Source organism: Coffea arabica, chromosome 9e, assembly GCF_036785885.1.
Source record: "Coffea arabica cultivar ET-39 chromosome 9e, Coffea Arabica ET-39 HiFi, whole genome shotgun sequence".
Classification (NCBI taxonomy): domain Eukaryota; kingdom Viridiplantae; phylum Streptophyta; class Magnoliopsida; order Gentianales; family Rubiaceae; genus Coffea; species Coffea arabica.
This window is the reverse complement of record NC_092327.1, coordinates 34,586,141-34,721,698: the sequence shown is the minus strand read 5'-3', so window position 1 is coordinate 34,721,698 and position 135,558 is coordinate 34,586,141. Positions and strand designations below refer to the sequence as shown.

At 35.3% G+C, this 135,558-nt stretch overlaps 14 protein-coding genes and 1 pseudogene across 21 annotated transcripts; 9 read left to right on the top strand and 6 right to left on the bottom strand.

Annotated features, from left to right (window-relative positions):
• The first annotated feature begins 6,113 nt into the window (after positions 1–6,113).
• LOC113709803 (wall-associated receptor kinase-like 1) lies at positions 6,114–9,525 on the top strand. The gene is made up of 3 exons (XM_027232658.2): positions 6,114–7,072; positions 7,184–7,219; positions 8,240–9,525. Exons 1-3 carry the CDS (start codon positions 6,226–6,228, stop codon positions 9,373–9,375), a joined length of 2,019 nt encoding a protein of 672 aa, XP_027088459.2. The 5' UTR covers positions 6,114–6,225; the 3' UTR covers positions 9,376–9,525.
• Positions 9,526–18,259: 8,734 nt separating this feature from the next.
• LOC113709577 (uncharacterized) lies at positions 18,260–22,405 on the top strand. Its single transcript, XM_027232374.2, has 7 exons — positions 18,260–18,616; positions 19,445–19,924; positions 20,008–20,157; positions 20,700–20,777; positions 21,000–21,047; positions 21,142–21,578; positions 21,673–22,405. Exons 1-7 carry the CDS (start codon positions 18,352–18,354, stop codon positions 22,285–22,287), a joined length of 2,073 nt encoding a protein of 690 aa, XP_027088175.1. The 5' UTR covers positions 18,260–18,351; the 3' UTR covers positions 22,288–22,405.
• An 869-nt stretch (positions 22,406–23,274) lies between these two features.
• On the top strand, positions 23,275–25,458 carry LOC113709578 (UDP-glycosyltransferase 71K1-like; annotated as a pseudogene).
• Positions 25,459–33,550: 8,092 nt separating this feature from the next.
• Positions 33,551–38,565, top strand: LOC113710330 (probable arabinosyltransferase ARAD1). Its single transcript, XM_027233276.2, has 4 exons — positions 33,551–34,290; positions 35,118–35,405; positions 37,384–37,749; positions 38,043–38,565. The coding sequence occupies exons 1-4, from the start codon at positions 33,715–33,717 to the stop codon at positions 38,229–38,231; spliced, it is 1,419 nt and encodes a 472-aa protein (XP_027089077.1). The 5' UTR covers positions 33,551–33,714; the 3' UTR covers positions 38,232–38,565.
• Positions 36,819–42,732, bottom strand: LOC113710331 (14 kDa zinc-binding protein). Of its 3 annotated transcripts, none has more exons than XM_027233278.2 (7): positions 42,615–42,732; positions 42,407–42,508; positions 41,627–41,713; positions 40,696–40,843; positions 39,722–39,839; positions 39,427–39,500; positions 36,819–37,805 (listed from the first exon to the last, which is right to left on the bottom strand). In XM_027233278.2, the coding sequence occupies exons 1-6, from the start codon at positions 42,647–42,649 to the stop codon at positions 39,433–39,435; spliced, it is 558 nt and encodes a 185-aa protein (XP_027089079.1). In that variant the 5' UTR covers positions 42,650–42,732; the 3' UTR covers positions 36,819–37,805; positions 39,427–39,432. The 3 variants fall into 3 exon arrangements, with proteins under 3 accessions (XP_027089079.1, XP_027089080.1, XP_027089078.1); XM_027233279.2 differs by lacking the exon at positions 36,819–37,805 and adding an exon at positions 38,456–38,831; XM_027233277.2 differs by lacking the exon at positions 36,819–37,805 and having other exon boundaries at positions 39,162–39,500.
• A 5,543-nt stretch (positions 42,733–48,275) lies between these two features.
• Positions 48,276–50,842, bottom strand: LOC113709804 (uncharacterized). The gene is made up of 3 exons (XM_027232659.2): positions 50,018–50,842; positions 48,679–49,695; positions 48,276–48,599 (listed from the first exon to the last, which is right to left on the bottom strand). Exons 1-3 carry the CDS (start codon positions 50,840–50,842, stop codon positions 48,276–48,278), a joined length of 2,166 nt encoding a protein of 721 aa, XP_027088460.2.
• Positions 50,843–51,030: 188 nt separating this feature from the next.
• On the top strand, positions 51,031–52,724 carry LOC113709805 (uncharacterized). The gene is made up of 3 exons (XM_027232660.2): positions 51,031–51,058; positions 51,146–51,595; positions 52,366–52,724. Exons 1-3 carry the CDS (start codon positions 51,031–51,033, stop codon positions 52,686–52,688), a joined length of 801 nt encoding a protein of 266 aa, XP_027088461.1. The 3' UTR covers positions 52,689–52,724.
• Positions 52,725–56,388: 3,664 nt separating this feature from the next.
• On the top strand, positions 56,389–57,814 carry LOC113709806 (uncharacterized). Its single transcript, XM_027232661.1, has 3 exons — positions 56,389–56,720; positions 56,843–57,319; positions 57,391–57,814. Exons 1-3 carry the CDS (start codon positions 56,389–56,391, stop codon positions 57,812–57,814), a joined length of 1,233 nt encoding a protein of 410 aa, XP_027088462.1.
• Positions 57,815–66,501: 8,687 nt separating this feature from the next.
• Positions 66,502–70,525, top strand: LOC113710509 (sulfiredoxin, chloroplastic/mitochondrial-like). 2 transcript variants are annotated; one of them, XM_072066092.1, is made up of 7 exons: positions 66,502–66,659; positions 66,727–67,041; positions 67,247–67,340; positions 68,068–68,222; positions 69,831–69,864; positions 70,027–70,120; positions 70,243–70,525. In XM_072066092.1, the coding sequence occupies exons 3-7, from the start codon at positions 67,274–67,276 to the stop codon at positions 70,256–70,258; spliced, it is 366 nt and encodes a 121-aa protein (XP_071922193.1). In that variant the 5' UTR covers positions 66,502–66,659; positions 66,727–67,041; positions 67,247–67,273; the 3' UTR covers positions 70,259–70,525. The 2 variants fall into 2 exon arrangements, with proteins under 2 accessions (XP_071922193.1, XP_027089358.1); XM_027233557.2 differs by lacking the exon at positions 66,727–67,041 and having other exon boundaries at positions 66,520–66,659.
• A 2,193-nt stretch (positions 70,526–72,718) lies between these two features.
• Positions 72,719–92,715, bottom strand: LOC113710508 (protein NAP1). Of its 2 annotated transcripts, none has more exons than XM_072066091.1 (24): positions 92,492–92,715; positions 91,549–92,335; positions 91,363–91,437; positions 90,174–90,254; positions 89,782–89,862; positions 89,540–89,622; positions 87,965–88,049; positions 86,782–86,907; positions 86,573–86,680; positions 85,900–85,944; positions 85,675–85,817; positions 85,046–85,178; positions 83,631–83,741; positions 83,421–83,499; positions 82,395–82,588; positions 81,580–81,725; positions 81,137–81,218; positions 80,885–80,995; positions 79,470–79,595; positions 79,245–79,384; positions 79,049–79,145; positions 74,983–75,971; positions 74,048–74,260; positions 72,719–73,374 (listed from the first exon to the last, which is right to left on the bottom strand). In XM_072066091.1, the coding sequence occupies exons 2-24, from the start codon at positions 91,963–91,965 to the stop codon at positions 72,885–72,887; spliced, it is 4,155 nt and encodes a 1,384-aa protein (XP_071922192.1). In that variant the 5' UTR covers positions 91,966–92,335; positions 92,492–92,715; the 3' UTR covers positions 72,719–72,884. The 2 variants fall into 2 exon arrangements, with proteins under 2 accessions (XP_071922192.1, XP_027089357.1); XM_027233556.2 differs by having other exon boundaries at positions 91,549–92,014.
• Positions 92,716–95,981: 3,266 nt separating this feature from the next.
• LOC113709575 (chaperonin 60 subunit alpha 2, chloroplastic-like) lies at positions 95,982–103,856 on the bottom strand. 3 transcript variants are annotated; one of them, XM_072066392.1, is made up of 10 exons: positions 103,650–103,856; positions 103,314–103,530; positions 102,696–102,817; positions 102,368–102,575; positions 102,139–102,284; positions 99,624–99,930; positions 98,741–98,991; positions 97,462–97,662; positions 96,775–96,941; positions 95,982–96,140 (listed from the first exon to the last, which is right to left on the bottom strand). In XM_072066392.1, exons 1-10 carry the CDS (start codon positions 103,689–103,691, stop codon positions 96,119–96,121), a joined length of 1,683 nt encoding a protein of 560 aa, XP_071922493.1. In that variant the 5' UTR covers positions 103,692–103,856; the 3' UTR covers positions 95,982–96,118. The 3 variants fall into 3 exon arrangements, with proteins under 3 accessions (XP_071922493.1, XP_071922492.1, XP_027088174.2); XM_072066391.1 differs by having other exon boundaries at positions 95,982–96,546; positions 96,643–96,941; positions 103,650–103,855; XM_027232373.2 differs by having other exon boundaries at positions 95,982–96,941; positions 103,650–103,854.
• A 909-nt stretch (positions 103,857–104,765) lies between these two features.
• Positions 104,766–108,289, bottom strand: LOC113709355 (glycine cleavage system H protein 2, mitochondrial-like). Its single transcript, XM_027232102.2, has 3 exons — positions 108,085–108,289; positions 106,763–107,022; positions 104,766–105,213 (listed from the first exon to the last, which is right to left on the bottom strand). Exons 1-3 carry the CDS (start codon positions 108,158–108,160, stop codon positions 105,085–105,087), a joined length of 465 nt encoding a protein of 154 aa, XP_027087903.1. The 5' UTR covers positions 108,161–108,289; the 3' UTR covers positions 104,766–105,084.
• Positions 108,290–111,295: 3,006 nt separating this feature from the next.
• LOC113709556 (uncharacterized) lies at positions 111,296–118,363 on the bottom strand. The gene is made up of 8 exons (XM_027232346.2): positions 118,220–118,363; positions 117,204–117,388; positions 116,889–117,121; positions 115,322–115,571; positions 114,461–114,606; positions 113,541–113,746; positions 112,615–112,739; positions 111,296–112,000 (listed from the first exon to the last, which is right to left on the bottom strand). Coding segments are annotated over exons 1-8 (1,731 nt in total). The 5' UTR covers positions 118,222–118,363; the 3' UTR covers positions 111,296–111,416.
• Positions 118,364–119,116: 753 nt separating this feature from the next.
• Positions 119,117–121,962, top strand: LOC113709228 (uncharacterized). Of its 2 annotated transcripts, XR_003452619.2 has the most exons (3): positions 119,117–120,875; positions 121,058–121,295; positions 121,720–121,962. XR_003452619.2 is itself a non-coding variant. In XM_027231937.2 (2 exons), exon 1 carries the CDS (start codon positions 119,190–119,192, stop codon positions 120,837–120,839), a length of 1,650 nt encoding a protein of 549 aa, XP_027087738.2. In that variant the 5' UTR covers positions 119,117–119,189; the 3' UTR covers positions 120,840–120,875; positions 121,058–121,409. The 2 variants fall into 2 exon arrangements, 1 of the variants encoding a protein (XP_027087738.2); XM_027231937.2 differs by lacking the exon at positions 121,720–121,962 and having other exon boundaries at positions 121,058–121,409.
• Positions 121,963–125,157: 3,195 nt separating this feature from the next.
• On the top strand, positions 125,158–130,669 carry LOC113709648 (uncharacterized). Its single transcript, XM_072066374.1, has 4 exons — positions 125,158–125,203; positions 126,461–126,756; positions 126,863–126,979; positions 127,062–130,669. Exons 2-4 carry the CDS (start codon positions 126,472–126,474, stop codon positions 129,501–129,503), a joined length of 2,844 nt encoding a protein of 947 aa, XP_071922475.1. The 5' UTR covers positions 125,158–125,203; positions 126,461–126,471; the 3' UTR covers positions 129,504–130,669.
• The last annotated feature ends 4,889 nt before the right edge of the window (positions 130,670–135,558 follow it).

The following is a 135,558-nucleotide window of genomic DNA, read 5'->3' as shown; positions in this document are numbered from 1 at the left end:
ATAATTAATAAACAATGGTAGATTTGGTAGATAAGATAAAGTACTTGAAGTAATTCTATTGATTCTTATCAGAATTAAGCATTCAGTTAGGATTCTTGTACTGAAAAAATAAACACAAGTTCAGCACTACTTAACAAGTTCAGCAAATGAATTTTCATTTATCAAACACTCAAAACATCTAAATGTCTGAAAAAGTTCAGATTCAGTACTTTTTTATGTTATCAAACAGACCCTTAGGTTCCGTTTGATAAAACTAAATCTGAATTCTGAAATCTGAATTCTGAAATTTGAATACTAAAACAATTAATTTGCTGAATTTTAAGCACTGAAAAGAAATATATGAATGTCTGAATTTTAATACTAAACCTATTAATATTGTTTGATGAACATTTATAACTGAATGTTTAATAAGGTAAATTTGACAATTTTGCCCTTTTATCTTTTCATCCAAAAAAGAAATAGAACCTATGATTTAATTAGCTAAAAATGTTAGGTATGAAAATGACAATATTTATTTTTAAATCAAATTAATATAAAAGATGAATTATATTATATAAGGAGTATGGAGAAGAAGTGAAAGCCATTCAAAAAGGAGAAAAGAAAATTAGAAAATCATTAGATAGAGAATATTAGATTGTTTAATTATATAAGAATTTTGAACATAATTAATAAATAATGGTAAATTTGGTAGATAAGATAAAGTAGTTGAAGTAATTCTATTGATTCTTATCAGAATTAAGCATTCAGTTAGGATTCTTGTGCTGAAAAAAAATACACACAAGTTCAGCACTACTTAACAAGTTCAGCAAATGAATTTTCATTTATCAAACACTCAAAACATCTCAATGGCTGAAAAAGTTCAGATTCAGCACTTTTTTATATTATCAAACAGACCCTTAGTCAAAAATTTCTCCTATCATACGTCTCCTCTCATTGTAATAATTCTCTTTCGTATGCTAATGGTCTACTACTCTTCTACAACCGCACCACTCACCATAATTGGTGCTCTTATAGGTAACCTTGTGATAAATTTCTTCTCTTAGGGTCTGAGAATTTGTTTTTTCTTCTAGCATTTTTAGTGAAGGCTTTTTCTCTTTTAGAACCTTTTAGTAAAAGTCTTTTTTAAGTCCTTTCTAGTATTTTATTTGTTAACTTTGAGTTTCAGATCTAAACTTTCTTGGATTTAATTTATTGCTGATCTTTATCCGAATTTGGAATAGTTTTTTGAGTGTCCAAGTGTAATTTTTGCTAATTTTTCAAATCTTGTTTATCTTTATTTGATTTTTCACACCTATTTGTTTCTTCGACCTATTTTAGTGTATCTTATGCCTTTAGCGTAGATTTCATGGAATGAAATGAACTTATGGCTGTAGTAAAAAAATTTTGAGATTGTAGAATGAATCGGAGATTTTGTCTAGAGATCTCAGTTTCTTTTAAGATCTTACTCCAAAATTTTAGTCAAAAATCCAAGTAGTAACAGAGTGCATGTACAATTTACAATATATAGTAAGCATGTAAATTTACTAAATACTTGCTATTCAAAATGAAAATAATCTACGTTCTTTATTGCCATATTACTCTTAATTTATAGAAATGGCACAATTTTACCATTTCAAGCCTCAAAATCATAATCAATTGGACCAAAAAATATATATATTCCTTCAAGTCATGATAAAAAGTATCTGCTTGAGGAAAGTAAATAGTCCATGCCTGTTCAGCAACCCTGCCCGAAAACTATAGACCAAAGAAGGGAACTTTAGGAGATGATTTGAGCTTGTTTTGACCACTTCATTCCAGGCATGAACCCATCTGGAATTGCCTAGCCAAGAGTACACCATCTTCATCACATATTAGTTACAGGTTAAACAAAGTCATAACTGCAATTCTTACTCCCAAACTTGATGTGCATCTGTAACTAAACTGCTGTACACAGATATGCTCAGTGTATATAGAGTTACATGCATAGTTACATCACAAAACATTGACATGCATTTTTACCAAATGATTTATTGCAAGTACAAAAATAATATTTTTAATTAGAGAAAGAGATCAAATGTAGCATTTTTGGATTTTATAGTATAGTGCAGTTACAAAAGTTGAATTCTTTGAGTATTGATTATGGTTAATTATGCAATTATAGGATCATCATAAGTTCTAGGGCTATTATATTCGCTAATCTTTTCCTTTTCTTTTTGACTCTTTGGCCTCATAAAGGAAGCTCATTCGTCATGTTTTGTTGAATTCTTATATGTACTAATGAGATATTTTTAAAAGTATTGGAGAGAGATAGCTTAAGGAATGGGGCCTCATGCTTCACAGAATTCATGAAATTGAAAATTGACAAACAAGCTGCTCGATCGTATGATTAAATTGTGAGGAGGGCATATTTTTGAACTATTAATTACCATATCCACGTAATTGATTTCAAATGTTTTTCTGTATAATAGATGGTTCAAATTATTTAATCTGAACCGACCAAGTAATTGGTTCTTCACACAAATTAATTATAGACTACTATGTTTTATCAAGAAGACAGAATAGTTAGAAATGGAAAACACTTCGGGGTGAAAAAGGTTCTTGAAAGGATAAATTACATATAACTTTCCTTGACTCTATATATTGCATATGATTCCTCTAAAATTTTGGAATATTCATGTCATCTCTATGTGGTTTTTTATAAAGTGAATAAACGGAAAGCAACGCTTGTCACAGTGTTGGACTACACGAGCTGCAAAACATGCATGTGATGAAATCGTAATATCCACTTAATATCCCTTATGATTTACATGACTATCTACTCTACCCTTATATTTTTTATATTTATCCACATAATCACCTTATGAATTTATGCAAGAAGGTTGGGTTGTTGTCCGGTTTAGCATTCAAATAAGGGCATCATTGATATTTCAACTAATAACGTTTTAATACCTTATTGGTTTTTTACATTTTAGTCAAATTTTCATTTTATATGAAACTACTAAGGGTCACTTGGTGGATTTGTAATTCCACAGGGGGTTATGTGTAATTTAACCTTCTCAAAATTGCTAGCGTGGTATGTTTTATTTCTCTTTAAATGACCATGAATGTTGTAATGTAACTGCTTTCATATTCAATTCGTAAGTGTAATCAATTCCTTCAATTAAGGAAATTAAATGAAAAGCTACTCTAATCAATCAGTTCGAACTCATTAAATCTCCAACTTTGATACTTTCTGCTGAGCCATACACGGCTTAATGAACAAAACATCACAAGTCACAATGGTTTTTCCTCGGAAGCATCACAAGGCTGAAGCTAAAATGCCAATGATGAAAGAAACAACTCCAACAAAAACACCACATGCTTTTTGATGCAGAAGTTGTCATGTTTCGAATGCCCCTTCGAAACTTGTTTACAAATGCTGAAGGTTAAAAGGGAACAAGTTTCGAAAATGAATTTTGCTCAAATAAATAAAAAAGAAAAAATTAAATTTATATTCATTGATTTTGATCCAAGGTTTCTACATTCTAGCTCTTTCACAATTCACATTAGTTAGAAGTCAAAGGGTTTGTTTGGACTAACTTGATTTCAGATAAAATAATTTGCTTCACAAATTTCAACCACCTTTTTATCTTCTCAATCACCTTTTTATCTCACATATATCACATCACAAAAAGTGCTACTGTAATTATCTCAAATAAATCATCTAAACAAACTCCTATCAAATCATTCCCCAATTCTTCCGCTTTTTCTACAGACCTAAGCTCCTTTTTTGCGCCGCATCCATTAAACAAAGGAGAAGCCCGGACTACCATCCTCCAGCCTACTGCCTTCCCAACATTTGTTTCAAAATTTTCATTGCCGACTTGACCGGAAGTACCCCACATGTAAGTGGCTGTCCATCTCTGACAGGTGTCGTGCTTATGCAATAATAAATACCTGCTTAAGAAAAATAAATTTTCTGTGTATAGTAGTAAGCAGGGTCGAATCCACAGGCACTGGAAAAAATTTGATTCTTTTTAAATTCGAGACACGGGGGATTTTTATCAAAATGAAATTAAAAATAAATAATTAAACAATTTAACTAAAAATAATTAACCAAAAATAAATAATTAATTAATACAATTTCAAATAGCAATTAAATAAATGATAAATAAATTCTAGCCAAGGATACAACTACTCAGACACAGTCCATTCATCCGATCATTGATGCAAAGAAGGTTCACTTAATTTTATTAATAGGTTAGTTATAGTCGCCGATAAAATCTAACGACCAGCTTTTCCTTAATTTATTGATAACCAAAGTACGACCGTTGATTACCCCTAACCAGGAAATACTCCTAGGTACGACCGTAGGAATTAATTTCCTAATTGCATTAAAAACTAGAAAAGCCTAACCCAAATTAATAACACGCTACGAGGGTTATTTAAATCAGATTGCATGTCCCCCTAGTATGTGAAAATACTAGTTGTCACTAATATTAATCAACTAAACAATTACGGATTTAATTGATTAATTTGACAAGAGATTAATAAGTCAAATTGCACATCGGGCCCTTGATATCCAATTAACAAAATAATCCCATGGAAATTAAAATAGAAAACATGCAAATATTAATAAATTAAGGAACACGTAAAATTAATTAGATCTCACAGATATTTGGGACTGCGTCTTCGCATTGATCCTTGACTAGAGGAGAAAATTAGCCACGCCTCATAAGAAAATCTTCACACAATTCAATTGAATTTAAAGACATCATCTTTCTTCGATAATTGAGAGAGTGAATAACAAAGCTCTCGGAAGAGAATAAGAAAATTGCACACTAGAATTCAACAAACCAAAACAACTCCCTATTCTCTCCTCTGGAACATCCCTCGGAGAGAAAACTAAAAACTCCTCTATCCTCCTACGGAGCTTATTTTGAGAGAAAACTCCAAAACTAAAAACTTCTCTTCCCAGACGGAAGAGAAGAAGAAAAACTGACTCTCGAAATGTGCGGCTCTCCCACAAATAAAAACAAGCCAATTCGAAACTTCACTCCACGCTCACAAAAGAAAACATTCCTTCCCTACCTAATCAACTCCACCGAAAACAAAAGCAAAGCCAACTATGGTTTGTCGGTTTCCTTTGACCAAGTGCACACGTTCACAAATAAGAGAGCAAACCAAAAATGTGTCTTTACACAATGGTCAAGTCTTCGCGGTCCCCACCTAATTGAGATGTTGGCCAGCCAAATGCAATTCAATTCCTTTTCATCATAGAAAGAAATGGACGTTGGTTTACACCATGCATATGGGCCAATTGTATAGAGTTTCACAATAATCTTCTCAAGAAGGTTTCTGCTCCACTTTCTGAAAGTATATCCAAATACCAAATATAAATATATATTGACAATTAAAGCAATATTTGGCAAGGATAAAGAGGAGAATTAACAATAAAATTACTAACAATTAACACCCTATCAATCTCACTTCATCCTCATGCTAAGATAAAGGAATAATCAGGTCAGATCTAGTGGCCTATTCCAAATGAACTTCGACCCTTCTTTTTTTTTTTTTTGGCTGAGATAGCTTAACGAATTTGATCTCCATGCCTCACAAATGTTATGCAATGAAAGGTTAACAGAAGAGCTGCGCTGCCATGATTCGATAGCTAAGAGGGCATACTTTGAAATATATTACATATGTAAGAATTGATGCGCGTAAAGTTGGCCACATTTCAAATGATTTTTCTTTTTTAACCTATAAAATCCTCATTTCGAATATTTTTTTTCCCTTCAAATTTATGCCATATTTATTATTTAACAATCCCATTTCTCTAGAGTCAATTTATAAACTTTGAAGCATTCCAGATTTTGTGATGTAAGAGATTTTAATATAGTCCTAACAAAGACTTGAGGGTCCAGTTGTCTGGGAACAGATGTAACTCTTTCTTTCTTTTCTTTTCTTTTCCTTTGGTAGAAATATGTAATTCCAGGAAAAGCCAATTTTCATTTTGATTTGGAGTACAGATGTCCATTATTATGTTGTAAAGATAGAAAGAACAGTGTTGACTTGCAACTGCTACAGCTCATTGCTGTCCATATATATTAGTTTAACAGATGAGCCTTGTGTTCATCCAGGCTCTATCTCTGAAAACTCTTTTCCAAATTGCTACACAACTCCCACTTAGTATAAACCAAAAACTACTAGGATTAGATAAAACTTTTTTTTCCACGTACATCAATCATCAGTACTCGTGAGTGATCAATGGGTTCAAAATGCTTATTCTCCTCTCTCCTGATCTTGTTAGCTTGGATCATCACCTTTCCTATATGCCCAACAACTGGAGCATCATTAGCTAAGCCAGGATGCAGTGATTCCTGTGGCAATGTTCTCATCCCCTACCCATTCGGGCTAAGTCGTCGCTGCGCTGTCAATCAATCATACATCATAATTTGCAATTCTTCCAAGCCATATCTAAGCAACCTCAATCTTGAAGTGTTGAACATATCGTTAGAAAACCAAACAGTCACAGTAAATTCCTCGTTAGCTAGTTTTTGCAACGCTGATCAAGCCCAGAGAAATGGTAGCAGCACCAGCTGGATTAGCTCCGATCTTGCCGGAACCCCTTTCTTCTACTCACAAATATACAACAAAATGATGCTTTTTGGGTGTGGAAATGCTGTACTAAATCAAGCAGACAACAAGATCTTGTCCGGTTGCACGTCCACTTGTGAATTCAACGCTTCTGATCTAGCAACTTATAGTTCATCGAGGTGTTATGGGGTGAATTGTTGTGAAACAATAATTCCTTTCTACCTCTCAAAATACAATCTGAATTTCAGGGGTTCAAGATTCAACAGATCAGGACAGTGCTCAACTACGTTTTTGGTGGATCAAAACTGGTTACCAGAGAAATTTTCAGAATCCTTGCAATTTATTCCGGTTGTTTTGGCCTGGACTCTATCACAAGCTGATGCGACCGCCGTTGTTAATTGTACTTACGTCAGTGGCTCTTTTTACTTGGATTCCGGGGAACATGTGGAAAATTTTGTATGTGCATTTTGCGGCTCAGATATCAATCCATACCTACAATCAGAATGCGGCAGCCCTAGTAAGATATCAAAATATGGGTTTCTATTTCCATTCTTTTCTTGTTACTTTTCTGCATCTGATTAAATAAGGAACATCTTGTGTAACAATATCTATTTGTTTGCGTATGAAGGATTTATGACGAACGTGAAAGCAGCTGGACTTATTGGTAAGAAACCCTTCAGTTCTTTGTTTTACTGCGAGATTATAACTTTGGTGTTCTTAGAATGATATTAGATTGCAATAAGGAGCTTGATGATGTACATATGCTTGATTTTAACATTTCTAAATGTGTATCTATGGGATAAAAGGTAAAAATGATGTGTTATTCATTGACTTTACTCCCTAGGTACTTATTCTGACTAGTTCTTCTTCCCCTCATTCTTTAATTTCTTCTCTCTCTTTACCATTTTCCATCTCCCTACCCCTTTCCTCCTTTTTCCTTCAAGCTTCCTTCAAAATCCTATGACCAAGAAACACATGTCATAATGGTAGGACAATTCAATCACCAAAGAAGAGTCTCTAGTCCAATAGTAATAGAACATTGAAAATTAAGATATGGTAGAAAAAAAATTGCCCTTCTATAAAAATTACATGTCATTTTTGTTACATTTACGTGACGTTATTCAAACTGTAAATTTCATAGTTACTATTCTATTAGCTAAATCTTGATCTTTAGAAGTTTGGAACGGTTATTTGCCCCTGTTTAGGTAGAAAATCAATTAGTAATCAAGACTGAAAATATTCCTTGTTTTCAAATTCTACGCCTTCTTGCACTAGGTAATTCAAAGATCTTGACATAAGAGAAAATATGCCATCGTTGACTTGAATAATTTTTCCTTAGATGGCTAGATTAGTTAAGTACTAGTTCTTCCTCTCCCATACCTTTTTATATCTTTTATCCTTTCCATTTTCCACCCGTCTACCCTTTCCAACTTTTTACTTCAACCTGTGACAAAGAAGTACAAGTGGTAGAACATTTGAACCAGTCACTCAATTGAAAACAAAATCCATGGGTAGAACATCAATTAAATATTAAGAAGGCGTTTTAAAACAAATTAAATTAAACAAATTCCTTGTTTTCAAACATGCACCATAGTAGACCTTGACTTGTCAAATAAATGTGATAACATACATTAGTCTACCAAATTGACAAAAACAAACCATCATGCCATTATAAATTTTGCAGGTGTTTTTATAAGCATAGGTGTTTTATTTCTCATAGCTGCTAGTTTTGCCGTGTACAAACTAGTAAAGAGAAGAAGAAACAAAAGGATCAGGGATAAGTTTTTTAAAAGAAATGGAGGTCTTTTATTACAGCAGCAATTATCTGCTGATGATAGTGTCATTAAAAGAACAAGGATTTTCAAAGAAAATGAGTTGGCCAAGGCCAGTGACCAATTCAGTGAAGATCGAATACTTGGAAGAGGCGGGCAAGGAACAGTTTACAAAGGAATGCTAACCGATGGAAAAATTGTGGCAATCAAAAGGTCAATGAAGGTGGATGAAAGCCAGTTAGAACCATTCATCAATGAGGTTGTCATTCTTTCACAAGTCAATCACAGGAATGTGGTAAAACTACTAGGTTGTTGCTTAGAGACAGAAGTACCTCTATTGGTATATGAATTCATCCCTAATGGAACGCTCTCTAGCCTCATTCATAATCATATCGATGATGAGTTTCCCTTCACTTGGAACTTCAGATTAAGAATAGCAGGTGAAATAGCAGAAGCTTTGGCATATCTACACTCGGCAATCTCAATTCCTATCTACCATCGAGATATCAAGTCAAGCAACATACTTCTGGATGAAAAGTACATAGCCAAGGTATCGGATTTTGGAACTTCAAGATCCATCGGAGCTGATAAAACTCATCTAACTACACTCGTTAAAGGAACTTTTGGCTACTTGGATCCGGAATACTTTCAGTCAAGCCAATTTACAGAGAAAAGCGATGTCTATAGTTTTGGGGTTGTTCTTGTTGAGCTCTTGACAAGAAAAAAGCCCATATCATCGTCTGAATCAGAAGAAGATGGTAACTTAAATTTGGCCACAAGGTTTTCAACGATGATGGATGAAAATCGTCTTGACAGTATTCTTGATTGTCAACTTCTAGATGAGAGCATTAAGGAAGAGGTTATTTCTGTTGCTAAACTGGCTCAAAGATGCCTAGATTCAAATGGAAAAAACAGGCCAACTATGAAGGAAGTAGCCATTGAGTTGGAAAACATTAGAAGGGCGGCAAATGGTTCAACTGTTCACAGCCAATTGTTCGAGAAAGGAGAGTGTGAATCTGTTTTTTCAGCTGATACTAAAACTTCGTGAACAACCGAAAATGATAGCAATAGGTTAGTTCCAGATGCCTGTCCACTATTGCTATGTGATACAATTTAACTTTGAAATCGTAAAATGTACAGGAGATTTTACCTTGAGATGTATAATCTTAGTTTTGCTATCATTGTGATTCTTTCTCTTCTTTCTTTCTTTCTTTCTTTTTTTTTTTTTTTTTTGTACTTCTGATTTATCAAAGTAAGTTGATCCACGCCCACTGTTTATGGATTTGAATTCCCATGAAAGCAGGCTTGTACACTTATAAGCAAGTTATATTCCAGTCTAGGGAAACAAAAACATTTATGAAATTGAATGGGATTCTTAAAGTTTCTCGTCATACTACCTTTTTTTCTTCATTAGGAGCCATAGTTTTGTTACGTTGCTTTAATTTTCAATCAGTAAGTGTAATTGCTACTCTCATGTTGATATGTCATTAAAGAATTAAAAGATTCTCATACTAAATACGGAATTTGATTAAATTTCCTAATTCAAAATTTCTCTTGCTTCAAACAAGGCTTAATATGAACAAAACATGACAATTGTCAAGTCGCAAAATTCTTTCTTGTCAGATCTTCCCATTTACTCCTAATTTAAAGCATAAATAGTCCAGCTAAAGCATAAAAGGAAAGCTATGAGTAAAGAAATTTATGCTCAAACTGAATTTTGCTCAAGTTCCTTTCTTTTTTTTTTTTGAAGGACTATACATTCAGTTGAATATCCGCTATGAAAATGGAAACAACTACCAGAGTAACTATTCAATTGCATCCAGTCTTTTATGAAACTGAAGTAGATATAAAGGTGAAGAAAAAACAGAATGGTATGAATATTTTTGTGAGCGAACTGCGAACTCATTGAAATTATACCTTGCATCTATCTAAACCTTCCCTAAGAATTTTCAATTGCTAGTTCTTTTTTTTTTCCCTCAGTCAATCAAATCACTGCTCCTAGCTAGAACATCATCAATATCTTCATTAGAAAGTTGCTGAAAATCCGGCAACTCCATATGCTCGGTTTGCTAAGGATTTCGGTGCAGCTGTTGATTCCCAGATTGCAGAAAGTTTGGTGGCACTGGATCTTGGAGATTTTCAGGATTGCCAAATGCTGCCTGATAAAGCTCATCCATCTTGTCGTCAATCATCCGCTGGTCTATACTTTTAGCTTGGCAATGCGGATTTGGCACCTCTGGATTGATCCCACCTTGCTGGAAATTTTGCGGCTCTAAATTTGGGAGACATTCAATTTGAGGAATATCTGGTCCAATTCCCTGCAGCTCATTTATCATCTCCTCAATCTCCTCACGACTTTGATTATCAACAACCTCTTGATGTTTGCTCCCATTTCCTTCTTCTCTTAAACCTCCAAGCCATTTTTCTCGTGCATTGGCTGAAATGTGCTGGTTGTTTTTCTTCTTCTCCGCCTTCTTAGCCACATGGTTTTTATTCTTCTTCTCAACCGTCTTAGCCTCAGGTGTAGGTGGGAGCCGGTTCATCAGATTGTTGTAGGCAGTAGCAAAGAATTCCTCCAATTCGATTTGCAGTGGTGTCTTCTCTGCATTATCACCTGGGAAGCTTCTCGTGATCTTGAAGTTTGATCCATCTTCGAATTTGAACCCTTTCTGTTTCCTTTTACCCTTATCTGATGAGGATGGTTCGGATAATTTAACATAGTTGTGTCGTCCCTGTCCAAAAAAAAAAAGGCAATATGGAGATCAATAGGATTTTGGACCGGTGAAAATTTTTTGTGAATATAACTACTGGTACTACAAGTGTAAAATATTGTAGAGTACTTGAACTAGGTAAATCAAGTTAATTATACCTCATGCTGTTCTGCATCTTCCAACTTATTGATGCTTTTTATGTAGTCTACCACTTCAATTACAGATCGAAATGTTCTTGGGCTCGTCGGATGAGAATAAAACTGCAGTACAAAAACTGTTCATCAATTCTACATCCAACATGATACAAAGTACAGAAAAGCCTTCACCAATTATTAGCTTTTCCGTTTATTTTTTTCCTAAAAAGTAATGGTATTGTAAAAACTAAAACCAAATCCTATGCAACTATTTTGCCAAGCCAAGTTTACACATTAAGGCGTACAAAATAGTCGGTCCATACCAATTGTATTTATCCTAAATCTATCCTAAATGAAAACGAGACAGAAAAACAAGAATAGTTGTATATATGTACAGTCCTAATTATCATTATATTGCTAATTTCTTGTGGTTAATTTACACCTATAACTTTTCTGATACAAACATAATCCATAAATGGACAAATTTCTACTTAAGCAAAGCCTAGTGCTACTTGAGTTGAAAATGCAATGTACCTTATCTCTTGCACCATTGGGGCGTTGTCTCGTTTCCATCTTCCATCCTTTCAGCAGGTCAGGGAATGGTAACAGGGCCTCCTGATTCACGCCTGGTGCCATGTCTTCCACATCATAGTCAGAAGACTCAACCTGTACACACACACACACACACACGTATATATATAGTCACAGGGACAACAACGTTACAAAACCATGGCATGATATATTTTAACTATTTATGGTTTTGGAAGTCTAAAGAAAGCTGGCCTAGGGATGAACTCACATCATTGCATAACACTAAGGCAGCCTGATTCATGGAATCTTCAGGTAGTTTGACAAATTTGAAGTAAACGGATGAAACAGCTACAATTTTTGCTGAACTTAGACGTCTTCCCCTTTCTTTCTTCTGTTGACCTTGTTCTTCATCCAGTTCAGGTGGCTGCTGCTGTTCATGGCTGGGAGGCAGCATTAGACGTTGTTCTTCAACCAGTACTGGTGGCTGGTGCTGTTCATGGTTCGGAGGTAGTATTAGTGAATATGGGACATTCGAAATTTGTGCAATTTTTTTTTTTTGGGGGAAAGAAAAAAATAAAGAATACAATCATATTTCTTCAATCTCAATTTCAAGGCATGAAAATGAACTGTTTTGCAAAAAGAAGGGATCCAATTAACTCAATGGCAAAAAACCTTAAGAGACCATTAAACCATTGTGATTGCCAAATGACTTGCAAATCTACAATTACAAATCCATCCCGAAGTGCCTTTTTTCTTTGCTCTTATTTTCCTCTCTCTCTATTTTCCATTTCTTTGCCCACATTTTAAGTTGTTTGAAATTTTTCTTTTTCGTTCTCAATTTTCAAAATCCTTTTAGGATGAAAATAATTTCACCTCAAGATAATAAAATCCAATTCATGTAGTTGACACGATTGAAAGAATGGTTATTACTGACAGATCTTCAAGTTGAATGACTTATTTGAGAAATTTTTCTTGTAATTAGTTGTTGCGTGAAAAAACCTTGCCACAGTATTAGCTTATTGACCTTTTTCGTCTAACATCAAATTAATATCATTTCGACTTGCTCAATATATATATATATATATATATATATAAATCATTTCGACTTTTAAAAGAAGTCCTTGCAACAATACCTCAGGTCTAACAGCATTTTCTGGCCACACAACGGAAACGGGATCGGCCATTACCACTGCATTTTCTTGTTGCACTGCTACATCCAACTGCTGCCAAATGCAAAAATGGTGCAAGTCAATTCCAAAACGTGCAAGAAGAATGAAATCTATATCGAAGCTAAATGTAAATGAGAAGTTAAAACTTTAACAAATTCTAGATTTTTTTTTCTATCTTTTAAGAGAAAGGAACAAGAAAACTACTTGAGTGTTAGAAAACTCTTTTCTTTGATTGTCACCATCTCTTTGTTCATTCAAGCCAGGTATGGGAACAAAGGGTGTTATCGCCCAGGTGCTAGTGATATCATAGGAATTCTGACTAAAGTGAGATGCCATTTCTCAAAAGATACAAGAAGAGATAAATTCAAAAGAGCCCAAAAGCTAGACAGAAAATAAAGATTGCTATTGATGAAGAAGGAAGAAATGACAACTCTTGAGAACATATCCCAGTTGGCTAAGGAGGCAGTTTTATAGTGCTAATGAGACAAAATCAAATGTGAATGTACTCATACCTCAATTTAATGAGCATTTTGGCATGTAAATTAATGGGACTTTCCAAGTTTAATCTGCCTTATCTTCTACTTTGTTCCTGTCTAAATTATTCTTTGATAGCACAAACTTAGTAGAGATTTTTGTAATTATTATCTCAATAAAAGTTTTATGATGTTAATATGTGTTTTTAAGTTTCCTTACCATATTACAGCTCCAGGGGAAAATCTCTTTCTACATTGCCTGGATTAGGATAGAAATGTCACCCCCTTTTGGAATGGCATTGCCTGGACTGTGGACACTTTATTGTACCAGATTAATAATACACTGTATATATACATCATATTTGTGCATTCTATAAGGGGAAAATTTTTTAATGCATGATGCCACAATTTTCTCTTTAATGACATTTGGTCATGTACGTAGTAGTGTTGTGCCTTAATATGATGATTCAGCTAGCTTAACAAAACCACAATCAGCATAATAGGAAAAAAATCAGGTTCAAGAAATAGAGAGGTAGCTTTCAATGTTGATTATTATGTTACTAATGTAAAGAAAGAGAATAAAATGTCCCATGGCCAGAAATAATATATATCCATATTCTATTTCTCCCAGCTTCATTGCACAAAATCTCAAACCAGATAAGAACAATTAATACTTGAGCTGGTTAATTTTCAACCTACTATTTTATGCAGAACCTAGGCCTTTCAAGTGTTTGCCTGTAGTTTATCAGAATGTGGATTCAAGGATTAGTTACAATTTAGTCAATGAACCACCAATGCCTCTCCTGATGATTGGCTGAGAGTTTGGCCATTAAGATTGGCTGAGAATTTTGCCATCAAGATTGGCTCAGACTTGAGAGGCAGTCAATTTGGTGTATTTCCAAACGTGTAATTAAACTAATTTACAAGTATGGAGATTCAAAATCCCGTAGATAGGTAAAAGATATAGGCTCATAGGCATCTTCAAACCATGGATATAACAGGATTTTTCAGTGTAAATACATCAAAGCTATTGTTTCACAATAAATTTTTGTTTATGCTACAAAAGAAAATCTAAGTTCTGCACAAATTTCATGGCCATTAACCTTAGGTTTAATTAGCGTTTGTGCTAAAATTTTTATCCTGGCTTTAAGCAAAGCTTAAACTTGGAAATTTCAATAATTTATCTTAGGTTTTCTCCATAGCTAAAAGTGGCAAAATTTTGGGTAAATCTGGTGGTCTTATAAACCTAATGACTCAAATTTTGCCACATCTTCAATAGTTGAATTTGTGAGATTGTGTGATAAATTTGAATCACTAGATCTACATAAAACATCTACGTACCCAAGTGTTTGCTACTGAAAGTAATTAAACTTAAGTTTATCAATATGAATATGGATCCTCTAAGGTGCTATATATTGTGCTCGGAGCTTGAAACTCAGAGCAAACTTTCATTACTTAAAATTCAAAAGGATAACCATGTAGAATTTTGTTGTTTGCCCAACAAGTGAATAGTTGGCTTATATATAGCTAGATTTAATTAAACCAATTTCCATCTTTCTTTATTATTATTATTTTTAAGCTTCCCATCCCTCCCCACATTTTCTCTACTGCTAATTGCCATATATAGGAGACCCTTTGAGGTATAGTCTATTAAGTGGGTCTTCAAACCCTCGTTTTGTTCTAGTGAAATCGATGTTTTCTTTTTGTATATAGAGCATGTCATTATAGTATATATAGTAAGCACAAGGAAAGGAACACTACCCCCTCGCTCAGCTCCCTCCCCCCCCCCCCAACCCTCCAATAGGTATCTTCTTACTGCTAGCTCAATAGCTCTATTGGAAGAATTACTTCAGTTAAGAGGAAGAACCCTTAACTCTAGTTCAGTCGGGTACATCTATATCCAGCAACTCCAAGCTCAAATAGCTTGAACTTCTTTAATAGTCGGCATTTGTGCGCTAGTAAGTTTCTTTTTTGGACAACATAGTACATGCGGGCATGCAGGTCTATTGATAGTTTTCTATGAATCTACGAAGTTCGATATTTCATATCTCCTTTCGAGCTATCTCTGTAGCTACAAAATGCAGGTGAAGCACGCCCGTAGGGCGAGCTGTCTCGTTGATAGATCATACATTAGGAGATTAAAACTAAAGATCTTCTCAAGTAAAGTGTCAATTTCAGAAAGTTTTACTATGAATGAAATACCAAAAGAAATGGACATTCTATTCCACATAGATTTGGTTTCACTAAAATAATGGAGAACCATTTTGTTTCAGATCCCAAAGACTCCATTTGCATTTTTTTTCCCCAGAAAATGGAAAACAACCCAAAATGATTTTAGGCCACAAAAAGATTCAGGATGATTTTGGGCCGTTTTGGAATACAATAGGGTCGTATGAACAGCAAAATTTACACTCAACGTCTTGGAAGTTCCCTCGTCTTCTTCCACTCAGGCCCTTTTGTTGGAGTTTATTTATTTTAATGGTCAACCACCAACAGAGTTTCTTGGTAATGTCTTGGTCCTATAGAGGGACCTACATGTTAATTTTCGTGGTCCTGGCGGGTCTTCGTACAAATCTCACGTCAAATTCCATCCTCGTGGTAATAACTTGTTCACACATTGAAAGGAAAGCTTTTGCATTTTTATGGCCAACACTCTGTTTCTTTCTTTTCTTCTCTGTTCTTTTTTACAATTTCTTGCGTGCTTTTATTGTCATAGTGAGCATCCACTAGAAAGGAAATTATGGGAAGGGCACAAACCTACGACACCAGTTGAAAAGAAATGGGATAATTTCATAAATCTCCTTTGAGGTTTCTGAAAGTTTCACTTAGCATCCCTCAACTTTGAAAAATATCACTTGTCTCCCTTATTTTAAACTTATTGTAACATTGTCAACCCATTTGAAAACATTATATTTAGCAACTCATTTTTTGGATAGAGGAGATGTTTTCATTCTAAAAGTGCCCTTTGTTGTCCTACTTTTTTATCAAAATTGTAAGCATGTTATAAAATGTTAAAATAAAGATATACTATACAAATGTGTAATAAAGACAAAAAAAGAAGATTATTCCTTTATTGTAAAGTGTTTTTGGTTAGTTTGAAAGGTTTTTCAAAATTTTTAATTTTTTAAGATTTTCTGAATTTCTTTTCTAGATCGATGGCATGTAAATCATAAAAAGACAAAATGTTTATGTTCACAAACTCATTTTGAGGTTTTTTCAAAGACAACAAGTCATATTTTTTAATTCGAAAGTAGTTATGGATGACATTAAGGATTTATGAATTGTGTACAAATTTTTTGAATTCTCCAATTCTTTGACTAGATCAATGGCTCGAAAACTTAAATAAGATAAAATTCTTAACTATAAATTTAAAAACTCATTTGAGGAGTTTTCAAGGTGCAAAATGTTGTTATCTTCATTGTAAAATTCTCGGGCAATTTTTAAGAATTTTCTAAATTATTTAGAATTTCAAAATTTTATCATATTTCTTGTGCAAACTAACGGCACAAAAATTAATAATAGGTCTTTCAACATGATTAGCACTTTGTAATTCCTAATTAAAAATCACATTGGCCAAGTGTTCAAAATTTAAGCGATTAACTATATTTGTTATGTAAACAAAATGGTTCACAAGAAAAGGGACAATATTAGAATGAAAATATATTCTCTATCCACAAATGAACTTTTTTAATAATATATTTTGAAATGGGTTGGCAATGTTACAAAAATTTAAAAACAAGGGAGACAAGTGATATTTTTTGAAGTTCAGGGATGCAAAATGAAATTGTTACAAATCTCAAGGGAGCTTTTTGAAATTATCCCAAAAGAAATTTCTGGGAGAGCGCAAACCTACGACACCATGAGACTTTTTTGATATTCTTAATGCATTTTTTCCTTTTTTTTTTTTTGTCTCAATTTCACCAAATTAAATTTTAATGTTTGTAGATGTGTCCCTTTACTTAGAGGATCTCCCCATTCTACCATGCAATATAATCCTTTCTCTCTAGAGGATAACACGTTCAGGACATTTTTAATGCAAACTGATCTCTTAGGGAACTTGACAAATAATTCCAACATCCATTTTGACTTTTCGAAATGTAAACCGTGTTTCAAAGACGTAATCGTCTTTGTTTGTGTTGGAAAGAAAATGAAAGGCCTTGCAAAGTTTTTCCACGTACGAACGTCCCAACTACGTTGCCACCATATCTAAGAAATGCCTGAGAAAGTATTACTTCATTTTTTGGAGAAGGAAGGAATAGCGTGTTATATGGTGAGGATGGAATTGGTATGCTGATGCCAACATTTCCTGAGGTCCAAATTTGTTCTATTAGTCACTTGTATGTATGAGAAACTATTTTACTTGCTCTGAGAAAAGTAAGCAAAAGTTTAATTCCATGAAGACTGGACTTTGGCTCCTCCATGAGGAAAGAAAAGGAGGAAGAAGATATAAGAAAGAAGTGATAGACTTTATTTTGGTTTGGAGAATAGCCAAGAAACCAAAGGTTTCCAATGAATACCAAATTATCAGCTTAGTGTCTTTCATTCTTTGTTAAATTCATTATCTCAAAGCAAAAACCTGCAAAGTTCTCGTATTTTCTCAAAATTTTCTCTCTTCTTTTTTTTTTTAATTTGTAAACAACCATAAATTTTATGATCAACAAATGTCCGCATTAATAGCGCAAATAACAAAGTCAAGATTAGTATGACTTGAGTTAATATGACCCAATTAGAATGATCCAAAAAGTCTCAAAATCAATTTTATTTTGAGAAAAAAGTTTCTAAAAATGCCTTATCAGTTATCACCTAACTCGGTAATAGTGCACAGAAAGGAAATTTCCAGTAAGTGACTTGGTTGACTTGTTCAGTTCATTTGCTCTATTAAACCTTTCATTCCTACGATCTCTAAAATGCTTTTGCTTCTTTTGCCACATTGATTTATACCTGTGAAGTAAACGCAGGACTAACTTAACTACAAGTTTACCACGTTAAGCTTGTTGTTAAAGAAAATGGCAGGTGTGAGGAAGCTGCAATTGGAAAGAACTCTATCGATACAATCATGCTTCCCTGAGAGCTTCTCTGGTCCAGGCTCAGGAACTTCTGATCAGGCAACCGGCTATGCTACTGCCACCATTCCACAACATGTTGTTTCGGTTCTGCTTTCTTACAATGTACCCGTTGGAGATCAATCTGATCACATCATCCAGAATGGGATGGAACTTGATAATAGGACTGTTTCTGCACAGATGCTCCATCCTCCATACTGGGAAGCCAGTTGAGTATTTCTTGTTCAATTTTGCTCTTGATTCTTGAATTTATGCTTCTGTTTCACACAATTTACCGAAAGCCCTTCTCATTTGTCTTCAATGTATGGCATTTTTGTTCATATTTTGCCTTTCAACACTATACATTTTTCAAGTCATATTGTATGATTAAGATTATGGTCAAGCATTACTTGTTGGAAAAAAAAAAGCTAATCTTAATAGATTGGTAGGGTACAAAGATGCATGTTCTGAAGTTAGGAGCTTGGGAAGAACGATTAGTCGGATCACAAACAACCACTTGAGGGGTTGTTTTACAATTAACTCTGTTGCATTATCAAATGGAACAATGAAGAAAAGAGTTTCTATTCAAGTTCTTTTCTGAAGCGGCTGTTTGTGTGGCCAGTGTTTGCGTGGGGCTGCGGGCAGGAAAAAGAGTGGGAGAGGTGGAATTCATCACAGCAAGAATATAACCTCATTCTAGGAAGAGGGATGAAGGGATTGATAATTAGGATATAATCTACCCTTGGTGTATACCATTGAGTCTATCACTCTTGTCACAGACTTTTCATATTCCTGAGTGAGTAAAGTCTTTTAAGAGTTCTTTTGCAGAACTTCTGACGCAACCTACTATGCTATTGGACGATTAATGTTTTGAATACATCTCAGACAGGAGACAAGTAGAATAAATTCCATTTATTTCACCAAAATTTGATTTTTGCAGTTAGTCTAAAGAAAATTCCTTTGGCGTGTGTTTAGACTGCAACTTTGGCGCTCTTAAAAGTGCTAAGTTCCAGGATCAGTGGATTATATTTATGACTCTTGTGGTTTTGAAATGCAGGCACTCCATCTGCCAAAAATCTTACCATTTACGTACCCTTGTACCAAGCTGCACTTAAGGGTGATTGGGAAAGGGCTAAAGCATTTATGACAAGGCATCCTGGGGCTTTAACCGCAACAATCACTAAAGGCTGGGAAAGAGCTCTCCACATTGCTGCTGGTGCCAAACAAGTCAAGTTTGTTGAGGAGTTGGTTGAATTAATGGATCCACCAGAATTGGCTGCACAAAACAAATTTGGTAACACGGCACTTTGCTTTGCAGCAGCATCTGGAATTACAAGGATTGCAGAATTGATGGTGGCAAAGAATAATGAATTGCCAATGGTGAGGGGTAGTAAAGGAGTTACACCCCTTCACATGGCAGCCTTACTAGGTTATAGAGATATGGTGTGGTATCTTGTGTCAGTAACTGATCCTCAATGTTTAACCAAAGAAGACTACGTTAGCCTGATTATTGCAACTATAAGTACCGATCTATATGGTAAGACAATATTATCATTTAATATTTGACTAATTCCAAGGGTAAGTGGATAAGGCTCATTTGGTTTCCCTTGCTGTCCTCAGATGTAGCTCTGCATATAATTCAATGCAAACCAGAATTGGCAGTTGAACGTGATCCTAACGGGGAGACAGCACTTCATGTTTTGGCACGAAAGCCTTCAGCATTCTGTTCCAAGAATGGACTGGGAGTCTGGCAGAGATGCATTTACCCTTGTAGGTTAATCTATTCCCATTGACACCTTCAACCATAGTCTCCTTTGTGTATTTTCTAGTAAAAGTATGTCTTGCAATTCAAGTTCGTCCAGCAAATCTATTACTTTCAATCAGTTGAAATTTCAGGTTATGGAAGACTAAATTTGTTTTGACATGTTTCTTTTGTCTATGGTATAAATGAATAAGGTTATCAAGCATTGCCATTTCTACCGTAGTAAGCCATGCTCAGAACAACTTTCCTTTCATGCCAACTATAAGAAAATATTAAAGGAATAGAAAACTCTGAATAAGAATGCAAGGTCATGGTATGCCCTGCACACTCACTTCCTCTCACACATGCACTGAAACTGCTAAAATGAAACCTTGATATGCAAGACAAAGTGTCTTTACACCAGTGCAGTTATCATGCAATTATTGGCATGGTGTTGAAGATTAGTTATGTGTAGGGAAAACAAACTAGCAGTCAGAATTTATGCATTTTCATGTGAACCAATTATACTAGTGGTCACCAAGCAGTTACATGTGCTAAGATATTTTCTCAGGGGTCAAACTGCACCTATGGAAGAAATCTTCTTATAAGTTTAGCAAGACGGTAGACCAGAATGACAAATGTACCAGAGGTGAGTAAATGCTGAAGCGTATACATTTACACCATATGTTGGAGGGGATAAAATTTCTGACTGACAGAATCTAAGGGAGAGACAAGTATTTTCTGCTCCAAGAAACTACTCTATTTATCTCCATTTTCTGGGAACTCAGCATTATAAAGTAAAAACTGAGTATCAGTCAGCATTTGATCTATTTTACAGTTAGTGAACATATTCCTAAATATATCTTTGCAGCGCACCTATTGTTCGATAGACTTCTTCATCGTGCAACAGAAAAGATAGGTAATGCATTGTTAACAACAGTTCTTGTTTTTTCTTTTTTGAGCAACTGACTTGAATCAGCTAAGTGGGCTAGGTTTTGTTTTACGAATGTTAGGAATCCAAGAAGTATTTGAGAGAAAACTGAAGCACTTCCAAGCTCTCGAGTTATTGAAATGCATTTGGAAACAGGTTATGTTGTTGGATGACTCGCAAATTGGGAAGTTACTCAGAGGTCCATCAAGACCTCTTTTTGTTGCTGCGGAGTGTGGAAACTTTGAGTTCATTGTTGAGCTACTGCGCTCCTATCCTGATCTCATTTGGAAGGTGGATGAACAAAGCCAAAGCTTCTTTCACATTGCAGTCATACACCGCCAAGAAAGGATCTTTAAACTAATTTACCAAATAGGAGCTCTTAAAGATTTGATTACATCTTACAAAAGCACAAATAACAGTAACATATTACACCTTGCTGCTAAGTTAGCAGCCCCAAATAGATTAAACATAGTTTCAGGAGCAGCCCTACAAATGCAGAGAGAGTTACTATGGCTTAAGGTAACTGACTTAGTTCACACATGTTGTCTACTTTCCTAGATTTAACTTGCTTTCTGTAATTGTTTAACTATGTTATTACTTTGACCATTAAAAGGAGGTAGAGAAGAATGTCCAACCGTTGTATAAGGAGATGAGGGATTCAGAAGGACGAATGCCACATATGTTATTCACTCAGGAGCACAAGGCATTACTTAAAAGTGGAGAAAGGTGGATGAAGGATACTGCCTCATCATGTATGCTTGTTGCTACACTCATAACCACTGTGATGTTTGCAGCCATCTTCACAGTACCTGGAGGCAATAATGATGAGACAGGCACACCAATTTTTCTCAAAGACAAAGCTTTCATAATCTTTTCCATATCCGATGCACTTACTCTCTTCTCATCAGTGACTTCAATCTTGATGTTCTTGTCTATTCTCACTTCACGGTATGCAGAAGTAGATTTCATGGAAACATTACCAAAGAGGTTGATCATTGGCCTTATGACACTCTTCTTCTCCATAGCTTCCATGCTTATAGCTTTTAGTGCAAGCTTTTCAATTGTACATGGCCATAAGATAGCATGGATTATCATTCCAGTGGCGCTAGCTGCTTGTATTCCTGTCTTGTTATTTGCATTTTCTCAGTTTCCCCTGGTAGCTGACATGTTTCATTCAAGTTATGGTTCAGGAATATTTGCCCAGGAACCTACAGATGTTCTTTTCTAGATCAGCTAAATGAAAATAATTATGGACTACTGTTGGATTCATATGTATTCTTTTCATTGTACTCACTACTTCAACAGTCATTCCATCCAATAAATCCAGGTCTTTCCATTTCATTAAATGTATTCTTCCATTTTAGCTGAGCATTAAAGAAGACTTATCTACTGAATGCAACACCTTATTGATCTCTCTCTCTCTCTCTCTCTCTCTCTCTCTCTCTCTCTCTCTCTCTCTCTGCGTTTACAATTCTCAGGAATACTAGCCTCTTGGAAATCCATTATGATTTTAAAGCATCAGTAAAGACCACTAGCATTCAAGCAGGATTACAAGATTTCAGAGATATTTTGGAGACAGCCATGAACTGGGGTACACTAGACTTGTACCTTTAATTGATCAATGATTTCAGGGTAAATTACATGTAACAACCCCCCCCCCCCAATAGTTATGTATAAAGTTTATAAATGGTCACATAACTCCTTTATAGTTTTACGTAAAGTGAAAAATGAATTGAATATGTAATTAATTACGGCAATTAGATCATACATGCTTTAAAAGGTGCGCATGATAAAATCATAATATCCACTTAACTCCTCATAATTTGTGTAAATATCCACTTTATCTCCTATAATTTTTGTATTTATCTGTGCAGTCCTCTTATGGTTTTGTACAAGCTGGCTAAGTCATTGTTTAATTTAGTATTTAAGTAAAAGCAATATTGGTATTTCAACTAATTATGACATTACATAGACTATTTTTCTTTAAATTTTTAATTTACATAAAATTGTAGAGAGGTGAAATGAATATTTTAAAATGTTAGAATATAATATGATTATAGATGAAACTACGAGAGAGTTATTAATAGTTTACCCATGATTTCAAATGTTCTTGCACTTTTGTAAAAGGTATGTACCTCAATCACGTCGTCCAAATATTTCCAGTGACCGCAAGTACCGACTTTATCTGAGGGAGAAAAGTTGTTCCACAACTTTGAAAAAACAAAAAAGCTAGGGGAGGGGTTGACTAATGAAGATCAAACTTTAAGAAGTTAGACCACAGGTGCAAGCTTTTCCCATAAACCCTATCTGCTTTCAAATTTTATTATCCTTTGACCACATGTGCAATTTCCACTTTTTGGTCACTGGTGCCCCAATTGTGTACTGAAACTTGGCAACAGAGGATGTGCTCCTAAACTAGGCATGTTGCATCTTATTTATAGCAAGGTAAATACAGAACAGTAACACTTAATAGAGGGATTAGAACTGGCTCAAAAAATACCTTAAGGGATAACCAGCGAATGAGAGTAAACCTTGGGGAGGCTTACTGCAATAAACTTAAGTAAGGTCAAATCCTATGGAAACTGATGGAATCGGAAACTTCACCGTTTTCCATCGTTCTTTGCCACAGTTTTTGAGGTTGTGAGCCAATCAGCACAGAACACAGCCTGAATCTGTTGCTTCCCCCAAGAGAAAGTGAACCAAGAATTCCTAAAACTTTAACACCTGAAAATATGAAGAATGAGCTGGTCTTTGTTGCAGCACCAGGAAGAGGTCATATTGTTTCCGAGATCGAATTTGCAAAGCGCCTATCTGAAGTTGACCGAGGAATATCAGTAACTGTACTACTCATGAAGTCATCATCACTAGATCTTGATTCCTTCATTCAAGAATTGGCTGCCTCTGTTAGTAGCTCTAATATACAATTCATCAGCTTACCTAAGGTAGATCCACCACCTTCCGAATTGAAGAGTTCAAATGAGAGCTACTTTGCTGCTTACATAGAGAAGCATAAGTGTCTTGTCAAAGATGCAATAATTAACCATGTTCTGCCCAAATCAGGAACTCACCTTGCAGGGTTAGTGATTGATTTATTTTGCAGTTCAATGATTGATGTAGCGAATGAGCTTGGTATTCCTTCTTATGTCTTCTGCACCTCAAGTGCTGCGTTTCTTGGCCTTGTTCTTTACCTCCCAATTCGTCATTCCCTGATTGGAACTGAATTTAGCATCTCTGATCCCGATTCCAGCATTTGCTAACCTTGTACCCTCTGGAGTTTTACCATCTTTTCTGTTCAATAAACATGGTGGTTATTCGTCATTCATAAGTCATGGTACGCGGTTTCAAAAGGCAAAAGGATTCATCATAAACACATTTGCAGAATTAGAATCCCATGCCATTAATTTTCTAACATCAGATAAGGAATCACCTCAAGTTTACACAGTTGGACCTGTGATAAACCTTGACATAACAAAAAAGCTTTCTGAGTCTGATCGAAAGATTATGAAATGGCTTGATGATCAGCCCTCGTCGTCTGTGGTTTTTCTCTGCTTTGGAAGCATTGGAGGTTTTGAGCCACCCCAGTTAGCAGAAATAGCAATTGCTCTAAAGCAGAGTGGACATAGATTCTTGTGGTCTGTCCAGCCTTCACCACCAAAAGACTTCACTGCAAAACCAAAAGTCTACGCCAATTTTTCAGATGTTCTGCCAAAAGGGTTTCTGGAAAGGACGAAGGATAGAGGACTGGTGTGTGGTTGGGCACCACAAGTGGAGATTTTGAGACATCATGCAGTTGGAGGCTTTGTTTCTCATTGTGGTTGGAATTCTATCCTGGAAAGCTTGTGGAATGGTGTACCTATTGCAACATGGCCTGTTTATGGTGAGCAGCAATCTAATGCATTTCAGTTGGTGAAGGATCTGGAACTAGCTGTAGAATTGACATTGGATTACCGCTTTGAAAACTCTGATGAGATTGTAGTGGCAGATAAAATAGAGAAAGCCATTAACTGGTTAATGGATTCTGAAAATCCAGTAAGACAGAGGGTCAAAGATTTAGGAGAAAAGGGTAGAAAGGCATTGATGGATGGTGGCTCCTCATTAATCTCGTTTGGGCGCTTTATTGCAGATATTTCTGTGAACAGATTATGAACAACCAACTAATGCTCTGAGTCAAGCTTCAAGTTAGGTGGTTTAGTTTGTTTTGGTGATAGCAGTCCATCATCAGATCTAATGTTCTTGGTATTGATTGTCTTCTTCACTAACTGTTGTCAACTCAGTTAAAAATTACTACTATTATCTAGACTTTGCATTGTTTAATTTGTAACATCACTATTACAGGCATTACTGGTAACATTTCTTTACTTCCCAACAATTCCATATAAGGAAATTAAGTTGCAGGAAATCCACTCACTGTCTGGTTTTTGCACTTTGTGCTTTAGAAATCAACAGTATGTCTGATTTCTTTTCCTTATGATTGCAGTCCCACTGGACTGCTTGGATCCATGGAGAAATATGTTGGTGTGATACATGATATCATATACCTCTAGTATCACATCCATTGAAGCCTAAACTTCATTAAATGACAAGCTACATAATCCAATTATAGGAAGCAGGGAAGGTCGTCAAAGAAAAAAAGTGCACTTTCAAGCCCTCGAGTTGTTGAGATGCCTAGTATGGAAACAAACTCTTGTTATTGGGTGACTAAAAAATTTGGAGATCTACCAAGAAATGTATGCTGGAAAAATAGTATGCTGCTGAAGTGTGGCAAATCAGCCCTTGGCTCTCGTAGAAAGAGTTTGAGTTGGATTAGATATGTTTCGGTACAATACAAGTGCCCTATGAACACCCGTTAAATAAACCATTTGTTTATTTTAACGACTCCAAGTTAAGTTATTATTATGTATATAGTCAAATGCAGAAATAATAAGGTCTCAAGTGGATTGGGAGTTAGTGGCTTTATGACTATCTATTTGAAAATTTAGGATAAATTGGTGCAAAGGTTAACTTATGCCTTGCTTAAGATCAAACATTCGTGTTTAACTAGCAATGAGCACAGATCCTCTATAATCTACTCTATTGCTTTTCATGGTCCTATCATGCATCTTCTTAGGCCAATCTGAACCGTTAATTTCAAGATAAAAAAAATTAAAATAGACTCAAATTGGACTGAAGGGATGCAATCAGATTTGGACCGTGATAAATACATATAGGGATGGCAATTGCGGGCATCCGCCCCGCGGGGCCTAATGGGGTGGGGGTAGGGCAGGGCGGGGCAAGGGAATTTTTTCCCCCTGTTTAGAAACGGGGCTCCTCTGCCCTGATCCCCATCCCGCCACCCGTTAAAAAAATTAATACATATATAAATACATATATATGTATGTATATAATTATTATATAATATTTAATTTAATTAGTTACAAATTTATAATAATATTATTATTAGTTATATATATTATATATTGTATATTAGTATATGTAATTGATATTATCAATTATACATGTCTACTAATAGAAATTATTAATTAGTTATAATAAATTTACTAATATATTTATACTAAATTCCTAATTACACTTGATACAACAACACTTTTTTGTCAACAAAAATACAATAATGATTTAGTGATTGTATTTGTATCAAAAGTGAAAATTTGACTATTTTAGTTGTATTTGTTTCATCATATTGGATTGTATTCAAATAGTTTTTGTTTGATTATTTTTATGAGTTTCAATTGTGAAATTACAATAGATAATAATTTTGAGATGTATTGATATGTTAGTACTTGATTATTTGTTAAAATTTGACTATAATAAAATTATACAACAAATTTTTATTAGTCCCGCGATAGGGGTGGCAATCGGGTCGAATTCGGGTTGGCGGGTCGGATTGAGATCCGGGTATAACAGAAAACCCGCTGACCCGAACCTGACCCACCAACCCGAAACGGGTCAGGATATCTGACACGAACCCGAAAATTTCGGGTTGGCGGGTTAGCGAGTCAACCCGAAATGACCCGAAACTTAATTTTAATTTATTAATTTATCACTGTAATTTCTAATAAAATCAATTTCTCACAAAATTAATTACATAATCAAGTAATAAAAATTTAAATAAATAATTCCAAACCAAATCTAAATTAAATTAAACACCGTAAAAGTGTTTTATCCCAAACCAAATATAAAATAAATTATAACAGTATAACAGTAAAAAATAATATAATATATTATTTGTTCAAATATAATAATTTCAACTTCACACAAGTTAAATAAATTCATTTAGGATTAAGTAATTAATGCCTTTGAAAAAAAACAATAACTTAGTTTAGTTAGATAAAATAATTTTTATGTTTATTAAATTATTTTTAATTCGTAAACGGGTCATATCGGGTCATAACGGGTCATATCGGGTCATATCAGGTCACCTACGGGTTGACCCGAAATCGACCTGTTTTCTTTTCGGGTTCATCGGGTTCGACCCGATTCTGACCCAAACCCTCGAAACCTCAACTCAAACCCATTAATTTCGTATTAGGTTCATGTCATGTTTTTGGGTCGTGTCGGAAATTGCCACCCCTATCCCGCGAGAGATGGGAGGCGGGGGCGGGACCGTTGCCATCCCTAAATACAGAAACATCGAATCTATTTGAATGTACACTCACTATATATGACTCTCATTTAAATACTTTCCTAATTTAACATTGCTATCTACTATTACTCTTGTTTAGCCACTTTTCTAATGTAACATACATTTGTCACACAAATCCTTTTTAAATTAGTGTTTTTCTAGCAGATGCCTATTAGCCACTCGTTAACATATTTAAAATTCATTCAATTAATATTCACTTAACCTATCATATATATACACATACTAACAACCTCCTTTGCATTTAATTTATACCTTCCTGATACGATTTTCGATACGCCAAGACAAATCAAGAACGTTGACCACAAGCCTGGATCTAGAATTGAGATTCAATGTTTAGGATGGATATTCTTAATCAATCTTGGATCGCTCAAGAAAGATTAAAATGGGTATAACAACACCACAATCAAGATGATTACTTGATTGATAAGTCGGAAATCACCTTAGGACTACTCTAAAATTCTCAAGGTTGGCTTTCACAAGCCAAGAAAGTTCTTTCTCACAAGAAAGAAATCTGAAAATTTCTCTAATTCTTATTCCATGTCTAATAATAAAAATGTAAAAGAACGTGAAACTTATTTATAGTCTTTACAAGACTCAAAAACCTAACTCTAGTCCAGCTTAAGCTAATAAAACCTAACTCTAAATCGGCTCAATTATTGTCAACATGACCTTAGCCGCGTATTTCCATCAAACTAATGACTTGAGTTAACTCTTAACTAACACTAGTTATCCAACTAATATTGCTGGAATTAACTCAAACAAATGACACTAAGAAAACACTCAAATATGATGACTTGATAACAATTATAACTAACATAAACACACTAAAACTAAGGAAGGGATGCGGGTTTGTTGAGCTTCAATGGATCAACCAAACGTATGACTTGAACATCATTGATCCCATGTTCTCACCATTCCCTTCCTCTTGAAAGCAATTTGCCCACAAATCAATATATTGGAAAGAATGTAACAGCTCAGGCAACACCTTTGTGAGAACATACCAAGTTGCATGTTGACAGGGTGTCGAGCCTGTGCAATAATAATTACCTACTCAAGAAAAATACAAATTTTGTATATAGCGGTGAGCAGGGTCGAATCCACAGGGACTGGGGATAATTCGTTTCTTCCAGAGTTCAGTGCATGAGGGATTTTTGAAAAATATAAAATAACTAATTAACTAACTAATGAAACAACTAATAGAAATAAACAGGAATTAATCAATAACCAATACGACTCTAGCCAAAGGTGCAACTTTTCAGATACGGTCCATTCAACTGATCATCGATACAGAGATAATTCAATTACTCATTACTAGATTGGTTATAGTTGTCATACACGCGATGAACAACCAGCCTTTCCTTAATTTCTCGATAGTCAAGGTACGACCGTTAACTACTTCCCTAACCAAGAAATAACCCTAGGTACGACCATAGGATTTAATTACTCGATTGCATTAATAATTAGAAAAGCCCAACCCTAACCAACAAACACGCTACGAGGGTTTGTTTAAATTAGATCATACGTTTCCCTAACATGAAACCAATCACGCTAGTCGCCACTGGTATTAATCAATTGAACAATTACGGATTCAATCAATTAATTTGGCATTAGATCATTAAGTTAATTCGAATATCGGGCCCTTGACATTCAAATAACATAACAAGCATAAGCAATTAAATCAGGAAACGCACAAATACCAATAAATAAAAGAAATAAGTAAAATAATTAGATCTCACAGATGTTCGGAACCGAGTTCTCAAATTGATCTTCGACTAGAAAAAATGAATTAGTTCATCTTCATGGAGGAAATCCCATGCAAAATTGCAGAAGTAATTGCGGCCATTGTCACCGAAATTGAGATAAGGAAAAACGATAAAGTAAGAACAACGGGAAAAACTCCCAATTCCCAAAGATAAAGCAGCGACCCGTGAATAATTGCCCGACCAAAGGAAAAGAATTGTTTCCTAATCTAAAACAAATTGCCTCACTTCTCTCCGTGGTCCCGTCGGATAAGGAACAAGCAACTGCCAAAGCTTCCTACGTTTCTTTCCTTCCAAAGCTAAAAATGACTCAATGCCCCCTAGTTGTTTTTGCCAAATTAAGAGAAAAGGGTACCAAAGGTGGGACCCTGCCGAATTCCTTCTTGTGGGCCACGTTGATAGAGCTTTGCAGAAGACTCCCACGTGTGAAGTAATTTGCTTCAGAAAGTCCCTCTTTTTTTTGTAATTTTCTGTTCCATTCCCTGAAATTAGGTCCAGATACCAAATATAAGTAGATATTAATAATTAAAACAATATTTGGTAAGGACAAAGGGGAAAATTAACAATAAAATTACTAACAATTAACACCCTATCACATGTCGCTTATGTAGTTGCAAGAAGCACACAAGTAAAGTCTTCAACAAAGGTATGAACCAATGCGCACGAAGCTGGTTATAGAGCCACTTTGCTCTTTGTCCCTTATAACCATTTTCCATAAGCGCTCGAATCAGCCTTTTGGAATGGTTTGTGAAATCTGAACCTATGCAAGGAGTCACCCAATAAGTATTTGTAGATGTGAAATCACTCGAAAATTTACCATTTGCATCTACTAGTTAAGGATCTTCATAACAATACTCAATTAGGCTAGCAAACCCCCAAATCTGGTTGTGCAAAGTTGTAAAATCCACCACTAGTTGTTGTTTAGCCGTCACAACTTGCACAGGTGGAACAAGACAAAAATGGAAAGCTTTAAAATCTGCAAATAAGAGACAAATTTCATCATGTAAAGACCAAAAAATTGACAATGAAAGTATGGAACATCATTATCTAAATAATATGGAAGTTTAGAACAAAACTCAAGTGTAGTTACGCCTTTGAAATGACATTTGGCTTATCAACAAGTAAACTAACCCTAGATGAGAGATTAATTATATGTTGATAGCAACAAGAAACAACACTTAAGACGTAAACTCCATGAAAGCTCTTTAACTCTCCAATGAATATAGGAATGGAACAATTTAAGATTAATGCGATTACACTTTGCTTAACCTACACAAAATAAGAAACACTAACCAAAGCAAAGTTAATATCGTTAGTAAAACCATAAGCTCTCCTCACATCCTTAGATTTTGCAATAAATATTTGCTTTCTCTCATTTATTTCCACTATGGCCGATTCACTTGTAGGATTTTCTCCACTCAACTCTTTTGAATGTTCACTCTCTTTTTCTTTGTCACTTCTCTCGATTTTTACCTCATACCCCACAATCTCATTATCACGCTCAACTCAGTAGAAATTTTTGGAACCTAGACATGACTCTACCTGATTGTGTTTGTTGCTGGAAATTTTGGAAGCTAATCCAAATGGCTTTGGATTCAATCCTAAGAAGCAAGATACTGTTTTAGGATGTTTTCTAAGTATATTTTGGATTTGCAGTTGGAAAAAGTAAACCAAACCCAACAAGGAATAAAAGTCCTGAATTTGGAAACAAATTTCAAGTCAACTTTGGTTTTCCAAATTTGTCTTCTTGTTTCTAAACTCTAGGTTGTGATCCGATTGTGTTTCCCTTTTTTTTTACTGATCAGATTCTTTTTCCTTTCTTTTCTTTTCACTTCGGATCACCAAATTTTAAGAAACAAGAATGCCGCAACTTCAAGTTCAAGAAAATGAACTTAGGATTTTCAAAAGTTCAAGATTTGGAAACTTTGATTCAAAATTCTCAAGAAACCCTACTTTGCCACTCAAGAACTTCAAGATTTTCATGAAATTGTTCAAGAAAGTTCAAGAAATTCAAGATTTTAGGTCTAGAAATTCAGAACTACAAGTACTTCCAATCAACAAGAGAACCAGCCATAGATTACATTTGAAACACAAGGAAAATAGCCACGGATTATCTAAGAAAAGAGGTACAACCAGAAATTTTTTGTTATTTTTGACTCTAGACAACACAAGACTCCACGAAACAAAACAATCAAACACGAAACAAGACAAAACATGATTTGAACAAAGAAACAACACACGGACAGTAAGGGAAGAAACACGGACAACTAAAAAAGATGCAAACCCTAGCGACTCAACACAAGGTACTTCGGACAAACTTTGACACAAACAAGACAAGATACAAAAACGGACAAAAATACAAAACAAGACATGAATGGGACTACACAAATTCCAACAACAAGGTTGAAACAAACGAAACCCTAGCAAGAAACCTAACGACACAAGCAAAACAAACGCAGACAAATTTGAAACAAGGAAAACTTAAGAAGACAACAAGAAAATAAACAAAACAAAAAATGATATAATGTTGATACCTCCAACTAACTCTGATACCAACTAATACGATTCTCGATACGTCAAAACGAATCAAAAACGTGAACCACAAAGCCGGATCTAGAATTGAGGCTCAACATTTGGGATGGATGTCCTTAATCAATCTTGGACCGCTCAAGAAAGATTAAGATGGTAGAACGACGCCACAATCGAAGCAATTATGATTGATAAGTTGAAGATCATCTTAGGTCTACTCTAAAATTCTCAAGGTCGGCTTTCACAAGCCAAAAGAGTTCTTTCTCACAAGAAAGAAATTTGAAATTTTCTCAAATTCTTATTCTATGTCTAATAATAAAAACATAAAAAAAAAACTTAAGACTTATTTATAGCCTTTACAAGACTCTGAAATCTAACTCTAGTTCGGCTAAAGCTAATAAAACCTAACTAGGGCTGCAAACGAGTCGAGTCGAGTCGAGTTTTGATCTAATCGAACCGAGCCTCGACATAATTTCATTGAACTCGAGTTCGAGCTCGAGCTCGACGAGCTGACAATTTCGAGCTCGAAAAAAATAAAAAATAATTATTTTATTTTTTAAAAAATAAATAAAATAATATTTTTTCTTAATAAATAATAAAATATTAAGGATATATATGTAATTTTACTATTAAAATTTAAAATATATATATACTTAAAATAAAAAATATATATATATATATACTTAAAATAAAAAAAAAAAAAAAATATATATATATATATATATATATACTCGAGCTCGCGAGCTTAATATTTTGAACTCGAGTTCGAGCTCAATTTCGATTCGAGCCGACTCGAACTCGACTCGAGCTCAATTCGAGCGGCTCGCGAGCGGCTCGATTCGTTTGCAGCCCTAAACTTAACTCTAAATTGGCTCAACTATGGTCAACATGACCTTAGCCGTGTATTTCCATCAAACTAACGACTCAAGTTAACTCTTAACTAACACGTGTGTTTGGACAGGAGATTATTTGTCCAAATATATTTGCTTACATCACCATTATAATTTTCAATACACTTTTTTATCTTCCCAATTATTTTTTTATCTCACATACATCACATCACAAAAAGTGCTACAGTAAAAATATTTCAAATAATTTACAATCCAAACACTAGTATCCAACGAATATTGCTAGAATTAACTCAAACAAACGACACTAAGAAAATGCTCAAACATGATGAGTTACTAGCAGTTATAACTAACATGAACACACTAAAACTAAGGAAGGGATGCGGGTTTGTTGAGCTTCAATGGATCAACCAAACGTATGATTTGAACATCGTTGATCCCATGTTCTCATCATTTCCTAACTTATCTTATCTATCTTCTCTCATATATTTACTTTTTCTAATTAATTTTATATTTTTAAATAAAAAAATATGATACATGAAGTATACGTTGAAGTAAAAAAAAAAAAAAAAAAAAAAAAGTATACGTTGAAGTATATGTTAACGAATGCCCATTTGGATAGAACCGTCATTAGACAAACCCTTAAAAATAACCTAATTTTGGCCAATGTTATGCCAAAACTTGCCCACCACAAGGCTATTAAATGATAAGTTATTCATGCTCGAAAATAAGAACCTGTCTCCAATCCAGGACGCCTACACTGCGGGGCTCAGTGTCGTGGTGTGGATTTTACTTGCCACCAGACTGCTAAAAAACTACAGTTGCAAGATCTGATTGTCTGAAATTCGCCCAGACAAAAGAACTTTTACTACTATGAGATGAACCCAAGGCCCAAAATCAGATCACCTCCTCCCAATTCCAAATCCCCCTTCTTCAATGTTTTCCCCAATTCTTCTTCCTCCTCCTCCCACAAGATGCCACGCAAATCCTTTATCAAACCCACCCTAACCTTGGCTTCCCTCCTCTCCTTCTCCCTCTTTGCCCTCTACTTCGCTTTCTCCTCCCCCAATTTCTACCTCCAGCAGAAAATTCATGATGGTTACGGCGATGATAAGGCGAACAAGGTGAAGGTTTACGTGTACGATTTGCCCAGGAAGTTTACTTACGGGGTGATTGAGAGATACGAGAAGTCCCGGGGAGGTGAGGCTAAAACCGACGATGCGTTGCTCAAGTATCCCGGCCACCAGCATTCTGCCGAGTGGTACTTGTTTAGGGACTTGAATCGGCCGAGTCGTGACCGAGTTGACTCGGCTGTTGCTCGGGTTTATGATCCTGACCAGGCTGATCTTTTTTACGTCCCGTTCTTCTCGTCACTCAGTCTCGTGGTTAACTTGAATCGGCCGGGGACTCTGGGTGCGGCGGCTCCGTCGTTGTATAGTGATGAGGAAATGCAGGTGGTTTTTTTTTTTAGTGCTGTTTTACTATTGAGTTGAATTTAATTGAGTTTCTTGACTTGCAGAGGAGATTAAGTTGAAATGTCTATGTAATGTTTTTTGCTTTTGGCTTGATTTTGTGAAAGTTTTTTTTTTTCGATATTTATTCTTCCATTGACCGTTTTTAAGAGGGTAGATTTGTTATCTTAGTAATCTTAATTGAACTACTGGCTGTTTTTGTTGGAAGAAATATGCATTCTTAGTCGTCTTATGTAAACTCTTCAGCTTATTCCAGTTTAATCATGATTCTTTTAGTTTATCTAATCGAGCTATTTATAGCCTGAGTTTGCACCATTTTATCTGAATGATTGGCTGTTTGTCAGGGATTGTCGGGTACACAGTATAATCGCTGTTAAATTTGCTGTTAAATTTTGCACGCATTTAGTTCATTTTAAAAGGTGACGGCATTGAATTGAGGCAACCATGACATTGAATGGACCAACAACATGGAGTTTTCACTATCTATCTTCAAACTTGTACTTGAATGCTTATGCTGGACCTAACATGTGCAACATTTTTTTTTATTTCTGAATTTCTAGGTTCTATTTTGTCGACTTTTAGTTGATAATTTTGGTTTTTTTCCTGCTTCTAGAGATATTGACTCAGCAGTAGTATGTCTTCCACTGAATTATTAGCTCAAATGGAGATAAGCATTGAATTGGTTCTATTGGGTTGCATTTTATCTTCTGGATTTTTTTTTGTGCCAATAAATGCTTATTTGTTCTTCTTCATTGATTTTTCTTTTTAAGTCCTTCTGTAATCTGATGTTTATTTTATTGTTGTTACAGGAATCTTTAATAGAGTGGTTGGAAAATCAGGAGTATTGGAAGAGGAATAATGGGTGGGACCATGTGTTTATATGTCAGGATCCTAATGCTTTGTACAAGGTGGTGGATAGGGTGAAGAATGGGGTGTTGTTAGTTTCAGACTTTGGGAGATTGACACACAATCAGGGATCACTTGTGAAAGATGTGATTTTGCCGTACTCACATCGAATTAATTCATATTTAGGCAATATTGGGGTTGAGAATCGTGATAAACTGCTTTTCTTTATGGGGAACAGATATCGAAAGGAGGTAACTTCTTTACAGTTGTTTTTCAAAAGGTTTCATATTGTATTTCCTGTACTACCACCTATTCTGAAGACAGAAAATAGATTTTTTGATTTAGACGGATCTTTTGTTTATAGACTGCTATTACATGTAGCAAGCTTGAGTGAAGTAGACTAGCTATTGTTGCACTTGCTTGGAATGAGTTAGCAGATTGATAAGTATCTTTTGTGTTGATTAATCTGAGTGGTCACCGTGAAACTGAATTTATCGCTGAAAATCAACACATGATTTGTGGTGCATTTTCAGAATATCTCCAACAAGGTTCAGCTTACCTGATGTGTGGTAGTTATGGTTGTTGAGCTTCTATTTAGTAGAAGTCCCAAGGTAAAGCCTTTTTTCAGTAGATTTTTTATGACATTCTACAATTTGTTTGTGCTTATTATCCGCACCATGATGCAAAAAGTTTCTGGAAACCAGAAGGTGTAACATTTGTTTTGCTGATTTTGTACTTTAGAATCCATGCTTCAGGGAGTGGAGAAGTACTCTTGTAGGTCAAAGATTCTTCCTATTTCAACACTAATGAAACACATACTTTTTGGTCTTCATATCTATTTTCCGTTAACCACTCTGAATTCCTCTGTATTGTTTCAAGTTCAATTGTTCCAATTGATGCATCGCTTATTTGGTTCACTGAAAGATAATCCATGTCGCTTCAAGTGAATATTTCACCTTATAAATGTCAGAAGAACAAGATTCTTTCAGTATTTAATACGAAAGAAGATTTTGGGCTAATTACCATATTTTCTTTGCTTTACATTTGACTACATAATAATGCATACCCGACTAAATTTCTAGTTTTGCTTTAATCTAAATTGTTAAGTTGTGAAGTTTTCAGGCTTCTATGGTCCATTGCTTTCATATAAGAGAATTTTGAATCCTATCATCTCAGCTTTGGTTAATTTTGGATGTAAAATTTACGCTACTTAAAGATGTTATCCAATGCATATGGGAAAATATATCCCGTGGAGGGAGGTGGTTTATTATTTTCTCGTATGGTAAAAATTTAGTTGGAGAAGAATGCAAAGTGTTGCCTAACATTTTATATGTAGTTATAACATATATGCATAAACTCTCTCATAAAGCTTTAATTAGTCAGTCGAAACATAAATAGGACAAATTTATCTGAAAAGAATTAGCAATCCAAAACTATTGGTTGCATGACACATTATTCTGTGGGTGTTAATTGCATCTTATTTGGTCTGTGTTCATGAGTAGCCCTTAGATTTGGATCTATATCTTCGTAATTAAGTTGGTAATCTTTTTAAACTTTAAAATCTTCCGATAGTGGCATTCTTTTACTCTTCTAGGGACCCTTTTGAATTTTATACATCTACATAATATCATATGAGGAAAGCTCATTTGCTCCAACTAAATAAATTAACCATGGTTGACCCATGACTTTAACAATAGGATGGTAAATTTTTACTTCATAAGTACTTTGTCCATCAATTAAATAGCCAGATCCACCAGTTTAACACATATAACTTAAAGCTTGGATGAAGTCAGATATAGACTGATGCTCATTACCTGAGAATGACCATTCACATCTTTGCAACTCTATATCTCCCTTGCCCTCTTCTTGAACCAGAATGGGAACTTGAGTCTTCCAAATTAGTCGTTGCAACTTTCATGGTAGCTGCTACTTTGCATACAAGATTCTAGTGTGGGATTTGGAGTTGGTGATGCCAAATTCTGCTCCTTGTGGACCCTAGTGTTTGTAAGAGGTCTATGGCTCATTAATAACCAACTCCAATTGAAAAGAAGTTCATGTCCAATGAAGGATGCAAAGTTCCTTTGTTTAGTACTGTAGACTTTTGCTAATTTTCATTGCTCATGCAATAGTTATCTGCATGTTGTGTGGTTTTTTTTTCGTTTCCATTTCTTTTGATAAAGTCATGTCGGTTGATTAGCGTTTGCTAAGCTTCCAATATTGCAATTCCAGGGGGGAAAGGTCCGTGACTTGCTGTTCCAACTGCTTGAGAATGAAGAAGATGTTATCATAAAACACGGTGCACAGTCCAGAGAATCTCGCAGAGAGGCAACAAGAGGGATGCACACTTCAAAGTTCTGTTTGCATCCAGCGGGTGATACTCCATCAGCTTGTCGGCTTTTTGATGCTATTGTGAGCTTGTGTATACCTGTTGTTGTAAGCGACTATATCGAGTTGCCTTTTGAAGATGTCATAGACTACAGGAAAGTTGCAATTTTTGTCGATACAAATACCGCTGTGCAGCCAGGATACTTGGTGAAATTGCTCAGGACAGTAAGCACAGAGAGGATTTTGGAATTTCAACGGAATTTGAAGAAGGTACTCCCGCTCTGTCCCTCTCTCTCGCTCTCTCTCTATCATAAGTAAAGAAAAACCTGTGGCAGAAGGAGAAAGGGAAATTAAAATTGATACACCTGTTTAATGTCATAATGCGTTCCGTCATTAATTACCGCCAAAAGATGAAAGCAAGAAGAAAATATAGAGAACAGATATGCAAAGTACAAAATCTGCCCTCAGTATTTTGTTTAGAGATTTGCTGAATAAATAGGCTAGAGTGACATACTTTTGTGTAAATTGTGCAAAACTTGTTCTCAAAGTTATTTCTCTTTCAGGTTAAGCATTACTTTGAATACGAAGATCCAAATGGGACAGTGAAAGAAATCTGGCGCCAAGTATCACAGAAGCTACCCCTGGTTAATCTGATGAAGAACCGTGACAAACGGCTTGTGAAGAGGGATTTGACAGAACCAGATTGTTCTTGTCTTTGTTCAAACCAGTCAGGAATCCAGACGACACTATGATTATTGCCTATTGGCGAATTGCGTCACTGGAATTGTGGCAACTGTACATCAGCACGGAAGCACCGCCTCTCATATGGTCAGGGGAGTGACTATTCTTTTCCGGAGACTGATCTAGTTATCCTGTCTGATTCGTTCATTCTTTCTCCGCTGTCACTCCGGTCACAAAACTAGAAGGGTCTCATCAAATGTATTATGCCTGATATTTTTGTCCTTTTCGCAAAATGTTGAGTTAATAGAAGCAGGAATTAGTTGTTTATGTAAAGAAATGAGTTGTACATTATGACATTAAAAACCACAGCAATTAAATCAATTTGGCCTTGATAATTATTTCTAAGTCATTGTGTAATTCATAAGTTTTCTGGGGCAAGGATCCGGGTAACAGTTGGCCCAGTGCAGTAGTCGACTTTCTGATGCAAACATTTGAGTGCTCTTCCATTGCCGTTGCCCTCCTTTCTGTTACCCATCTCTTAGATAGCTGATCTATCTTTGTTTTGAAGGATGTGGGCATTGGGATGGGATGGGATGAGATCATGAGAGGGGTGGGCATTGGGCTAAGTTATGGCCCCTCAAGGTGCTGTATGTTTGTATTCACTGCTAGACCTAAATTTTGTAAAAACATCAGGTATTGATTGATAGAAGTCACAACCAAATGCAAAGAAACATGAAAAAGATAAGTTCAAAAATCGGGAGGTGCTTGATGTCAACACGACTGCATGAGATGTAATTATGAGTTGTGAGTTCATAGCTCAAAAGTCAGAATGGATTAGAATATGTGGTTTGCAGCAAAGAGGAAAACTAAGAGTGACAAGCAGTTGAACCTACGTTACGAAAAACACAAAGTAAAAGCTGGAGATAGATGAGTGCTTCTGCAGAGAACTTGAAAAGCACTCAACCATCTTTATCTGTGAGAAAGCTGGCCGGACTAATGCGTTATGGCTTAATAACAAAGAAAAGTTAATTTAAGGAAGATCATTGTTGGATGGGATGAGCAGAGTATCCCATTAAGCATCTAAAGTTTCACATAGACAAGCAAATTCAGATGGATACTCTTGCAAACAAGAAAATACAAGATAAAACTGTCACAATCGGGATACTCTTTTCTTGTGCTCTTTTGGGATCAAAAGAAAGGACCATTGTGTTACAAGGAGGGAGGAAAAGATCACAAAAGGAAAAAAAGATGTCAAAGCATATGAACCTGATCTCAGCCTGGTGGCCATGCCATCTGCCTTCCACCAAGTACGTGCAAGTGCAGATGGTAGACGGATTGACCTGTATATAAGAAGAAGCAAGTCAAAAAATTTTGCATGAGGGAGCAAATGTTGTGATTGGTAAGAAAAAAGCAGTTTGGACTTAAAACCATGCCTTTTAGACTTCCATTTGCTCAGGTTAGAAGATGTAGAGAGCCAATTTTCTCTTCACTGAATTGGCACTAGTGTACTTGTTCCAATTAAAACACACACAGAAAAAGCAAAATTATAAATGACACTTACATGCTGTTGGCCCACTATTAATAACAACACGAAAACCATCGACAATGCCTTCTTTTTCGGCCACAATTTTGGCTGCATAGAGAAGCTCACCCAGTATTTCTCCATGTCTTTTTTCAGCCTGCCAAAGTGTTGGAACTCAGCCAATGAATCTTTTGTTCACTACATAAACATTCCACCACATACAATGAATTCATGAATTTCTTTGAGTGAAAATACGAGTTATGTCAACAAAAGGGGCAACTTAATGTTAAGCATGACACTGAATGTAGTCACTATCAAGCCTAGAATGACTTGAATCTATAGAAATGTATAATTTAGGAAATCTAGCTTGTCAAGCGACGATAAATATCTGATTAAGGTAAACATGCCTGCCGATATGTTGCCTCCTGGCACTAATAGGAAGTCATTCTTTGCGCCTTTTACATGCATACATGCAAACACATACAGAACTAATAGATAACCAAACAACATACAAATTCTACACCATGGGAAGACCAGAATGACATTCCTAATAAGTAATTGCAGAAGATATTTTCCAAAGATTGGGATACCAGCAAATACGCCGCATATCTTATGATCTCTGGGATCATACATTGAGCTGTCTCCTGGATAAAAATATAAATCTGAAAAATGTCCACGAATGCTTGGCATGTAGTAAATGGGTTTTGGTGAACCAATTCCATGTTATCCTGTTGTTATATTGTACAAAGAGAATTTTTTTTCTATTCTTGCCCTGCAACTAATTTCTGTATTTCGTTTGTATTTCTCTTCCAATGAAGCAATCAGCATGGCAGCAACCCTTAACAATTTCCAGAATCTAGGCCTGTATTATCACTTCATTATTTCTTCAAGAAAGTAAAACAGTAGTATTCTTGTATACTTCATCAAATACCAAGCAAAATGTATATCTTAAAATAAGCAGCAAAAGTCCTTTTGTTGAAACGACAGATGAAAGAGAAGGAAAGAAAAATTACCTTGCCAAGCTGTGTTAACCCATCCCTTGATTTTGGTATGACTAAAACATGCACTGGAGCCTGTGGGTTGATATCTCGAAATGCCAGAACCTTGTCATCCTCATATACTATGGTGGAAGGAATTTCCTTTGCAATAATCTTGTCATATCTGATGAAGAACCATAACCAAAGAATGACAGATGGCAACAGATTTTAGCATCAATTTAGAATGTGTGGACACTAAAAGCCAAGGAAATTTCCTTAACAAACATTTGTTTCTTCTTTCTACATCTTTAGACATGAGAATGAAAGAATAGATATGTTAACTTCATCCTTGTTAAGATATCTGTGGTGTAGCTGATATGAATCATATTAATTGAGTTCATCAAGAAATAGATTTTTTCAGCATTATAGAACAGGAATTGTCCATTCATGTTCTTGAAAACTACTTTCCTTTTTCAGACATGGTAAACCAGATGTTATACAACCACGAAACATCTGTTTAATGCTTTGTTTTCTGGTTTCTAAAAATAAAAAACTGACACTATCTGAAACATTATAACTGGTTTTGTTAGCTCTAAGAACACTGACAAGAGAGCAATAATTTTCGCAAAAGTCTCCAACAGATTTCACTTTGCCAACCATTCTGTTATACAGGGCCAAAATCTAAAACAGATGCATTAGTTTCTTATAACCTTCTCCAAAACTCTACCTAAAGTAACCTACAATTAATTGCTTCATTCTTTAGTCCACTTTTTTATTTTTCTTCTGCCCTGGACAAGTCTAGCATTGGTAGACATAATAAGGTCAAGCACATAAAAGAAGCATGTAGCATTCAGCTTCATGCTCTATTCTCCAATTCTAGAATGTATCCGAGGCATTTAACTGAAATAGATATGGTTATGAAGACGACAAAAAAGAAATACTTTAAATTGATATAGAAGAAGAATACATGGTTGGTCCTCCAGTATCAGCATCTGCTGCAGCTACTCGAGCAGAAGTTTCTTCATCATTTGTGGCACCGGTAGAGGACATGGTTCTTCCAAATGCCAAACCAAAAGAAAAAACAAAAAAGTCAAACGAAAGAATGCTTCTACAGTGAAGATGCATCAAAAGTTAGTCACATTCAACTCGGAATTGAAGAGTACTAACACTCCCATTAAAGACACACGAGCAAAATTCAGAAAACTGAAGTCAGAATTCAATTGATACTCAATTCACATTCAACTCAGCTAAATGTGAACTCCCTTCTATCCATAACTACTCCAAGTTATCCAAATTATCCATTATTAGACCAACAATCTCATAACAGCATCAAACTTCAGATGATAAAATGCAAAAGCTTCACGCTCCGGCTGCAACCATATAAATAGACGACAACGGCTGTTAATATAAAGCAATATTTTAATTCTGCATTCTTGACCTTGGTAAGTCCCATGGGGCTAAATTCCACATGTTTTTGCTTGCCTTTTCTTTTCTTCCCCAGATAACAGAACCCATTCTATCTTTTTCCATCCCCTCCCTCCCTTCTTTCCTTCACCCGCCCCCCCCCCCCCCCCCGCGCCCAAGACTGCATTGCTCCAGACAACAAAAATATGCTATTATCTATTAAGTACATGAAAAATGGTCTAAAAACAAGGCATTTCCCACCACAACTTCTTTTACAGCATAAAAAAAATAATAAAAGGGGAATTTAATGGAAAGAATTAATCTTGCCAGTGGGTTCTCGTACCTGCGAAAGCTAAAAGGGGGGCGATGAAATAGAGGAAGGCTTCTTATTGGGATGGAATTGGAAGCTTTGACAAAAGCCAGAGCTCTTATAGTCAGAGGGCCACTGTAGAATCCATTTAAAATCAAGAAAGCAAAAAAAACCAAATATTAATAAAGAGCAGGGAATGGATAGAGATACTTTGGGGTTCTTCAAGCATTAAGAGCCTTACCGGAACAGGAAGAGGGAGTTCATGGCAGCCACCATGGTTGGGACTCAGTGGACTTGGAAGTTGGATGCACCAAAACACTGAAACTGTTTAGTAGGACTAGTTTTTAGATTTTGAAGAGAAGGGGGGCTCTTTAGGTAAAAATTGCGCATATGGATATGGATTTTCCTGAATTTTCATTTTACTCCTTAATGAGTTCTCTGTTCGTGAATTATACCCATACAGAATGTTGAACGCTCAATAGGCCACACTAGGTTGACAGTGGGAGCCAATTTATCTCGATAAAAGCTCCAGGTAGGTTTGTTAATTAATAGAACTAAATGAAAATATTTTTTGATTTTTTATTATCACTTTGATGGGGTCAAAATGATATTTACCTATAAATAAGAAATCAAGATAGATTTGTCAATTTATAGAACTAAATCACAATATTGCTCAATTTTTTTATTATCTTTTTTTCTCAATTTTTTTGTTATCAGTTTGACGAGGCTAAAATAATATTTACTTATAACTGAGTCAAACTATTCCAAACTTTGATTGACAAAAAACTTATTGACCTTGATTTGAATAGTATTTCAATCACATTCAAATGTAATTTTAAGCACCCTCACAAAATGAACCAAACTTGAGCTACTTTCGAATTGGAGTCGATTGGCTTATTTATCGCTTTAGGCCTCTATTGACAAGGAGTAGGGGCATAATAACAAAATAAGTTATTTAGTTTTAAAAATGTTGTCGAAGTATTAATTATACACAAACCATTCCCTTTAATACTTATAAGAGAAGGGGATTTAAACTCTTGACCTCTATAGAGCAAACACTCAATCATTGAGCATATGTAATTTCAATTTTTGTGTAAATAAGAAGACTATTTTCTTTTTAACTTTTCGTGCTTAACTGTAACAAAATCCATCATACTATAGAAAATAATATTGAAAGGAAAAAACATTTAAGAAATTGAGTATCTAATCTTCTACATTATTAAGCACATAAGTTTATCATTCCCTATAACTACCATCATAAAAAGAAATCACTATTATGATTGCTTTACATGAAATGATTAAATCATGAAATTTAAACTTCTTGATATTAGGATTCATATGCTACATCATATGCATGATATGTATATGCCAGAGACATTGAAATGTTAAAGAAAGAAATAAGAAAGATGTCATTGATATTGACTACACAATTATAGATAGAATAAATTCAATAGACAAATTCAAATGACTGAGTATCTCGCATCATTTTGAAGGAGAGATTGAATTTCCATTTATTCTATGTACATATACAAAATGTATCTTTTACAGCTTCTTTGAGAGAGAAGAAACAGGCAAAAAAAGAAAAGAAAAAAAAAAGAAAGTTTTGGACAGAAAGCATAATCTTTTCGTTTGTTTGAGAGCAATAGAATGAAAATACCAAAAATGGAAGGATCATACCTTTCCTCTCAAACCAAAATGTATGCTACTCAAAAATGGGTTGATATGGAAAGAAGGAAACGATGTTTTAATCAATGTTTTAATATGACAATCTTTACCCTTAACAACTACTGTATATGACTCATATAAAAGGCACACTTATAAAATTAATTACTACAAGTTTATTTCTTTTCCTTTTCTCCGACTCCCAAATAAAAAGAAATCACCTTTTTCCTTCATTAAGCTCTCAAATAACTGCGAATGAAACTTGGGTCTTTCTTTCTTCTCTTTAATGACCAATATTTTCTATCCTATTTCTATCCTAAGCTCCCAAACTAGCCATTAACATATGATATAACTCACATGTCCTCGTTGTGCACTCTTATAAAATACACGGAACCCCTTTATGGTTTCACGAAAAGACACCTTACCCCCCTATCGTTTAGAAACTTCCACATAAACACCCTAAACTTCATAACTAAAGTGAAAATTGACTTCTGAACCGGCTGAGTTACCGGCTGCAGGTCGAATACCCAAAATACCCTCATTTATAATAGAGAGGGAGAGAGAATCAAGAACTAACTCTCTCTCGTTCATCCTGTGTAAGAAAAAAATTCTAAAACAAGGTCGCATCCGGTAGCGAAGAAGGGAAGGTCAGATATGTGGTTGTATCTAATCGTGAAGCTTGTTCGACATTTCTAGGTAAGAATCAGAACTTATTGTTCAATATTCAGTCCATTTGGTGTTTAGGATTTGTATTATTTTTTCAATTTGTTTATTCCTTTTCCACTATATATTGGAGTTTAAATGTACGGTTTCTATCATTTTTATAGTTGGTGGTCCATATGTACATGATTTATCGAGAAAATGGAATATCAAAATGTAAAGTTCTTAACTTTTTTAGTTTTTTTGGAGTATGTGAGTCTTTTTCGGAGTATGTGGTTGATGTCGGGAGGAAATAATAATCTGAAAGTGTTGATTAAATAATATGTGTCGGGTCTAACTAATTGTTGTTGTAATCTGAAAGTGTGATGTACCTTAATATAGTTTATTAATCTATATTTGAATTCTGAAAGTGTTGATTAAATAATTTAGCTTAGGGACCATGTCAGATCCTTTTAGGACAGTGGATATCCATATACACTATGGTGGGTGGTTTATACATCATCCCAAGATTAGGTATATAAGTGATTTAGTGAGAGTGTTTTACAAATGTGACCCTGATGAATTATCAGCATTTTCATTGTTGAACCTGTACTCCAAAATTGAAAAACAAGCGGCATGTGCAAAATTTTGGTATTCCATTCCAGACCATGATGTGGATGTAGGTGTTATCCCAATAAATGATGACGTGGACATAGAATTGTTGACTACCTGTTATGAAGGACTTCCTTATATGCATATATATGTAGAGGTAGGTCAGACCCCTATCAAAATTGTCTCACCAGATGGCAAGCTCTTATTCGAAAGAGTGACGAATGATGGTCCACTTGCTTTGCCGTATAATGAGAATTCTTCAGAAATCAATTCAGATCTGACTAGAAATCGTGCTGGAGTTTTACAAAATCCTGTTGATTTGACTGATTTTGAACCATATGTTAGAGATACAATAGGGCAAGAAAATGACTTAGATGGCACAGCTGATGTAGAAGCTAATAATGGCACACAAAATTCCTTCGAAACAACTAAGAAAAACAAAAGAAAGGGTGGTAAAACTCTAGTGAGGAAGAGACAAACTGTGGTGCAACATGTGAAGAGAGCAGCAGAAAAATCTGTAAGAAAATTATTTCAGCAGAATACCAGAATAGATGCTGTCGACAGCCAGCAAGAGGTTTCTTCAGTGAACCAAAGTGCAGAAGAATGTGAAAATCAAGGTAACTTTGACAGAGAAGCAGACACAGTCAATAAAGAGGAGCAGCAAGGTAATTCTGACAGAGAACCAAATCAAGTCAACAGAGAACAGCACCACAGTGAAGGAAACGAAGAACCTGATCCGGATTGGTTGAGAGAGGGTCTAAAATTTGCAGAAAATGAGAACATCTTTGCAACTGCTGGTTCAACTGTACCTCAAACAAATCAGCAAACTGATGACTTGAATGAGCAACAGCAAAAACATCAGAAACCAGAAGGTGAGGAGTCCACAGCACAGCATCAGTATGGAGGGGACCAACCTATTGGCCCTGACACTGAGGAATGGGAATGAAATGAACCTGTGACTGCAGAAGAAGACTTCCTACATTCCGATGATGAAAATGGGTCTGACTACTCATATTTCAATGCTGCAGTGAAGTTTAACAAGCCAAAATTTGAATTAAAGGTTGGGAAGAAATTCACTCATTTTACAAAATTTAGAGAAGCACTTGTGGAATGGAACATTAGAGAGGGATATAAAGTTTTATATGTTATCAATGATAGTTGAAGGATAACTGCCAAATGTGCAAAAGGATGTTCTTGGAGGATTCATGCAAGCAGAGTTAATAGGATTGACACTTTCAGATCAAAACACTAAAGGGAGAGCACCATTGCGGCAGATAGTACACTAACAAGCATGCAATTTCAACTTATCTGAGCAGAAAGTTTCAAGAGAAGGTTCGAGATGACCGTAATTGCAGCCTGGATGACATTATATTAAGGGCAAATTATCCAATTGGCCCTTTAACTCTTTGTCTAGGTAAAATTAAACTCCTCATCTATTTTTTGCTGACTTTAAGCCCTTGAACTTGTAAAAGTGGAAAATCGTGGCCCTTTTAACCAGTTTCTCCGATTTTGCAACCGGAGGATCAATTCACACGAATGCAAGTGTGCTTCTTCAAAGGGCATTTTTGTCCGCATATTCCAAGCAAAAAGGGCACAACTCCTCCCTCCCTCCATTTTCCTAACCCAACCCAATCCAACCCAACTGCTAGTCGAAACTTCACAGCAACAATGGAAGCAACAATGGAGTGGCAAGAGAAAATCTTTCCGACATTTTCCTTACCCATTTTCATCTTTCCTTAAGGATCTTTGCGGAGGGAGAAGAGCAAGAGAGAATCAGCACTGTCGGGTTTGGGTATCATCGACATTGAAGCAACAAGGAGTGGCAAATCAGGCCAAAAAATCATCGACATTGAAGCAAGAGAGAAGTCTGAAAGGAAAAAAAAAGGGGAGAAGGTAAAAGTTTTGTGAAGAGAAGAAAAAAATGCGCAAATATCGCGGCCCTCTACTTCCTACTTGTCGTTGCGATAAAGTCACGAAAATGATTACTTCTTGGACTGATAGAAATCCAGGAAGAAGGTACGCCGTTTGCTCAGAAGAAGTTGGTGGCTGCGGGTATTGGAATTGGATTGACGACGAGATGTGCCGTCGTTCTATTGAGCTGATACCAGGCCTTCTAAGGAGGATCAATGCAACAGAAAAGCAAAAAGACGAATTTGAAACTGCAGCTGCGAGATCCGAGGCAAAAGCTGCCAAGTTGAAGGCAAAATTGAGAGAAACAAAGGAGCAGCTGCGGTGGCAGAAATGGTTGAATAAGTTCCTTGTAAGGGTTCTTGTGGTAAGTTGGCTGGTTGCTGTAATAATAGTGCTTACAGAGAAAAAAATTGCAGGTGGAGTCTCTCTTGGGATACTCCAAATTGGGAATAAATGTAATGGGATTATGCAAATTGAAGGCGATACATGAAGGGCAGTGTGTAAGTGTAACATATTGCCATCGGTACTGCCAGTTTTGAGGATCATGGATGGAGCAAATGGATCTATGGTGTATGATGCAGATGGTTAGAGAGAAGTATATTGTATTGTTTAGCTTAAACAAGTCTTTGTTGTACCCACAGATTAGTGTAAAAGTGTGGTTGAACCCAATCAATGCTAACTGTAATTTTCGACAAGTAATGTGATGAGAATTATTTATCCCAATACGCATGTCATGGGTTTTGTTGGATGTATTTGATTTACCTAGTCAACAAAAATTGCTATACCAAACCATACAAATATAAGATAGCAACTGCATAACATTAGAATATAATTAGCAAAAGAAAATTACAATGATGTTTGCCTGTAAATACAGTCAACAATCACTTTCATAGGAAACAGACAAATACACAAAAAGTAGTGACCTGTGTCCATATTGCTAGATACCAAGCATAGGCACATGCTTTGATTCCCCACAAAAGCCAATTCAAAAAAATATCATTTATAGTTTCAACATTCTAGTTATATCCATTTACAGTCAACAAAATCACACAAAAATATTTGCAGGTCCAGCAATACTTCAAGAACTTGTTCCAGATGGACCCTTTCCTCTTCCCCTTCCCCTGCCTCTTCCTCTTTCTCCACCTCTTCCCTGCCAGTTTCCAACATTGAAAGGTGGATCTTTGCCCAAATAAGCATAGTTGAGATTAATAAAACCTTTGTCTGCTTCTGTCAGTGGCCTTTTTGATGTACTTCTCTTGTGCCTATGAACTGGTGGTCTTGAGGTGGATTGCTGAGACTGAAGTTGATGTGTTGGCTGCTGCTGAGAAGGCTGGGACTGAGGTTGATGTGTTGGCTGCTGCTGAGTTTTTTGCTGATTTCTTTGTCCCTGATTCTTGCTTACCTACATATTAAAGAAAGTATTTCAGATCACAAAAAAAGGTCACAAACAGGCTGAAAGTTATAATGAAGTGCAAACGCACACGTTGTTTTTTTGTTGGTGCTTCGTGCTGTCGCTGATTACATGGTTGTCCAGTAGGTGCTGGTTGTTGAGAAGGTTGTTGTTCAGTAGATGACTTAGGAGGATTCTTGCAAGTTTTAGCATTATGTCCAATCCCTCCACACTTTCTACAGTGGATTACAACCCTCTTTCGCAACCTTTTGCCATGATCTTTTCCTTCTGTAACATCTCTCTTTCTAACTTTCTTTGGCCTGCCAGGTTGAGTGACACTTGCTGGTGGGTCCAACTCCAGCATGTCTGACTGTGGCCACTGGATATCTCCATTAATAGGCTGCAACACATTATCATAGATGTTAAAAAATACCTCCCTATGATAGCAGTTAGCCAACATTTTGTGGGGATCCTTTTTAGCTCTATGTAGAGCAGCAATTGCATGGGAACATGGAATGCCACTCAAGGCCCACAAATTGCAGGTGCACTCATTTTTGTCAAGGTCAACAGCAAATTGGGCTCTCCGTGGCCCTTTTGCTTGATTACCTGAGCTTGAATTCCATGTTATTTTCCATTGTACTGCACGTTTGACCCTTTCTTCCACAATTTCTCTAATGAGTGGTCCACCATTTAACTTGTATTTTTTCATTGCTGCCCTTCTCTTTTGGATCTTTTCCATCAGGTATTCCCTAATAGCCTCCATCATAGAAATAATAGGCTGGTCCCTAGCCTCTAAAATATGGGCATTAAATGATTCACACAGGTTATTAACCAACATATCACACTGTGTATGTTTGGAAAAAAAGGCCTTACACCAATGTCGAGGGTGTGGTCCCTTCTTCACCCATGCATGTGCTTCTTTGTCATAGGTTTTAAGGTCATCCAAGGCTTGGTTGAAATGTTCAACTGTTGTGGTGCTTGCTATATGCCACAATCGATCCTTTAAACCTAATCCTGGATGTTTCTTCTTGAAATTCCTATACATGTGTTGAACACAGTACCTGTGTTCAGAATTTGGTAGAACCTCTGCGAGTGCTCTGTCTAGTCCCTACAAAAAATATCACAACAGGTATAAATTAGATATCTAAGCCAAGTGGTGAGTTTGAGGGCAACAAATATGCTATATTAAAAGTTCAGGGGCTTGTTTTTACCTACACTAAAAGTTAAGGGGCTTACATTCTGCTATACAAAGTTAAGGGGCTTATTTTTATCATAAAATAAAAGTTTTAGAACTCTCATTAAGCTTTTACCTTCTACTGGTCGGACATGAAAGTATAATGTCCCTGGTTCTGTATTTCCAGGTCGCCACTCAAAAGGGTTAGGAACCATCTCCATTGCTCCGTGGCCTCCTTTTCAACAGCTGCCCATACAACTGGCCAAAAGCCGTTGTTGGGGTCCACTGCAATGGCTGTCAACAGCTGGCCTGAGTATCTACCTTTAATATGACATCCATCCAAACACAAAATAGGTTTGCACCCATCTTTAAAGCCTTTCTTCAGTGGGCCAAGGCAGCAGTACATCCTCATGAACCTTGGATTACATCCAGGTTCTCTAAATGGAGTGAACATAACCTCCATTGTACAGCCAGAATGAGTCCTTTTAATTTCTTCACAATATTGCCATATTTTCTTGTATTGTGACTCAACTGACCCCTTGATCTTCTCTATAGCTAGTGTCTTCGCCTTAGCTGCAACATGCTTAGATATTTCTGCCTGGTAGTCTTTATGGACTGTTTGCCTTAACTCTCTTGTTGGCAGATTGTTATTTGATCTTATCCTCTCTACATACCTGTCAGACAGCCACTTGGCTGTAATATTCTTATTTTTCCATGCATGGTTGCATGTTTCATGGACATCATGCAGAGACTTTACTACCAAGTCCTTTGTGCCCAGAGCCTTTTCTATTGAAGCAAATACAAACCATTTACATGGTTCCCTACACTTGGCCCTCACCCTGGTGGGCTCATTTTTACTGGTCCAAACAGGTTTACCCATCCTAATCCCATACTCAGTCACAGCAGATTTGAATTGTGCTCTTGACTCAAACTTCATCCCAATCTCGAATTTGGGATCCCTAAGGAATTTCTCTAGGACAAAGTCCTTGTATCTCCCTTTGAATTCATCATCTGATGAGTCATTGTCACTGCTCAGGTGATCAGGGATGTAATCTTGTTGGAGTGAATCTATATCCTCCATGGTTATCAAAATCGCGATCCGGATCGTAGGATCGTACGATCCTACGATCCAAAGAAGCAAAATCGATCCGGATCACACTTAGAATCGCAAATTACATGAATCGAGCATAGGATCGCGTAGGATCGGTAGGATCGTACAGAATCGTACGATCCTACGATCCTACAACGATCCTACAAAATTTTGCTAATATGCGAAATATGATATTCCATTTTGCAAGTAAATGAAAATATTTGGGGTAGGGTTATAATTTATCAAAGAATTGAGCCTTTAATTGCAACGTTTTAATAATTTTTGCCCAAAAAGTCAAAGAAAGCACCGAATTCTTCTCCTTTCCTCAGTCGGTCAATCGGTCAGCCCTTTGGGCTTTGTCTCCTTTCCTTTGTAATGTTTCTTTTAATCTTTTCTTCATTCTCCAGCCTGCACTTTTCTTTTCTTCTCTACCGCTGCCCAGAACCCTAGATTTATCCATCAAATCACCATTGCTGCAACTCTTACGCCTACCAACAAGACTAAATCGCTGCAAGCCTGCGGCTTCTACCAAGGAGGCAAGGACCAACAAGCTATTGCTTCAAGCTTCAAGCTCCAGCACCCGTTGGCCGTTGCTTCAAGGCATCAAGCCACGAAATCCTCTGTTGCAGCCGGATTTTGGCCATTTAAAGCTTCAAAGCTTCAAGATCCAGCACCCATTTTCCTCCAGTTTCCGTGCTGCCACCACACTGAAGCTCCGCACCAGCACTTCAATTAAAGTCACATGTGAGTCTGTTATTTTCTTGCTTGAAAATTGATATTTGGTGGAGGTGGTGATTGATGAAGTTGTGATTTTTATTTGGATTTCTTGTATTTGAACATATATTGCCTTTGATTGAATTGAGTTGAAAGGAATTATACAAAATTCTCGGGCTTCTGCAGGTGCAAACAAGAACTTGAGAATCTGAGATACCCTTCTCTTTATTTGCATAGAAAATTGAGAAACAACGGGAAGAATTTGATTATGAAGTTGGTTATGTGATTCAATGCTTTTGCTTAAAATTGCGCTTAACTGCTAGAGCTACTATTTTTAAGGTTTTGGATTTTCGGTTCTGTTTTGACAATTTCCGCAGTGCAATAAAAAAATCAAATTGTTATCACATAAAAGGGCACAATAGTAGTTGCGAGTATGTCAAATTGTAGCATATGCTTATGCTAATCTTTGGGGCCGTTCAGATTTTACTGCTGCTATTATGTCCTTCACTTATGCTTTCATTGGATTGGCACTTGGCCTTGCAAAAACCATTGGTAATAGGACTGAATTTCTTTATAGCTGAAGAGTTGATATTTCTGCATTAGTTTTCCGAGTTGAGTGTTTATTTGGCTTCTTCAATGTCTGAAAGTTCAATTACTTTGTTGATTATAAGGGAATTTGGGATGAAAGTAAAGTAGCCTCCTTTGCTAGCTCACTGGTTTGGCTTTATTTTTTTCGAATCAAACTACCTGCTAGCTGACTGGTTTTTGGTAACTTTCATTGTTATTGTTTGTTTATTTAGATGATCATCAAGATCGTGAAACCCATGTCCGTCGAAGACAAGTTAATAAAATGAAAGAGATTCATGTTATTGATGAGGATGATGGGCCTTCAACTGAATTCGACCGCCAAGATGATGATTATCTTGATATGGTTCTCGAAAATGATGTTCAAATGGGAACTAATGATTTGGATGATACTAATTTGGATGGTGATGAAGATAATGCCGAAGATGAATTCCAAGAGAATTGGCATGGTGAAGATGATTGGGAAAATAATGATTTTGATAATGTGGATTATGGGAATAATGAATTTGATTCAAACGATGAAAATGATTGGTTATAAATTATTGTATTTCTAAATTATTATGATACTTGAAAATGATGAATTGTTGCTATTTTTTTTTTCATGTTTGTTTAAACTTGACAGATGACATTCTAGTAGTTAATTTTGATCTTGAAAATCTTTTTGGATGTTTGGCTTTTTAGTATTTGTGAAGGTATTTGTAACTTTATATTTGAAATTATGATTATGTAAACTGTGAAGCATTTGGTTTTAAGACTTGAAATCATGACAGATAACAGATTTATATTCTCTTCTTTATTACTTGTTAGATAACAGGTTTATATTCTCTTCTTTATAACAGGTTTATATCTTTTAGGATATACAAAATGGTATATGAATTTCAAATTCATTAATTTAGTAAATTTAGGAGTTTTTGGTGGGATCTTACGATCCTACGATCCGATTCTGTGAAACTAAAATCGATCCGACGTGGGATCCCGATTTTACAAACTTTGATATCCTCTGGTCCCTGGCTAGTTTGTTCTGCTGATCTAGTTCTCTTTCTCCTAACTTGTTTCTTTCTCGCACCTTGCTGTTGTGTTTCCAGGTCAGTTTCTGTTTGCCTTCCACAAACATTCTCCTGTTCTGAACATTGTGTCTGGTCAGTTGTTTCATCTCTCTGCTGTTGCTGTGAAGTTTCACCACAGCCATCAGCATTCGAATTCAAAATGTCCAGCATAATCTCTTCACCACCATAGTCATTGGCGCTACTAAATCTACCATTTTCTTCCTCTACTTGTGATTCGGATTCATCATCTATGTCTTTACCCTCTGTTTCATGTTCACCTTGTTGTTCACCACCATAGTCAGCTTCATGTTCACCCTCTGCTTCATGTTCACCTTCGTGTTCACCACCACCATAGTGGGTGAATTCTCAGTTTATGATGAAAAAAAAAAAATTCTACAACGAGGGCGGTTCTTGGGTTTGTTTCCACAAAAGAGGGTTTTCGCATTCTGGAAATGCGAGCTCATTGAGCTCGCATTCTGAAAATGCGAGCTCACTCGCATTGAGCTCGCATTCTCGCACTACATACCGCCAAGACCCATTTCGAAAAAAAAAGACAAAAGTGAGTGGGAGAAGCAGAACGCAATATCGAAACATAGCTGCCGAACATCAAAACAAAGATTTCGGAATTGTCGAACAGCAAAACAAAGAAAACAAATAACATGCACTTCATAAAAATAACTTATATAATTTTTTTAAATAACATTGCGTTATGAAATTTCTAAAATTACAGTTGAAATTGTAACAGATATTAATGACTATTAACTATTAGATTCTTATAACTAAAATTCGTCGGTGTCAACAAATAAATACGATTCATTAATAACAAAGGAAAATTAGAATTTGATAAAAAAAATTCATTTGATAAAAAAGGAAAAAAAGTTAGTATTTTATTCATAAAATATAGTCAATACCTTACATGTTAACAATTTCATTCTATTTTTTCATTGATATATGAAATAGAAAGAACTATGCATGTGTACTTTTTCCACCATTTAAATGTATTATAATAAAATAACGTATTTTCAACCGTACAATTACCAATTTTTTTTAATATAAAAGAAATATGATTTTTTTTTAGAACACATATTTGATGACTTTAGGCACGTGCAAGTTTTAAAATAAAAAAATTTATTCATCTGCTAATTACAGATTTTAAATAACATTTCTTTAACATTTCTCCGAAATATAAGATTTTAGTAGAGCTTTTAATATAAGATTTTAGTAGAGTAAAGGCAAATTCTACAAAACAAACAATATTTTCTGAAAAATATACATTTTGGTGGGAGCTCGTAAATTTCATTTTAAATTTTTTTTCTAGCAAGTTTGAATTTAATTTTCTGAACGTCATACTTATAAATGCGAAATCTAACAAAAAAATTAAATACAATTTTTGGAGATCAAATTTATCAAATGCGAGCTATTTGAAAAATTTTATTTAGCTCTTACTATTTTCTGGAAAAAATTTAATGAGAGCCCAAAAAAAAAAAAAAAAATATCAGCGTGAGCTCTATTGAGCTCGCATTCGTGGAATGCGAGCTCAATAAGCAGAGCTCGCATTTTGCGAATGCGAGCTCAGCAGAGCTCGCATTCGCAAAATGCGAAGACCCCCCCTACGGAATACCCAATCAAAATCACCCCTTTTGTAGAATTTTTTTAAAATTCATCACAAAATTAGAAATTTCTCCCACCATAGTCAGCTTCATGTTCACCCTCTTCGGTCCCAACATTACTAGCTGCATGAGTGCTTTTTGCTGTTTTTTCACCTCCTACCTTTTCAACCGTATCTATACCTTCTGCTGGCCTAACATTACTATCCCTTTGACTATTTTTTGCTATTTTTTTACCCCCTACATTCCCAACCATACAATCCCTTCTACTACTCTTCTCAGTACCTACATATCTAGTTATGCATTCTTCCTCATCTACTTCCTCTATGACAACTCCAGTTTTCTTTTTCCCCTTGTCTGGTGACTCTATTATTACAGCATTTTTCAGTTCTTCAATTTCTTGATCTGTCAGATGATGGCAATACACTTCCATCACCTTGAATTTATATGCCCAGTCACAGAATGTCCTAACATGGGTATCAGTAGACAATTCTCTCAAACCAGTCCTCATGTCTGCAACTGGTTCAAGGTAATAGTACAAAATGGCTGCATTACGATGACCAACTTTTCCAACCATTTTATTCAACTCATGGATTGACATACGTTCAGCATCACACATATCTATGTAGGCCACTTCTCCATTCTTATAACTGACATAATTTTTCCAATTTATTTTTCCCCATGGTGTAATCTTATGCTAAATATTTCACATTTTGGATCTGCATATCAATATGAATATATTGTTTCAATACAAGTTGGGCTACAACAAATGCAGATAAATATACTATTCAAATTCAAATATAATTAATTAAAATTTTAATTTCTTTTTCACATGCTTTTTAAAAAAGTAACCCTAATGTAATGCTTAAATCGAAATTAAACAATTAAAAAGTTCTAACTTTTAATGAAATGCTAATTATTCGTAAATCCCTACACTTTTGAACAACTAAACAACAAACTTAGGTGCCTACCACCATACCCCCACATCTAGGACCACTGGCACGTCACTTTTAGTAACCCCCACCACCAAAATTTTACTCTCTTCACCCATCCGACCACTAAATATGCTACCTATTTCACATTTAAAGGTTCGAACGAATATACATACCATAAGCGAGGACAGGATCAAAGTATTCATTTTTTGGCCTGATTTGCCACCCCTCCATTGTTGCTTCAATGTCGTTGATACCCAAACCTGACAAGTAGGAATTAATTCTCTTGCTTTTCTACCTCCGCAAAGATCCTCAAGAGAAGATGAAAATGGGTAAGGCTGTTGCTGTGAAGTTTCGACTAGCAGTTGGGTTGGGTTAGGAAAATAGAGGGAATGTGAAGGAGTTGTGCCCTTTTTGTTTAGAATATGCGGACAAAAATGCCCTTTGAAGAATCACACTTGCATTCGTGTGAATTGGTTCTCCGGTTACAAAATCGGAGAAACTGGCTAAAAGGGCCACGATTTTTCACTTTTACAAGTTCAAGGGCTTAAAGTCAGCAAAAAATAGATGAGGGGCTTAATTTTACCTAGACAAAGAATTAAAGGGCCAATTGGATAATTTGCCCTTATATTAATGATGCCAGAAGAAGATTCATGGTTAATATAAGTAGCAAAAAAGCATATAGGACTAAGAGAAAGGCAAGGGAGACAATCAAAGGTTGTGATATGGAGCAATATGAAAGGCTGTGGGATTATGCTGCTACAGTTAGACAGTCAAATTCAGACAGTTATATAGCTATACAAATAAACAGGAGGTCTATTGAACAAAGGGCAACATTTCAAAGACTGTTCTATGACTTGGGTGCTCTTAAAAAGGGCTTTCTTGCAAGTTGTAAACCAATCATTGGCCTAGATGGTTGCTTTTTGAAGGGTCCCTTTGGAGGTCAGCTGTTAGCAGCACTTGGAAAGAATGGAAATGACAATATGTTTCCTACAGCCATTGCCATTGTTGAAGCAGAAAACTATAATAGTTGGACTTGATTTTTGAAGGAGCTGATTTCTCATATTGGAAGGGGCAATGTAGTGCCTTATACCTTCATTTTGACAGGCAAAAAGGCCTAGTACATGCTATAGAGGAGTTATTTCCTGGTGCAGAACACAGATTTTGCCATAAGCATCTGTTTGAGAATTTTAAGGCAAAGTTCAAAAACAGTGAACTGAGGGAATTGTTTTGGGTTACTACATCAGCAACTAATGTTGATGATTTCAAGAGAGCATTGAATGCTTTGGAGATATCTCAGCCACAAAATGGAGAGGACCTTACTGTTGCTTCTTGGTTAAAAAGGCTGTCATATCACTTGTGGTCTAGAGCATATTATGGAATAGCTGCTAAGGCTGATATTTTAGTCAACAACCTAAATGAGAGTTTCAACAACTGCATTTTGAAAGCAAGAGACGAGCCAATTATGACTCTTCTTGAATTTTTCAGAAGAAAGTTAATGCAACGATTGACATTGAAGAAACAAGGCATGGAGAAATATGGAGGCAAATTCTATCCAAACATTGTTGAGAAGCTAGCCAAAGTGTAGAGAAGAGCAGGCATTGTATTGCTGTATTTGATGGTATTGACTCATTTGAGGTTGATGGTTTCAACAGAACCTCTGTTGTGAATTTACAACGTAGAAGCTATTCATGTGATGCATTCCAATTGACTGGAATTCCATGTGTGCATGCTATTTTTGCCATTCAAAGCATGCGGATGAAGGTTGAAAACTATGTCGATGAGTGCTATAGTAAAAAGGCATACTTGAGGGCATATGCTTATAGCATTGGAGCTGTTCCATCCAAAGATCACTGGATTGATAGTGGAATACAGCTGTTAAATCTACCATTTGTGAAGAAACAACCTGGGAGACCTAAAAAACTTAGGAGAAGAGGTCCTGATGAACCGAGAGATCCACTAAGAGCTTCCAAAAAGGGGTTGACAATATACTATAAGAGATGTTTAAAAGCTGGCCATAATAGAGAACTTGTAAAGAACCTCCTCATCCCAAATCAAAGTTGTACAAGGTACATTTAAGTGCATAAATTTTTCAGCACTATGTACTCTTGATAATTATTCTAGCAGTAAATTTTGTATTTGGTTGCAGGCTCCAGCAAGCAATAACTAGCGAGGGGCAACAATAGTTACCACTTCAGCCCCAACCAGAGAAGCATCAGTGCATCAAGTATCTCAGCAAAGCAGCACTGCTGCAGTTAGTGATAACAACCCCAATTCTCGATCCAAAAGATCTAAGAAACATTAGGATCAGGAATTTAGGATGTTATTTTTAGGACTTGTGTCGATGTAAACAAGTTGTAATGGATTAACATGTTTTGTAAGTGATGCAACTTTTTAATCCTTGAACATTATTGGGATCGTTGTTAGTTATTTGTAATGACATTATTAGCATTATTGTTCTTTTTTATGATGCCGTATATTGGATTGTGGTTATCATATTATGACTATCCAAATTAGTAAGGGTTCATGAGTAAACAGGTTGTATAGTTATTATCTTCTTTCATTAAGGAATACAAACCATGACAAAATTTGAAATTTTTTCATAAACTAAAATCATTACATTATTTGGTACATCATATGCTGCCACTAACAAAATTACTATTTTCTACAAGCAGCAATAACTAGAGATAAATAACAAACAATAAAGGATAAAATCATTGGATACGTTTGGATTGGCCAAATTTTCATAATTTACCTTAGATTTTTGACTTGCATGATTAAGTTTATTGGAACATAAGGGACCCATTTATTGTAGTGAAATGACGTGCATTTAAGATGGAAGAAGTTGGCAGAAAGGAGTAAGTGTCGGATGGTAAATTCTATGGAGACATACGGGACCCATTTTCCTTGAAGTATTCCATGCCCTAATTTGCTTACCTGGTCAAACGATGGAACCCTTCAGTTTGAAAATTAGTTAGGTGTCTGATTTGAAATTCTGATTTGCGCACTGAACATGGAACATATAATAAAATAACATGGTGGTTAATTAAACAAGCATGCACATGTTTTTTGGCTGGTGTCTCGGTTCGCGTGATAAAAATACAGGTTTGAAGCCATACCTACCGTAGTGCTTACAAGAGGTTGAAGACAGCTATATAAGCAGGTGTAAAACAACTCAAACGGAAGGGAAATGAGAATCAAACGATATTAAATATGCACCCTACTTAGGCAAGACATACCCCTTTCCCATAATTAACGTAAATCGGTACTACTAAAAAGGGGTTTTTTTTATTTAACTTAGCATTTAAACAAAAGATTAATATAAATTCACCTATATCTGAATTAACGATGGCGTGTATTTCTATAGGTACTGAACATATGATTGGCCATTGCATCTCTCATGCCAATCCATTGGTTAATCACTTCGGGAGGGGAATGTAATGGATGTATCTCCGGATAGGGAGGAATTGCACCATTTGTGTCTGGATCTCCTATATCGGGGTTGGCGAAATAATAGTCATTCGGCTGTTGATCTCTAATGAAATTATGTACAGCACAACAGACAATAACAACGTTTATCTGAGCAGTCATCATATAGTGGGGTATGGCGCCCCGCAAGATAGCAAATCTCCTCTTAAGGACCCCAAATGTTCGCTCTATGACATTGCATAGAATAGAATGTTTGTAATTAAAAAGTTTTTTGGCGGTGGCAAATCTCCCCCTTCTACGACCACTAACATCCGCTTGGCGTCCTCTATAGGGTGGTAAGAAATTGGGTAAATTTCGATACACGGAATCAGCCAAGTAGTATTTGCCTATACCAAACGTATTTTCAAAAATGCGCAATTAGTAATGTGAAATTAATGCTAAATAGAAAGAACAATGGTGTAACTCGCATACCCGGAGGGGCATTGGGAAATGATTTGGGCCCGTTAGAGCCCCATCCAAAATACGAGCATCATGGGCACTTCCCTCCCAACCTGCATACACGTATACAAACCTCATATCATGATCACATACAACTGACTGCACTCCATATCTATTTGTGTATGCCACCTGTCGTCTACTCGGGACAGAAGCGGGTATATGTGTCCCGTCAATGGTCCTAACTGCGTCCTTTATAAAAAACAAAAAATTCTCTTCATTATTTCGAATTTAATGAATTACAGCAATTACTCACAAAATTAATATTATTAGTTTTTTCCAACAAACAAAATATGCTTAAAAAATTTAGAAAGAGTAAAAGTGAAGAGATTCTATTCACAAACTTCTTCAACCTTGTACTACTGCCATGTGAACAAATATGATGATGAAATGTATAAGGTGAATCATGTGACTTTGCTAAAATAGTTCATTAATCGTTGGACCAGTAATAGTTGTCAAAAACATCCTGTAGGTAGTACACTAATTTTATACTTGTAGCACATGAGGGGTCTTAATTTAAGCTTTTTAACATCTGACTGGATATCATGGGAATAATAATTTGAGTAATGCTTGGCCAGTGGATTTTCAGCTATAACAAATATGGTTATATAGGGATGTAAAATGAACTACTTTGGGGCATAAATTCCATGCACCATGCATCCACGTCAAGCTTTAGCCAAGCATACCTCAAACCATAGATAAAATCTGGTAGCATTGAAAATTTTTGGATGGACTTCATCCTGGCGCCTTGGAGTGATGATGAATTGCGCAAATGTACATAGACCCTTGATAACTTCATGAATATTCCGATGCACTATCTCCAGCGAGTGGTTGAATCGGTCCACAATCATGCGCATCCGCATATTGTGACTCATCATAACTAAAGTCATCGCAAGTGCCTCCTCTATCGTCACCCTTTTTTGATGATGCTGGGGAACAAATCCACAATCGGCCAATATGTTGCACAATCTCATAAATGAATCTACGCTTAACCTCGTTGCATCCATAATTCGGGTGTAGTGCCCTGACATCAGTTCTTCAAACCATTGTCTGCCAGATAAAGCTGATGTTCTGCATGGAACCTTCTGGATAGGACCTCTGATTGGTTCAGCATCTAGACCGAACAATAGGGCTGCATCGGCTGCAAATAGAAGATCGTCTTCATCTGAGGATGAACTAGTTGCATCTCTATACATGTTGAAGTTAAGCACGGAATACGAAGTACTATATAAAATGCGTGAAAAAGTAACAGCAGGTTATAGGCTATGGGGAGCGATTCTTAAGAAATTTTGAGGGTGAGGGTAGGAGCGATTGGTTTATATTGCCAGTGAAAGCTTATAAAAGCATTCGCTGGTACGTCTAACTGTGGCGAAAATTATTTGAACGCTTGTCAGTTCGCCTGTCCAACGATTGCCTCCACGAATATGTTGATTCTGCAAAAATACATGTGAGAAAGCAAGACTCATGTGGATGTCAATAGTGAAGAGAGTACGTGAAGTCCCTTCATATCACAAAGAGCCGTCCCCACACACGCTAGTAGCCATAACGAAAATCTTATATGAGATTACATAGTAGGAAAATCTGTTGCTATGGACAAAGTACTTGTCCAATTTCTTAATATAATATTAGGATACATTCTAACTTTTACCGAGGACAGCAAGCTGCTCATCCCATGTTCCATTTGCAGTACTATAGGACAAATGCTTGGCACTTTGGGATCATTCCTATTTGGCATCCCATGTGTATCATTCCTATTTGAACGAATGATGCATTTGGTTAGAAAAGTTTGGTATCAAGGAAAAGTAAATAATTTAGGAGTTTTATTGAAATTTTTTACTCCAATTGGAACCGAGTTTAGGCATATTGGAACAATTTAAAATATAAACATACAGTTACCACAATTTAAAATATAAGCATACAATTTCAAAAAATTCCCCAAATTTTCATAAAATTACTTTTAATAATTACTTATCTACAGCCTTCTGTTGTTGTTTGCCATTTGAAGTACAATGGTGAGTAAAGTGGATCTCTCTATTAGTCAGTTACTACGTATTCATTTTTCAGGGATTCAAGAATTGTGCATTCTCACAATCTTGTACAAGTAAAGTGCATGTCCTTTTTTTCCAGCCAACATATTTGAATTTCTTGTCTATGTCCGCAAGCGCAACATTAGAAAGCTGCAGTTCAAAAGAGGATGAAAACAACTCTGGGTATACACGTAAGGCACTAATATGGTTTCCGTGGTTCATATATAAGCACTAATATAAGGCACTAATAGCAGACACTAATATAAGGCACTTATAAAGGCACTAATATAAGGCACTTATATAAACGTTTGAGCTACATCCTGTAGCTAGTTTTCGTGGTTCAAACATATAAGGCACCCTGACCTCCTGCTGTCCATGCAAAGCGATAAGTTCAGGCTATAATATAACATAGCAGCCAACCACAAGCAAGTTCTGAAGATCATTCTTATTTTATGGACCAAGCAATGACACCATCATATAGGTATAACAACAGAAATTCGCCACTGGAAAATGACCTTTATAATATAACAACATCCAAGCATCATGTTGCACCACTAATATAATATGAGAACAGAAATGCACCGCTATTGGACCAAACAAAGGCACTTTACTTCGACAAAGAAAGCCAAAAAAATACCACAAGCTATTTTTTGCATGCACCACAATTGCAAATAATTCATTCAAGCCTTGGAAATTAAAGTAGTAATTAATCCACATAACTGGAAAGGAAAAAATCCAGATAGTTAATAGCAACAACTAAAAATTCCTAAGAGTTAATAGATAAAATCCACATGCTCACTTCACAGAAATCATTTTTTAAACTGTTAACTACTCTTCACCTGACCCCTTCTCCTCGGGAACATGCAGAGAGTTAATCCAATACTCCTGAAGATCGCGTGCCATGGTCGGGAAAGTCTTACACCATTTGTCATCCTGGAGTTGTAAAAGAACCGTGACTCTCCTTCCTTTGGACAGGCCTTCGAACGACTCGACAACCTGATTTCCCATTGTAACATCGTATTTCTCAGAGTCGTTGGAGCGACGATCCTTAATTTGCAGTTTCGCTGAGGCTAGGTTGTTGAGCGAGTTGGCACACTCAACGAATGGATTGTCGAAACTTCTGCTCGATTTGCTCTGGCGAGATCCGATACCCGAGGTCGTAGCCCCTACGCTGGCCGATCCTCTCTTTCTTCTAACTTTAGGAGCACAATCGTAGCATGCGACATCTGGGTCATCGGTGAGCAATTCATCGCTAAAATGCGAACTTGATTGCCCTCCAAAATGAGTAGCCGGAATATGTCGAGGCCTACGCGAAGAGGGAGATGCAAAGGTTGAAGTTGCTTGGCTTCCAGTGGCAGTTTCTTCTTCGAAGACCTCGGATAGTATCGAATATTTGTCAATGCACTGGTGGTACTAAACTGGTTGTAGTCTTTATTCTCCTGTCAAATTACAAAAAATAATCCTTCAAGCCTCATAGAGAAAACATTTAATAAAGCCAAGACATACTACTATTAGTTAACACACGAGTACCTATTCATCCTATTCTACCATAGCAGCCAAGTACTAATCGCATTTTAAAATTATTCCATTGCAAATAAAGTAACAAGTCACAAGTCAGCCCGGCAGTTATGAATTAAGCATCAAAGGAAAAAATTGAAAACAAATTCTGTTGTCAAAATATTATTTGTTTGGATGGTAGATTACCATTTGCAGATTCGTCCACTGAGATTCATCGGCCAAGAAGCATTTCCTATTCTCGTCCTATCTAATTCTAGTTTCGGTCGAGACTCGCAAACCTTTTAATTTGGCAAATGCACGCCAAATCCTCTTCAAACACGTGTACTTCGAATGGTAGACAGTCCACCCATACTGTTTTCCCCAAGTGGAATTAAGGTAGGCAGCCAGTTTCATCCAATTTGCCTCGGTAGAGATGTTTGGATTCCATTCCCCACTTTTTTTCCACTCAACGAATGTCATACAGAAGTGCATCTCCATGTTTTCATCCCAATGAGCTTTTGCGGTGGTATGGTCACGAGGCATCTAGAGCTTAAAGACCAAAGGAAGTGCATATCAGTTCTTAGTACTGCATAACGAAATTAAACTGTCCAACAATTACAGATTATAGACAAATATATCTTTGTGACTCAAAACTTAGCTATTTTTTTTCCAATAACAATGTAGCAGTGGCAAGTGAAGCAGCAGGTTATATTTGGAAGAACTTGTATAAGTATTGTCCTTATTTCTGGAAAATGTCCTCCTTTAATTAACAACAGCGGCATGCATTCCTAATCTGAACAAATGAAACAACTGAAAAACACACCAAAAGAGGGGTCTGTGTTTTTTATTCCACAAAATCCTTAGGTTTTCCAAAATCACATATAAGTATTTCTACTATTCTGGCCGAATCCAACAAAAATATGATCAACTTGGGCATATGAACTTTACTTCAAGTGATATAACCGAAGGCAACAAAATGCCAAAGTATTTGTTGCAAGGCAATAAACGTTGCCAGTGGTTGTAGCACTTATCAAATAATAATATATATAATTGCTGGACAAGTCATAAGGGTAGAGGGGAACGAATCAGCCATCAAGGTGCTAGTTTGAACCCAAGCATACCTCAAACTATCAAATGAATGGCAGCTGCTAGCACAAAAAATGAATGGAGTAAACAGGCACACGTTCAATAATTGATTAGCCAAGTTCAAGTCAGCCCACGCGAAGAATGATATTAAATGGATGTATGAAGGTGCCTAAACAGGGCCAAAGGTTGAAGACAGCAGCATGAAAATGTAAAGCAACTCTTGTTTTTGCACAGTAGATGAATTTTTTAATGGACTTACCTTGAAGTAGTTAACTAGGGACTCGATGTAGTCATTTGAAGCTGTGAATGAGTGGACGGAAGAAGCCTCGGATGCACTGGTGGGGGTTGGTGGACCGAACAATGATAGCCTGCGCTTGTTGGGCATTTACTCCACGTAAGGGTGTGTTAAGAGGATGCATCTCATGAGTAAAATCCACTTGAATGAAGTAGTTTAAAATACCAAATCTCCAAGTTATCTTCTATTCTCAATCTTCGTTATCGGATGGGGGAGGGAAATGGATGCTTAGCCTGGGGAACTTGCCTATGGTCTGTATCTGTAAAAACAACCAGCATTTATTTGTTTTCATTTTTTACCCAATTCTTCAAAAATTAACTCTAAAACAGCATTACTACATAGACTTCTGGTCATTGAGAGCTCACCCCTAATTTCCTAAAATAGCAGGATACTTTTCAGCTGGTTTCCCTAGTAAAATGGTGCAACTGCCTCTCTCTCTCTCTCAATCCGTAATTATCTAGACAGACTGTTAAGGCAAATCCACAACTGTAAAGCTGTACAATAACCATGCAACCCAAGCATAATGTATCAAACGTAGCTCTACGAAACTGATTTTGAATCCCACATCTTGAAAAAAGTTTGTATTTTTCCTTCAACATACAGGATATATAACATCACCTGAGAGGGAACAGTTAATGGACTTAGACTTGTATATCTTTTTCAAGCAAGAGCAGGCATCTATACAAACCTCACCGGAGAAGGAAATAACAGGTTTGAATCCTATTTCAGCATACTTAGATATTTATAAACTTCAGCATATAAACAAGTTATGCCTACTTCATCATAGTTCTAAACAACAGAAATTCGGTTATCTTTTTCAAATACCAGTTATACTTCAGTTACATTCAAATTCCGTTTATGGGATTTCGATGATAAACATACCTCAAAAAATAGAAGATCTGCGACAGTCAAAATTACTCTAAGAATCAGTCCAATTCAGTTCAGCAGACATTATTCACTTTCGGGCCAGTCCTAATCATGGCTTAACTCAATTTACACATAAACATGGAATTTCATCCTAACTCACAAATTCCGTGTCTATAGGTGCCTAATCATGGGCCATTACGCTCAACTCTGAAGGCAATTACGCGGGCAACAATCCAAAATTTCAGACTGTGTAAAATTTAACTACATGATTTCGAATTAGGGCTGACTCATACATTGGACAAATGCGTAAAAAAACTTGTAAAAAAAAAGACCCGCAACTAACCTGGTTCTCAAATTCATTGCAAATTGTTTTAGATGACACCTTTGAATTTCCTCTAAATAAGCTCCAGTTAGAAAGCTCAAGCTCTTTTTCGAAGTGAACCCGGAAAGTACTCTGGTATTCAGCTGGGAACTTGCAAGTTAATTACCCCAGATCTGGCTGTCTATTTGTGCCTCCACTGGTGGCATTTGCGGGCACTCTAATTGACGTCAACAGGCAATACAAAGCACGGATAGCAGATGTCGTTTTGGATGAAACCTTTTTCTTGGTCGAAGGGGTATAGAAATTGCAGTGGTGGCTGGAGTATATCTCTCAAGCAGCAAACGGAAGCTCATACAATGCTCAATGCTCGATGGACTGTTCTCTTTTTCCACTACGCTATTCACAACAACGGGTAGATTTTAGACAAAGGGTGGTTGTGTCAGTACGGAGGTAATAAAGCTGTTGGGTGAGAATTGAATAAAACGTGGTGGGTCCCTCTACCACGTGAACCCTGACTCCAACACCACTTTGTCTGTTAATTTGGTGGGTATAATTTAGCATCCGCTTGTGGACACCAAATGCAAAAAATGACGTGTCCAAACAAAGATTTAAAAATAAATTTTGCATACTAAATTAAGCAAAACAAATTATGCAGTCCAAACGTATCCATTATCACTTTCAACATCCCCATAGTGCCTTCAACCTGCTCAACTTTGCATGTAGCCCCAACAAAATGTCACCATTGTTCACAACCAGCATACCTTTATTACTGTTCACTCTTGGAGAGAACCCACAACTTTCATCTACTCTTGTTTCTGAATTTTAACTAGTACATTCATTGCCCATTCCATCCCTTCTTACAGGATTGCACCATGCCCAAAAGGAGTAGAATTGATCTTCACAAATGTAATACAGCCTACCTTTTGAGAGTTTGTTCGATTCCACGATCTTGATTTTTGCTCTTTTCTTGCAGAAGCACCGACACCATTCATACCTTAGATCTGTCAAACCTCCTCCAAAATTTGCAGAAGTGGACATGGCGACTTCGATCTTTTCCTTAGATCTTCTCCCTTTTTCCTTTCACTCTTTGATAGCTTCAAATCTCTTCTACTCTAATATGTCACTTCAATATAGCAACTGAAGGGTAGTTTGGGAATGAAACTCAAGATCTTTTCTAAAAAATCTCGCATACCCATCATCACTTGATCGCACATCCGGTTATAGGTCAATTTCCATTTTAGTTATGAAATTTAGGATATTTATGTGGAGGTTTCTAAACAATAGGGAGGTAAGGTGTCTTTTCGCGAAACCATAAGGGTTCGTGTATTTTACCCTACAAGTTAAAATGCTTCACAAAAAATTGTCATAAACTCTTGTGGAATTCATGTAAATTGGTTGTGGTTTAAACATAATTAAGCAATAGTTGTGGATACCTACTTGAAATTCTAACCACTTTCTTTTATTTTCTGGTGTTCTGATTGTCTCTGCATCAGCCGGAATTCTGATAGCCAGAGTAGGAGATGGCAAACTTACTTCTGCAAGTTTCTAGCAATCTCAGGACCTTTGCTCTCTCAGCCTCCTCTAATGGTAAGTTCCGCAGTCCTTTTCTCTGAAAATTTATTGATTCTTAGCTTTTCTTGTCTCAAATTTGCACAGCATATCAGAATATTCATTTTAACCTATAGATTAAATTTTCCAAGATATTTAGCTATTCCTTTAGTTTCTTATAAAATAGGGAATGATGGGATTGCCAAGTTTTAATCTTTTAAGCCTTAGAGTTCTCTTTTTGGGTATGATAATCTTTTACCAGGACAAATAATGAAAAAATTCAAGTTCTTGTGTTGGACCCTCATGAAGTAGTTGTGGTATTATTTCCGTTATTCTGCACTGAATTTCTTGTGAAAGACTATCATCGTCGATGTAACCTAACTTCGAAAAATTGTTGATGCTAGCTTTTATTGTCAAAGTAGCCTTACTCGAGTGCAAAGTGGGATTACTCTAGTGGAAAGTGGAAAGCATTTCTCAGTTAAAGGGCGCCCCTCCCCACCCCCCCCCCCCCCCCCCCAACAACACCAAAAAAAGGCCCATCAAAAGAAAAAAGAGTGGGATTAGGTCATTGGTACTTCTTCAACTGGGTAAAATTGGAAGGGTCATAGAATGCTAAACTGCAATAATATGTCTCAAGTATAAGTTTCAGATGTAATTTATAGAGAAATAATGGTTCAGAGGTGCAAAATTACACTAATCGAGTTTGGAATATGAATTATGTTCTACTTTTTCTGTTGTTTAGCATGTGATTGTTTTGTGGGTTCAGGTTCACCTCCTGGGGCACCTCAGTCAGGAGGACCAGCGATTTTGGAGCTTCCCCTTGATAAAATTCGAAGACCCCTTATGCGCACCAGAGCAAATGACCCACAAAAGGTGAAAGAACTCATGGACAGTATCAGTGAAATTGGCCTCCAAGTCCCTGTAAGACTATTTTTCTTATTTGTATTTTCAGAATTTAATTCCATGATTTTCTGACCAAAGTTTATAGTGAAGTTTGAATTAAAAAGTGTCAGTTTCTTTTGCTGTCCTCATTGTCTGTGTTAGTATCTCCTCATAAACATGCATTCCTATTTACCCAAATTAAGGTTGCTTATATCGATTTAAAAAATTAACCTATGACTGAAGGTGGTTTTAGAAGTTTTCAATGAGAAGCCTGTATTTAGCGAATGTAATCTCCTTGATGAAACACTTTCTGATTAAAGTTGTTCAACTTTTTGGCCTTTTGTGAATGAGAAATCATTAACCAGTTGAATCTGCTCTTAATGTGGTTCTTGTTCTTTATGGAAGATCTCAAATAATAATCAGTAGTCTTGGGGAATATGATTTGATGGGTTACTTGTCCAAAATATATTCGGAAAAGAATCTGTTTTTCCACAAAGCATTTGCAAGCAGCACTTCAATTGATTATGTTGAGATGGCCAACTGCCGATGCATAGTTGTTAATGGATTTAATCATGTCTACTTGAGATCTCAATTTTCTTGAACAGTTTACCGTACATGGAATAAACTGCATGGGGAGTTTTTATCTCCATAAAATGATCAGATTGATGATTTGATCCAGAAGGTATTTAAAATTGCAGTCTCAATAGTGAAATGGAGGACCGGTTGAAGTTGTTCTTCATTTATTCAAAGCTTTCATTTATTGGCACTTAACGGAGCCAGAGAAATATGAATGCACAAACATATAACCTGTGCAACAGCTTGAAGTTGTGTATTGTGCTATACATCACTTTAATGTGAAATTCCTTGACTCTGTTCCTATTCTAAATGCTTCAAGCCTTTTCTCATTTTTTTTTATAGACATCTCATTCATATTTAAGAAATAAGGCAGACACAGAACGCCATTTTTGAATGGTAGAGTACATATGGTAACCCGGAAAGTTAGTCAAGAAACTAGCAAACTCATATTCATTAAATGACAGCAGCAGCAACTCATGCATGAATCACTTCACTTGTGAAGTGATAAGAACTTCCATTATATTCATTTCTACTACAAGCTCTGCAACTTAATTTGTTATTAGGCAATCAATCAGCTCAAGAACCTCTGTGCTTCCTGAGTGGTTTAATATTCTTTCCGGATTAAAAGGACTGAAACACTTCAACAAAGGTATATTTATAAATTTTCTCATGGTATTTAGATGCATAAGAAGATGAATATAAGGCTTCATGCATGCATTGGCAACTAAATATAGGACTAAGGATTTCTGATAAGCAGAAATGTCGTATCTGATACAGAACCACAGCATGTGATGTAACCTCTTCAAGGAGGTATCACGACTGAAAGATTTTGGTAGTCAACTTTACGTATTACTGAACATTAATAGTAACCAAAGGAAGTGTAAAAATTTGCTTTCATCCATCAATTTCATTTACTAGTTCAGGTTTTTGCTAATGAGCCACAACTATTTCCCCTGCACTAAGCATCTTCTAACTGCTGGCAGTCTCTATTTTGCTCTTCTTTTTATACTTGTTTTGTTCAATTCTAGCCTCTGGAACTTTGTGATTCTTGGTTGTACAAATTTGATGCAGATTGACGTGCTTGAGGTTGATGGAGTCTATTATGGTAAGCACGAGGCTTGAATTTCTTATATATCCAGACATTTTGGGATTCCTTGACATAGATGAATTTCCTTTAATTTGTAATTCAATCCCCACCAAAATTTATTGTAAATATTGCATTCCGTCAATTGCTTAAAGTTTCACAGTTACCTCTGAAACATGATAGGTTTCTCTGGTTGCCACCGTTACGAGGCTCATCAACGCCTAGGGCTCAAAACTATCCGTTGTAAAGTGCGTCGAGGAACCAAAGAAACTTTGAGGTTCCTTCCCATACTATCCTTTCACTTCTTGGTTTCACCATTTTTCATGTCACTGAGCAATTTGCTTAGTTTCCTTTCTGCGTAGATCATAACACAAGGTTTTGTCATCCATTTTCTCACAGGCATCACCTACGATGATGAATGCTGGTAAATTGGTCCAATAGGGCGATAATTGATGAAAGGCCTGTGTATTGTAAGTCTCATCCAAATGGAATTGTTGCAACAGGAGCAATAGTTCATGTTAGATAAAGGGATGCTGCTCTGATTCAACCTTTTACCTTTTCTGTCAATAAAAAGCATCATATATAATAGTAGAGTATGTCTAGTTCTTCCTTCTCTCGAGTTTTTCTCCTGAAAATGCATGCCAGCCCAAGGAAATGAAGGAATAGCTCAGCTTTGGAAGTATCTTCCTGTTGGTTTCAATAATTTTGGTTTAGCTTCATCGACTTTTCAGTATCTTTGTCCCATTGCTTGGAAGAAAATCGATTAAGAAGCCAAAACACAAAATTAACCAGTAACAACTCCTAAAACCTTTATACTCTGGTATCATATTCCTCACTATCAATACCTTCCTTTTCACCACGAGTTGAACTAACATTAGAAGTTGAAATTTCAAACGAGAATTTGGAAACATGGCAATGAACTAAGTATTTCTAACATCTCGATGACATAATTCGTCTCTCAAAATATTATATTAAGAATTAATTTTTTTTTATAAGGACAGTGTATATGCTATCAATCTTGAATGAATGATAATTATGCAAAATTTGAATTTGAAATTTAATTTTTGGACGTTATTATGGATCTAACAAAGATAGTGTATACACTATTAGAATATGGATTAATCTTCTATACATTAGCAGTGTATACACTTTTATCATTAGATGCACGACACACATGAATTTGAAACTCAAATTTTACATTTGTGTCGTATATCCAATCGTGATAGTGTATACACTATCAATGTATATAAGATTTACTCTTAGTATAAACGATAACTTTACGTACATGTAGATGCAAATTTTAATATGTGATCACTAATTGTGGGAAGATGGATTTTTGGCACATCATGAGTTATTTAGTTCAAATGTAAGTTAGAGGCTTAATAAGTCCATCTTTGTCTCCACTAAACTAATAAATCACAATACCATTTGGCAATTAACTTTTGATGCTGAAGATAGGTGCATAACAAATTAGAAGTAGACACTATTCATATAAATGAAAGAATTGGCCCTAAAATATAACAAAGTACATACTATAATTCATTGAACATAGTAATGAGCTCCTCCTATAGTCAAATTAGGAATAAAAATCAATGTCACGAGCAGTTGATGCATTGAGTTTTATTCTTAACTAAATAATTAACAGTCCCACATAAAAATCCAAACCCTAACATTTAACTACATAATTGATGATCACATACAAATACAATTAAATATAGCAATGTGATGTTAGATTAAGCAATAAAGCAACAAGTATTGCAAAATTAAATACTCAAATAAATAAATAAATCTTAACTTCAAGTTCTACTAACCTTAAAGTTATTGACATCAAATCTGGATCATTTTGAGAGTTAAGAATTTTTTTTTTTCTTCCTCCTAGCAAGTTGTTCTACAGTCTATCATTTTAGTTTTGTCTTAGACCCTTGATTAATCTTGATTATCTTCTAACTTGTTGCCTTCTTCTTTCTGTTTCTATCATTTCTTGCTTGACCTTTTTTTTCCCCTTCTAACGGAATTTCCTTCTAGTTACTGTTGCTAATTTTTTCTTTATTTCACTTTTACTCCATTCGAATTTACTTATAATTCGATAACAATTCTTATATACATTAAAATGTCGAGCCCATCTTAATTTTTTTTAATTATTTGATATTGACCCTAGTGTGTGTGTATATATATGTGCGTGTGTGCGTATTTAAAGACCAAACTTGGAGTTATGTAACTTTACCTATGTATCAAACTCTTACAAGTTTAGATAATTTGCTTACTATATCTCTTTTTTGTTTTTTTTTTCAAGTATAAGTGAGAGGTCTCGAACCCAAATTTCTACCCCTCGTGTCACCCAACTCATCCCTCCCCCAAAACTCTAACCATATCGAGTAATCTTACAAGGTTAATTCGCATTCTAGACCTGTTTACTCGGTATTCAAATTAACCATTAAGTACCCTCTACCCACAATTTAAACTTATCAAAACGGCCATGAAACCACAATACAACAACCTAAATAGTTCAAAAATTCTAGAAATAAGCTTCAGCTAAACTAAAATTTTAGTACATCAAGATTAAAACCACCAGTTATAGTCATGGCTTAACAATCCTATCACATTCAACTTCCAGGATCATGTCCAGATGGTCAAACTGAAATATGAACAAAATGATATAAAAATGCCTAAGAAGATAAAATTGTACATTCTGTCTCCGATTAACCCATCAATCATATAATCGGATTAATCATCGGATTGGATATTGTGAGTATCAAGTTTTACTCTATCCATTGCCATCCCTATTTATGACAGCATACATGCCCCTGAGAAGAAAAGTAACTTGCTTTCATTTTTACACGAGGAAACAAGTATTTTATCTAGGAAACTGAAGCAATTATGCAAAGCTTACAAGAAATTGATTCATAGAGGAAAGAATCTCAACTACATATATAAGCATTCCCAAAATTGGTGTAAGCTACATGAGTAACTCTTACGCCCTGAAACAAGTGCCAACTAACAGCAGCAGATATACAAAACTTCCTATGATCAGGTTCATGTTTCTATTTGTAAGACATGGGACCAGACCTTGACACAGCAAACCTTGGCAATGGACTAGGACCTGTGCTCCCTGAGGTCGACCCTTCAACATATTTCACTTTGCGACTAGAACTATAATCCAATGGCCCAGAGCGCCGAACATTCCGATGTGGCTTATCCACGCTTCTTACACTTGTATTGCCAGTATCATAGTGTTGATCACGACTAGGGGTTGTGGATGCCTTATAATACCCTGAATCATGAACACTGGACTGAGGAGTTGAATCACCACGTGGCCTCACCACAGGAGATGCATGTGCTAATGTAGCAGGAGAATGGCGGGGAGATACACTTAGTAATGCCAGCGGTATAGAAGGAGAATTTGCATAGTACTGGCTGTAGATTGAACGAAGAATGGCATACGGGATGTGGGATTCCAGTGAGCTTCTTGGCAGGTATGTTGCCATTTCACAAAATTGGTCCAGGAAGATCAGCTTTGCAACGAGATCAGATCTATGCAGAAAGCAAATGAACTGATTTAAAGGCATCTTGCATGTTAAAATTATATATTAGCAGCAAACTCATATAAAGAGAGCGTAGATTGGTACTTTCTCCAGATACACCCATGGTTGTGTAATAGCCAATCTAAATAAATCAGTATGACACACAAGCTTTGCAATTCTAGTACACTAAAGAAGTCTATCTTGCCAGAGAAGTTAGGCGAGCTAGGCTTGTAGACATTATACCTATAATATATAACCCCATTTTAAAGCCTATTAACCAACAAGTTCATCATTCGGACAGTATCCAAATCATGATTCATAATTTTCGTTTAGCAATTATCAAGACCAAGATCATTTGTTCTCCTCTAATACTTGGTGTGGGATAGATGAACAACCTTAAAAGCATCTGTAAATTGCAATTGCCGATTTTAATAATATGCTAAAAAGACAATTTGAAGCACTTGAAAAATACAGATTGTACACAAGACAGGCTATGTTCCTAATTTCAATTGCCCAAGTAGATATAGTAAAGAACTAGCATCAATTGACTACTATAGCTCCCCTTACCCTGAACCAATAATGCTAAAACATTCCCAGGCATTGACTTTCAGATCAGCTATTTGTAGTTCTCTACCTTTACTAGATATTTCAGGCTAGTTTTCAATTTACCAGGAAAAACTTACCTATTGTTTTCCATCCAAGAGTCAAGAACTATTCCAGCAGAAAATTTCACAAAGAGCTGCATTGTGGTCTTTATATTAGTCTCTGCTGATAACCGATTTTGATTCTCAGAATTCAGTGTCTGGTCAACATGGCCATTGGAAAAAGACTGCTTCTGTTGATATTCCCTCTCAAGTCTCACAAATTCACTTCCTGCTATTACTGCACAGATACACCTGCCAAGAAAGCCTTTCGAGTCAAAGAATCTTGAACTCAGAAACCAGAAAGTAGAAGTATTGACACATTCATTCCAGTTCCACATACACATGGGCGGCAATGTTACAAGGATTTATAGCATTTAATCATTGACCAATGCTGGTTAAGTAACCAACGTGCACAATAAACGAATTATTTGTCAAGTAAACTACAGGAACCATAGGGGGATGCATCTTTTTTTATTTTATTTTTTTTTTGTGAGCAGATTTTCTATATCATACCATACCAAAAGCACGAATATGCTGGTTTGTAGAAAATAAACTCTACAAGTTTGTGAATGTAGCAAACAAAAGAGTTCTTGACCTGTTTTTCTAGATAACCAGAAGCAGCAATTGTTCAAACACAAACAACTAATCCATGTTCACAGATCATTTTCTCTAGATTCCAAATGAATGTTAGCTCAAACTATAGTCTGAAATATCTGTAGATACTTCAGTTCTTCAACACAACAAGAGGTAGTAGGGAACAGCATCATTAAACAACTATCGCAGCAAATAAATCATCGGCACATACTTATTAACATCTTTTAGAAAACCACTGCTGCTGCTATGTCAGACAATATCAGGAGTCAAATTCTCCTGCTTGCTTTCACATGCAAAATTTTCAAGAAGCAGAACTTGACACCTTATTTCGTTTTCTGAAACACACAGTATTAGACTCGATAAAGAGGGAAAATGTTTACCTTGCCAAGCAGTGCATATTATTGTTGAAGCCTCCAGTATCAACATTGAAAGCAGTAGTGTTCCAGATATTAGATGTCATAAATGTGGCAAATAAGTATGGCAACAAATTCCATGAACCATCACTTGCACCCCCAACCTCTTCAAGTATGGATCTGATCCACTCGGAGTCATGGTCAGGGAATACATTAATGGAGTTTGCCACTCTTCTCATCCTTCTGATCTCCTTCTTCTCAGGTATATCATCAGGTAAATGCTTAGAAACTCCAGCTAGTAATGAATGTATCAATGGTGCACCTTCTTCAAGCACGGCACCAGCAGCTTCTGCCAAAAGGCCATCAAACGCGATTGCTTGCCCAGCTTGGATACAGAACCCAATCATGGTGTCCATGTCAATTTGCTTAATATTTGCTTCTCTCTCCATCCTGTCTCCAGAATGCATGCTTCCAGCAACTGCCTCCAGATTCTCACGGTTTGCTCGCAATGATGTGTCAATACAATTTAGAAGGGCAGCTGTATGCTCTTTTATCATTTGATCCAGTCGGTCAACTCCATAGCCACCAAAAATACGAATGAACGCTTTCAATTCCCTAAGATCAGTAACTGACTCAGCAAAATATCCCCCAACAGGCCTTGTGCTTTTGAAGCACCCATGCAATGGTGCAAATAGGATACCAGCACCAGATACATCCTTGACAATATTTTCTATGTACCAGTTACACACAGATTCAACAGCAGATCCAGTATGCTGCTCTGCAGGCTTTTCAAACAAGTGCAAGGAGGAAACTGGGCCAGAAAAGGTTTCAGAAAGTATAATTTCTCGAATTCCAAGTGTAAGGTCCATGCTAACATGTTGCTCTGCCAAATGGATTATAGCTGTATGTCGGTGGATAAGTGATTCTAGAACAGAAGGCCGTTGAAGATCATTGTCAGTTTTCAGCACAGCAAATAATCTTCTTTTGAAGTTCCCAAGGATGCACTCTCGCATGTACTGCAACAAAATTACAGGACGTATCAGACAGAACCCTGCAAAAGAAAGTTCTTATGCAAGGGGCAGAAAACTGTCAATATTCTCATCTGAAGAAGAATGTGGAATTGGCCTACCAACACATATTTAAATAAGTCAAATTTCAAACTGGTAACTAAAACAACCTAGACACCAAAAATGAAATGCCTATTTCTGTTTCATAACAAATTTCAAAATTGGCACCACAAAATGGTCTTTCTGTTTAATACAGTTTTCTGAAGATTATCCTTGGCAATAAGATGTACTATTAAAAGATGACCTTGGATATCTGTGTGAGAGAAAGGAAGATGCATTGTGTGGTGGAAAATGCAAAATCAAATCAAGTAACATGCAAACAGACGCGGAGATACACTCTTAGCCTCCCTCTCTCTCGTTGTATGTGTGGAAATTATGACAATGCACACTCATCATCATAGTGATACTGCAATTTGCAATAAATATTTTGAATATTATTGACCTTGTCTTTTCCTCGTTCTTTGTGGCCATAATTCTTTAGTATCCCTTCTGACTAGAAGAACAGGCTTTTGGATGTATTTCATTAGTGACCTAACAACATTTTGGGGTCCGTTTTTGGGGTCCGTTTGGATTAGCTGTTTTTGGGGTTGTTTTTCAAAAACAGCACTGTAGCATTTCGTTTTTCAAATACAAGTCCGTTTGGATTAGTTGTTTTTGGGGTTGTTTTTCAAAAATTATATAAATAACTTTTACTGTAGATGTTTTATGGATTATTTTTAGATGTATTTTTAAAACATATTTTCGAGTATTTTTATAATGTATAATTTTTAAATTTTTATAACAATATACAATTATACATTTATAAATATTTATAAATAAATATATTTATATAAAAATATATAAATGTATTATATTATATATAATACATAATATAAATATATTTATAAATGTATAAATTATAAATAAATATTATATAAATGTATAAATTATATTTTATAATTTTTATATTTTTATTTTTATATACATTTATGCATTTATAATACATTTATAAATTTTTATAAATAAATATATTTATACTTTTATAAATAAATATATTCATATATTTATATATAAATGTTTAAATGTATATTACTATAAATATATAAATTATAAATGAATATTATATAAATATATATTATAATTTATAATTTATAATTTTTACGTTTTTATATTTATATACGTTTATGCATTTATAATACAATTATAAATATTTATGAATAAATATATTTAGATATTTATGAATAAATATATTTATATATTATTATAAATAAGTAAGTGTATTATATATAAATAAATTTATATATTATATATAAATAAATAATTGTATTATATTTATTTATTTATTATATATTATACTTATAAATAAATATATAAATGTATTATAAGTGTAATATATAATACATAACATAAATATATTTATAAATGTATAAATGTATATTATTATAAATGTGTATAAATTATAAATGAATATTATATAAATGTATATTACAATTTATAATTTATAATTTTTATATTTTTATATTTATATACATTTATGCATTTATAATACAATTATAAATATTTATAAATAAATATATTTATATATTATGTATAAATAAATAAGTGTATTATATTTATTTATTATATATTATATTTATAAATAAATATATAAGTGTATTATAAGTGTATTATATTATATATAATACATAATATAAATATATTTATAAATGTATAAATGTATATTATTATAAATGTGTATAAATTATAAATGAATATTATATAAATGTATAAATTAATATATTATAAATATATATTAATACTATGCATAAATGTATTAATGTAATAAATGTAAATGTATAAATTTATTAATATTATGTATAAATTTATAATTAATATTATGTATATTAATATAAATGTATAAATGTATTATATTATATATAATACATAATATAAGTGTATATTATAAATATACATAATATATATATATTATGTTTAAATGTACATTTTTATAAATGTTCAATATATATAATATATATTATGTATATATTAAATATATATAATATATAACATTTATATAAATGTATAATAACACATTTATAATTTATATAATATATAATATTTATATAAATATATAAAAATATATTTTATATAAAATAAAATATTTATAATATGTATAAATAAATATATTTAAATTAATATAATATATATATATCCTATACATAATTGAAATATATAAATTGAAATAAACATATTAAATATGTATTTGGAGTTGTTTTTGATATATTGTTTGGATATGGTGTTTTTGGAGTTGTTTTTGAAATACACATTTACTGTAGCATTTCGATTGTGAAAAACAGTTTTTCAAAAACAAGGCCAAAAACAAGAATCCAGATTATTGATAACTAAAAATATCAGGCTTACAGAGTTACAGTTAATGCAATATTCAACGAAATGATACCAAGACAAAAACCAAAATGCTACATTTCAAATTACTCTTCCAATCTGTCTTAGTACCATTGCATTCTGAATCAACTAACCCCATTTGGAATTTCTTTCCTTTTGTTTTTTTTTCTCTTTCTTTTTTACCTGTGAATATCTACACTGCCATCAAATGTTCAGGGTATTTTACTGGCCACAGTACATATTTATTTTCCTGATGGTTTTTCAACCTCATTGCTTTCTCTCTTCTGATGATTAATGGTGCCGGTTGAAGCCTTCATCACAATGTACTTCAGTTTATTCCGTAATTGTCTTTTCCCTTTGTGAGAGCATGAGAGAAGGGGGGGGGGGTCATTGGTATGGTTTCCAGGGTCAATCAGTGAAAGGTGCAACTAATTTTGAAACTAGAAATAGTTACTCATTCAAAAACTTTTGCAGGATTAATAAGTACGCAATTTTAGGCAATAATTATCATGACCTACAAGGTAAGCTATTCAAATGACCACAAACCAGAATACTTGGTGTTTTAGAGAGTATAATAAAAAGGAAAATGATGTTTTCATCAGACATGTTATTGCAGCTGCAAGCAACTTTTCTAATGAGCAAAGCAGAGAGTGTGAATGGCATACCTCCCTCAGAACAAAAACATGGTTTAGAACACAGATAGGCTCCATGTCATTTAAGACTGAGCAAAGATTTGTTAACCTCTGCATTGCTGCTTCTAGCCTGTCATTAAAATAAAGTTAAACAAACTAATATTTTCATAAAACTAAGACTCCTTTACATGAGAAAGGATAAGTTGCATATTAAACCATAATGCCATACATTTTTATAGATTCACTGTTGGCAGGGTAGCTCTCAAAGCCAGGAAAATGAAAACCAGAAACAGGTTTTGGAGACTTAAATGATTGACTGGAAAGTCTGGATGTCAAATTCATGAGATTTGCTGCCTGCTCTGGAAGAAGCTGAAATTTTCAATAAATTTAGCCTTCAGCGCAAAAGGACCTTTTATTTCCCAAGAAGCAATTAAAACCGAGAAAGAATAACAACCTGCATTTCTAGAGAGCCAAATCCTCCTTCAGAGTCAAGAATGTTGATTAACCCCTCTAGTCCTCCCATGATGGATTCAATAAGGGATTCAACATACAGAACTGCATCACGACCAATTTTTGTTACCTGTATCAATGAATAAGCTCGTTTTTTTGGCTTATGGTTAATTTAAACTGATGGACAAGATGCAAAGTAGTAGATAAATGCTTCATTGGTGTAGGTTTGGCATATGGCAGAAACTTCAGTGCAACTAAGCATTCTCCCACTAATATATATATATGGAGAACAGAAAATGGGCTGTAAAAAGTCAAGCATAATAGCAAGTATGTCATTGAGTAATGTTTTGTCACATCACAAAAGGCAAGAAAACTGGGTTTATAAACATAACTATGGCAAGCACAAAAGGAGATGCACATGCGACATAGCAACTGTATCTCAATTTCAATAAGGTCAAAACAATACAGCAAGAAAAGGACTGGAGAAATGCAGGGAGATTATAACCAGGACAAGTTTTTATGCATAAAATATGCAACTGTTCTTCCAAAAATGTTCATTCAATTTAGCAACATCTTCTAGCACCAGGTTAACAAGTTCACCTGCTACTGTAAACTACAAATTTCAGTCACAGAAGACTGAAGTTTCCTCTCATATGCTCACTTACTATTGATTTATATAAGGTCTAAACAAGTTAACTTCCTAAGCAAGCCAGACGTTAGCTAATGCAATTGTAAGGACTTCCTTCATTGGCTTGTGGTTCAAGGTTAGTGGATTTGCAGTTGCTATCAAAAAATTATAATGTTAGGGCAGGTCAATGTGACTCAGTGAATAGATGTCTGGATTCCCAAATTCAGTAGATAATAGGAATTGACAACAAATAGATGTTTTAATGAGAATAGTTATCATACTTCCCCAAATTATAGAAGATTGATAAGCAAAGATTAGCCTAAAGATCATTTCCAAAGGCCAAATTGAAACTTTGAGCAACACTACTTTGGCTAATAATTTGGATAAGCAAAAGAAGAAGAGTGCAACCAAGTGAAAGTTGAACATTTAGACATTAACAAACTTCCCTGGTGTGCTATCTATGAATATATGAAGAAAGAAAATACAAGAAGTACCAAGAATTCTAGATGAAAAATTTTGATCGGAGTTAAAGTGATGAATAGAGTAAGGTAGAAGGATAAAAATAATCAAACTTATTTGGTTCCCTAGTAGTTACTGCTTATTTGTCTTTTTACAGATTGCAGTTTTTGGGCTAATGAAGACAAAGCAATTATCACTTAATGTCAATAACATTATTATAGGCACAGAACCACAGTAGGAGTGATAAGGAGACCACCCATGCTCGAGCAAGCAGTTTATGACAAGTGCAAATGTGCGGATGCATCTATACAGTTGAATTAGTAATTAACCACCTCTTCAGAAACAATTGGAGAAGCACATTCTGGGAAGCTGCTGGCAACACCAAGCCATGCGCAGCAATGTTGTGGACGCCCCTCGGGCCCAAACATGGTGTTCCGGAAAACCTGCATCACACTTCAAGTAAGGAAGGAATTCTGCATGTTTAATACCAGTAATAAGAAACATATTGAGGACAATTGTGTCATTCCAGAGAGAGAGAGAGAGAGAGAGATGGCACAACTGGTACAGGAACAGTCACAACTTACCGTTGTTAGGTGCTGGTGATAAAAATATAGTTTCTTCAGACTCCCATGTTTTGACAACTGAGATTCAAGTTCATCAACACATCTGCCTTGACAAAAATGATTTTCATTAAATACAAATCTTGCACTAAGTTATCAGAACAAAACGAACTTCTTGCATAACCAAGTAATGCGAATTCTTTATTGAACCAAGATTGCGGTGAAAAGACGATAATTACTAAAGCGACTCAGAGTTTAAGTAAACTATTGTCACTTGAATACAATAAGGTGGTAATTTCAACACAATCATTAAGATGATAGGCATTCGGGTATCAAATGGAAAAAATAAATAAATAAAACCTGAAATATTCTGTTTTGAAAAACAAAATCTATACATTGTTGAGAATAAGCATGCATAAGAGCAAAAAAACTAATAAACAATAGGTAATTATGCTAACGGCAGGTACCTAGACCAATTATAAGCAGCATTTCCTTCTGACAGTAATCCCTCCTTTCCAGTGGATACAGTAGCTTTTTCCAAATGTCTAATGTTAATAGATGACCGAGCAGAAGTAACAATCATCAATATTGATAACCAATCCTTCCGCAATTCCTGATACACAACAAAACACTGTTTTTAAGACAAGACAGATTGACAGTAACACAAACTGCAATCCCTAAAACAGTAAAAACAAGAACACGTGAAAAGAAAGATGTCATTTAATCATTAAGAGTGTCTCAGGAAAAGGCCTGCTTATTGAAAAACACAATGTAAATATCTCTTCACCCAGATCATTGCTCAAGAAAAGTCATAAATCTTAAAATCCACATGCTACATGAAACAGAGAAAACCCATACTCTCAAAAAACCTAGACATCTTCTGAAGCAGATAAGCCTTGTACTAAGAACCACTGCATATATATCACTTCACATCTAAGAACTACATCAGCAGAAGAACAATCATATGACAAAAATCTCGTACTAATTCATGAGTCATGACCATAGTGCTAATTTCATATCCATGAGTACTGAGATGTTGGTAAGCATAAGATAGCCAAACAACAAAAGAATAATGTTTTCACTACATATTAGAGATAGGGATATAGGGATACAGAAGCACAGCTTTAATTCAACTCTTGCGAAACACTCCAATGGATAAGGACCTATCTGTTTACAATCTTATCAAAGACGCAAGCTGGCCGCTCCAGCAGGAACATTATGAATCAGATGCCACAATTGATAATATCTAATTGAAACAAGGAGCATATCAAAAGGTCCTTACAGATAAATCACAAGTGATGGCAGATATATTTTCACCCTGTGGCTTCGGTATGTTTTCAAGGTGCTGAACAATCTTCTGGAAGAGTCCTTTCAAGGTTGCATCGAGGTCAAGTGCTACCATTCCAGGTGTTCCCAGAAGAAAACGAATTCTACCAGCACCTGATGACAGGTATGACAAGGCATAGCCTCTAATAGCTGGAAATAGTGACAAGGATTAACGGTTCAGTCATCAAGACAAATAGAATAAAAACATCCGCCTAATTATTTGCATGATTATAAAAGATATTGTGCTATATTTGACTCTTGAATATATGCAAAAAGAATATAAACCAAGGTAATATGCATAAGAACTAGAGGAGTTAATTCTCACAAACCTTCCCCCTTAAATAGGTGTCAGAAAGTGAAACATGGCGCTCACAGAACGATTAAGTCTTCTTTTTGGTATAAAAGTTGATCGATCCCAAAAAAAAAAAGGTAAAGACATGGTCCTAGCATCAGCACCACAGGAGTGAGATTCATAATCTCTATTAAAGCTGTGCATAAAGACTACAGGGTTTTATGAAGTGGCAAAAGTAATACCAATCTTCCCTATTTTATAAGTAACAAGAGTAGACACAGCTCACTAGTAACAAAATTAGGTTTCAAAATATATCAGAATGATGACCCCCTGTTCGTTGTGAGCTTGTGCAAGTGATGAGTTTGATATACTACATATAACTTATGAAGCACTAGTATCCTCAAATTAGCTATATCTCAATTGGTGAACAACTGCAGCAGAATGCACAGACCACTAGGCAAGGGTAAAAGCATTTGGAGGTTTTACATTCACCACAAAAGTGTGTAAAATTGACCATATAAGATACAATGCAAAATCTCCACCCTCTTTGAAAATTGGAATAAGTTCCACCACCCCTGTTGAAAATTTTCCCCAAAATATAATGGGGTGGCGCAGTGGAGCAACTACCTAAAAACATTTTGTTGAACTACATGTCGATATGAAACTGATCTGATTATGAGTCAATCTAACCTGCAATATATTTGCGAACTAGACAACAAAGGCGGTCCATTCCATCTAATAAGAACCCAATAGTTGGATCATTTGGATCCTGTCACATCAACAAAACAGTAGTCCAGAGTAAGCCCTTCAAACAGGCAAGTTAATAACAAGTATCAGAGATTACATTGTAAACCTGTAATGCTAACAGACAAGTTAATTGCATGCAAAAGAATTTCTTACAATTTCTACTGGCACCATTCGACCAGCTTTTGATCTTAGTGATGCTACTCCAACATGTTGGAAATACCATAACACCTCACTTTGAGCGAAGGCCAATGCAGAGAATACCATCTACAGTAATCAGCAAATGTTAATAGTAACCAATGACTTAAGGATGACACAGCAGTAGAAGACAAGCATATAAAATTCCAGTAGCGTCTCTATCCTAGCATAAGCCAGAGTCAGTCAGTAGACAGGTATGCAGCATGGATGATTGACTAAAACATAATGTACAAGTTAAAACCAAATTCCAGGTATTAGTATAAATTAGGTAGTGTATTTGACAGTGCCTTGATATTGTGACATACTAATATACACACCTGCATTTGCAAATAAATGTCCTACTTTTCTAGAATGAATAGATGTTACTCTAAAAGACACAAAGATTCCATTTGCATCTCCTTCTGCATGTGGATGTTATAACAATTTGCAATGTAACTTGTATCGCATAGGATTCCAACTTTCTCATAATACAGGCAGATACTTTCCACTTGCCTTCATCGCATTGCATATTGATTAGTTAAAATAGGATCTTTAAGTTAAAAAAAAAAAAAAAAAAAGTGGTGCTGTTGCATAGTATAAGTGAATAAAGGTATTTAAGGTAATTAGCCATAACATATGTGCATCATAAATTTAGGTTAGGATTAAATGGGGATGAAAAAAAAAAAAGAAAAAGAATCAAGTAAGCAATTTTAGCATTGCACAGCTCCAAATGGGTGCCATATTACCATGTTGTTTGAAGGAAAACAGAGAACTTTCTTTCAACTACTGGATAAGTATGCTTATTGAAAAAAAAAAATTGATTTGCTTTCTGTTTTTATTCACTGATTTTATTCTACCAAATTAGAAACTGCCATCCTGTTGACCTACTATAATGTTCTTTATAGAAAAAGAGCACCCCACAATCATACTTTATCTGTTTATTTTTCTTCTTAGAGAAAGTCAAGACAAAAAGGCTCTAAAATTCCTACACCACACTCTTCTAATGACTTTGTACTTCCAGGCTCCATGATAGCAATCATTCCCGTCAAAAGTCAAGGTAAAGAATGATTCAATACCCTGTTGGGCATAAACTTCTAAGCTCAGCTTATACACAGAATCAGAAGTAGTTGATTAGCAAGCAAAGGCACACAATTCATCTTTGTTTCTCCAACTACCCTATTTGAACAATATTCTTCTCCAACAAACAAGCAACTCTTTTCTTCATCTTCACTCTGACAATCATGATGTCTTATTCTAGGCAATTTTTTTCCGACTTTTGAGAAAATTTACTAAAATACTGGAAGCTTCTAACGTCCATAATTTTGTATAAGCATTCAATAAAGGCCTAACAATTTTCAGAAACGCTGGAAGCAAAATCTTGATACTTAAAGTACCTGAATATTAGGAGCTAACAAGCTTGGTTGATCTGTGAAAAAAAGAACCATTCTTCCAATCTCTTGCTTCAATAGTATTCTTCGCTCATGGTGTATTACATCACAGGAAAATATCGCTTGCTCGTGTACCTCACTATGGCAATCAAACAAGCAAGCTAATTTTAACAGCTGAGGTGCTACATAACCATTAAAGTTTATTTTCAGTGTGCCCTATAACCACCAAGATGCAATGCATATCTGTCCCAACTTTTAAACATCTTTTTAATTTCTTAATTTCACAATTACATACATTTAATTGATGGAAATATTGACTCTAAACACAAACTAATTATGAATATCAAATTTATCGATTTAGTGCAGTCAATCAGTGCAAGGATTCTGAAGTTTCATTAAGGATAATGTCTTTCCCATATCCAAAGAAGTAAGAAACTTGGGGTTTTGTAGCATCTAGAATTTGGAAAAGTTTAGCTGCGGCCCCCTTCAATTGTGTTCCTGTATATGAATTCATTTCCTAGTCATATATAATTTGCCAATTGCAGACTATATGCCCATTTTAGAATCCTGTTACTTGAAAAATAGGCAACAGGAAAAACATTTAGAAAATTAAATTCCATTTCTGAGGTAAGTACCTTATCATTTTCTCAACCTGCTTTGCAACACTATACTCCAGATCTGCCTCTTTCTGTCTCGTCCGTCCAGACTTAGCCATCTTCTTGGATTCCAATATCCGTGGTAAAACATACAACTGATAATCCTCATGCAACAATATGTACTGAACATTTAATAGACAGGCAGATATTAGCCTCCATCAAATAATATTTTCAATTGTAATACCAATTATGGACGGAACTGACCTCATCCCTAAATAAAGTAAGAACCAGGTTTTCCTTCAGCACAACCTGAAAGATACCTCAGAACACAGATAGCAAAATCGAAATATTAGCAATATCAGCAAAATAATATTCAGAAAGTTCAAGACCAGTAATTAATGCAAACTCATGTAATAAACCTTAATATCTATGAAGATGGTCAACCATTATTATGAGATCTATTTCCTCTCAAAGAGTAACTTTGCACTATCAGATGATAAAGGTCTTGATTCTGAAGTTCCTGAGGCGCATTTTCAAATAGAACCTCCAAAAAGAAGATGAAAATTGAAGGCAAGGGACAAGATTTTGGACAGTGTCTAAACAAAAAAGTTCTTGATCAAAGGAAGAAAGAATATCCAACAATCAAATTGCATTTTATCAAGCTTTTGCCTTTTCCCATCACACTTCTCGTTATAAAAAGTGTACCCTCCTCTATTTTGTTCTTCTGCACAAATATGGTCTGCATATGATGTCCCAGACATTCAAATCCATTTATGCACACATGTAATGTGTTATGGTTTCATAAGTTAAAACTATGCCACATAACTATGGAAACAACATCCTAACTACGGAAATGTTACCATGCAAATACTTCAGAAAATCTTTTGACTCATTACCAACAAAAAGGAGAGAGAACATGGCAGTGCTTGGAATATACCAGCGCAATGTCTATGCTGGTTACTCGGAGAAGCTCATCAGGACAAACAAGATAACCAAACAGAACCCATTCTCGATAAGCAGTAACATTTGCCAAGTCTTGAGCCCTCTATAGATAACAATAGAAAATTCTAATTACAGCCAGAGAGTGAGAAAAAGCAACATGAAATTACTAATAATACCCAAAGTAAATGAATTAACAGTCATTACCATGGGATGTGCAGAGTTGGTGAGTATGTCAGGATATCGAGGGTGAAATGGACTGAGAAAACCCTCATTCCTCAGCTTCCTTGTATCCATAGATAAAAATATTATGGGACCAATGGCCTCTAGAACCTGGCAAGAATAATGGTAAAAATTGAACAAAATGTCAGAGTAACCAGTAATCCAAATTTACGAAGATCAAGCAGATTTTGTAATACAGGAATACAAAATTCTAATACAGGCATAGTAGCAAAATCTACAGTTACAGTGAGAAACAAGAGTAGTTAATTTGGGGCTTTTTGAAATCATGTTAAAAAGTTCCATATAATGCACAGCAAGCAGATTTACTAAAATCACATATTCACTTTTAGTCCCAATAAAACACAAACTTAAATGGCAAACAGAGATCCTTCTTTGTAAATAGAAAAATACAGTAAACAGGGTTCTAAGTGCAAAATTTCTAGTCTCCCACTATAGTAGAAACATCTAAAAAGCAAAAAACCAACACTGTACAAAAGTTGTAAAGAGGATGAGAAAGGTAGAGAATCAATAAAATTCACCTTAAAGGAATAAATAAATGATCAGCTAAAATTTTCCCAAAGATCCCACAACTTAGCCAAGACGGCCAAAGTTGAGCCAAATTCTGGAACTGGCAGAAATTTTCAGGTACTTTGAATGATACAAACTACTATGGCAAAGATAAAATTTGCCCAACACAATGTTCCAGCAGCTAGAGGCAGGAACTAAACCAATTTTATACTGAAATTTTGTGTTAAGGGGAATACAAAGTCCTTGTAGCCACCCAATAGGCTGACTAAACACAAGTATTGTCAAAGCATCCGCATGCACAACATAATTCGCCTTGTCATAGGATGTTGACAAAGAATCACTGTTTTCATTAAGCAGATAAACATTTGGTGACAAGTTGGTTGGCAGGTTGCAGAAGTAAAATTGCGTGCTTCCCACCTTTCTCAAATTTCACACTACATACTTCAAATGCACGAGTTTGACCAGACAAGACAAAAAGTATAGAATGGTAGAACAAAAGATTTTTCATGATATAAAAATGTGGGGGAGTCTAAATAGGGCAAAACTTTTTGAAGAAATCACGCAGCTGCAATAAACTGAGAAAGAGAAGTTCAGTATAACACCATTTATCAGTAAGAGCTAGAGATAATAAGAATATGACCTCTCCAATTCGAGGGCTCACAAAATTCAGGTCTTCATGTAACCCCTTCAATGGTGGATCATAAGAGTCTACAAATTGAAGCAACCTGTCATTCAGTACAAAGGAAAATCAGCTGTCAATAATTCTTGATAGTGCAAATGGAATAGATAAATTATGCAATTATAATCACAAGCTCAACTTTCATAGCATATGACATTGGTAAATAACAATTTACAAGCAATGGCACTCCATGCATTCTGAATCAGTACTAGAAACACATTGTTTATCTTACAAATAGCTAATCTTACCATACACATGCTTTAGCCTATTGGATAATATACTTTTTCTTGATTATTTGATTTGATAAAAGTATTAAAAAAAATGAAATAGAAGCACTAGGGCCCATACATCTACAGTGGAATTTACATTAGTTGCTCGTTGTGCTATCATTAGCTACTGAACACATAACTATGATTAATCAGAGTGGTATACTAACCAAAGTAAACCATGATGTAAAACACTTAAATTCAAATTGTCTAAATGACACCACTGATGACCTCTTACACTAAGCCCCCCATGTCACCAAATGATATGGGGTCAATAAGTATTTGGCATGCATGCAAACTCACTCAGCATTAGCGACAGTACTTGACGAGGCTACGCACACTCAGCTGCAGTATAAATTTTCTTTTCTGCAGCTCAATTGCTAGGGAAAAAGTAGAAGTCATATCAGCCATTCCAAATGTGTTACTTTTTAAACGTGAGAGTGGTTATTCTTTAACTTACCCTTTAAATCCTCGTGTGAGGGCCAAAATAATTTCACCAATAGAGTATGCACCAACTCCAAAATGTGTCCTCTTTTAATTTTCAATTGACATCAGATAACATTGACACCTATTTCCTCACCCTCTTTTTGTCGTAATTGCAAAACCGGGGTGCAATGTTTCAGGCTTCATAGGACATCAATGAGTGGATTTGAGCTATAAGGACCACAGGACATCATTAATTGGATACAAGATACAAGGTAAACAATATTCTCATCTTATAAAGCCTTTTAATTGGTATTTGTATAACTAATTGTCTGATTGCTTTGTAATGTTGTATCCCAATACTTCACTTTGATCATTTTCCTCTTTGCTGAAGGTGCAACTCCATGTATTATCCAATCTTCGTCCCCTTAATTATTGTTACTAGCTAGTTTCAGTTCACTTTGTTACCATCATCTTTAAATATTAACACAGTCAGCCATTTGAACTGATAGTACTATTGCCTTTTAGAATGGATTCTCAATAACTCAAATATACATTAGTATAAAATTAGTAATTTGTAAGCAAGTACATAAACAATTGCAATATTGCAAGTTCAATATTAAGTAACAATTGTATAGCAAAGCAGGCAGTAGCCATGCCCAGAAAAAAAACTGAGGTTTCATGGAGAAAAGAAATGTTATTAATCCATAATGATCAACCATGGACGGAAGAAACGTAGTATAAAGAATGAAAGAACAAAAGATGCATTAAGCCATAAATAACGTAAAAATAGTCAAATCAGTAACATAATTATTCACAAGACAAAAACGGCATATTATAATCTCACCGATGATAAAAATCACAGTCTCGGTCATTTCTTGACATTGCATGCAAAAGATTATAAGTTTGCAGCATCATTTTTCTTGGTATCTGTAATAAAGAACAAATAACAAGGTTAATGGCATCATATTTGGTAACAAATAGCAAGGACATATACTGTATGATTGACATATTAATTACAATACGAGTTAAAATCTAAACTGGAAAGATAGTTAAAACAAGAATGAATATTTGAAGTGTGAACCTTACCTTCTCAGACAAGAGATTGACACGAACAAATGAACAAAATAGGTCCATGAATGCGTGCAATATAAGAAAGTTCTGATGGGGCTGCATGAGAAGTGACCAAACCATTAGATATTCGAGGTTTAATAATGAAACAGTCATAACTATAACAAACATCAATTTGTTCACTAGGATAATCATGTGTAAATTTTTTTTTTCTTAATTTGGTAATTTAGTGACTGCAAAATAAATGATAATATGTAATGGCAGGACCATTATCACAGATAAAAAGCAAGATTAACAGAGACATTTTTAAAGGAGGTACCAAGACGACAAACAACACCATTTTCAACAATAATTGAAAAGCCACCCCAGTAGAATCTCATGGAAACTATGACAATGGAATGATCACTCACCAATAGGGTAATCACTGTACTACTGAGATCCAATATGAGCCGTAAAGCTTGTTCTCGAAATCCCATCAGGTCATGAAGCAGCTGAAGAAATTTAGGTAGTAAGTCTTTTTGACTTTCAAACCACAAACTTTATGTGAAATATCTTGCAATTGCATGAGCAGATTTGAGAACAAGATAACACACACATGCCAAAGGGGAAAAACAAATCTATTTCCTTCCATCTTCCACCTCAAACATCACAAAATGAAATAATGAAACAAAGAAGATAAAAACTTTTCGGGAAAGCATCAATACTTTTGAATAATCCTTAAAGCGGATACTTTCCAACTGAAATGGGTAAGGTAATGAGAGATCTTTCCCTTGTAACTTGACGATTATCATCTAATCTATTCCTATTACTTGCTTAATGTGATTTGCACGGTGCCCCTTCTTTTACCTATCAATAATATGCCACTTCTCCTTTAGCTACACTTCCTGGCTATATCAAATGTATTGACACCATCTTAATCTATATTTTCTTAATTTACCCTACTTTAACCATCTTTATGATGTGTTCATTTCCAACTATAGCATTCCAGGTTTACTACACTTACTTTATCTTCTCTCCGCATAAAGAAACTTAATCTCAACAGTTTAAAATTCTACCAACATGCTCCCTCCTTTTCAGTGTTGATCACTTCTCTGACTGAGAAAATCATGCTTATTTTACCTTAGTCATTAATTCATTCGTAAAATTAAGAAAATCTATGTCTTTCATCCAAAAGAAAAATCTGAGACATGCACCTCAAAAAGAAAAAGTAGCCACTGTAGTGTCATGGGCTACCATATGGTTAAGGAGTAACTTGCTTCATTATCAATCTCAAGGACTTAAAAAATACCCCCACTTATAAAGTAAAATAAAGTACCTATCTCACTATCCTCATTTAAAATCCTACATTCTTAGCATACATAAGAAAATGAACATAACACGTCCATGTTTAAAGCAATCATGTCAAATAGAAAAAAGATATCAGAGAGTCTTAGTTCAATTTTGAAAAAAACCAACAGAATTGTTCTTGTGCAGTGAAGAATGAAAGATGCTTCATAAGTTAATCAAGGTGACGGAACATATATAACTGAAATGATGTGCCAGTTTTTGTGGACATATAAGTGGTTGAAAGCAACCAAAGTGAAACAGTTGCCCTTTTACCTGAATCCATGGTTCCAAACTTTGTAAATGAACTTCAGCTCCATCATTCATAGCATCCAAAGCAGCCTTATCAACCTACACCCAAGTCCCCATCATCAATAATGTAAATATTCAAACATCACTCAATCACCAATAATAAGACACCAAGTCCTTTACAGTATGTAAAATAAAATGTCAAACTCGTACTCGCTCAAGCTGTAGTCGGCTGTGGTGCTCAGGAAACTTCTTGGCGACCAACACACAAATCTTCGGATGGTTAGGGAACACGCCTGACTTCCAAAATGCTTCTGAATATGCATGACTAACAACATCAGGGTAATCCAAAATCTGATTCAACCTATACATCTTGGCCATCAAACCTTCAGCAACTTGAGTGAGCTGGTAAACCCACCGCAAGTTCAATCCCTTTGCACTCAATCCAATCGACCCCTGAACCGATCCTTCAGGCACCCCATTTGAGTTCCCTCTAGAAGCTTTAAAGGCCACATCTTGACCCAAGTACTCTGTCCACCTCGATGGACCTTCCGATTCCCTTGCCCTCAAAGAAGTGGGCGAGGATGACAGTTCGTCTTCTTCTGAATAGTGTTGCCTAGACTTTGCCATTTTTTGCGCTCATATGCAAAGTTTTAGACCCAATTATTTACCCCCTTTTCTGTGCAAATAAAACATGGGATTTTCAATGCCATATAAAATCTCCCAGCATCTTGAATATTTTGCATAGTCCATCAAATTTTATGGTCCTTACCATCAACTTACCTATTAAATTCTTCCTTCCTCCCCCACCCCCAAAAAAAAAAAAAAAAATTCAATCACATGTAGCCATACTCAATTCACAAGTCCCAAAAAATCCTTTCTAATTCTAATCCATCCCAGTTTGAACTTTAATCCTAAAGGAATGACGATTGGAAAAAGGGAAAATTTTTATCGGCAACAATTTTCTTCCCCACAAGTTCTTCCTACAGACAAAATGTCACTGCATTCAAATTTTTCAACGTAATTTCAGTATCACAAGTTGAACTGAACCATAAAATCCAGTCAATTAGCAAACTAGAAAACAACATATCCTACAACAGTTACAATTAAAGAATTGAAGTAGAAGCAGAAAAGGGGGAGTGGTAGCAGAAGTTACCGCTGATAAATGAGAACTAGATATATAAGTTTTCTTCTACCCAGAAGGCATTGGAGTTAATGATCAGAGCTGGAAGTGTCAGATCTGAGAAGTGAAATTCAGCTCCAATTCGGAATTTTCAGTAGCATTTCAACAACTGCTGTTCAAGTTCTTCTTCTACTTGGGGAGATGAAGTAAAGAAGAGAGAGAAGGGGCCACGGAGGACTTTTCATTTCTTTTTGTTTGTTTTTTTGGGTTTTTTTTTTTTAGCTTTTTACGCCCTTTTTGCGGGTTGTTTGTCTGAGAGCAGAGAACGGAAAACTCGCGAGCACGACAATAGGACTACTCCACTACTAAAGGTCCACTAAAGTCGTGCTCTGTCATTTTAAATTTAAGATATATTATAACATATATCACGTACTATAATATTCCATTTGATTCAAAATGAAAATTTTTTTTTCTAAGGTTATAAATTAGTTTTTTTCTACATTAGTGTAAAAAATTCTTTTTAGACGAACACGTGTAAATGCATGATATTCATTCAGATTTTATTGGTTTTATAGTTTTTTTTTTATAGTCTAAGAATTCGACGTTATTTTTGTTTGTGATTTTTGAAAGCAATAGTGAATAGACAATGTATAAATTGAAATAAAAAAGTAAATAATACAAAGCTAATATTCATATTTTATTTTGCGAACGTCTTTCCATCTTTTCCTTTTTCTTTTGCTCTTTTTTTGTGACGGGTGAAAACTCGCAGTTTAAAATTTAAATTGTTATTACAAATGACACGATGATAATGGGTGTAACTTTTCGGGATTTTTTTTTTAATCAAATATAGTTGTAGTTTCTTTTTAAACTCCGTACCCTTTCACTCGATTTGAAAATATTTTTACTTTTGTCACATGAATTTTGAAAAGTATTTTTTGAAATTCACATAAAATTCGAGAAATTTGACAATAAAAATAAAAATCTCCCTTCTTCTTATTACCCTCAAAAATTGTTCTTGTTCACATGTAAAACAAGCTTGATAGGCTTCTTGAGGCAGCCGTACTTCATAGCTAATGCGGCTTAAATAATCAACACAAAATAATCATTTGCCTTCATTGAGATAAATAGTCCAAACATTTGTGCGATTCAATAGTACCCCTGACCATTCGATACAAAACAAATTTTCAATGATGATTTTGTTGGTCAACAGATTTTATTCAAAAAATCCTATAAAAAAAAAAAAAAAAACTCGATCGGTGCTCGAAAAATATATGCAGTAAAACCTCGATAAATTAATAATCTTGAAATCATACAAATCTATTAATTTAAAAGGGTATTAATTAATCGATTAATATATTTTTTTCCGATTTGTAGTGGAAATCGCATCATATACTTGTAAAGTTGACCTCACTGAAATCCAAATACAAGTCATTATCTTGTTAATGACTTCCTAAAGGTGATTCTTATTGCATGTTTGAGATAATTATCTAATCAAATTTACCAAATGATGGTAATTATATTATTGTCATACTCCTAATTTTCTCAATTGAGGCAGTTGACTAATGAAGGATCTTTTTTAGACACTTACAATATTACATCCAAAACATTGAGCTCCCAACAGATTCTTGCAGCTTTTGTGTTTACTCATCTCAACTGAAAATTCATTTGCATGTGTACATGCACATATCTAATATGTCCTCTTTGGGTAGTCATGATAACAAGTTTGGAGAGTTTTTCATTATTAGTTAAGGAGTCACACATATTGTCCTTGAAGTCAAAATACCACATTCAAGTGGGGGGAAAAAAGGGAGAGTCATTCATAATATATATATATTTTTTTCCTGCACCGATAGATGTCCTATAATCTAATCTAGCCTAATCTAGGGAAAGGGGTAAAGGGAGATGGTTAACTAAGACCAGCCACATATTGTGACAAATTTGTGAGAGGCAGGGGTTGAACCCTGATCTTCAGCATCACCAAATATGGTGATGACCACCGGACCAAATGTCCAGTGGCGAGTCATTCATAATATTACATGAGAAGAAGTTACCTTAATGAAGTAAAAGGTAGATCTTGCAAATTGGTTAATCATTGCTTAAACAAGATATAATTCCACAAAAAAAAATGAAAAGCAAAGTCTTGTTTTAGAGGGTCCTGCCTTGTTCGGATTGTCATTTTTTCTCAAAAAATTTTTACATTTTTCGTGAGTCGTTTTCTAATTACCTTTTTACCTCACATACATCGAGTTGTTACAGTAAATTTTTCTACAAAAAAAAAAACTTCAAAAAATAACAATCCGAACGGGAAATTTCTATTTTTCCTACTATCAAAGCCCCACAACCATACTCAGCCAATTAACCAATAACAGATATCTAATTGCATCTAATTTTTTTGAGTTGGTAGGGGTCTACTCCTAATCCTCACTAATCATGGCTGTCTAAATTTATTAATAAATGGGCAGGTAATACAAGTAGAATAATCTTTAATAATGTACATAAGAAACCCAAGAAAAACAAACCAAAAAAAAGCATTAAAAGTTGTCATAATAAGGTATTGTGATATTAATCCAATGTGAAACATTTTTCTATGGAAGAAAAGATATATAAGTGCGCAGCACTGTGAGCGTATTTTAGAAGGCTGTGATATGATATGGAGGACATACTTAACTTTGACAGTAAGCTAACATCATTATCTCTGTACTGCTGCTGCTGAGACTGCTACAATAGGGTGCTGCTGTACAGCTAAAATTATGCATGTTACTACTATTAGTTTTAGTTTAGTTTAGTTTATAGACATGCAAATCTTCTCAAATCTAAGCATCATAAGAAATTCAGTACAAGAGAAAAACATGAACAAGACTGTGAAGAGACAGTAGTGGGATTTGATAGAGTTTCAAGAAGAGTGCTATATTGTATGTAAACAATGTGTTTTTTGATAGATTCATCTATGTTTTACAACAATGATTAAAGGGTTTTTTTTGGTTAAGCAGTTTGTTGGAGTTCTGCATTTCTTCTATGTTTTGTTCTATTGAAAGCCTACAGAACCAGAAAATTTATACTTTGGAGCCATTTCATATAGTAGAATTTATAAGAATTGGAATCAACATGAGGGCATTTAACATTTTTGCAGGCCAATGAATTTTATCTATGAATAGCAGATTTGATATCTGTATGCAGTTTTTAATATCAAGGGGAATGGCCAAATGGGGTATCATTATCAAATATTGATCACTTTGGGAAAACTTTAATTAACTGCTTTCAACTGTGACCAGAAAGGCCACACTTCAACAAGAAGTTAATAAAGCAAATTCATGCCACGTCCATAACAAATCCGTCCATATCTTAAAAGAGAGTAGGTGTTATGAGTTATCTATCAGATCAGATGTAAAGAAATACTCTAAGTTTCTAACAATGCATATATTACTAAATGTCATCACTTAGAATTCTACACAAAGGTATCACAAACAACCATCCATTGACCTTTGCAAAGGGCTATAAATATATTGTTGTAGTTTGAGTGCCATTCCTTAAAGTCCACAATCCATGATTAAACTCAAAGAAAACTGCAACATCGTACCAGAACTCAATTGTTTATAGCTTTGTGCACCAACCAGTGTAAGAACCTATTTACTTTCTCATACCAAGAGAAGTAAAAGTTCTTCAAATCTTGCTTTCGAAGATCCTACATAAATGAAGTTGCTTCAATCGCACATATACTGTGAATCAAGAAAACGAATGAACCTACTAACTCTTTCCTAAGCTGGAGTTTATCTACAATCAGAGCCTTCACCATTATACATTAGAGATGACTTTTAGGATCACGAATGCCAGTTTCCCTTTTGTTATCCTGGAGATTTTTACAACTCAGAGGCAAGAATGAAAACCTCCGGATCTTCAGCATAAATGTTCACCCAAATAAAACAGTACACGAGGACGAGCATTCGGTGGATATTCCTTAGCTGCTCTCAGAATACTGTTTCTCCTATGTTAGATTATGAAAGACCTAGGCAGAGAACACAAGTAAATTATCTTGATGCAGCTAATCTTCAATCTGTAGTTTGTCAAGGATAGCCAATCTTAGCTGAATCCTGAGCCAGAGGAATGATTCAACAAACATTTGTACTGAAGTAGTGTAAATCTTCTCTTGCTATGTTGAGAGATAATTTGAAAAAAAAAATACCCACTTTGTCATCATTCATGGTGATATACCAGGAATATCGGGAACAAGCGGCTTCGGTTTCTTTGTTTTCTCAACCAGTATAGCTTGGGTACTTAGGACTAAACCAGCAACAGAGACAGCATTCTGAAGTGCATACCTTGAGATTTTACAAGGATCAACAACTCCAGCCCTAAGAAGGTCTTCATATTGTCCCGTCAATGCGTTATATCCAATTTTCCAGTCACAGGCTCGAATTTTCTCCACAACTACAGTTCCATCAACACCTGCATTGGCTGCAATATAGTTTGCAGGAGCAAGAAGTGCCTGAAATTCATTGCAACATATTACATAACCGTGAAGGTGATCAAAATGAAGTTTCTACTTCAAAAACTCTTTTGGTCCTTAAAATCAAACAAATCAACTTAAAAACCCATCTTAGAGATTACAATTAAACAGTCTCTGCTGATTGGTGAAATGAACTTTCAGACATAACAAATATATGCAATCTTGGAATGGTCTCTTACATGATACCCATCATAAATAAAGGTAAGAAAGCAATGGTTTTAGCATTTTTCGATTTGTTGTTTACATAGATTGCATTTGAAATTGGCCTTTCTCATTCACAACATACTCATCCAAGGAACAGAAAGCTAACATGGCAAAAGAATACAGTTTTATGCTTTTTTAAATATCATAATATCATAATGTTATCTGAACTGCATCTGACCCAAGACCATGAAGCTCTATCAAAGTCCAAGAAAACACAACTTCAGCACTCAAGAACTGACACCATTGCCACTTACATAAGCATCACGCACCAAAAAAGGAAGAAATTACGTCATACCATTTGTATAATCTCAGCACCAAGCTGTTCATCGGGTTCTCGAAACTGTTCCTTAATTATTGGTACTTCTTTGGAGAGGTGTATGAATGCAGCTCCTCCACCAGGCACAATGCCTTCATCCATAGCAGCAAATGTAGCGTTCTTTGCATCCTCAATTCTTAGCTTACGATCTTCAAGTTCCACCTCAGTGTGAGCTCCAACCTGATGCCAATCAATAGCTTGAGAAAACAAAAACAGGAAAGAAAAAAATTTCTTTTGGTTGAATCTGAAAAGAAAACTTCGGACCACAAAACCTCAGCAATATCCTATCCTAATTGTGCTGAACAAAGATAATAATCCAATAATAAAATACAAACACATAGAAATAGCAATCCACTAATGTCTGCTGCAAGCATCACTAATTCAAACATATCAAACACAGCAAAATAGCCACAGATCTAACCTCAATGTCTTTTGTTAGAGCTAGTTATTGTATGAGAAGATAACTAAACGATCTACCCAAGCATTTATATGTTGCACTCCCTCATTGTCTCTTAACAAACATATTACCTTCTCAAGAAAATATATCATGAGGTGGTAATGTTAGCGGTATCTTCATGAATGTGGCAAACTCACATTGATACACAAGTATTTAGATACACTTTCAAGTCTCAAGGAAAAATGCTGCAGAGAGAGTCCCAACTATTTATTGAAACAATCAACTATTCAAGATGACATCTCTTCTTTTAAACCAAATTTAGTTATAATAATTTCTGATAATAATCTCAATGCAATAAACAACAAAAAGTTGTTAATCATTAAGCAAGAGCATAATGCAAAGGCCAACTTGATGCATCATAAGCCTTCTGTAAAATGACAATTATATGAAACCTATCACACTCCCTATAATATTGAATGTCATACTCTGCTTGGGATGGTTAACTAGGAAGAGCTGAAAATGTAACACTAGTTTTGTCAAAGAGATGATAGAAGAGAAAGTCAGAGAGAGCAAAAAACAAGGGAAAGATGTGGATGCTGTTATATTCGATGTGATATTAGGAGAAAAGCGAACAACACAGCTGGGCCGTATTTTCAGGTGTTTCGAGTATTTAATATAACCCCATATTCTCAACGTAGTTTTGGAGAACTCAAACATGTAGGGCGCTGTTTCTTAGGTGTTTGAAATACTTAAGTATACAGTCAAACGAAAGAAGAGATCCAATTGACAGGTTAAAAGAGTAAGTTTGACAATTACAGCTGGACAGAAGGTGAAAGAGGCTTAAAATTATGCTTCAGCTACCTTGATTACAGCCACACCTCCACAGAGTTTCGCAATTCTTTCAGAAAGCTTTTGGGACAGGTATTTACTATCTGTCTCAGCAAGATTCTTCTTTATCTCCATAATTCTTGCTTGTATTTCAGCTTTAGTAGATGGATCAGCAACAATGGTGGTCGAATTACTTGTTATGATTACTTTTCGTGCAATCCCAAGCTGATCAGAGGTTGCACCTTCAAGAGTGAGACCCAAATCTCCAGAAAGAAAATCAGCACCTGGTTATCATGGTATAGAGCCAATCCAGAAGGCAGAAAAATCAAGCACCAACAAACCTTACAAACATAATGTATGAAACCTTCATGATAAAGAATATCATGACTCCACAAATAATTCTCAAATGTACATATCATGGTATGAAAATCGTTCACTCTGCTTGTTATGTATCTTGACAAAATATGCTGCAACTTAGCAAAAGGTCTATTTTATTCTTAGTTATTTATTGGAATTGACAAGTATCAACTGGGTGCATACTTGCACAATCTCATGAAAGAAGAGTGCTATATGGAATTTCGTTAGCCTAAATACTAGGCTGCTCTGGCTGTTAGCAACTTTGGAATTGTCCTTCAGTAGTGTATTAAGTGCTACTCAGACATTCAATTTAATGGCAATTGGCACTCAAATTCTCTTGAAACACAAACTTGGGGTCTTGCAAGCTAAAATAGATAAAATGAAAGCATTGGAAATATTTTATCAACATGACAGAGTTTGACAAATATTTTAATGTGTTTGTCACATAGACATGGAATATGGAAAACTTTTGGAACTTGAGACTAAAACATCTTGTACATCTTTGTCATTTTCTAGGAAAATATAATACTTTTGATTTAGAAACATCATCCAACCTCACCTGTCATAAGAGAGATATCTTGCAATAGAGCTTTCTTCCCTTCTCCAAATCCTGGGCACTTAACAACAGCAACATTCAGTATGCCTTGACTTTTATTCACAACTAACATTTCCAGCACCACCTTTGAAATATCTTCCGCAATTATCAACAGTGGGACACTCAACTGGGTTACTTTTTCCAGCATAGACACAATCTCCCGTGCACTTGATATCCTTTGATCGGTAACCATAACTTTAGCATTTTCAAACTCGACTAGAGATTTATCCACATTTGTAATGAAATGAGGAGACATGTACCCCTTGTCAATCTGTAGGAAAAGAATGCCTGAATAGAAATCAAGAAAATTATAAAAACCTAATAAAAGCAGAGAAAAAAAAGTGAATGCATGTGTTCATGAACAGATATACAAAACCAAAACAACATGAAATTAAATGGGTCCCCAAGAATAGAATGGTCCAAACTCAAAAAGTGAACCCCGCCCCCGGGGGGGGGGGGGGGGTTCAATAGAAACTACTGTTGCACTTTGGGACCAGACCTGATGAAAAACATAATATGATGGCAATCTGAACTACATCAAGCACCTAAGGCTATCTTACTCCTTTCCTCCATTTTAAGTTGAAGGGTGAGTTCGATAGTCGATTATAACACCACATTCATTATTGTTTTGGATATTTCCAATTAAACAATTTGACGGACTCAGCACTAAAAGAAAACTAAAGAACTGTCCTGAAAAGTTCAAAGATGGCAAATGTATCCTCAACTAACTAACTGCCCCAAAAGCCATTGTACAGTGCACAAGTTAGAGTGGGCAGAAACATGCTCTCAAGCAGTCCCAAACTATTGCCATTGAAATGAAAATTGTCTATGAAAAATGAAATTATGAACAGAAAAAAGTAATTGAGCCCCGTATCCTCTTCCCAAGGCAACATTTCTACAATCCAACTGTTCCCCTTGTCTCAATTGTGCAAAGCCACAAATCCTAGCCATTTAGATCACGTGGTAGAGATCAAAGAGGAAACCAAAGCTGCTTGAAGCAACCGACTACCAGTCTGCAGGAATCATTCCAACTATTGCTGTCTGGATCATGAAGTCTGTACTTAATCTTCCCAAGGATGATTGAAAATAGAGGAGGGAAGGAGTGCAAAGACAGGAAATAGAAGGGGTGAAAAACTAAGAAAGGAGACAAACATTTTTACAAGAAAATAGAAAAATATAAAATTATTAGTGTAGCAGTGTTTGTTGCACATGGTACAAAACTCATACTCTGTACAATGCATTATGTTTCACCTCACTTTTGATCATTATTTTGTTCTAATCTTTGTCAATGTTCATATAAATTATACACAAGATTTCTAATTGCTACACAAGTTGCATATATAAGTGGTAAGATATTTCAAAGGGTATAAAAGTTTATAATTTTGCATGAATCAAAAGAACAGATTGGATGGACTTGCAACATCAATAAACTTTCAGGACATGGGTCAAGCATGCCCAAGTTAAAATTAGTTGAATGTATGGATTTCAAAAGATGAAGTAGGGATGATACCCAATAAATCAGAAGCACATCGAACCAGAAGGTACTATTTTCAAGTATCTACCATTATAAAAAGATATTTGTAGGTCCACATCAACTTCCTAAAGACATAACCAATCAATTAATGCAAGTGGAAATACTTCTTAAGACACCAGAATAAAAACATAGACATGTTATTTGACTTTAAGGAGGACGTGATCCTAAACTTGAAGATTCTGCAACACATAAACCTTTCTGATATCAATTCTGAACATTACGATGAAGTAAATGAATTCCAAATGTAATCAACTGCTGTACGTCTTCACGCAAAAATGTGAGCTTGATATGAGTATCAGTTGTATTAAACCGACTTCAAAAAGGGAACAACACCTACACAGAGATCAACTTTTTCAAAAAGTCTTGTTTTGGCCACCAAGTTATTTTCTGCACCAATTTGGTCAATTGATTCATCCAAGCATCTTATGTGGTTATTTCATCTAATGCTTCTGTTCAGTTGAGTGAAGTGCATGATTGCATTCAAACAATTACTTATGTCCACTAATTGGGGATTAATTCGTACAGCTCAGTTCTTTCAAAACCCTGACCAATTGACCTTTACAGCTTAATGCATCAACCTAGCTGCCTGCGGTTGTTGTCTTCATCTAGTTAAGAGGAGTATCTGGATTGTTTACAACACTAGACTTAGCTATTGAGTGGCCAAATTAATTCCAAAAAGAACAAAGTGGGCAAAATATGTCCTTTGCAAAAGCTAAACAGCCGTTTTGGTACTTCCATTCTCTAAGTTTATTTGCTAGCGTATCAACTAAAGCAAATGGATTAGCCAGAGGAAGTTTCCTGTAATGTGTCTATATTTGCCAAATTTGAAGAGAAATCAATCAATCTTTAACTACAGATGGCAAATAACAATTTGCTACCTGGCCTAGTCAAACTACAACATAATCACAAGCAAGCAACAACTTACTACTTAGACAGTATAGTTACCTTCATTCCTTCTTCGACTGTAATAGAGGTTTCGAATGTTGGGGAAGATTCAATGGATATTACTCCATCAGGACCAATCTTATCAATAGCTTCAGCAATAATATCGCCAATATATTTATCATTTCCAGCAGATATAGATGCAACAGCTGCAGCAACCAGAAGAACAGTAATAAAAACTAAACAACTTTCAGTGAATAATGAATCCCTAGAAGTGAAAAAGAAATGGTACCTTGTGTATCTTTCCTTCCTTTTACAGGATAGCTTTTCTTCTTAAGGATCTTAACTAATTCTTTTACTGTCTTCTGCATCCCATTCTTTAAAGATTCAGGGTTTGCCCCAAAAGAAGCAGCTAACAACCCTAGCTTGATCATTTCTCGAGCCAAAATAATTGCAGTTGTTGTACCATCCCCAGCTGAATCATTCATCTTAGTTGCAACCTACAGTGAAGTTATATAAAAAGTTAATAATCAACAAATCCAGGAAAGTTGGCTAAATGATGAACAAATCAAAGATTTCAATTTTTGCTAAAAGATACACTGTCCGAAAGCATGAGAGACCTCTTGGATCAGCATCGCTCCAGCATTCTCAATTGCATCAGAAAGTTCAATTGCACGGGCTATTGTTGCACCATCATTTATTACTTTAAGCGTGTCAGATTCCGAAAGAACAACATTGCGCCCTGAAGAGCATCACAAAATTAGTTGACAATTGGAGATAGATCAAAGCATAATCATGAAAGTACAATAGAACCTATAAATATGTAAGTAATAACGAATACTTAAACAACAAAGTTCCATTTTCCAAAGATGATGCCTTCTTGATCCCAAAGGAAACAGAAAGGAATGATGAATATGAAAGTTACATAGTACATTCCAACTATATATCTTCATCTTCCAAAGATTGTTCCTTTTTCATCCCAACGGGCCAGAATAGAGCGATATTATAAATTCTATACAGCATAAACAACTAATTTCATTTGCTAAAGGTATTTAATTCACCATGATCTATGATGACTCCTCCAAGATCAATATGCACTGCAGAAGACCAAACCCAATATAGGACTCAATCTAACATAATACAAATAAGAGCAAATAAACTGAAAAAATTGAACCGAATTATTGGAGATATAAATAGATGAACAGAAAAAAGAACAAAGTGAAAGAAACCCATTGTACCTCTGGGTCCTATAGTAACAGAAACAGCGTCAGCAACTTTATTGATTCCTTTCAGTAAGGCCTCTCTGCACTCCCTGCCTTGGTGGATTTTCTTAGCCCCTGCTCTGATTGTCATCATTTTTCTATTGATCTTTTTCCTCCAATTCATGTTCATGATGAGATTATCAACTTTGTTTCTTCTCCAAAACCCAAGTGCATTTGGCTTTTCAGTTATTCCCTACAAAACCCATAAATTAGAACAAAAAAAATTAAGCAAAAAAGGGATTAATTACAAAATTGCAAATCTCAAAAAGAAAGAAAAAAAAAAGAACAAGGAAAAGAGATGGACATTCTTACAGAGAAAGGAGGAGGCTTCAGACTGAAGGATAAGAGGGACATTCTTTCTTTTCTGTTTTCCTATGTGATGGAAACAACATAAAATTTGGTGAGACTGAGGCTCAGAAGATAATCGGATTGTGTTATTTTGGCCTTTTCCTGGGGTTTGGAAGGGTTTTAGAGGGAACTGAACGAACGAGTTGACAACTTGAGTCACCGAGTTATAACTCCTGACTCAAGGGTTGCTGTCCGAGTCTGAATGGATGATCAACCTATTTGAATTTTTTTAAGAGAAATGTTATTTGCACTCCTTTTTTTTTTTTTTGTTAATTGTACTCCCACTATTTGTTTTATCATATATTCTAGTTTAATAATTAAAAATTATATGATAAAAATAATTGTGAGATTATGATTAACAAAAATGAAAGTGCAACAATTTTTTCTTAATTCACCGATTGAACTGTCGAATCGTTGACTGGTTAACGGGTTTATTGCTTAACTGCTTTGATTAGTAATCCAATCCATTTCTATGATCGACTTAATTAGCAACCCAATTCGATTCTATGATTGGTTCACTGGATTGACTGATTCGACCACTAAGTCGGGGCCAAGTTTTATGACTATGACTATTACTGTGCCTCGTTGATTGTTCAACAAAATTGCGCAAAAGTTTCAACCGCTATGCTGTAATTCTGGGAAGGCTTCAATGCTCCTTTTGGTGACGAACTTGCTCAAGTGAATTGGTTATTATTTATCAAAAATGTGAATTGGTGAGATCTTTATAGCTAGGTTGATACATGATCCTAGAAAGATTATTAGGGTGGAAAATGTCCATAAAATGGTAAAGACACACCAAGTCACTTAAGCTAGCATCTGAGAAAGTTCTTGATTAATCAGCGGAGAAAGTTCTTGATTCTAGAAACAATTTTAAAACTTGCAAGGCATAAGAATTTTACATTTTCCACTCCACTCGTCTTCTAGTTTGTGCAAATCAACCATTTCCTGCCATTTGCCAAAGATTGAAGTGACATTTTCTCCCCCAGCAAGCTATTCAGTTCAGCCCCTTGGCTCCAAATCGTGTACTAAATCAAAGGGAAAAGGGTTTAAAAGTGAAGATCAAAGGACAGATGCTCAGTATTGTGAAAAGAGATTTGGTTGTCAGAACAGGCTGTCCAATTCCTATAATTATTTCCAATCACATGTAGCATCCCATTCAGGTAAATACATCCTATTGTGCTACATAGAAGCTTCAGGCAATTGAGAACTCAAGGAAGTAGCCAACTGCAAATTAAATTCGTGATGAGTGGCTTCTGGATGCAAAACTCATGGAACTAAATTCTAAACCTAGACTAATTTTCAATGCGTGTGAAATGCTTTAACATGGGAAAGAAAAAGATTGAACTTCAAAAGCAAATGCAACAAATGATCCGGGGATCATTTTTGAAATGTTGAGCCACTAATGCTTCTGATCTTCTGCTTCACAATGCTTGGTGTATTGCTCCGAGTCCAGTAGAGAGTTAAGTTCATCCTTGTTACTTATCTCCACCTTCATGATCCATCCATCTTCATATGGGCTTCCATTAACCTGCATTTAGACATCTACTTATTCAGTATAAAATACCAAACATAAATATATGAGCAAATAATTAATGTAAACATTTTATAGGATACTTGACAGTTAGAAAACTAAGAATAGGATGATAGTAATCAACTCTAAGAGCCAAAGACTATGCCATTGTGCTCTTTCTGGTTATAATGAACTTGCAATTCAAGAGAGTGAAAACATTAAACAAGAGTGAGGCAGGGGCGAGAGTTGAACATATTTCCAAATTATTGACATTATTGACAGAATGCACAATATGCGGGTGTAAAAGCAAAGCTTCATATGCCGACAAATTAGACCAACCATGAAGAGTTTAGTAGATAGGGAAGAAGCTATTGTGGCAGATTACAACAGGGAACAGTATGCTTTGCTCATGAACTATCTAATTCCTAAACAGAAAGGCGAATGTGCACAAATAACTTACAACAGAAAAGGGTAATTTAGAAGATTAAATAGGGTGCATAAGAAGAATATATGTATCTTAAGGTGGAATGAAAACAAATAAACTAGCAACCCAACTATTTTTCTCATTTGACAACCAATATGTTTCTTGCTATTATCTCTCATTGCCAACCAGCCTTGTTTACCCTATTATTTGCAAAACAAAAATGGACGGAGTACAGGAAGTTACCACTAAGCCATTGGCCTGCCAGGGGGAATTCAATCTAACCTCATAATTGGAAACACAAAAGCAGCAATTATAGATGTACAACATCATAATAAGTAATTGATAGTGTGTATTAGCAGTATCAACAGTACTTGCCAGACACAATTTTGGTAAAATCTAGTCTAGAGAGAGAAGGAAGAAACCAAAGAGATAATAGAGCACAGTGTTTGTAAAGACAGAACCTCGTCTGGTTAGCACCCTTTCTTATATCAACCAAAAATCTCCACAATCAGTTCTGACAAAACACGTTTGAAGCACTTTCCTGCTGTACCATTTGTGTTCTCATTCATAATGCTTGTTTTGAGAATGCTTGAACAAAAATGACTACATAAGGTTTCACAACATATGCAGGGAGAACCAGAGTCCTCTATGCTAACTATGGTATGGTTAATATAATAAATTTCTGCAAGTATTCTGGTTGCACATGCTTGGTCTTTTGAGGGGAATAGACTAGTACATTTATACTCATCTTTTTGTTTACTTCCTTTAAATACCCTTGGTGTAGTATTGATAAAGTGTAAAAATCTATATCCACCTTTGATCAGTAGGAGTATAATTGTCTTGGATAAAGGGCTGTGATCATGAGTGCAAAAAAGATGATTCAGCATGCAGGGAGTTAAATGCGGATTTCATCAGAAAGGATTAATCTGACAAAAATATTTGGTACATAATTTAGAGCACAAGCAAGAAAAATTTTGGCTCTTTCTTTCTATTTTTGTTTGTGTGGTGTGTTTCAGCCTAAGTTAAATCATCACTAACAGCAGGAGGGACAAGCCAGTAAAGATTTTTTTTTACCCAACATTGCAGTTAATGCTTAAGGTATGCATAAAAACATTCTCAGGGGGATAACTGTTGAGAACTTACCAAGCCAGGAGAATCACCAAGCTTTTCATTAACATCGACCACTTTCCCGGAAACAGGAGAGTAAACATCACTAGTGGCTTTAACACTCTCAACAGCACCAAAACTATCCCCCTGCTTCACCTCTTTCCCAACTTCAGGTAATTCCACATAGACAACATCACCCAGATGATCCTGAGCATGGTCGGTAATGCCCACAGTAGCAGAGTTACCATCAACTTTCACCCATTCATGAGAGTCTGCATATTTTAGATCCTTGACAACTGCAACAAAATTTCATACAGGGAAAACATCAGGATCAAATACTGTGCTTTAATTATATGCTAATCCACCAAAAGTAACTTTTGACCAAGCAGTAGGGAGGAAGGAGAACAATGCCAGAGTTCATTTTCTAAGACTAAACCAGTGTCCACGTAAATTAGACAAAGTGAAAAAATGTTTCACAATTCAACTATAGAGACAGCATATGTAGAAAAAGCAACTAGGACATCAAACTCTGTAGCTCTGAATTAAAAATAAGCTAATTTGAGTTGATTACTATCAATAAGGAAAAAAATTACATCTAACATGCCTGATGTAAAAGAAAATGATGACACTCATCCTATGATTTTCTTCACAATTGCAAATGCTCTGACAATGCCAATTTCACTGAATAGCTCTCACAATCATCCTCGTAAGGTCTCAGAAAAAGAATGCATGTTACTGGAATATTTGTTTTCCATGACAGAAAAGAAAAGACAGAGTATTTTTGGTCCATCTTATACCTCTGTTTTGGCTCTTCTTCTAATATTTTACCTGCACACTTTTTTGGCTAACTTCAGAAATTCCTAATACTTTCCCAGATAAATTTTGAACATATAAAACATAATATACTACATAGATCAAGTAAGTGATCAGAAAAACTACAAATAAAACTGACGAAAATGCTAAAGATTTCAAGAGCTTAGCATTTAAATACATGTAATCTACAGTTTGATACATCATAAACTATGCATTTTTCCAGTTCTAATGCAAAGATGATGAACTAAAAAACCCACAGGATATGAAAACTCATGTATCCCAAGAATCTTTTACTGATCCAAACTCGCAAAAATTCCCAGAAACCATGTTCCAAAATCAGAAATGGAAACTCAAGCCACCCAAAAATCTCCTATGGTTTTCAGCACACAAAAATGGCTACAACCCACGTCCAAAAATCATATCTTTCTTCAAAAGAATCACAGATCAAGCAACTTTTCACATAACCAACCCATAAACAAGAATCGTAACACGAAAAATATCAGAAAGAAATGAAAGACATATTACAAATACACCAAACACATTACCAGTGGCAAAGCCTCTGTGGAATACTGAGATCCTAAGGTAGGAAGCGGCCTTTGATGCCCACAATTTTGTAGCCATGGCTTCAGATCAACCACCTGAATAACAAAGAAGAACCAACCCACCGGTCACCACCGTTTCTGCGCTCTTTAATAACACGCACTCACACACTGCTGTCTCGCAGGTTTCTAGTATGGAGGCTCTGTCAGTTAAAAGTTGGCAAATTGATTTATTATGTGGAAAGATTTTCAACATCAGGAATTTACAAGGATACTCCCGAAAGTTTTCAGTATTGGTATTCTGCATCAGCTACTACTGTTCAAAGTAAGAGAGCACCTCAAGAATTATGTAGAAGGTATAATCAAAAAACGTTGTGATTAAAAAATGGACGAGATGTTTGGCTACATATTAAATACGCCAATGTTTTGATTCATTTTGTCGATTAAGTAAAGAATTCTTTTTCACTGTTTTATTTATTATGTGACACTTAATAGAAGTTGATCGTCACATTCTCTATCTCACATATAGTTCAAATTTTGTTGATACGATTGTCTTAAGTATTATATTATGACATTGATACTAAATTTATATATCTCAAAATAAATTTCTTATAAGTTAGGAGATAAAATCATGGAAAATTTTCAAATAGTTTGTTTGATTATTGCCATGTATAACTTATTTCACAAATGTAAAATGACGCAAATCCAACAAAACATGATAACTTAAATGGTTTTATATCATCATAGAGTTTTTATTTCAAAAAAAGTATATCATAAAAACTGAGAGGGGATTGGTGGCAATATTATATTGACCTTAAAAATTGTAGATTTAAAATTTTGAGCACTATCAAGTATTTACTTTTTCTAGTACATATGTGAAAGAAAATTTACGTGGTTGAAAAAATGCTTAGACAATAAATTAATTTAAATCAAAAAATGAGATCGGAGCAAGAAAGAATGAAAAGTATTATTAAAAGTAATCATGCCATAAAGGAATGTTATAAATATAATTGTGAAACAGAGTTTTGACGCATAAAAAATAAAATATTCTTGAAGACTATTGGACCATACTAACTTACGAATTATTTTTTCGTTTAATATGTCATCTCTATTAGTTCAACATATTTGATGCCAATTAAAGAGGACTAGAAGCGTAGCTATGTTTACTTCAAACCTGAATTGCTGTTATTTTCTTGATATTTGGGGTTCTCTTGTAATTATCAAAACATAAACCCAAAGCAGGAAAGCCAACAAAAAAGAAGAGAGCAGATCCTACACTATTAGAAATTAAAAAAAAAAAAAAAAAATTTTGGGAGGTGGTGGGGTCAATGTGTCAACAACCCCATTCGGCAGAAGTTGGTATGTTGGTGGCAGGGGCCATATTTTGTCCTTTAGATTCTTGATATCTTTACCCATGGTTTCACAACATTTTCATGCTCCCTAAGCAAATAAATTGCAATAAAACCTGCAAGCCTTTGGAGTTTTAGAGTATAAAATATTTATTGGAAATTAGGTAAAAGGAATTGCTCATTTAGCTGATTTGTTCCATAATAGGTTTCTTGAAACAAAGATAAATAGAAGCTCAAAAAGTCAAATCTGCTATACCTTGTTCTTGAGACAATTTTTTTTTTTTTTTTTTATGAAATTGATTAGTTAAAATCTCATTGGCAAGACAGGGACAATAGAAAATTAAAAGCTCGTCTGTATTAGAGTTTTTAGGAGTTTTGATAGAAAAATATTCTGTAACAATGTGATACATGTAAAGTAAAAAATATAATTGAAAAATATGTCAAAATAATATTCTAAAAATTTTTATTAGGAAACTCGCAAATTATTAAGTCCATTTGACAAGATGAGTTAATTTTCTTTGCTTTGTTACTGTATGCCAGCTCAGTTTTGAGCGTGCTTGGCGATTCATTACCATTGGTGTAATTTTTATCTTCATTCCATTACTAATATAGAAAGTTTGAATGCAACTAATTGGCGTGCCAGATCATGTCTTTTTTCTTAATATTCCAAAATTGTTCTTTTCCCTTATAATATTATGCTATTTAACCATGAACTTCTTTTTATGTTAGGTAAAATACACAACATTTATCTCCTATGATTTAACGATTTTTCATATAACTCTCCATAGTTTCAAATCTATACATAACTCCCTCATAATTCACACTAAAGTGTCAAAATCACGGAGTTTGCATTCCATTGCAGAGTTAACTAAAATGTCAAAAGTACCTATTTGTAAATTTGAAAATTATTAATTAACCACAGGGGGTTAGGTTTATATTTTAAAATCATAAGGAAATTATGTGGTAAAGTACTAAACGATCAGGGCGTTATGTGATAAAGTATTAAACGATAAAGGCGTTATGTGATAAAACATAAAATCATATGAGATTAAATTGTCATGCATATTAAATTTATATATTTTAATCGCTTCCGTCATTTTAGTTTTTAAACAATTATATTCTTGACATTTTCTTGGATTCCGTTACGGAGAATCATTTCTATCACGTTACGGAGAATCATTTCCGTCACATTGATACTTTAGTCCAAACCATGAGAGGATTATGTAAAATTTTTGAAACTACGTAAAGATTATATGAAAAGCGCTAAACCACATGCGGGTTAAAGTGTATTTTTCCCTTTCATGTTTGTAAATTTTACTCTACCATCGGACTCAGAATTCTAACTTCTGTGCTCATTGCCGTTTGATAGTGCAGGATTTAACTTTTCATAATGTCCATGAAAACTCAAACAAATTGCTATAAAAATAAGCCAAGCCACTACTACAACATGCAGGCTTAAAGCCTATTAATTTAAGCCAGATTCTAAACATTTGGCTTATTGTTAATGCTCCGTAGTTTAGCAGCTAAGCACCAGCAAAGATTCTGCGTGCCACTGATGTAAATTGATGATCATTGATTTGTGTCTTCAAGGCACAAAATAATCCCACCTACCATGCTACAATCTGGTCCTCCCCACATGGACCTTGTACGCATATGCCCACCATCTTTGCCATTGAATAATCCAAATCCAAGTCCCAGTGTTTTGCTGCAGATAGTATTCTGCAGGCTGTTTTTATGGCATTTCAAAAGCACGTAACTGGTTCCTTGTTTTGTGTTCAATAGCATCCAGTTGTTTATTGAGTCTTGCCGTTCTTCATCCCACTTAATGTGCAGATACTTGTGTGAATCAGGTGCCAACATCCTAAGGATTGTGAAAGGTGGTTTCAGTATTAGTTAGCTGCTTCTATAAATGGATTTGTACATATTTCAAAGCATATCTTCCTGAAGAAGAAGTCTTGAAATTTTTGAAAGGAAAAAAAGAAATGAAAGCTATGTAATAAACAAGGGTCTTTCGCCCTTGTGAATTGTTGTAATCACATGAGTAACTTGCTCAATCTGATCTTCGCTCGAACAAGAAGAGAGAAGCACTTTGGCAGTTCCTGCATCTGGATAGCAACCATTATCGATCATCTCCTCAAAAATCTCTAAACATTTTTTGTACAGTTTCTTTCTAGAGTAAGCTCCAAGTCGAGAAGTCCAAGTTACAACATCTGGTTTCAACTTCTTTGCAGGAAGTGACAGAAAAATCTCTTCCATTTTCTCAAAGAATCCAGCTCGTCCATAGATATTGATCAAGATGTTGTAGGTACTAATATCAGCTGCATATGGTCCATTTTTCATGGCTTCTAAGACCTCTTCCATTTTGTCAAACTGGCCTAGCCGACCATACAGATTGAGCATACTATTAAGCACAAAAGTGTCTGGTTTAAGTCCGGACTTCTGCATTTTGTTCAAAATTTCCTCGCATTTTTGCACATTACTTGATCTTGAATAGGCTGATAAAAGTAACATGTGTGACTTCATAGTTGGCGACATCCCAAGCTGCTGCATTTGTTCGAAAACAGCTTCTGCATCTGCAATAGAAGCAGCCACGAACACACAAGTAACAATGAGAATGTTGACAAACATCCGAAATTAAGAAGTATGCCATGATTTAGAGAATCTGGAAAGAGTATGAACTCATGAAAGAAATTTTGGAAAGAATGTCACTTAAAATTACGACATAATTGAAGTGATGTCCAGATCACTAAATAAAAACAACTCTACAGTGAATAACAACACTGGTGATCCTATTGCCAGTCATTAAAAGGGGTAAAGAACTATGTTTTTGGTAGTTCTTGCTTTCTTTATGCTTAATCAGCAGAGTACCAGACAGATTCCCCAAATGCCTTTCTACACTTAAAAAGGCAGCTTATCATTTCCAATTTTCTACAATAAATGAAGAAACAATATAATCGAATCAAATGCTTAAGTAAGTATTACGTTAAGAAATGTTGGATCTCAAAACTAATTTTGTTGTTTTTGGGGGGACAGAAGCCTTTCAAATACTAATGTTGTTGAAGAAGGATGGTCAAAATGACAACAGCAAGATACACTATCATGAGTAGAAAATCTATTTTAAACATGAAAGAAATTCATGATCCACCCATATTTCCAACATTGTGTTAATGGAATCTAAGTAAGTGACCTTCAAGAAGACCAGCTCTTCCATATGCATCCACCATGATATTGTACGAGGCCCTATCTGGTTCACATCCCATATGCTTCATAAGTGAAAAGATTTCTGCAGCACCACTGGGAAAACCTGCACGGCTGCAGGAGAAAATAAATTAGAGACAATGATCTTAACAAACTTCAAGCTCATGTTTTCTTTTTCAAATAAGAGCATACTGTAACAAGTTCGAATATTGCAAGTAGCTTCAGCAGCACTGGCCAAGAGAAATGATACAGGACTCAAATCTGGAGATCATAAACATCTACTAGGAACGAGAAAACTGTGGTCATGTTGCTGTATAGATGATGCTACCCGAGTGAAAATAAAAAATAATATTGTTTAGAAATCCTAGTTATACATCAGTCTTCAGCCCATCACCAAAACAAATCAGCTCAACCTAGGAATGGATAGTCACAGCAGTAGTGCAGTACTAATAGAAACTCTTTTCATGATTCTATCAGGTCATCAGAATGATAACAAATGTTCAATTCCCTGATGAAACATCTAAATTTGAGTTAGCCACAGAAGTCAGAACTCAGAAAAGGAATGGCTTCAGGGTCGTAGCAAATATAAGTTCCACCAAATAACCAACTCTCTACTAGAAAGCCCAATGAACATCGACATGCCTATAATGTAGAAATAGTTAGTGCTTCTCAGAGCATCTAGAGATGATATTTCTTTTCACAACTTTTGCCGTCAATAAGCAACTCCATCCTGAGAGTATTCATGATCAATCTGATAGTCCTATGGATATATTATGATCCACGTACAGAAGCTCAAGCTTGAAGTAACACTCAACTATTCTGACATCATTATTAGTCTCAGCAGATTAACCTCATCAATCAGTATTCAAGTCATTTAAGCTTTTTTAACAGTCTGAAACAGACATATATCTTTACCTGTAAGCTTCCATGAGGGCATTGTAGGCATACACATCAGGCTCATGCCCAGCTTCCTGTAGCAGTTCGAAGATTTCTTCCGCCTTTTCACACAGTCCATCTCTAGCAAATGCATTTACTAGAGCAGTGTAAGTGCAAATGTTAGGTTTGCACCTTTTACTTCTCATTTCATGGAAAACCTTTAATGCCATGTAGGACTTGTGATCCTGCACAGGCAGATATACATTATCATCCAAAACAAGAAATATAAAAGAGGAAAAGAACCTCTTAAAGCCAGAAGTTTCAAACCATGAGAGAAGTCCTTATTCTGAATACTTAAAATATACTTTGACAACACTTTGTCCTTAATAAGGATACAAATCTTAACATGAGATCCACAATAGTATTGCTACAGATTGGAATGATAATATCTCATCGCGTTTGATGGATTGATGTGTCAGTTGTTGATTATCTGGATTCTCCTACTCTAGTGACCTTCCATGCTGAACTTAATACTCTGATCAATTTCTTCATTTTCAATGCCTCTGAAATCATCTGATGCTTATTGACAGTATGAAGCATGTCAATTACAACTCTGCTAGCTAAGATTTTTGAAAATCAAATAACAACTATGGGTATTAAACAAATTCCTCATTAATTGGCATCTCTCTTCCAATAGACATGCATTGCATCTTCTAATTTGGATTATCTTGCTACTTACCAGCAGTAGATGGATTGTCCTTGTCTGACTACTTCAATTTACATGTATGAAATCTTAGAAATTTTTTCTCTGCTGAATTAATTCCCCTAGTGGTGGAACAAATTAAGCCTGACAAAGTGGAAAAGCTTGATTTAAATTCCCAAAAGATGATGGCATCGAGAGGTATGACCCCAAAAGATGATGGATCTAGAGGCATGACAAACCAAGTATTAGATTTCACCTTCCCATATAAGTTGATCAGCATTGTATAAGTGTCTGTAGATGGTTGGCAGTGATCTCTCTCCATCCTGTGAAAGATCTCAAGAGCTTTTGGTGCATTTCTTAGTTTCATCAAACCATCAATATAAGCATTATATACTACTGTACCTGCAGATTGTTAAAGAAGGTAGCATTCTGATGAGTCTCTTTCAAGTGCCAGTACCAGAAAAAAGTTTAGAGAAAAGGACAACCATACTCAATTGTTAAGAAGTCAATTAACACCATCTAAGAAATGTCTAGGCAAGTATATTTCACTGCAATCATGAGATGGTTTTGTGGATAAATACAGGCATGCAAAATCATCAGTTAGACAACTCCTGTTCTCCAATCATAAATTATTGATGCTTCCATTTCTCATATCCAAGAGGTTGAGTATGCATGAAGAAACAAGCTAATAAGAAACAGGAAAAGCTCTCTAAACACTATAAGATCACTTCAGTATCGGCTATAACCCATTTAGGGCAAAAAACAGCTATTTAAAGGGTCATGGAGTTCTGGAAATGATTGAGCTTGATCCCTAGCCTTTCGATGATCTTCTATTATTACTACCTTGTACCTAAGAAACCAACCATTTATCATCATAATCCAGTCCCATGCTGGACCAATGGATCCCTTCCAAACTTATTTTTTTTGTTGAATAGTTGTCCAGTACATGGTAGCTAGATCAAGTAGAGGAGAATGAACGGATGCAGAACTAAAGATTGACACCACAGACGCAAAAGTTTGTATGGAAATGAGGGGATCTGAGACAGGAAATGGGATTTGAATAATAAGCTTGCAAGGCCTGACAAAGTTTAAAGCTTTGTAGACAATGTTAACTCACTTGGGGGAAGGCCATGTTGTCGCATCTCAGTGAAGATGGCTTCAGCCTTTTCTAGCTGGCCAGATGTGCAGTAAGCTTTTGTAAGAAGAGCATAAGTATCTTCTGTAGGAATGCAGTGAGCTTCAAGGAGTTCTACATATATGGATTCTGCCTTCTTAATAAGTGATTTCTGCCCATAAGCATCTATAAGCAAATTGTAGCAAATGATATCCGGCTGGAAAGAGCTCCTGTACAATATCCATTCGCACGCCTGGGGTGGTGAACAAAAAGATCAGTTAGTATAACCATGTCAGGAAAGCAATTAAATTATTGAAATCAATTAACACTAAGGGCATCGCTAAAATGAACTTATTCACTTCTAATGCAAATTAACTTGTATGGCCGTCAATGGCAGGAAATTATTTCATTTCAAGCAATCTCATGTGTTCTAAACATTTAAAAGTTTCTACGTTTTCCATTTTTTAGCTTTCTGAGAAGTCCAACCGAATAAGATATTCATGTTTGACAAACCTTGATAACTAACCTATCATCCATTTATAGACAGTTAAAGTTTGTGTAAATGTGAATGCATTGAGATTGGCCTCTACCAGTTCGTTCTTTTCCTATGGGTCGGAAATCATCAGCAGCTCTGGACAATGAATATTTCTAGTATAGTCTTTACCAAATTCCTAATAAGTATTGTCCGTTGCGTAAAATTCCTGGCATATTTGCTGTCATTGTAAGAGGCATATTGATTAATTTATGCCTATTAAAGTTGCACTCCATAACATAACTTGTTGGTGTCTTGAATTGATTGGAGAACTTTCAATCATGCGGGCATGTACACAGGTGAAAACAAGTTTATATTTGTACAAAAAGAGTTAGCACCAAAAGGAAATTAGGACCTTTCTGTATTAGTAGCTCAAAGAATATCAGAATTCAATTGCAGAACAAGTTTTGACAGCACTTTTAATGCAGCAAACAAGACTAAAGATGCCTTAACGCACCAAGTCAATGTTCACAATTAAACAGGATATGTTACAGAAGATTGACAAAACAGATTTAGCCCACACTCAAAATTCATACTATGATGGTTTTAAACATGTTCAGGTCATTTGACAACTCAAGTGTGTCACACGAGGTCCACTGCAGCCATGGTGAAGTGTCAGCTGATATCCTAGTGGTCCTTTATGACTCTTTATGTTTTGCTTTGGATCAACACAGCATCAAATTCCCAGTTTGCTATCCGAAATTTCGTTTCCCTCAGTTCACATCTGTAATTCTGCTTTAAGTTCCTTATGCAGAAGTGTTAAAGGGGGTATCTTCTAGAACATGCCCATCTATAGATAAATGGTAAAGGAGGAAAAAGATGAAAAGAATTATCTGCACTTCATGTCGAATATGCAGGGATCATCACCTAAATAAAACTCAATAGCTTTATTCTTGTATTGGCTAATGCATGTGCAAAAGTAAATCTCTATCCTTGTTTTGCAATTTTTTCACCACAAAAGGAAGTTGAATAACTGACATACCATCAACTACACACCAAAAAGTAACTAGAAAAAGAAGAGAAGTATGAAGGTGCAACCTGTATAATTGGATCCCATTGTTTATTAAGCCAAAGTTGAACAGCTACATTGATTAGGTCATCCCATGTATTATTAGAATGAGGAAGAGTGTCTAAAGAACTCCAAACTCTATGTACATCCACTTCCTTTCGTACATAATTTAAAACCTTCTGAGCAATGGGACTCAACACTGGAAATATCCCATCAACAAAACCAGACCCATATTGCCATCCTTTGCCCCTTAGAGAGCCCCCTGTCCAGAGATGATGATCCCAGCATTAGTCCAGAAGAATTCATGACATATGTATCAAGAACAAATATGGATTTTTCTTTACCTTTTTGTCTAGAAACCCTTTTGCGATTAAAACTTCTCAATTTGCCACGCTTGTCAATGAAAAGGCTGTCTGGCTTCAACTTCTCAACAGGTTCCTCATTGGTAGTAGTAGCTGTACATGTGACTCCAGTTTTGCAACATCTTGGTTCACTAGATATATAATTCACTGGCCACTTGATGGACAGCCTACAAAATGTAGGATAAAAACAGTTATTCCCACTTTCTTAAGGTATTACCTACTTTAGTCGCCTCAGCCCTCAATCTGTATGATACAGAACAAAGAATCAATCAAGATAAGATTATCACCATAAATTTAATGCATCTTCATGTTACATCAAAATGAAAAGATCAGGGGAATTAGGAACTCTCCCAGTTGGGTATGGCTGTGTCGTTCCCAAGCAGTTTTGTCGGACGCAAGGCAAATTCGTTCCCCCATGTATCAAAGCGAGATAAATGCACTGCTTTAATACTGCAGATCCTCCACAACTACTAATATTTGCCCCTAATTCATTCTTTCAAACACTTTAGGTAAAATGTAACCAATCCTCCCACCAAAAATCAGGTTCATATGCAGTCAAATCTTTAACATACAAGGTCTTTGACATCTGTTACTTCCCATAACTGTCATCCATTTTCAGATACCACCTTTAGCTTGGAAGACAGAATCCCATAGCCAGTTTTAGCATCAAGCGCTCTGCCAAAGTTTCAAGTGCTTAATGACACCAATATATCTTGCAAACTCCAAAACCAAATTAAGGGGGCCTATTTTCTGTTTCAGTGCGACACAATCAAGTAAATTAATTCACTAGCAAAAGCACGTTTCAGAAGGCAATGCAGAATAATATTGTAAATCAGTTCAAAGAAGGAGAATTCTGGAATCGTTTAACTAGTAACACAAGTAAGACAATGGTAGAGTGCACAGAAAATGGATGGGGAATCAAAATTCAAGAATCAAGAATGCAAGACAACTTGAATGAAATAAGAAAAGAGTAGACTGTTGAAGATGATGAGGCTTACATGGATTGCAGTGGAGCTAAATCCAATGAATTTGAAGCGGGCCTTTAGCCGAAATTGAAGTTGGCATTTGGATAAAAGAAAGTACATCTCTGAAATATCTAGTGCACATGCAGACGTTCTTTCTCCATCATGGCAGCATTGGATTTTAGCAAGAGAGATATTTAACACAATTCGGAGTGTTGGGTCTGTTGATATTTATTACTTTCTTCCCCACAAAAAAAAAAAAAAAAAACAACTTTCTTTACTTGTTATTTCAACAAGATAATTTATGATTCCCATCTTATCCAATCTCCCCTTTCATCTGATGTATCTATCCCCTCATTATAAAAATCAAAGTTGATTTATGCACTGCAGTAAAGCTAACATTAGCACTAAAAAATCAAAGTTGCTACATTTGTTTTTTGGAACAAAGTTGCCACAATTTGGTGGGCAGCAATGTCTCAATCTAGTTTTTTCCTTCAAATGCCATTCTTTCTAGTATCCATCAATGTTTAGTATCATTCTGTCAAGTACCTAAATTTTTAAAAAGAAAATGGATTAAACCGACAAGATATTGCATGGTCAAAATATGTTATGCGATATTATCGCACGATACTTTATTATGAATTCCATCAAATAAGGAAGGAATTTAATATTTTGTGGATAGTAGATATTTCTTGTTTGGTGGATGGTAGATATAAGCCATTCGACAAATCTCTCCGACGTAATTGACAGAATTGCGAGTAGTATTGATACACCACATGAATAGTTTCTCTTAACATATCTTAACTATTAAATTTTGTTGGGGGCGAAAACTCACAAAATTAGAAGATGGGAGACAAAATCGAAACATCCACAAAAGAAAGGGAGAAATAGAGCAATTATCTTTTCCATTCCCCTCTTCATTATCAGCATTTTCTTCGCTTTTGTTCTGTTTTCACCGGAAAAGAGCCCAACAACCCAAGCAGGGTGTTCCGAGTAGCCGCCGCCAATGGAGATCGGAAAATCAAGCCTCCGTCTACACAGTCGCCCCTCTCTTTCCAATCTCCGCTTCATCGCTTTCTCATCTTCATTTTCGACTTCAAGTCCAGCAGTAGACTTCCTAAACGACGCCGTCGAAGACGACAACGATTCCTCCACCACCACCTCTTCCTCCTCCAAACCCACCACCGTTACTTCATCCTTATCACCAGCAGAATCCCTTGTTGCGGAAAAGCTCCACTCTTTAATCAAAAACCACCATCGCAAAAACCCTACCTTAAACCCTAATCCCAATTCCCCGAACCCCATAAACCCTGATCTCACTCTCCCAACTCTCTCCTTCGATTTATCCAAAATCTCCCCCGTCCACTCACTCTCTCCGGCCGTCATTGTTCACGTAATCGAGAAATGTAGATCCGTTCGTCACGGCATACCCTTTTCTCAGACCTTGGCGTTCTTCAACTGGGCCATTTCCCGTTCCGAAACCCTCATTTCCCATGAGCCTTATAACGAGATGATTGACCTGGCCGGAAAGGTACGCCAATTTGACGTCGCTTGGCATTTGATTAATTTGATGAGGAGTAAAAATGTTGAAATCCCAATTGAAACTTTTTCGATTTTGATTCGCCGGTATGTTCGTGCTGGCTTGGCTAATGAGGCTGTGCATGCCTTTAATCGGATGGAGGATTATGATTGTAAGCCCGATAGGAATGCGTTTTCGAAGGTGATTAGTGTTCTCTGTAAGAAGAGAAGGGCTGTTGAAGCTCAGTCATTTTTTGATAGTTTGAAAGATAGGTTTGAGGCTGATGTGGTAGTGTATACTAGCTTAGTGCACGGGTGGTGCAGGGCTGGCAACATGTCTGAGGCTGAGAGGGTTTTTGGTGAAATGAAGGCAGCTGGGATTCAACCCAATGTGTATACTTATAGTATTGTTATCGATGGTTTATGTAGGTGTGGGCAAATTACGCGTGCCCATGATGTTTTTGCTGAGATGATTGATGTTGGATGTGAGCCAAATGCGATCACTTTTAACAATCTTATGCGAGTACATGTGAAAGCAGGGAGGACTGAGAAGGTGTTGCAAGTTTATAATCAGATGAAGAGGCTATCTTGTGTGCCGGATGTGATAACTTACAATTTTTTGATAGAGACTCATTGTAGGGATGGGAATCGCGAGGATGCGATTAAAGTGTTAAATTCGATGGTTTATAAAGGGTGTGAACCTAATGTTCATAGTTTTAACCCGATTTTTAGGTGCATTGCCAAGTCGGGGGATGTCAATGCTGCTCAGCGGTTGTTTGCAAGGATGAAGGAATTAAAGTGTCAAACTAATACTGTGACATATAACATTCTGATGCAGATGTTTGCTGATTCAAAATCTACAGACATGATTATCAAGCTTAAGAAGGAAATGGATGAGAGTGAAGTTGAGCCTAACGTGAACACTTACAAAATTTTGATTTCAATGTACTGCAAAATGGGACATTGGAATAATGCATACAAGTATTTTAGAGAGATGATAGAGCAGAAGTATCTAAAACCAAGTCAGCAAGTTTACCAAATGGTCTTGGAACAGCTTAGGAAGTCTGGCCAGATGAAGATGCATGAGGAGCTGGTGGAGAAGATGGTTTATAGGGGATTTGCTTCTCGTCCCTTGTAAAGGATAGTTAAAAGTGGCTCAACCAGTTGAATTTGGGTAATCCTTCTTTGCCTTTGCCATTGATGTTCTGATATTGTCAAAACATCCCGAAATTCTGTTTTCATAGTTGTTATAGTACCTATCTTTGTAGCTTTGTAGCTTCATGGTTGAAATTCTGAGATGCTTGTTTCGGTCATCCAAATCATATACAGAATTTAATTTCCTGGTATTCTTTGTAGTGATGGATGACAACTGGTGAGCGCCGGAATGGTGATTTTGAACCTTCTCATGAGGCATCTTGGTTTGGAGCTCACGTCATCTGTGGCAGTCCAACATACGAGACATCCTTTCTGCACCTCAAGCAGCTGCTAATGGGGTGCTTCATTGTTGGAAAACCCAGAGAACGATGAAATGTGTAGATAATTGCACTATTTGGCTTCAAAAGAAGCTTGGCAATTGGGAGTTTCTTCTTTATCTGTACGTCGCTTTGCATTGGAAGTTCTAATGCAGCTTTCCTTAGTCTGTTTCTTTGTAGGGTAGAGAAGGGTTATGTTTGCAGTAGGTGACAAGGATTGTGAGAAAGTGCAGAAATGTTTTAGCTATTGTACTTCGGGCTGTATCATTTGTGGAACTAGCATTACATTTTGTCTCCATGAAATCAGGCTTACCTGTTTGGCAGTGTGCTGCTAGCAGTCTTTCCTGGAACATGAGTACATTCTAATCCTTTTGCACGAACGTTCACATCCAAACTCTCACTTATTTGAACCTCCTCTAAATCATAGAAGCTCGTAGTTTAGTTTGTACATGCATATGATTCCTGAGTCTGAATTCTGAATGTTGTTAGAGCCTTATGACTTGTGCTGTCTGAATTCTGAACGTTTTTAATGTTCAATCTTTGCAGGCGCATTGAATATAATTAAGACTTGGTTGTCTATAACTTGGCTGCCACAACATAGCCAAAGCAACGAGGAAGGCTATTATTGGACCGTTAAGGAATGGTTTATGTTTTAATCATTGAACAATAATCTAAACCTCATTTAAACTTGACCAAAAGTTTCATCCTATTTGTAAATTTTAAATCTTCCTACTCCCACTGTCAATTTCCCCTATGTTTTATTGTATAGAATTACAAGTGGTTGCAAAAGTGGTCCGCGAAGGATTCTTTTTTTTTTTTTTGGCTTTCTTTTCTTGTCTTTTCTATTCGAGGTAAGACTGCCATGACAGGGAAGTTTCGCGAATGTAATAAATGTGATTATTTCCAGCCGCCGATCCATGACACAGGTTCACTATTATTTTTTTTATTATTGTTTTTATAATTATCTACCTAATTGCCGTATTTTCCCTACTTAACCCCGCCCTTGACCATTGACTACGGCACAAGAATTCCTGTGAGTTTTTTGGATGTTTGTCTAAAATTTTACTGTAGAAGTTTTTAAAAAAAATTTTGAAGGATGTTTTTTTTGAATATTTTGAAGTGTATAGTTTAAAATTTTTGAAAAGTTTTTTGAGATTACTGTAACTATAAAGTTTTTAAAAAATTTGTAGCAGACAAACTTGGCAAAAAACTCAAGTGCCAAACATGTTAGAATTAATGTTTATAATGACAAAAATCCAATGTTTATATTATTGAATTGACAAAAAAAGAATAGGCGGTATAATTTACCAAGTCTAGTGGTCGGATTTTTTTTTCTTTTTCTATTTTCTCCGGTGTTCATTAGCACAACTTTAAGAAGACCACCAAATTAAAGGATGCTCCACGTGGAAAATTTTAATTGCAGAAAATCTTCAATGGATCTCACAGTTTAATGCACGAGAACTCTATACAAATTTAATCAAATTTTAAGTTTTTAGGCTCCTAGCGAAACACACTTAAATTTCATGAAAGCTATTTCTTGGTATAAATTTCCAATTAGAATGTGAAGTTGCATGTGTCAGAAAACTTAAATCACACTCCTCCCTTGCTACATATTTCAAAATTATTGCTAAAACCATTCGAGCAACTTTCGTAATAATTTTGAGCATAGTTTTTTAATACATTTGTGTTAGCACAGTTTCAAAGTGGGTATTTTATTTTAAATGTGAGTATATATAGTTAGGTTGTAAATTTTATGAATTTAAGTTGTAGTTAATCAATTAGTACTCACAAGTTTTTGCAAATGTGCATGTGTATGTTATTGTAAGTTTAATGATATGTGTATTCCACTAGTAAAAAAAACTTTTTCTCCAATTATTCTGATTGAACTTATTTTCATAGATATTTCGCAATCACATTTACAATAATTAAACTAAGGATGCATTTGATGAAATTGGAGTCTACAAACTCAAGTAATCTGAAGTTTGAATCCGTTCAGTGATTGAATTTTTAAGTACTAAATCTGATACATTTGAGTGTATATCACATTAAATAATAAGTGAATAACTTATCACTTTATTTTTTGGAGCAAGTCATGCTTAGAAAATTCAATACCACTTAATTAATTCAGATATATTTTATTTTATTTTTTGTTATCAAACGTGTCTAAATATATTAAGATCTGAACCTATTAAATTTAAGTGTCGAATCGAATTATCAAACAGGGCCTAACATAATCCTCAAAACGATCAACGGCAAACATTGCTCTACGTCAAAGAGCTTATGTCCGCTAATCTATTCCAATAGGCTTTGTTTTGTTTTTCTATGTAAATTTTACCATTTCAGACCAAAATGAAAAGGTGGATTTTACCATTCTAAAAGAAAAAAGGTTTTTTAAATGATAAAAATTTTGAACCGATATTGACGCTTTCATAATGTTAATGCTGCTTCCCCGAATTTTTTTTATGATGTTCAAAAAAATTCATTAATTCTCTAAATTTCATTGTGATTATCAAGTAGTAGTTGAAAGGGATAATTTTTTTGTTTACTTGAGGTTACTAACATATAGACGCTAGAAATAGTTGACAAATTTGCTTGCACTTTTCTTCACTTTCTTCCATTTTATGTCATACAAAATATGTGGAATTTACAAGGAAAATAAGTTAATTAAAAACAAAATTTTTAATAACTATCTCTAACTTCCCATTTTCCCTCAAAATTTTTCTTCATAACTAAACATAAGCCAGAAAATGATTTTCATTTTCTTTTACCTCACTTTCTTGCACTTTACTTTCCCATAAGCATTTTCTTTACTTGTTCACATCTGAAAATTGAATTTTCCACTCAGTAATATTAGTTAATTAAGGGGTTCTTTTTTCTAGCTGACTAAATAAAACACCAATAAAATGGATAAGGACAACATACAAGTTTTTGCACAATATTTGTACTTAATTTGAAAGTTGTAATATTATTGTATACATTAGTTGGTTAAAGGTTGGAGGAAGTTATTGTGTTGAATATCATTTTTAAAAAAAAATAAAAAGGGAGAACTGCTTAATAATATATAGAGTGATAGGGAATATATTCTAAAGTTTAACACACAGACGGCATATATTCTGCCCTCAATCTTCTACTTAAAAGATTTTAAAGTCTCGCAGAATTGTATTTGTGCAATCTTTTTAACCATAACAATTTCCACTTTGAATAAAAATTCAAAACTCTATCTGGTTTGGTTCTTATGGGAGGATACACAAAAGATAACAAAATTGGCACCCATAACGATTTTCATATTTCAAAAAATTTAAAACGAACACAAGCAGGGAGAATCGGGAAAGGAATAGATTGAGTAATACGGGAGGAGGAAGTGTATGGGTTCACTTAATAAAACTGAAATTTGAAATCTGAATCTATAATTATTGAATTGTTGAATATATTTGACAGTACATCACACTAAGTAATAGCTGTGTCGGATTCGAGACTTTCCACTCGAAAAAAAATGCAAAGAAACGAAAAAATTTATTCTAGAGTATAAGTGATAGATGTGTCGGATTCGAGACCTCCTATTCACAAAAAAAAAAAAAAAAATACAAGCAAAAAAAAGGAAAAAATTTATTGAAGAGTGTAAGTGGAAACTTTTAAGTGATAGAGGTGTCGGATGCAAGATCTCGGAAAAAAAAAATTATTGAAGATAAATGAGAAATTTCAGTTTCGAAACCTCCTAGTTATATAAAAAAATACAAGCAAAAAAAAAAAGAAAATTTTATTTGAAAGTGTGCATGAGATATTCATGTTCGAGACCTTCCACTCATATAAAAAAAAGGGGATAAAACAAATAAATTTTTTATAACTTAAAAAAAATAGAGCACAAAACTTTTATTATTAAAAATATGTTTTAAAATATTTTAAGTACGTTTTCAATTGCATTTTTTTTTATCTGATGTATATATTTATTTAAACCAACCTGAAACCAACAAAATATATGTATAGAGCTATTACAGCATCGGGAAAACAAATTCAACAGCTTCATCTATCGGTAAAACCTTTTCTCTCTCTAGAACTTTTCCTCTCTCTCTCAGTCTTTTTTTTTTCTCTCTTTATTGTACTTATTAATAGTTGCTATGGTAGATAAATAATTGTAGATGTGTATGTGTTTATGTAGGTTTTGAATAGGCGAAGTTCTACAGATTTTGTGGTGGGTTTTTTTTACTGTTTAATTTGGTTTGTTCCTTTTATTTTCCAGCACGAATCGAGATCTATTTTTTTTTTTTGTTCATCAAAACCTAAAATTGTTTCTGTGTTCCGATTGGTACTGTTATACTAGCTGATTTGAATTGTGAATAATCTTTATTTATTTACTTATTTATTTTTTTACTCTTAATTTTGTTTGTTTTTGTGCTTATTCACTGAAGTTGTGCTACTGATCAGCGAACTGTGAATTCTCGGTCACCGGTAAATAATCCATACCAGCCCTTCTTTTTTTTTTTTAACATTTTTTGCGTAATCATTATTTTTGTTATTTTAACTTTTTGTGCTTTTTTTTTTACGACAAGGTTTTTGTCAGTTTCTTTATGTTAATTAGGAGCATCTTTCTTCAGAGTATTGGGTGAATTAGGTTTTTTCTTTTGTTTTTAATTATGATAACATATGCCTTGGTAGAACTAAAAATTTAATTTTTGTCTCCCTGTGATAAGAGTTTAATTAATTTGATCCATGGTTTTTTCGCATGATAAATTTGTATTTTAGTGCAAATGTATGATTTTGATACCTTTTAACTGAAGATTTGAGAAAGTGGTCAATTTTATACAGTTGTAATGGATTGGAGGGACAAAAAAAGCGCATGTCGTCTTGTACTTTAGTGTTGCCTCTTAATTAAGTGGGGGTTTTTTTGGTTGAAAGTGGTCAAATTGGAGGGATAAAAAGCGGGTGTCTTGTTGTAATTTAATGTCACCAGTTAATCTAGTACTAGGGGATTGTTGGCTGGGAGTGGTCAAATTTTTATAATTGTAGATATAAAGTGGATGTCGTCTTGTAACTTAACAGTGCCTGTTAATTTGATACCAGGGTATTTTCGGTTGGAAAACTAAATAGGTGGTGAAGTTTTAGTTGCTTATATTTTACGTTATCCTGTTTTAGGAGTAGGACATTCACTCTTAATTGAATGTTAAGCTGCAAGTTTTTCTTTCGAGCGTTTCTATTTGTAGTGTATTTGAACATTTCCCATTTCCCCATCTGAATTTAGTGGCATGTGTACTTTGGTTGTTATACTAGTTGTTATTATTTGATCAAACAGAAGACTTTCCCATGGAGTACAAATGGGAGGAGAATGATATTGGTGGAGATGTACCTGAATTTGGTGCAATCTTCATGTCAAATATTGCAACGAAGAGGGAGTGCTTTAAACGGAAAGTTTTTGGTCTTCCATCTTCCATGGCTAGTTTTGTTAAGCAGGTTAAAGTAGGAATGGTTTTATTCTTGTTTGAATTTGAGAAACGACAGCTTTTCGGTGTTTACCGGGCCACTTCTGATGGTGGAATGAATATTGCGCCCCATGCAATTAATTCTTCTGGGAAGCGATTCTCAGCACAGGTCTGTTGAATAAAGTGCTGCTTGGTTTCTTTGTTGTGAAAAGTCGCATGATCTTGCGAGTGTATGTTATTACTGACATACAAACTGGTGTGTGTGCTTTATGCAGGTCTGTTTTACACCAATATGGATTTGTAGGCCACTTTTTGAAAATGAATTCAGAGAGGCTATTAAAGAGAACTATTTTTCGACGAAGAAGTTCCATTTTGGTCTATCCAAAGAACAGGTCAGTCAGAAAACTCTGATCAGATATGTATGCATGATTGCTGTCTTAAATGTTGGTTTTTATGCCTTAATTTCATGTGTAGGTTCGCCGCCTTCTGCATCTGTTTAGTACAAGAAAGCTAAATGATATGCTAGCCCCAAGACAAATGACCAGAGTAGTGACTGAGTCTGCTAGTAAAGATGGAAGACTGGGGGTTGATCGTGGCTTGTTTGCCAGAAGAGAGAGTTTGGAAATGGAACATTTTGAGGACGACTTCACTTCAGCAGATATGAATGAATTGGTGGAGTATACTCCAGATAGAGTTTTTGAAGTGGATGAGAACATGCATTTTGTAGATGATAGGCTAGAGAATGGAAAGACAGTGGTTACTTTTGGACTCAATTCCTGGACTGATCAAGCTGGTGATTTTCTTCATATAAGGAAAAGAGCACATGACAATGAAGCAGAAAGTGAATTATATGACACCCACACCTCTTTGCTCCCTTATGAGACTGACAACCAGGAAGCTTTCTTGGATAAAGAAAGAATACAAGCTGCTTGCAGCAGATCTCTAATGGCTGAGAATACTGTAAATGACTGTAATATCTATTCTAGTCTTTCTCCTGCTGTTGCCACCAGCTATACTGAGGACGCCTCTGATTTAACAAGGCGAGCAGTTTATGAAAGGTCTTTGTTTGAAGGTGCGAACGTCCATGGAAATGATGACATGTTCCGAATGAATGATAATATTGAAAAAAACCTAAATTTGCGTGGTTCTTTTAGACCTATGATGTCTAATGAGAATGAGCAAGACCTCGAGAGACATGGAAGAGCAGTAGGTGATCATAGGTTTTTCATGCATAGTAGTGGATCAGATCAGAAGCATCCCGTGAATGATGATTTTAACCCTGTCCATCCATCAGAAAATTTCGATAATTCTTTACACAGGATGAAAGGGCCATCTAGTGATAGGAAGCTTTTGATGGGTGAAAGACTAGCTAGCGAACGTGATTTGGATAATGGACTTCGGTTAGACTTTTTGTCTGAGAAACTTCGAGATCCATTTGACAGTGATCAAAGAAAATTTGATCAAAGAAGATTTCTCCAAAGGGATAAAGTTATGAAAGCAAATTATAGGGATGGAGTTCATGGCTCAACGAACTCACATGTTCCATCAGGGTTTGGCAGAAGCAAAGGACACGTAGCCAGCAATGCCCTGTTGAGTGAAAAGAGAGTGGACAACAGGCATGACATTGAAATGTTCTTGCAGCCTGTCTCATCCAAGTACACTGCTTTTCCTCACCCAAAGCAGGATTTGTTGGAGTGCTTTAGCAAGCCCTCTCCAGACACTCAATTCTCTCAGCTGGAAGGACGACATCATTTCAGGAACTTGAATTCAACATTTCATGATTCAGTGGTTACCAGAACTGTCGCTAGTGCCCCTGAACCACCTACTTTCCACCATGGACACACTCTGTCCAATGTAGTTGATCGGGGTGCTAGTATAGTGCTAGATAATCCTCATTATGGTTCTGGAGGGGATTCACTTGCTTTGTCAAACAGTAAAATGTATGATAGAGAAGGTTTTGGTAGATACGATCATACTTCTGATTTTGGTGATGAAAATCCCTATTCTACCAATCGTGCTTGCCACTTCCATCCTGGTCAAAGTTCTCAGAGCATGGAATTAATATCTTCGGCCCCTGCTGATGTAAGGGGTTTAGTATCTACCTTCGCTTCTCTTCCTTTAACTGAGTCTTTTGACTTGTATTCCTATAAGAAGTCTCCTTTTGCATCTGACACTCATTCTATGATGTTGCAAGGAAAGCAAAAGCATATTTACTTGCAAGAAAATAATGAAAGAATTGCTGGGAATATAGTTCTGTCTTCTAAACTAAATTTGGCTGGTTTAGATGCATATCACCAAGAAAGATATTTGGATAATGACACAGTTGACTGGTTCAAAAGCTGCAATACAGACAAAGCAATTGATGATGGTCAACATTGCTTAAATCCTGGAGCTGGATATTCTGATTTTGGCAAGCAGAGGAGAAGTGTCTTTACTCGGTTAAGATTGACCCCAAGGATATCTGCGCAAGAAGAAAAAGAGAAGGTTGCTGACTTTTATAGGGTTAAATCAGTAGATGAACTGATGGACATGTTGAATGATACTCAGAATTTTCGGAATAAAAACCTTAGGAAATTTAAACCAGTAGTTAAACAGTCTGACAGGAATGAGCTGCCAAGGACCGAAAAGCGGACATCTCCTGAACTAGTGCAGCCAACAACAATAGTGGACGAGAAACTGGGTGTTGATGTTAAAGAGGGTACTGATGAGTTACCAAAAGAGACAAGGGCAGTAGAGTTTAAGCGTCGGAGTGAATTGAAGAAAGATTTGGATGAAAACAGCACAAAAAGTAATCACAGTACTCAGGACGGTACATCCAGATACATTCATGAGAATAAATTCACAGAAAATGCAGAGCCTGAGGGCGAACTGAATAAGCCAGCAAAGCGTAGAAAGCTTGTGCGGCCAGTCTTTTAATAACGTCTCTGCTGATGGAGTTACTGGAAATTATAACTTACTTCCTTGGTCTGAGTCATTTACAAATGAAACAGTGATTTGGGTGAAATCAGCTAAACCATGTGATGCTATCATGACATCTTATGCTGGATGAGTTCATACTAGTTCGGTACATCTGAATGGTCACTACTATAGAAGCTACACTGACGTCAGCAGCATTTCTAAAGACCTATGAATGTACCAAACTTTCTTTTTCTGACACGAACCAACTGGAAGAACCTTTCTGCATACATTTGCACTACAATTTGTCGTTGATGGGAGAGGTATATTCCTTGGTTAGGATGATTTTTGCTGTGCTACCTTCTATCTATGATCTATCTTGTAAAGGGGTTGCTTAAAAAAAATGCGCTAGACATGGGATGTTGGTTTATTTCTGCACTGTGTTTTGGTACCTTCAGCTGAATTGAGATTAAGAGGACGTGAGTTGTTACACAGGATCAGGCAACCATGACACTGACCAGGCTTGTAAAGAATGTTGCAGTGGCTGGTGTGCTTGATGATAAACACCACCAAAAACAATTGGAGAACAAGTAGAGGTTTGGAACTTCTTTTGAATTGCATCTCAAATACTAGCTGGTCCTTTTTCTGCTGGATCTTTTGCCAAGGGCTGGAGGTATGCTTTAAAGTCTATATGGCGTTTACAAGATTAATGAAAAGCAGGCGGTCCACAGAGAGCTAGTGAAGCTCATAAATTAGCTGATGTGGTGAAATTCTGATATTAGTGAAGAAACTACGTAAATGGAGTTGCGGATACTTGCTTCCTTTTCTACTTTTGGTTCTTTGCTTGCAAATTGCCATGAAACTGATGATGTTCTCATGTCATTGCTACAATCCTTGCTTTGCTTTTAGGATTTTGTATTATAGTTTCTACGTTGGTAGAGAGAGTTGAAAACTGCTGGTTGGAGCAAGTCTAGGCTGTCAAATGTCGCTTTCTCAATTGGGACCGATATGAGCATGATGAGATCAAAGATTGTAGCTTAAGGTTGGCCTTGTATAATTGTGTCAAGCTTGACAAGGTTCTGTTTAAACTGACTTTGGCCGGTTGATCTTTTTTGTGTCAAGGCAAGTTGAGATGTAAATTTTATGACCTGTTGTCAATTTTACTCTTATTTAAGCCCTTTCCATCATGAGTTTGAACGCTGAATGTGTTTCAACTTTCATGTATTGATTTTAGTTAATAGCTTTGCAGGATGTACTTGCCTGGTTGGTGATTCTGTACTAAAATACAGCGTTGGATTGTTTCTAACCGGCCTATAGGTATAAGGTGTAAAATTCACTTATGCAAAGTTGGTTTAATGAAGTTTGTTTAGCTTAGAAGGAAGTAATTGGTAGAAGTTATGCCAATACGATTTTTACTACTGGTAAAAACTAACGAGCGCAAAAAGTTGGAGTGGGAAGTATTACTGCTCCAAATCTTGCAAGAAATTACAGGCGCAGAAGCAAGAGCCAAAACGTTGTAGTGGGTAAATATGATTAATCGCTATAGTCAGTGAAAGCTGAAATGCAGTTGAAGGGATAAATAGGCATATCATGGGCAGTTGCTATCTAAGTCTAACCCCTGAGAAGTGGATAAAACCAAGAAGTAGGTTGCTGCAAGTCTCAACTCTGAGGATGGGGTAGATTTGGGTGGATGTTCATTTTAGTGCTAAAATTCTCTTAGGATTAGTAGAACAAGACATCCAACTAGAAAAAAATTTTCTTTCGAGTTTAGCTGTCAATAGATTGGTTCTTGATTAAAATTCAACCTGTTCCAGAGCCAATTGTGATTTAAGCAGGGGCCAAATCTAAGGTAGAATGTTGATTATCCCCATATGATAGGAATCCAATTACACATGAGAGGTTTGGGGTTCGAGATCTCCCACTTACAGTACTAAAAGAAAAAATTAAAAAAAAAGATGAGATAATATCTGCAGAAATTTTATGACATAAACTTCTTTAATGTAGATATCATATTATATATATATAATAAAGTCGTATTCTAATACTTATCCATTTACCTTTATCTCTTTTCAACATGGCTATTTGACATAACGAGTTTTCCACACTTGCTCTCTCAATGTATGCACATTCTTTGACTAGCTATTGATTCTCTCAATTTCCTTTTGTCTTTATTCTTTTTGTCCTATCAATTTTGGATAATATTTCCACCAATATCTTTAATTTAAAATTTATTATTATCCTTATCACATGTGTTGCCACGTTCAATTTTCGATATGCTTCTTCTAACATATTTTTATCTCACTGTTGAAGGCTCATTTTTAATCGGTCCTATTAGAATCAATTTCAAATTAAATTTTGAAAAGAATATTATCTTTATCATTTAACTTGTATATATTACAGGCTTAATTATTTTTCCTTTGCAGTTGCAAGTATGTCTATCATCAAAGTTTCATTTGGAGGAGTAATGCGTTAAGTGATATGGGAAAAGGATAAGTGAGAAGTCCCGGGTTTGAAACCTTCCACATACCCAAAAAAAGGTTTTATTTACAGTTCACTGTATAACTTTTACTTTAAATTCTTAACAATTGTAAGCAAATCCGAAACCCGTCTTATTCAAGTATTGTAGTTTTAAGTAATTACATTTGGAAGTAAAAAGAATTTTTCATTCCATTGGAGACGTATTAAAGTTGGAAGTTTGTAGTAATTACATGGTATAGAGAAATTATATAAAGCTTTTTATACATAGAAAATTATGCTTTGATATGCTTGAAAATCGTTTTGCTTACATAAATAATCTATACATGTTTTTAGAAGACGTTTTTCAAAATTTTCATGGTGATGCTATTGCTTTTTTTTTTTTTTTTTTTTGCCTTTTTGTTTGTATTTAGTTAATTTATTTTTGCCTTTTAGTTATCACAAAGCTAGTGTGAAGAAGCAAAAATAGTTATAAATAAATATTGTTTATTTCTACATCCTGCATCAAGGGGATTGATCACGAAATTCTTAGCAAACGAGTCCGAAATTATATTTATGAAATGAAAAATATAAAAATGACATGTTTTATTTTATAGCATCGCTTCCAACCAAAGATAATGACATGTGTGTTGAATCTAGTTTAGTTACACATGATAACTAATAAACAGCTGAAAATTAAACAAATGTGGCATTGCACTCTTTATTTAGCTTATTATATTTCTTTTTTCTTTTTTTTTTGTTTCCCTTTGTTTCTATTGATGATTCATTTGCCAGGAGTTAGAGGGAGAAGATTAAATTGTATATTAGATGAACGTGAAAATGTACCTTGGACATGGCTTACAAGTTTAGAAGCCTTAAAAATTCCTTTAAATCCTCGAAGCAAAAAAGCATTAGATTCTATTGTTCCTTTCTACAATTGCCCAAGAAAGGGAGGAGGAAAGCATAATATTATACTAAAGTGATGTTACATGTGTAGTTCTTCTTATTCCATTACATTAACCCCCATTTATTTAGTCAACGGTACAAATCGGCCCCTAATATTGCTAAAAAACGAATGTGATTCTGTTGCATAATCTTTTGCCTTTTAATGCCAAAAATACCAAAGAACAAAGAGAACGGTGTTGAAATTAGAAGATGGCGCATGATGCTCGTAGTGATAAAAGTGAACTTTTCTTTTTTAGGATCATTGATATGTTAACATTTCAGGAATCAGATATAGGCAAACAAAAAAGTGATAGAGAAGATGCTAAATAGATGGTGCTTAATTTCCCAAAAATTTTCTTAATCACATGCATTTCTTGTGTAGCATTATTAACTAATGAAGAATTGCAAGCCTACGAACCTTTTAGGTACACTGCACTGGTGGTAGAATTGTTTTTGATTCCAAACCTATGATCATCCAATTCATACATTGAATTGTATGATATTCACGTTAACAAGTTTAGCTGATTTCGTTCTGATCATTACTATAGGTTAAGGCATGCTTTCGATACTATAGATTGCTTAAATGAATATTTACACATTACCCATCAATATATTTCTCTCTATCAACACATTATGTGATTATGATAATTTGAGAAAATAGAAAAGTGAAGGAGTCACTAAAACTAAAGAATGAAGAATCAAGCTATGAAGTGCTGAATTAAACATAAGATTTGAGGGTATAACTTCAATGTGCTACAAATGCATTTTATATTTACTCCAACTTGAATTTGACAAATAAATTGGGACTTCAATAGTTTCGTTCATAACAAATAAATTGGATTGAAACTTATATTTATCAATGTTTTAAAAATCGGACCGGACCGACGCTTCGATCGGTTGAATCACGAACCGACCATGACACCGATCCGATTCTATACCAAAGTTGATTTTATAAGAAAATCAGTCAAAATTGGTGAACCGGGGTCGAACCGGTGGTTTTCGATTTTTCAACTTTCCCCTCAATATTTTTTTAAGTTTTGCAAAATGCAACCCACCAAGATTTGAACTCAAGACCTTTGTGATAGAAAACTAATGTAGTAACCATTGTATCATCACATCCTATTAACTTTTTTCATAATTCATTTATATAAAACAAACATCCATATTTCTTTTCTCCATTTTCCCTACAAAATCTCATTCTCTTATGATTCTTTGTTTTTAATCTTCAACTCTCTCTCTCACTCTCTCTCTTCTTTTCTTTTGTCACTCCCTTTTTAATCAAAACCCTTTAGTTTTAATTTATTGATATTTTCTTCCATCTTTTAATTTTGTTTTAGTCTATTAAATTGAAAAAAATTAAAAAAGAATTATTTTTCTTTAATTCTAAAGACTAATTATTAAATGCCACAACCACTTACTTTTATCTCATTTTTTGTTTCTTATCAAGTTTATATTTCTATTTTCGATTCTCCTGACTTCCTTCAAACTCTAAACTTCTTTTTTTTTTAATTGCAATCTCTAAATCCCAAAAACGTAAATTAAAATTTAAAATCACAATATCTAAATTCCTATAGACGTGAATTTTGTATAATTTCAAAATATTGTGGTATTTTTAGGTTGGATTTAAGATTATTTTTTGATAGATATAATTGAGATTGAAATGAAATTTATTTGTTTCAACTTATACTTTAAAAAATTTATTTTTGAAAATCCAAGTTGTTCAAAATATTAAACTTTTCATCATATAAAGTTTTAAATTAGTCCATTGCATGTCTTATTTTGTGCATATAGATATATATATATAAATTATTTTTTAAAAAATTCATTGAACTAGAGTTGAACCAATCCGACCGGTTGAACCTTGATCCGAACACTTTATCGGTTTAATTAATGATCCGAGTTTTAAAACATTGATATTTATTTGCTAGCAATAATGCCAGCTTATGTATCACGTATGGCTTTCTGTTTTTCAGCCGATATTTCTAAGCACCGTACGTAGAACTAATAGTGCAAGTAGCAAAAATTATGCGATTTTCATGAAGATGGGAGAAGGGATCAACCTTTGGACGATCGCTTTGGGGTACAAAATTCCATTCACAAGTGGACAAAATTCCCGTCGGTTATGCTTGGTCCTTGCAGGATTGGCTGCCAAGTGGACTTTAGCCATTTTGATTGCTTTCTTATTTGTTGGACTCCTATAACAAATCAACAACTTTAATTTGCCTTCAAGAGTTGAGTTGAAAAGCAGACGCAATTCGAAGCAAATCTTGGCAACTTTTAGGCCAATTGTTGATTGCCAGAAGTGCATCCGAAGAGCCAATCAAGCAGCACTTGGCAAGGCTTGCTGGGGTTAGCCATTTTGATTGCTTTCTTCTTGTTTCATATTTGTTGAACTCCCCTACCAACTAAACAACTTTCAATATCCAACCGCGTCGCCTGAACAATATAACATTTTTTAAACGTCTCGTAACTGTATATAAATTTCTTGTGTATTTTTATAATAAAGATGTGATATTTTGTTACTGTTCATACGGATTCCATATATAATAATTGTTCTCTGTTATTAAATTTTACAAATAATTCACGTAGAATTATGCTTTATTCAAAAAATGTTACATCGTTGTTTTATTGGCAATTATTTGTGCCCTTGGTCCAAGAAAAGGCAGACGCTAGTCAG

Excerpts from the sequence above, each read along its gene's own strand:
- LOC113709804 (XM_027232659.2), bottom strand. The coding sequence starts at position 50,842 with ATGGAGGATATAGATTCACTCCAACAAGATTACATCCCTGATCACCTG. Across the intron at positions 49,696-50,017 it reads ACAACGGCTTTTGGCCAGTT|GGACTAGACAGAGCACTCGC; the intron begins GTATGGGCAGCT and ends TATTTTTTGTAG. Across the intron at positions 48,600-48,678 it reads CACCAACAAAAAAACAACGT|GTAAGCAAGAATCAGGGACA; the intron begins GTGCGTTTGCAC and ends TTTAATATGTAG.
- LOC113710331 (XM_027233278.2), bottom strand. The coding sequence starts at position 42,649 with ATGGTGGCTGCCATGAACTCCCTCTTCCTGTTCCG. Across the intron at positions 40,844-41,626 it reads GATACTGGAGGACCAACCAT|ATATGACAAGATTATTGCAA; the intron begins GTATTCTTCTTC and ends GTTCTTCATCAG. Across the intron at positions 39,840-40,695 it reads GGTTAACACAGCTTGGCAAG|GCTGAAAAAAGACATGGAGA; the intron begins GTAATTTTTCTT and ends ACACTTTGGCAG.
- LOC113710508 (XM_072066091.1), bottom strand. The coding sequence starts at position 91,965 with ATGGCAAAGTCTAGGCAACACTATTCAGAAGAAGACGAACTGTCATCC. Across the intron at positions 86,908-87,964 it reads TGAGCCCTCGAATTGGAGAG|GTTCTAGAGGCCATTGGTCC; the intron begins GTCATATTCTTA and ends TATTCTTGCCAG. Across the intron at positions 79,596-80,884 it reads CTCCAATTGTTTCTGAAGAG|GTAACAAAAATTGGTCGTGA; the intron begins GTGGTTAATTAC and ends TCATTGATACAG.
- LOC113709806 (XM_027232661.1), top strand. The coding sequence starts at position 56,389 with ATGGTTAATATAAGTAGCAAAAAAGCATATAGGACTAAGAGAAAGGCA. Across the intron at positions 56,721-56,842 it reads AAGAATGGAAATGACAATAT|GCAAAAAGGCCTAGTACATG; the intron begins GTTTCCTACAGC and ends TCATTTTGACAG. Across the intron at positions 57,320-57,390 it reads GTTGAGAAGCTAGCCAAAGT|AACCTCTGTTGTGAATTTAC; the intron begins GTAGAGAAGAGC and ends TGGTTTCAACAG.
- LOC113709805 (XM_027232660.2), top strand. The coding sequence starts at position 51,031 with ATGCGAAATATGATATTCCATTTTGCAA. Across the intron at positions 51,059-51,145 it reads TATGATATTCCATTTTGCAA|TCAAAGAAAGCACCGAATTC; the intron begins GTAAATGAAAAT and ends TTGCCCAAAAAG. Across the intron at positions 51,596-52,365 it reads CACTTCAATTAAAGTCACAT|ATGATCATCAAGATCGTGAA; the intron begins GTGAGTCTGTTA and ends TTGTTTATTTAG.
- LOC113709355 (XM_027232102.2), bottom strand. The coding sequence starts at position 108,160 with ATGGCTACAAAATTGTGGGCATCAAAGGCCGCTTCCTACCTTAGGATC. Across the intron at positions 107,023-108,084 it reads CCACAGAGGCTTTGCCACTG|TTGTCAAGGATCTAAAATAT; the intron begins GTAATGTGTTTG and ends ATTTTGTTGCAG. Across the intron at positions 105,214-106,762 it reads TTGGTGATTCTCCTGGCTTG|GTTAATGGAAGCCCATATGA; the intron begins GTAAGTTCTCAA and ends GTCTAAATGCAG.
- LOC113709577 (XM_027232374.2), top strand. The coding sequence starts at position 18,352 with ATGGCAGGTGTGAGGAAGCTGCAATTGGAAAGAACTCTATCGATACAA. Across the intron at positions 18,617-19,444 it reads TCCTCCATACTGGGAAGCCA|GCACTCCATCTGCCAAAAAT; the intron begins GTTGAGTATTTC and ends TTTGAAATGCAG. Across the intron at positions 21,579-21,672 it reads GAGAGTTACTATGGCTTAAG|GAGGTAGAGAAGAATGTCCA; the intron begins GTAACTGACTTA and ends GACCATTAAAAG.
- LOC113710509 (XM_072066092.1), top strand. The coding sequence starts at position 67,274 with ATGGCAAACTTACTTCTGCAAGTTTCTAGCAATCTCAGGACCTTTGCT. Across the intron at positions 67,341-68,067 it reads TCTCTCAGCCTCCTCTAATG|GTTCACCTCCTGGGGCACCT; the intron begins GTAAGTTCCGCA and ends TTGTGGGTTCAG. Across the intron at positions 69,865-70,026 it reads GGTTGATGGAGTCTATTATG|GTTTCTCTGGTTGCCACCGT; the intron begins GTAAGCACGAGG and ends GAAACATGATAG.
- LOC113710330 (XM_027233276.2), top strand. The coding sequence starts at position 33,715 with ATGAACCCAAGGCCCAAAATCAGATCACCTCCTCCCAATTCCAAATCC. Across the intron at positions 34,291-35,117 it reads ATAGTGATGAGGAAATGCAG|GAATCTTTAATAGAGTGGTT; the intron begins GTGGTTTTTTTT and ends TTGTTGTTACAG. Across the intron at positions 37,750-38,042 it reads TTCAACGGAATTTGAAGAAG|GTTAAGCATTACTTTGAATA; the intron begins GTACTCCCGCTC and ends TTTCTCTTTCAG.
- LOC113709803 (XM_027232658.2), top strand. The coding sequence starts at position 6,226 with ATGGGTTCAAAATGCTTATTCTCCTCTCTCCTGATCTTGTTAGCTTGG. Across the intron at positions 7,073-7,183 it reads ATCAGAATGCGGCAGCCCTA|GATTTATGACGAACGTGAAA; the intron begins GTAAGATATCAA and ends TTGCGTATGAAG. Across the intron at positions 7,220-8,239 it reads GAAAGCAGCTGGACTTATTG|GTGTTTTTATAAGCATAGGT; the intron begins GTAAGAAACCCT and ends TAAATTTTGCAG.
- LOC113709228 (XM_027231937.2), top strand. The coding sequence starts at position 119,190 with ATGGAGATCGGAAAATCAAGCCTCCGTCTACACAGTCGCCCCTCTCTT.
- LOC113709648 (XM_072066374.1), top strand. The coding sequence starts at position 126,472 with ATGGAGTACAAATGGGAGGAGAATGATATTGGTGGAGATGTACCTGAA. Across the intron at positions 126,757-126,862 it reads GGAAGCGATTCTCAGCACAG|GTCTGTTTTACACCAATATG; the intron begins GTCTGTTGAATA and ends TGCTTTATGCAG. Across the intron at positions 126,980-127,061 it reads TTGGTCTATCCAAAGAACAG|GTTCGCCGCCTTCTGCATCT; the intron begins GTCAGTCAGAAA and ends TTTCATGTGTAG.
- LOC113709575 (XM_072066391.1), bottom strand. The coding sequence starts at position 103,691 with ATGTCCCTCTTATCCTTCAGTCTGAAGCCTCCTCCTTTCTCT. Across the intron at positions 102,818-103,313 it reads TGTTACTATAGGACCCAGAG|GGCGCAATGTTGTTCTTTCG; the intron begins GTACAATGGGTT and ends GATGCTCTTCAG. Across the intron at positions 102,285-102,367 it reads AGGAAGGAAAGATACACAAG|CTGTTGCATCTATATCTGCT; the intron begins GTACCATTTCTT and ends TGGTTGCTGCAG.
- LOC113709556 (XM_027232346.2), bottom strand. Across the intron at positions 117,122-117,203 it reads AAGGGTTTCTAGACAAAAAG|GGGGCTCTCTAAGGGGCAAA; the intron begins GTAAAGAAAAAT and ends ATCTCTGGACAG. Across the intron at positions 112,001-112,614 it reads AAGAGCTGGTCTTCTTGAAG|ATGCAGAAGCTGTTTTCGAA; the intron begins GTCACTTACTTA and ends CTTCTATTGCAG.